General features: G+C 35.4%; 2 protein-coding genes and 1 non-coding gene across 3 annotated transcripts; 2 read left to right on the top strand and 1 right to left on the bottom strand.

Moving 5' to 3' along the window:
* The first annotated feature begins 28,132 nt into the window (after positions 1 to 28,132).
* Positions 28,133 to 28,204, top strand: Trnat-ggu (transfer RNA threonine (anticodon GGU)). The gene has a single exon. It is a non-coding gene; the product is annotated as a tRNA-Thr (tRNA).
* Positions 28,205 to 40,770: 12,566 nt separating this feature from the next.
* LOC123549347 (F-box only protein 31-like) lies at positions 40,771 to 75,567 on the bottom strand. Its single transcript, XM_045337370.2, has 9 exons — positions 75,287 to 75,567; positions 66,548 to 66,607; positions 65,194 to 65,270; positions 56,316 to 56,489; positions 55,351 to 55,422; positions 54,055 to 54,143; positions 48,746 to 48,911; positions 47,167 to 47,399; positions 40,771 to 43,626 (listed from the first exon to the last, which is right to left on the bottom strand). Exons 1-9 carry the CDS (start codon positions 75,432 to 75,434, stop codon positions 43,461 to 43,463), a joined length of 1,185 nt encoding a protein of 394 aa, XP_045193305.2. The 5' UTR covers positions 75,435 to 75,567; the 3' UTR covers positions 40,771 to 43,460.
* LOC123549346 (integrator complex subunit 8-like) lies at positions 75,501 to 120,160 on the top strand. Its single transcript, XM_045337369.2, has 26 exons — positions 75,501 to 75,973; positions 78,190 to 78,435; positions 83,378 to 83,486; positions 85,054 to 85,200; positions 87,903 to 87,965; positions 88,864 to 88,921; positions 89,410 to 89,583; positions 89,995 to 90,087; positions 91,313 to 91,465; positions 91,706 to 91,800; positions 92,610 to 92,742; positions 93,649 to 93,713; positions 94,955 to 95,148; positions 95,860 to 95,996; positions 97,495 to 97,605; positions 98,760 to 98,967; positions 99,563 to 99,672; positions 100,256 to 100,340; positions 101,084 to 101,214; positions 105,996 to 106,055; positions 108,651 to 108,712; positions 109,922 to 110,040; positions 114,360 to 114,514; positions 115,926 to 116,064; positions 117,639 to 117,682; positions 118,613 to 120,160. Exons 1-26 carry the CDS (start codon positions 75,850 to 75,852, stop codon positions 118,727 to 118,729), a joined length of 3,132 nt encoding a protein of 1,043 aa, XP_045193304.2. The 5' UTR covers positions 75,501 to 75,849; the 3' UTR covers positions 118,730 to 120,160.
* The last annotated feature ends 4,004 nt before the right edge of the window (positions 120,161 to 124,164 follow it).

Raw genomic sequence — 124,164 nt, 5'->3', positions numbered from 1 at the left:
TTTCAAATCTGGGTCACGTTGGGTCAAAAACTAGGTCACTAGGTCAGATCAAAGGAAAAACTTGTATACACTCTAGAAGCCACTTTTTTGCTCCAATCTTCACGAACTTTTGGTCCAATCTTAATGAAAATTGGTCAGAATATTTTTCTCCATGAAATCACTAGGTAAAACATGTTTACACTGTTATGGTGTGTTACTCAGGTGAGCGAGGTGTTTTTTCTCATGTCCCTCTTGATGGATATTTTCATGGATATTAATTAACGCCTTACGCGAGAGTAACGCTTGAGAGCCGAGGATACGACAAGTCGCGCGATAGTACGAGGCGAAGGTACGACATAAGACATGAAGGCGCGATGCAAGAATACAACATCAGACGCTGGAGTCCGACGCGAGAGTACAACACACGGTGCAAGAATATGACGCAAGTGAACAGCGCGAGGCCTGGTGTAGCATCATTGCGCCTAGTGTAGTGCCCTTGCGCCTTGTATCGTAACTTCGTTTTTCGAGTTGTTACCTCGTGGGCGTTAGCATGCAGCTACAACTGGTCCTAAAAGGGCACCGTAATTAAATATGTGCATTACCTAGTACTCCGTTCTCTTGGTGTCAGCTTTTACGTACTTTTCGCCCAATATTTGCAGTTAACGTTACTTTTGCGTCATAAGCTTAACCAAGAAAACATATTAAATGCTGTTTCATAGAAAATTATAATATGAAAAGCATGAGGGTTGCATTATTCGCTATTTAAGGATATGCCAAATGCAATTAAATTAAGCAAAAATAAGAAATAATAATTAGAAAGACAACAATTTGTTCAACACAGCTGCATTATTTCAATAAAATCTCCTTTAATATAACCTTTCGGTTCAATATGTAACCTGAAACACATATAAAATGTATATATTTCGAAAAGCGAAACGTGGAAACTGAATTATTATTACCAGTGTTTCATACGACAAACGGATTGATTTCAATAATAACAATGAAAATTTGATACTTCTATTATTTTGTTTTAATCATTTGTACAGATTTAACCCATTATTGAAAACAAAACATGAATATACCCTACTTACGGTTAATAGAGCGACAGAGAAAGTTATTAAGAGAATACAATATATAATTTAAAATGACATGAAACGCTGACATAATGTAATCCTTTTTATGTAATAATGAAGGTAGATATTGCCTTTGACATGCGGTATATTGAAACATCAAACGGGTTCGCAGCAAAAAGTATATGAGTAATTAAATGTGAGCCGTCACGCATAAAGGGACCATCAATACTGTAGTGACGTTTCCTTTGCCTCTGTTTTAAGATATTGTACGTTAAACAAACACAAATTCGTACACAACAATTAACTTGTTCCGTGTTTGTTAAAAATAACCAGGCGGTCTCTTTTGACGTGACGTGACTCATCTATCTGAACTTGCTTAAATAGTATATTGAAATACTGATATACAAAATGCGTTTCTTTCACGTCAATATGAGTTTTCTTTGCAATGCTACGACGGTCTGAAGACAGAAAAAATGACATGCACGGGTCACAAATTGTTGTAATCCAGCACTTTGCTTTACAGCTCGAATGCTGGAAAACGTCTCACATTCGTACTCAGTGCAAACAATGCTCGTGTCTGTACTGAAGATCGTCGGGCTTGCAAATTGTAAGTGCTTATATTTGTAAGTTTGTTTGTATCTGTCACCGCTCGCGCATATGACTCACTCCTTCAGAAGAAGGCTAGTGAATTCATATTTGGGCTGAATGTGCAGGAAACATGAAGTCGATGCAAGCACTGACTCTTTTTAAATATGCTAGATATACAGTGTCGGCACTCGGGAGAATAACCAGTCGAATTACTGTAATGTATCTTGGATCGGTTGGAGCTCGAACTCTCTGCCTCTTGTCATATCTTCACGCAAATTACACTATCTCTATCACATTGCAACAGATTCCTGGTCATAAAAGAAAATTAAAAAAAATCACAACCGTAATTTTCCTGTGTTAAAGTCTTCTGTGACTCAAAATTGTAAGGTATTGCATACCACCAGATTATAACCACGTTGAATATCTTATTATCTTTTTATCCTATTCCATCAAAACAAATCGTCAAATATGGAGGAAAAATATCTCCTTCCCGGGAATTTCGATCCTGGCATTATTTCTTCAATTAATATTGAGAATATGTGCTCTGACGGGGGTATTAAGTGATCCGTCGAGATTTTGCAATTCGTCACTCTTTTCAGGCAATTATTTGACATCTCCATATGCGGAATTTCCAAGATATTGACTCGGAAAATAATGATGATATCTTTAAAAGCGACAGACAGAAAATATTTCCAAGAACTTGTGACCCTCTTGCCCCCATTAGTTGCTCAAATTAAAGGAGATGTCATTCCTAATCGGTCCTATGCTATGAATAAATATTTAAGGGGAACTTTTTTTATTGGGGTTATCAATTTTCACACATTTGATAATTCTTGTTGTTGCAAATATTCCAAAACCAGGTTCAAACTTTGTGTATAGGAATTTTTCTTTAATTTCTAAACTATAGTTTTGCATTTGTTTATCAGTTTTTTAGCAGACGCAACATTTCTCCACGCACAGTTTTTACTGAATTCAGACCTCTTTAGCATCTTATATACTTTGAACCCAGTTGAGTTTAATGTTAAAAACCAACGAAATATTCTTGAAAATTAAGGCAAAATTCTAAGGACAGAATCATGGTAAATATGAACAACTCCACCTTAAACAAAATGACCGACTTTTAAATTGGAATTTTACTGAGAAAGCACAAGTGATGAAATTGGAAACCAATCTAAAGAGCAAGTTTTCTGAACCAAGAAATCTCAAATATCAATTGAAAAAAAAAATCCAGATGACCGATTTTACATGACGGCTCGCGGGCGGTCACTAGTATATGTATATGTCTGTCTTCATCTCTTATGGCTGTTTTCACTTCTGCAAATATTTATAAAAGAAATGATTTACAGACATTCCGTGACTATAAGGAAATCTCTCACTGAACCTCCGTAATGATCTCAATTTCTGTCAAAACAATATTCATCATTTGCAAATCTGACTTTTCTTCCAAAATTAACCCAGAATCCGCTCTTTCCGATGACATTTCGAGACAAAGGGCTCAAGAATTAAATCAATATTGCAACTGACTGGTGAAATGATTTTTTTCTAATCATTAGTCGTTGCTATTCAAATAACTATATTTGCATAATGCTGAAAAAATTGTATCAAATTAATCTCAGACATTTTAAGAGTAAAATACTAGCGTACGTGCGTTGTTAACTAATGATAAAAATACAATAAATAGTTGGGCTAATGAAGAAAAAAAGCTAATGGGAGGGTCGGAGGTTACAGCCGTGTCCAGACTATCATATACGTTTTTTTTTCTCTTTTCATATTCTGATTAGCCTTCTGGGTCTAGGATGTGAAGGAAAAGAATGTTCTCATGTCTAGTTCACAATATTCCGGACAGTGTATAAATACCATTCTTATATGAGCCACGCCATGAGAAAACCAACATAGTGGGTTTGCGATCAGCATGGATCCAGACCAGCCTGCGCATCCGCGCAGTCTGGTCAGGATCTATGCTGTTCGCTTTCAAAGCCTATTGCAATTAGAGAAACTGTTAGCGAACAGCATGGATCCTGACCAGACTGCGCGGATGCGCAGGATGGTCTGGATCCATGCTGGTCGCAAACCCACTATGTTGGTTTTCTCATAGCACGGCTCATATTATATAAAGCCGTTTATAGATCGCCGGTCCCTAGTCTTTGCTATATGACCGGTCTATATTCAACACATGTTTACTGTGCTAATAAGTCAAAAACTGAAAATTGATTTCTGATGTCATTTACTAAAACACTTATTGAATGGATTGCCAGTCAATTGGCGTATTTTATGATTTTAAAGAGCTGAAAGAATGGCAATAGAATCGTCTTCTTTTAAATATACTCCAACATCAAAAACTATTATAATTGGGAAGTGGGTGATTCTCGATGCAACTTTTAGCCATTTTAACCACAATCTGTTGGAGGAAGAAGAGAAGTGCGGCTTGCGGTTCATTTATTTTTAGTTTATACTAATTTATTTTAGCTCGATTGTGATGAAAGCTTTAAACTTATTTGAACCACTCTCGAGTCCGCTTCCTGGAAAAACCAGTACTGGTGTCATATGAGATACCCATTTCCTTATTCACATCGCGACCCACGAGTCAGTAGCCCAATGGGGCTCGAACCCATGACCCCTGGGTTGAGCGGCCGACACCTTAACCACTAGACCACCGCTGCGCTCAATTGGTTGCCATCAAACAATATTTATAGAAAGGAAAGTGCAAAAGAAGAGGATACTATAAAATTGTAAGAATGTTCCTAAAAACATTGTACTCATAATATTCACAAAATAAAATGGAGAATGAAATAGAATGGAGATATTCAGAATAAAATATATCTCTTATTTTGGTTTTTTTTTTTTTTTTTTTTGCAAAAGCAAAAGAAATGCACGACAAACTGTCGACTAGCCTTGTCATTCGGTTTATCGGAATGGCTTATCATATGAGCTGATAACTGATAGGTGCCATCCCTCTACAGCACTGAACTACTCAGAAGTTTTAAACGTCCTATTATTTGGACTAATGAAAACGAGAAAGCAGATTGAAAATATTTGCTCATGTTTTTAAAGAAAGTCATTAAATTCTAATCAATACTGTCTAAATTTCGAATTGCAAAAGCCAAAGGGATGACCAAACATAACACATATGGTATTTTTAAGAGAACAAATATTCGATGTAATATCGCATACAGTTAAGCCGAGGTTTTAAGGTTTAGGACTTCATTTGATAACGTGCGTTATACTGCCTATGAAAAACGTCTTTAATATCTCAATTCAATGACAGAACTAATTTTGTCGTGAAGAGAAATTTTCAGTTTTTACATTATTATATTGACACATATGAGGAATGACAGTGAGTTTGAAAAAAAAACTAAACGACCAGGATTTAGGAATACTACCTGACATGTAAACATAAACATGTAAACATAAAAAGACGCCTCAACTTTGTTTTATCTCCCATTTCCTTAAAAGGTGGTCACATCGCGACCTACGAGTCAGTAGATTTTTATGTCGGGTCAGGCTAAAAATAAACAATAGACGCAGCGGTCAAGTGGTAACACTGACTGACCACGAAACTAGTGATCGTGAGTTCAATCCCTCACAAATCCGACTAAAAATACCAGCATTTGGGATACAAGTCTCGTGTAAAGGTGTCTTAAACTAAAAGTACTAAATGTCCCCATGGGGAGTCGCCCATATGGGTTTCCGGTGACGACTATAAATATGTCTAAATACAAACAGACAAAAGTAAAATTAAATAGTCGATAACGCATAATAATTATTGGGTTCACAAAAATATACTGGGCCATTATGATACATACGAGGCTTGGCTTTTGCCTCGCCCCCCCCCCCCCCCCCCCCTCATTTATCATACTGATCCCACATATTTCCGTGGAGGGTTACTAACAAACCCTACCTAATAATGCCTTTAACCGTGCCGTGAACGAAATTAAATGAGATAGGAACTTAAACGTTATATCCAATAAGTCTTTAAACATGTCAAAGTAGTTTCTGTCAAAGTTCAAAACCCACGAGGCTTTGAATTTTCTGTAAGGTTTCAATCAATAGCAATAAATAACTTTTAGCCCTTTCCTCAGAATATTCGATTTTTGAGTCGGATCAAACTTAATAAGACCAATTCCATAAACAGTCGCCTTTTTCTGCCATGTGAAGATCAGTGACAAAATTTACCATTATTTCTCCGATATTAATGACAAATGAACATCCGCACGAAGATTTCTTAATTTGAGAGGTATTATAATGATCTTTGCGCCAGAGATATTTCCTGGCAAACATATCAATTCACGGCGCTGTCAATTCAACATGGCGCTTATGAAATCTACTCTGGTATTTGTTCCAATCCGCTGATGAAAAATTGCAAAATTACATTATTCTGGTAATATAGCGTTGAATATATTAGGAATTTCAGATTTTTCCTCGAGATATGAAGACAGGGAGACAGAATTTGATATGCTCCATTTCATGAAACGATCTCTTCCTAAGTAAGTTGCACAAAACTAAAGACAATATATTGAGAAGCACGCGAGTTCAAACCAAGATGAAAGTGGTGATTAATTTACGTATTTGGGCATTATCCTTTGGCCATTTGCATGCTATTTTTCTTAAAGCTGTAAGTGTACTTAAGTTTTCAAGATAAATATCTTTTGAAGAAGCGTTAAGGACAGGGGGAAAAATGAAAAGAAATATGAACTTCTTCAAAATCAATGGAATGAAAACTACTTTAAAATCAAGGAATGAGAGCTACTTTAGAATCAAGGAATGAGAACTACTTTAAAACCCAGAGAAATCAGTTTAAAATCAAGTAATGAGAACTACTTTAAAACCCAGAGAAATCAGTTTAAAATCAAGGAATGAGAACTATTTTCAAAATCAAGGGAATTACAACTACTTTTAAAGTCAAAGGAAACCAGTGTAAAATCAAGGAATGAGAACTATTTTAAAATCGACAGGATCTTATCCACATTTGGATTCAAGTAAAAAAAATCTAGCCACTTTTTCATGTGCAGAGCAATCCGTCTCTGTTCTATACATATTTTTCTTGAAGGAATAAACATTGACGCTTCTGTTGTTATCTTCTATTAGATCTTTCAAATGCAAGATTTTCAGAAGCCACGTCGCAAATATCATAAACATAACTTCATTATAACGGGATCGGAAATGGAAGCCATTGGAATGCCAAAGTGTATCAGTCTCATAAAGACGTATTGTTCCTTCTTAAGACATTTTTGCTTAACATATCAGACTTGAAAGGCGCCCCCTAGTGTCGCCTCACGCGACCTCTCCAAAACCGGCATTATGCTTCCGCACACTTATTTAGTACCGACGTCAACTTTAGATGGTCATTCTATTATCACTGATAAATGTGGTGTCACTGGGTTCAATAACTGCAGACAGGAGAAATATTGAACATCATCGCTAATATGAAAGTATAACGCGAGCTCACAGGATTTTTATTTGATATTAACAACTGTTGCGCACACTAAGCGCGCAAGCTTTGTTACAGCTTCATTCATTGGCCAACATGTGATGTCATTTGTATCTTGGTTGGCTGAATCATCGTACTGGAATCCAAGATGGCGGTTCTAAAAATGATTGACGTCTGTATGCAAAAATGATTTCATATTCATATCTTATATGATGTACAATATTCATAACATCGATCTGAATGCTTAGCCACAGAGATAATTGAAGCCATATAGAGTTGTTCGGCTATTGGCTGAGATGCTACAAAATGAGCAACTGTATTGGAAGAAAAGCTGAAGCCGTAGTTATGAGCAATCATAACAAATATGGAAAATATGAAATGATTGCCTTAGAAAAAAAGGCTGTATCTATTGTTTGCCTTAGCGAATCTGAAGACGTTCGCAGAATGTAGCAAGAAGGCGCTGCGACGTTGAGCGCATTACACTTTTGATATAATGTAGATTATCTAGATTTTTTTCAGTAACGCCACGTTGAATAAAGTGTAAATAGAAAGTTTGCGTACATACTTTTTGTCTTGCATGTAGTAATTGTTTTGTGGATTGCTGTTTCATGGATATATTGTAAGTCTAAGACATAAAAATAATGCATAGTTACGTAAGCAGTAATAGTTTTTATACTTACACAACTGCGGAAGTCGAAAATGTATCATGGTGCAAAAACAAAATTCTTTCTACCATTAGAAGATTTATCATAGCGGTGTTGTTGCGCATTTATCAGATAGGGGATACATTACAATGGCCCTGTCGTAGATATTGTATCAATATTTCACTATTCTCGACATGTTTATTGGAGAAACAATCATATTGTCAACCATTCAAATGCAGAGACGGCCATTTATTAGAAATGATAATCACTCCGTTTGTATTTGTCAGTTTTCCTCCATCCATCCATTTAATGGAAAATTCTTGTAAATGGCAATTTATGTGTATGGTTAAAATAATATTGCTACGTGCACAGAATTATTTTATTGTAGTAAACGTTTCGAAATTAGTATTCACGAATAAAGGCAAGTTTGTCAGACTTCAATTGTGTGCGATAAGACAGTTTAAAGTTTTGTGAAGACAGTTTCTTACAACGAGTGCCAGGTGTAGTGCGCGTAAGACTGGCCATTACACAAAAGTAAGATTGACCATTACACACAAGTAAGCCCGACAATTATACAAAAGTAAGACTGACCATTACACAAAAGTAAGACTGACCATTATACAAAAGTAAGACTGACCTTTACACAAAAGTTAGACTGACCATTATACAAAAGTAAGACTGACCATTATACAAAAAGTAAGCTCGACCATTACAAAAAAGTAAGCCTGACCTTTACACAAAAGTAAGACTGACCTTTACACAAAAGTAAGACTGACCTTTACACAAAAGTAAGACTGACCATTACACAAAAGTAAGACTGACCATTATACAAAAAGTAAGCTCGACCATTACAAAAAAGTAAGCCTGACCTTTACACAAAAGTAAGATTGACCTTTACACAAAAGTAAGACTGACCTTTACACAAAAGTAAGCTTGACCATTACACAAAAGTAAGACTGATCATTATACAAAAGTATGCCTGACCATTACACAAAAGCAAGACTGATCATTATACCAAAGTAGGCCTGACCATTACACAAAAGTTAGACTGACCTTATGCAGATGTAAGCCAGACCATTACACAAAAGTAAGCCAGACCATTACACAAAAGTAAGACTGACCATTACACAAAAGTAAGACTGACCATTATACAAAACTAAAACTGACCTGTACACAAAAGTAAGACTGACCATTATACAAAAGTAAGCTTGGCCATTACACAAACATTTGACTTAACACTGACCATTACACAAAGGTAAGCCTAACCATTACACAAAAGTAAGACTGATCATTACACAAAAGTAAGACTGACCATTATACAAAAGTAAGCCTGACCATTATACAAAAGTTAGACTGACCATTATACAAAAATAAATCTGGCCATTATACAAAAGTAAGACTGACCTTTACACAAAAATTAGACTGACCACTGACCATTACACAAAGGTAAGCCTAACCATTACACAAAAATAAGCCAGAACTTTACACTAAAGTAAGCCTGACCATTATACAAAAGTAAAACTGACCATTATACAAATGTTAGCCTGATCGTTATAGAAAAGTAAGCCTGACCATTATACAAAAGTAAGACTGACCATTTTACAAAAGTAATACTGACTATTATACAAAAGTATGCCTGACCGTTATACAAAAGTAAGACTGACCATTATACAAAAGTAACACTGACCAATATACAAAAGTAATACTGACTATTAAACAAAAGTATGCCTGACCATTATACAAAAGTAAACTTGACCATTTTACAAAAGATAGACTGACCATTATATAAAAGTAAGACTGACCATTATACAAAACTAAGACTGAACATTATACAAAAGTAAGCCTGACCATTACACAAAAGTAAAACTAACCATTTTACAAAAGTAAGACTGACCATTATACAAAGAAGCCCATAGTACTAAAATCACGATATAAAAGCTTGTTTTAAGTATATAAAAATGACCATGATGCAAAAATACAAGATGTGTTAACAATGGATAACATACAAAAGCATGCAAAGATTGACCAACATACAAAACATGCACACGCTTGCACGGAGTGTCTTTAGACTGAACAACATACAAAACATGCACACGCTTGCACGGAGTGTCTTTAGACTGAACAACGTACAAAACATGTAAACGCTTGCATAGAGTGTATAAGACGGACCAAAATACAAAACTTTAAAACTCTTGCACGGAGTGATTTTAGACTTCATGCAAACGCTTGTATGGCGTGTTCAAGATTGACCAACATAAAAAAGATACACACGTAACAATGGATGTTTAAGACTTACCAAAATACAAAACTTACGAATGCTTGCAATGAGTTTCTAAAGGCTGACCAGTAAACTTGCATGCATGGGATGATAAAGACTGATCAACACACAAAACTTTCAAACGCTTGAATGGGATGTTAATGTCTAACCAACCGTTGAAACAAAACAGTGATTACAGACTGCAGGCAAACACATGTATGGAGTGTTTAAGACTGACCAGCATACAAATGCATGCATAGAGTGTTTAAGACTGACCAACATACAAAACTTAAAATCTTTTGCACTGAGTGTTTTAGACTGAACAACATACAAAACATGCAAACGTTTTCATAGGATGTTTACGACTGACCAAAACACAAAACTTACAAACGCTTGTACGGAGTGTTTAGCACTGACCAACATATAAAACTTACAAACGCTTGCATGGAGTGTTTAACACTGACCAACATACAATACATACAAATGTTTGCACGGGGTGGTTTTAGACTGACCAACATACAATACATACAAATGTTTGCACGGGGTGTTTTTAGACTGACCAACATACAAAACATACAAATGCTTGCACGGAGTGTCTAAAGGCAGAATAACATGTAAAGCTTACAAACGCTTGCTTGGAATGTTTAACACTGACCAACATACAAAACATACACACGTTTCCATGGAGTGTATAAGACTCACTAACTTACAAACGCTTGCATGGAGTGTTTGAGAATAACCAACATGGTTTATAACAATGGAAAAGTTTATATTGATTGTACGAGAATGAACAACACACGAAATGGTATACAAGTTTGACCAACGTATAATATTATGCAAATGATGTGCAAGAATAAGCTATACGCAAAACGCATAAAAGATTGCAGAGTATATAAAATGACTAACATACAAAACTTTACAAACGGTGCATAAAAATGAACAATAAACAAAGTGTATAAGAATGACCAAATATCCAAAGAGTGTGTAAGAATAGCCATCATGCAAAAAAAAAAAAATCAAGGATAAATATCAAACAGGGAATGCCAAGTTCCAAAAACGCAGCCTCCCCAAAACGAAACACACAGCACACAGACGTTCACACCGCCAACACACAGACTCACACACAAAGCAAACACACGAGGACAAAACGAACAAATAAAGGAACACAGTGGGGCACCGCCTTGGAACGGTCAGTGGCAAAAACACCACTGGGGAGCTTAAACCGGTTTATGGTGCACACACAACCTCACTTTTACCCCCACCATATTCCAAAGGCACGGGACAATGAAAATAAAAGTAATTCCCGCTAGGTAAATAAACATGTTTCAGTCTCATATACTTTGTGCACGATTTTGTATCTTGTTCATTCTTGTACATTTCATGCAAACTTTTACTTTATACCTTGTGCTCGATTTTCGAATTTGTGCGTTCTTATACACTTTATGCAAGCTTTTGTATTTTAGTCCTTCTTATATACTTTGTGCACGATTTCTTATCTTGATCATTCTTTAAACTTCATAGAAGCTTTTGTATTTTAGTCATTCTTATATATTTTGTGCACGATTTCTTATCTTGATCATTCTTATACATTTTATGCAAGCTTTTGTACCTTAGCCGTTCTTATAAACTTTGTGCACGATTTTGTACCTTGTTCATTCTTATACGCTTTATGCAAGTTTTCTTATTTAAGCCATTCGTATAAACTTTGCACACGATTTTGTATCTCGTTCATTTTGATATATTTCATGTACGTTTTTGGTATTTTTCGGCGACGCCGTCTAAATTCGTTTTCGTTACTTATGCCACGTGATTTCAGTTTGCAAATCAAACTACTTGATAACGCACTATAGATAATTTATCAAAATGGAAGATTTATGCAACACTCTGTCTGATTGGACGAGAGTGTCAATTTCTTTCACTCTGTTGATTGTGCTACGCTGAGTGAAATGTAGACAAAGCGTTTATCCTAAACGACGCTGTTCACAGTTTTAAAGCTAACTTTGGCTCAGTATATTTAGCAAGAATATTGATATATCTCAAAATGATAAGTAAGTTTAATAAATATGATAAAAACCTGTTCAAATACCAACATATATCAAATTAAAGAAAGAGCTGAATACGGTCTGCGTATCACATGAATAAGGTTGTGATAAGAGTCTTTTATGTAGAGAAGTGCTTTTTAAAAGATTTTCCTTGTTACAATTGTCGTCTGTATATGAAAAGGTTTCTTGCTTTTGTGACTTATTCAGATTGCATATTAAAATGAGTACTTGTTTGCTTTGATATATTTGTTATAAATTATTTAACTGATTTATTATATATGAATATTTTTCTTTAGTATGGTATGCAAATATTGAACTCAGTTGAAATCTGTTTCATTATATATATGCTATATAATGACTGAATCTCATTACACTGAAATGAAGCTGCATACAGTTTATCTACGTTATATGACTACCGTCAAACTTTGCTTATGAAACAGAAATAGTGAAATAATTACAATTGTATGTTTTGCTTGACCTTCACTTTTTTATAGGTGTGACGTCATTGTCCAAAGATTCATGAATAGCGAATATGCATTTGTTAAAGCGGGATCAGTTGGCCTATTTTAGAAATAAATAAAAATAATAAATTAAAAAATCCTTTAATTGATTTTTTCTCATGTATTCTAATCAAACTTGATTTGTATCATCTTTATTAGGCCCGCAGCCAACTTTGTTCAGCTGGGACATTTGACCCCATTTAGGGGCTGCTAGAGCTAAAACTAGAAATGCCTTTATACAGCGTCTCATGAACAGCTTGGTGGATCTTTGTCATACTTGGTCTGGAGCATCATTATAAGGTCCTCTTCCAAATTTATTTATATAGGAACTTGGGCCCTATTAGGGACCACTATATAGCTAAAAGTAGATATGCCTTTCTTCGCATTAACCACTAAAATGTAATGGATTTTTTATCAAACTCGATGTGTAACAATATCGTAAGGTCTCCTGCTATTTTGTTACAAATGGGGATAGGGACCAATTTAGCTAAAAATATAAACACGTTTAATGACCTCTTCTCATGAACCGCTTCATGAATCTTCATCAAACTACTGCTGTAATTATTCGTCTAAGGATAAACGAAACAAAATTGCAACCTTAGAAACCTTTGCGAAAAATTAAAAGAGAACCATTTAAATTGTTAAAGTGCGGTGTTTAGTTTTGCAATTTGAAAAATGTTAGATGAATGATGAATGTTAGATGAAAATTTCATAAACTTCTTTCCTTATTACAATTCGCCGACCATCATTTTTAAAGATATTTCTTGTTGTTATTATTATGAACTTTCACATAGTTCTTTCTTATACGCGCCATGTCAAATTTTGTCAGTTCTTCTCAAGTATATACCTGTACCTGAAATAATGTCCCGAGCGGCACTTTTGGATCATAATTAAGCATTAAAGCTGAAAAATCATTGTAGGACAAGGCGGTGTCGATATAATTGAAAACCAAACGAAAAGCTCTTTTTAAGCTATTACATGTTATCTTTCCAATGCACTATTTTCATACACTCTATGCAAACTTTTATACACTTTTATGACCAGTTATGGGAGAAATCAACAAACATAGAATGTGGTTTAATGGTCATGAAATGACCTTGTTTATTTTTACGGAGAAAAACATATAACATGTTTATTGTATGAAAAAACAGGTTTCTGAAATTTTTTACCAAGGAAAATAAATTTATAAAAGTAAATAAAGTAAATAAAATAAATAAAATGTGGAGGTTTCTGCAAACTTTTATACACTTTTAGACGTCATATATTACCTTTTGTATGTTGGTCAGTCTTATACTCTTGATGCAAACTTTTATGCATGCTTATATTGGTCATTCTGATACACCATAAGTAACCTTTTGTATGTTACAATTTCATACATTCTATACAAACTTCTATATACTTTTAGATTTGCCATTCTAATACATCATAAATTACCTTTTGTTTGTTGACCAATCTTATACTCCCAATGCAAACTTTAATACACTTTTATGTTTTCGATTCTGATACGGCATATGTAATCTTTTTTATGTTGGTAAATCGTGTACACTCTAAGCAAACGTTTATGCACTTTTATGTTTGCCATTCTAATACACCATATGTAAAATTTTGTATGTTCGACAATTTCTTAAACACTCTATGCAAACTTTTAAACAACTTATGCTGGCTATTCTCATAACTACAAAGCAAGCTTTTTCGCGTTCTGCTCTCTGCACAAAGTTTTGTTATTCATATGCACTTTCTTGTATGCTGTGCATTCTTATACACTTTATGCAAACATTTTGCATACTAGTAATGGTCATTCTTACATATTCTTTGGATATTGGTCATGAACAAGATACAAAATCGTGCACAAAGTTATAAGAACAGCTTGCATGAAGCGTATAAGAATGAACAAGATACAAAAACGTGCACAACGTTTATAAGAACGGCTAAAATATAAAAGCTTGCATAAAGTGTATAAGAATGAACAAGATACAAAAACGTGCACATTGTTTATAGGAATCGCTAAAATACAAAGCTTGCATAAAGTGTATGAGGATGTACACGATACAAAAACGTGCACATTGTTTATAAGGACAGATAAAATACAAAAGCTTGCATAAAGTGTATAAGAATGAACAAGATACAAAAACGTACACATTGTTTATAGGAATGGCTAAAATACAAAAGCTTGCATAAAGTGTATGAGAGTGAACACGATACAAAAACGTGCACATTGTTTATACGGACGGCTAAAATACAAAAGCTTGCATAAAGTGTATAAGAATGAACAAGATACAAAATCATGCACATTGTTTATAGGAACGGCTAAAATACAAAAGCTTGCCTAAAGTGTATAAGAATGAATAAGATACAAAATCGTGCACAAAGCTTATAAGAACGGCTAAAATACAAAAGCTTGCATAAAGTTTATACGAATGACTAAGATACAAAATTTTGCATACAATGTATAAGAAATAACACAAATGAACAGTATACAACTACTTGTATAAAGAGTAGAAAAACGACCTACATATAATTAACCTTACAAAGGGTATAAAATAAATAACATGCATAGAGTTGACCAACATAAAATTGCACAGAAGACACAAGAAGTAACAATAATTTTGAAAATGGAAGCAAATATACCCGATTTCTCAATAAATCTTACCAAAGACAGCGATTTCTCATGGAACTGAAATCAAAATAGTGACAGTATACTGTCATGTTATCAAGGGAAGTAATTTCACATGGAGCCTTATATACGTAGTATTTGAACAAGGCAGGAATTTTACATGGATTTAAAACCAAATGCAGTGGATACTGATTGTGCATCTTTATACAGCAGTTATTTTATTTGGTAATGGAACTACAAGCACACAATAAATGGTTTCAGGGCAGGGATTTCACACGGAAATAAAAGCAAATGCAGTAATTTCACATAGAAATTGAATCCAAATTCAGATATTACTCGATATTAAAATGTTAACAAGGTCGGAACATTTACATGGAAATTCAACCAAATGCAGAAAAGACTTAATGCAATCTTAATATGACAATAATTTTGCATGAAAATGGAACCAGATTTAGTGAATACTTGATATATCTTAGACATGGAAATTGAACCAGATGTACTGAATACTCGATACAACTTTATTATGACAGTAATTTTACATGGAAATCGAACCAAATATACTGAATACTCGATACAACTTTATTATGACAGTAATTTTACATGGAAATCGAACCAAATATACTGAATACTCGATACAACTTTATTTTGACAGTCTATCTTTATAATTGTCAGTAATGTTACATGGAAATTGAATAAAAAGTTTTTATTAAAAGGCTAATAATTGTACATGGAGTTGGAAATGATTGATAAATTATTTTTACCTGCCGTCTGTAGGAAGTTTGTGTGCACAATAGCAAGACATGGAACTATGCAGTGATTACCCAGTAGTTTTTCTGGGCAATAATTTCACAAAGCTATGAAACTCAATGTCATTTAAAATATCAGAAATGTTGTACATATGGTCAGAGCTAGAACGGGCGATTGTAGTTAATAAACAACTCGACATTTAGAAGATGAAACGCACTTTTGCACGTGAATTATACTTACCAAGAGTCTGGTAAACAATTGTCAAAGTCAATTGATGAGGCATAAATGTCCTTTTTACTAAAATAGAAGTACATTAAAATTGAGACAGTTTTGATCGCTTAGGGCAAAAAGCAATGGAACAGGGCCAAAGCAGCCGTGGAACATGGCCAAACATGGCGTATACCGATTGATATTTTGCATGGCGACGGTAAAAACCGGTAGACGGTCTACGGGGATTATAGTCAATATGGGTACTTAAAATATCTGTCGTGCCTCTGCCTACAATCCTTTGTATCGGCTGATGGATTGGACCTGTAACACGCTATGAAAATTTAAGCACAAATTGCAAAAACAAGTGGAAATTTAGGTCTCATTCACTGACAGATAGTATGGAATTGGAAAAGAAATAAATAAGCCGAGGATAAATAATGGCAATTAAACACGCATGGGGAACATAAACCATCTTCGCCCGATACATAAAACCATCAAAGTTATTGAGTAAATCTAATTCCGATATTGAACACCAATGCCAGCGGAATGAACGCAATTAATGTATTCTTGTTTTTTGCGGGTCTGGAAAATGTTGAAGCCCAAAGAGGTACTGACATATAGACACTCCCATGTCCAAAGCACCTGGCTACATCTCCTGGTTTTAATACCATGGCATTTCATACTTTTCAATTTCCCAAAACAGAAAAAAAAGAAAAGTCTGCTGCTTATTTTTTCTTTGTTTTTGTTTTTGTAAATGTCTTCGCCTGAGAACAATTTGAAGATACAATTGAGGGTTTAAATAAAATTTTAAGCACGAGAATGTCGTGTTTTCCACAGACCGATATTAAATTCCTTAGTGCAATATTCGATCACGACTGCGAGTTTTGCTAGCTATTCGAGTACTTTTGTATAATACCGGTATCATAACATATACAGAATTGAAATTTTAAAGTCATGCTCTGGTGTGCTTGGTGAAAGAAAAGCATTTTAAATTATCTGAAATTCCTACTTAAGTAGAATATATAAATAAATAACTGTTTATCGTTAATACCAGTCTTATCAAGGTGTATAGTAAATAAGAATTTTGTGTAATATAGATCTATTTGCTTTACAGAAATACAGAAAACCAGATAACAATAAAGTCGAAACATTGCTACTGAACAGGTCTCCATTCTTTGCTAATTTTAGTACTTTTTTTATTGCTTAAATACCGTTCTGTTTCCTTTTTTTGTTTTGATCTTGTCAAAAAACAAAAAACAAAAAAAAAAAAACAAAAAAAAAAAAACAACAAAAACAAACAAAAAACTATTTTTGTTGCATGTTTCTTGATCTGGTCACGGTAAAAGCACGAGTACGGCGGGAAAATATGCATTTTAACCTGAAATATGTAAGTGGTCGTTGTGTCTTAGTATTTTTTTCATTCTTCAAACTGCTTCGTCAGACTTATATTTCTACAATCGAAAAGCATAACTCGTTTTGCTGTTGCAGATTTTGTTTCAAAATATAATGTATGTGTAAGACATTGTATTTTTTTACAACTGTAAAATTAAATTTGATTGATGTAGTAATAGAATACTGTGAAGGTCCTTAATTGACCCGGCGCCATGTCATTGATTCAGTTCAGATATAAGTCAGAAATTTCATTTATATAATATTATGAAACTAAATCTTTTAAAATAATGTCAGTGTAAAACAATATCAGAGTAAGTTGCAGAGATGTTTCCAAACACGTCAAATACCACCCTTGCACATGTACCGTAAGTACGAAATCCTGTTATTGCCTTCGTTGTGTTGCGGTCATGGTCGCACGACGATACGACATGCGATATTAGTTGTACCACAACGACTGACAGAACGATACGAGCAACATTTTGAACTGTAGCGCGCGTCAACATGACATGTAGCGATGGCCCTAACAGCGTTCCGTACACAGAGATATCATGTTATAGTAACAAATCATCTGTGCCATACTTTTTAAGTTTTAATATTTTCACGGGTCTCTTGTAAATAGATTAAATATGTACACAGTGCCTAAAAAGGTTGTGCGACGCACAAACAATATGAGCATCCGTGGGCCCTCTCCCCGGACGCACACAGGTTGATTATATATCCTTTAAAAAATAGCTTACCAAACCTTTATAAGTTATATATTTGTAGATAAGATAAGATTGTCATTTGCACTATCAAAGACCTTAAGAAAATTGAAACATCACGACAAATCTATTGGGAAATGCTTTTTTCTATATGTAACAATCGATGAAAGCTTTTGACATCGGCGGTGACTTTGATGTCAATTCTGATACTTCCCATAGATCTTGGCACGTGTCATTATGATACCCATCTCTGGATGTTTATTAATATAATCCTCGTGTAAAACACCAGTATCTATCGCTCTTTCAGCCCCTGAGCGCCGCTATGAACATAAAACATTACACCTTTTATATGTTTTACAGACAATCAAATTATTAAAATTATACTCGGCGGTAAATTGCATCGTGTTTGATAAAAAGATCAAAGAACGCCGCTATGTTGTTCTCGTGCTATATTAATTACTGCATGCTAAAGGTGGGTAAAGACTGATTTAGAGCATACTTGATGTCAATATTTCATTTTTCTAATTTAACAAATTGAAACAAGAAGAAAACAGACTTTAGATGGCGTTTATGAAAGTGCTCCCCAGGCGCCTATTTTATTGTTCAAACAATTAAATCGTGTTTGAAATGATATTTTCATTTTTTCTTAAGACAAGTAAACTGCGTAAATTGGCGCATGAAAGAGATGAATGCATGTTGCATGTTCAGTTACATTGTTGTTGTAGATACACGTGAGTCATTAAGTTTTTTTTGTTCCAAATTTATCCATTGTAATAATGCATTAATTAATACTACTTTCACCCAGTTTAAGAGATTAAAAGGGGACACGGTTCCGGACAAGCGTCAGAGCATCATAATTTTGGATAGGTCTGCGGAGTTTTTAGAATATTATGATAAAATGTATAAATATTCCGATTTTTTTACACCACACGTGAATACATGTATTCAATACAAAGTTTCCTTTAGATAACATAAATATTTTTTAAATACTGCATTTCTGAGAGTGTTCACCTCGGGAAATAGTTTCAAGTCAGGGCTAAGAATATTGACTTTGTTCTATGGTCTGTCGTTACACTGACGTTTGATTCAAACAGAATCTATAAGCGTCTGGTCAACTTTGATCGTTGCAGCAACAGGGTGATCGATATGGAAAAAAACAGGGGGCCTTCGATAATGTTGTTATAACTTCTGGTCCAACCCTTTTGTATATTTACATCGATGTATTATGTTTGTTGTATGTATGTGAACAGAATATGTACTCGTATCTATATACAATAAAATATGATTAAACTAAAAACCGAATGAAAAACGTGAAAAACGAAAGTGGCGTATTTTGCGCTCGAGATGGTAATGGGTGATATAAAAAGGAAAAATTGCATGTGTAGAAATGAAAATAACGCTTTAAACGCATGAGATATTAAATAACTGGGGAATACGCTCTCAAGAACGCAGTATACAGTCAAACCTGCGTTAAAGGCCACCTCTGAACAGAGACCACCTGGCTCTAAAGACCACATGTTTTGTTTCCCATTTTAACATTTACAGTGTCTTTAAACCTGTGAGTAAAGACCACCTCCCAATAAAGACCACATTTTGACTCTCCCAAGGATGGTCTTTCTAGACAGGTTTGACTGTATATAATAAAGTTCTATAGCTAAATCCAAGCTATAGAACATCAACGTTTAACTGCTGGACTAAAGCTTTTGGCAGCAATTACATACAAATTACACGCGTGCTTTTACAACTGAAATAAAAAAAGAGCTTAACACTGCCTTTAACTCATTGCATCATTGTATCCTCCTTATTTACAATACTAGCAAATGGATGTACCATTTTTAATTTCGAAACCTTCGCATAACCCTGGAACTTTGTTGTATAAATGCGTCCGAGTGCATAACGCTTAAAATAAAACTGGAGTGAGTATCTCCTAATCAGGACTTACTCCCTCCTAATTAGGATAACTAACTTCTAATTAGGAAATACCATCTCATTATTTGGACTTAGTCACTGAGAAACGTCATCGTTTGATGCATCTATTCAATCATATGACGGTCGGCCGGTGTCACCGTTGCCGCCGGCGTCCGTATATAGCGCCAGTGTTTCAGAAGGCGATCACCGGTGTGTCAGCGTTTATCTAAATTCATCGTCGTTTGTATCGTGCTCATTGCCATGTCGTGTCAAGTCTCAGTTTTAGACCACTGGTATCGCTTCCGTCGGGATGACCGTTGGTTAGTTTAGTCAGTTTTGAAAGTTTCTTCAGTGCATTAGCATAGTGTTGTCGGGAGAACTGCTGTTGTCTTTTATAAAGCTGTCGTGTATAGCAGACGTCATAGTATCGCCGTCGTGGAAGTTGTAAATATTAACTGTCAAGTTTGGTAATAATCCAAATGAAAACAAAACTTTAAAGCGATATTATTAGACATGAAAAATTGTAAAACGCGTGTGAACAGATCATGCATAATTGTATTAATTAAAACATATATATGCAGGTCATTTAACTAAAGAAGACCTCGTTCATCGGAGTTTAAGGACAAGGGTTCCAAATGGTTACGCAGATAAAAAGAACCAGGGGTCAGAATTTCCGCAGCATAAGGACCCTCAGGGGTGCGAAGTTCCGCAGCAAAAGGACCAGGGATCCGAAGTTCCGCAGCAAAAGGACCAGGGTCCGAAGTTCCGCAGCAAAAGGACAAGGGCTCCAAATTTCCGCAGCAATAGAACCAGGGGTCCGAAGTTCCGCAGCAAAAGAACCAGGGGTCCGAATTTCCACAGCATAAGGACAAGGGGTCCGAAGTTCCCTAGCAAAAGGACCAGGTGTCCGAATTTTCGCAGCAAAAGAACCAGGGGCCGAAGTTCCATAGCATAAGGACCAGAAGTCCGAAGTTCCGCAGCAAAAGGACCAGGGGTCCGAATTTTCGCAGCATAAAGACCAGGGCTCCGAATTTCCGCAGCAATAGAACAAGGGGTCCGAAGTTACGCAGCAAAAGGACTAGGGGTCCGAATTTCCGCAGCAATAGAAGAAGGGATCCGAAGTTCCGCAGCAAAAGGACCAGGGTCCGAAGTTCCGCAGCAAAAGGACAAGGGCTCCAAATGTCCGCAGCAATAGAACCAGGGGTCCGAAGTTCCGCAGCAAAAGAACCAGGGGTCCGAATTTCCACAGCATAAGGACAAGGGGTCCGAAGTTCCCTAGCAAAAGGACCAGGTGTTCGAATTTTCGCAGCAAAAGAACCAGGGGCCGAAGTTCCATAGCATAAGGACCAGGGGTCCGAAGTTCCGCAGCAAAAGGACCAGGGGTCCGAATTTTCGCAGCATAAAGACCAGGGGTCCGAATTTCCGCAGCAATAGAACAAGGGGTCCGAAGTTCAGCAGCAAAAGGACTAGGGCCCGAATTTCCGCAGCAATAGAACAAGGGGTCCGAATTTCCGCAGCTAAAGGACAGGGGTCCGAATTTTCGCAGCATAAGGACCAGGGATCCGAAGTTCCGTAGCAAAAGGGCCAGGGGTCCGAATTTCCGCAGCAATAGAACAAGGGGTCCGAAGTTCCGCAGCTAAAGGACCAGGGGTCTGAAGTTCCGTAGCAAAAGAGGACCAGGGGTCCGAATATCCGCAGCAATAGAACAAGGGGTCCGAATTTCCGCAGCATTGGAACAAGGGGTCCGAAGTTCCGCAGCAATAGAACAAGGGGTCCGAATTTCCGCAGCATTGGAACAAGGGGTCCGAATTTCCGCAACAATAGAACCAGAGGTCCGAATATTCGCAGCAAATGGACCAGAGATCACTCCCGCAGCAAAACGACTAGGGTTCTAATCTTACGCAGCAAAAGGACCAGGGACCATACTTTCCGCAGCAAAATGACCATGGGGGTCCATTTCAGCAACAAAGAGACAAGAGGCAAAATCTTCCTTAGCAAAAGGACCAGAGGTGCAATCTTCCGCAACTGAAGGAACAGGAGTCCAATGTTCTGCAACAGATGACCAGGAGTCCAGTCTTCTGCAACAGATGACCGGGAGTCCAGTCTTCCGCAAATGAAGGACGAGGGATCCAATTTTCTGCAACAAAAGGACCAGTGGTCCAATCTTCCGCAACAGATGACCAGGAGTCCAGTCTTCTGCAACAAAAGGACCAGGACCCAATCTTCTGCAACAAAAGGACCAGGGGTCCAATCTTCCATAACAGATGACCAGGAGTCCAGTCTTCTGCAACAGATGACCAGGAGTCCAGTCTTCCGCAAACGAAGGACGAGGGATCCAATGTTCTGCAACAAAAGGACCAGGGGTCCAATCTTCCGCAACGATGACCTGGAGTCCAGTCTTCTGCAACAGATGACCAGGAGTCCAGTCTTCCGCAAATGAAGAACGAGGGATCCAATTTTCTGCAACAAAAGGACCAGGAGTCCAGTCTTCTGCAACAAAAGGACCAGGACCAAATCTTCTGCAACAAAAGTACTAGGACCCAATCTTCTGAAACAGAAGGACCAGGAGTCCAAAGTTCTGCAACAAAAGGACCAGGGCTCCGAATTTCCACAGCAATAGAACAAGGGGTCCGAATTTCCACAGCAATAGAACCAGGGGTCCGAATTTCCGCAGCAATAGAACCAGGGGTCCGAATTTCCGCAGCAAATGGACCAGAGATCACTCTTCCGCAGCAAAATGACTAGGGTTCTAATCTTCCGCAGCAAAAGGATGAGGGACCATAGTTTCCGCAGCAAAAGGACCAGGGGTCCATTTCAGCAACAAAAGACTAGAGGCCAAACCTTCCTTAGCAAAAGGACCAGAGGTACAATTTTCCGCAACAGAAGGATCAGTGGTCCAATCTTCCGCAACAAAATGACTAGGAGTCCAGTCTTCCGCAACAGAAGGATCAGGGATTCAATCTTCCATAACAAAAGGACTAGGAGTCCAATCTTCCGCAACAGAAGGACCAGGGATCAGACCTTCCGCAACAAAAGGACCAGAGTCCAAAGTTCTGCAACAAAAGAACCAGAAGTCCAGTCTTCCGCAAAAGAAGAATCAGGGATCAAATCTTCCGCTACAACAGGACCAGGGATCAAAGCTTCCGCAACAAAATGACCAGGAGTCCAATCTTACGCAACAGAAGAACCGTAGGTTTAAATCTGACCAGAGATCTAATCTTCGCAACAGAAGACCAGGAGTCCAATCTTCCGCAACAAAAGGACCACAGGTTTAATCTTCCGCAGCAAAAGAACCAGAGGATCGTTTCACAAACACATGTAAATTTGCGTTGTTTATATTTCCGTCAAATACCGCAATCAGTTTAACACAATCATTTCAAAACGTACAGAGACATTCTTCTGTATTTAGTTTTTATATTATGTATTTATTTACTTATTTAAATAAGTTTTATCCACATACAAGAACAAAAGAATACAACAGAATTCAATTTCATGAAAACGGACATTCTGTAAAGAGTTAAAAGAGAGTATACATACATGTACTCTTACTTACGACAAAAGTCTTCATATTTTATGATAACATGGTCCATATATGCTGTATATATGGATAGTCGTAACCTTTTTCAAGTATCTTAAACTTGGCAAAAACTGTGATATAATTGTTCGCATTATCTGGGAAGTTCAGCCCTGCTTGCATGATGAAGCAGAAATTACGTATTTTTGTGATTCAACTGTCTCGTTTATTTATATTTTACTGAAAATGCAGATTTGACAAATAGAAACACTAAAACGCAAATCACAACATCTCTGTGCGTGTTTTTTTTTTTTTGTTCAGGCATAAATAAGTGGATACAGTACATTATGAAATTAGATTGATTAAACGACAACATGTGTGCATAAACATAATTCTGATTCCAGGAATCGTTGAAAATCATTTTACGCCGGAACACAATATTTATATTCCTTATTTTACTGGCATTCTCTTTTCCTGACATGTGAATAATCACTGAACTGCTGATTTAATGCTAGAAGTTATTTTTAAGCAATTGTTAAAGTCATTACCAAATTTAAATAATTTGTTGTTTTATAGCGAATATACCGGAACTGCTTTCATGTCAGCCATTTTATTCCATTTGTCAGCGATTTTATCTTAATTTTATTATTTTTGACGATGGGTTTTGATGGTATGGAGATGTCTTTTTTCTGTCAGAATATCAGATTATACCTGGCGATGTTAAATTATTTTATCATAATATCTATTTTATTGTTTGCTATAAGCGGCGGAATGATTCCAGGGACTGAAATTATTGACTGGTTGAAACATGACAGAATGCAATGAAATCCGGACTCTTTGAAGTTGCAACAGGGACCTGCTAATAAGTTGTATTCGAGTTGAAAGAACTTTACACATACATTGCTAGAAAGGTAAAAAGATACCCGCGAGGAAAATAAGTTAATTCAAAGTTTTTTTTTCCACGTCGCACAAACAATTAACGCAGAAGTAGGTTGACACCGTTTGCGTAGCAAGACACAGTGCAGGTTAGAAGCTCGCACAGCAGGTAAAAACACTCGCTGAATCAGGTCTAAACCCCAGAGAAGCGAAGAAGCTCATAGAGAAGGACTCAGAAAAGCTAAACAAGAGGGTCATGATGGCCCTATATCACTCACCTGAGTACCATTGCTCTTAATGATAATGATCAAGTTTTGACTTAGATCACATAGGCATACACATCAAATATCATCAGGATAAATATTTTCTTGTAACAGTCCCTTTTGACCTATGGGTCACGTACTAGTCAGGGCCAATCTCGATACCAAGTTTGAGGGTCCTAAGCTCAGATGCTGCTATTCCTTACCCTGGAAGACTTAAATAACATTTAAAACCAATCTCATTAGATGCTGCTGAGAGATATTCATTTACATAAAATAAAGGGAGGTAATTTGTCATAAATTCAGTGAAAAGTTATCTACTTTGATTGTCCGAGTCCATCTGATGACATAAATGACATTTCAAATCAGTATCTTCATTGGTTACTGAGATACACCCATCTTAATTTGAAACAAAGGGAGGTACTTTGACATAAAATCAGTCCATCGTTATCTACCCTGGTCTCGGTCCAACTTATGACAATAATGAAATTTCAAATGAGTCCTATAAATATTAACTGAGATAAATCCATTTTTATTAAAATCAGGGGAGGTAATCATGCATTGGTATATGCATGTAGAAGATACAGAGTACAAGCCTTTACAACAATATAATAGAAAAGTATTCATATCGATAAACATTCAATCAAGAGTTATCTAACATGACTATTTCTTACCATGGAAGACATAATAACATTTCAAATCAGTCTCATTAGAAACTGCTAAGGTATATTCATTTACATGAAAAAATAAAGGGAGGTAATTTATCATAAATTCAGTCAATATGTATCTTCACTGATTGTCCAAGTCCATCTGATGGCATAAATGAAATTTTAGATCAGTATCGTCATTAGTTACGGAGATACACCCATTTTAATTTGAAATAAAGGGAGGTAATTTGACATAAAATCAGTCCACAGTTATCTACCCTTGTTGTCTCAGTCCAACTAATGACAATAATGAAATTTTAAATAAGTCCTGTAAGTACTTACTGATATAAATCAATTTTGATTAAAATCAGGGGAGGTAATCAGATATAAAATCTGGAACCTATGATTGGATCTGACAGATTCGGTATGGAATCCAAGATTTATTGTTGTTGAAGATATTTTGCAAGTTTGTATCAAATCAAACCATAAATGAAGTCTTTATATGGCTGCAAAAGCCAAAATAGCAAATTTTGGACCTTTAAGGGGCAATAACTCTGGAACACAAGATGAGATCTGGCCAGTTTTCGAAAGTAACCCAGATATTATGCCAATACAAGTTATGTGCAAGTTTGATTGAAGTTGATTGCAAAATGTTGTCTCTATCATGTTCACAAGCTGAAAATAGCAAATTTTGGCCCTTAAAGGGGCCATAACTCTGGAACCCATGATGGGATCTGGCCAGTTTTCGAAAGGAACTGAGATATTATGCCAATACAAGTTGTGTGCAAGTTTGATTAAAATTGATTGCAAACTGTGGTCTCTATTCACAAGAAATTGTGGACGGACAACGGACAGATGGAGGACGAAGGGCGATCTCAAAAGCTCACAGAGAAGGACTCGGAGCAGATGAGGAATCAAAAACACAAAAATCTGGCGGAGGTTGGGGAATCAAAACCGCCAGTATCACGTGGAGAACTCAGAAGAGATGAAGAATCGGAACCTCCAATGATTACACAGATGACTCAGAGAAGCTGAGGAATGGAAACCGCCAATCATCTTGCAGATGACTAAGAGCATTTGAGGAATCAGAACCGCCAATAATCACGCAGATTACTGAGAACTGTTCAGGACTGAAAGTCAAAAATAACCATGCGGAGGACTCGGAACCGCGAATTGTCTCGCGGAGAACTAAACAACACTGACTTTGGAGATACGGGCCTGACTCAAATGCGCAACAACGTTTTATTTGAATCCATTGAGCCATTTAAAAGGTATTGTTGAAGGAGATACAGCATGTTACCTTGACCTCGGAGGTATGTCCTCGAAGCCTGTGCACGAAACACCTTCACATGATGTGTAATACTATGTAAATCCTTTGAATCGTTTAATACTTTAGGTTACAGCTGAGATACGCTATATACCCTTGACAGCGTGGTTTTTCTGTGACCTTGACCTTTTTTCTATGGTCATTAACTATCACAACAACAATCTTTAAGTGCATGTGGCGGCCATCAAAAGTCTCTCTGTACTTATATTTACTAGGATTATGGAGTCAATTCAATATTTGTGTAACAGAACTCTGTTTAAGCCTGTGCTAGTGGGCGTGAGTGGTGTTGCACCTTCCATCACCTCTCATGAACAGACTTAACAAAACCGACTCTATTATTTTGCTTGGTTGCATTTTATGCTTCTAAAGGGTCTTCTTATAGATTGTATTAACCTGAATCAATTGAATTGTTCAAGCTATAGCTGAGGATCGTTTACCTTAACCCTGGCAAAACTGACCTTGCCTGTTACCTTCACCTTGGAGGTAAGGATCTGTCTCTTATGGAACAACTGTTCTCGTCATGCTTAACATTTTGTTATGTTTCATTGGAATCTCTAACTTGAATTGATTAAGTTATAGCCGAGACTCAGGTACCAAAACCCAAACCTAAACGACCTTGTCTGTGACTTTGACATTCGGTGTAAGGACCTGCCTCTTGGACGCAACACACTTTCTCATTACAACTGTCATAGTTTCATTGGTATCATTGAATTGTTTTAAAGTTATTGTTTTGACACGCTAACCCTGCTTACTTACATGATCTTGACTGTGACATTGACCTTGGGAGTTAAGGACCTGCTTCTTGCTATTGATACGCATCAACATGCTTAACATTTTGTGTAATGTTCCACTGGAATTCCTTGAATTGTTTAAAAGTTACAGCCAGTATAAAACTAACCTTAACCCAAGTGTGACCTTGACTTTTAAGGGATGGACCATCTACTTCTTCATTTCAATGGTTTAAAACATAGGGTGCTATTACTAAGTATCTCCCTTTGACGGTACAGACAAACGAATTTGGGCAAAGAACTGGATTCCACTGAGCATATATTATATACATGTATTGCATAAAATTGCACACACCATTGTTTAATTTTATACATGAAGTGCTTCTTGTGCATTACGTAATTTTCACTCAGTTTCAAACAGATTACCAGTTTTAATTAAACAACTACCCCAAAATAGTATTTCTTCACTAATTAGTGTACAGTGGCTGGCATTTAGTGTTCAATAAAATTAACTGGCGCATCTTTTAAGCTTAAGTATGTGATGTTGAAAGAGCTAATTTAATTATCAGCAAACAATATACATGTACTTTGAACAAAATTATTGTATTAAAAGCCTAAGAGAGTGGCACTGCAGACTTGTTTTCTAATTGTCACAGTATAGAACTTGAATATTTAAACGGGGAGAAAATGTGTAGGAGGCCGGATAGCTCAGTCGGTAGAGCATCGGAACGGTATTCCGAGGCCCCGGGTTCGAGTCCCGGTCTGGCTGCACATTTTTCTCACCCTGTGACATAATCATCATTATATAATGGTTTTGGATAACAATAAATGTTCAAAGTTTGACTTTTTACAATGATTATAAATAAAATACATGTAATTATTAGGTTCATTAATGTAGCCTATACAATGTCTAGTAAACCAAGTACATCAATGCTCTACCATGGGCCCTGCATGACAATGGGAAGAGAATAGAAATGTGCAGAGCGCGGCAGTCAAGTAGGTAATGTGCCAGCAGTCCAGAAGGGATGTAGCTAGTGAGATAGTAAGTCTGAACCCCGCTTGGGTCATAGCTACATCTCATCAGAAAGCATTGTCCAGCAGCTGGTTCCAAGGTTATAAACAAGAGTTGTCAGAGGACATTAACGCTCAACTATTCAACAGCTATGTCAACTGAATGAATATAAAAGACGGAAAAGGGGCATAACTTTGTAAAAATGCAAAATAGAGTTATGGCACAAATGCAATGCATGTCAGATCATCACAGTGAACAAGTATGTGAAGTTTCAATCAATTCCAATCAGTGGGTACTGATATACCAGCTTACATACAACAAGAGGGTCATGACCCTGGATCACTCACCTGAGTTATGTTGACAAGTGTAAAAGATCAGGTAAGAAAGTCAAATGTAAGTAAGCATTGAAATCTTTTCCAAGTTGTGTGAACATGTTTCAAATGTCAAACTGATGCTAAATTATTAAGAAAGTAGGTCAGTAGGTCATATTTATGGTCAATGAAAGTCAGTTTTAAGATCGTTGTGCAAAACTGTATATGCCGTCCAAAATTCAAGCCTGTATCTTACAAAACAAGAAAGTAGGTCAGTAGGTCAAGGTCACAGTTAGGTGACCCCTAATCACTCGGGGTCATCAGGTAATTATAATATTAAACAGTCTAAGAAATATGATCTGATAATTTTTGAAGTATTTTTTCCTATATAACTCATATAACAAGTGACACCCGGGGCGGGGCCTCTCTTCACCCCAGGGGCATAATTTGGACAATCTTGTTAGTGGTCCACTACACAATGCTACATACTAAATATCAAAGGCCTAGGCCTTGAATTTTCAGTCAAGAAGATTTTTAAAGCTTTTTCCTATGTAAGTCTATGTAAACCCCCAGGGCAGGGCCTCTTTTCATCCCAGGGGCATAATTTGAACAATTTAGGTAGAGGACCACTAGGCAATAATACATACAAAATATCAAAAGCCTAGGCCTTGCAGTTTCAGGCAAGAAGATTTTTAAAGTTTTTTTTTTCTATATAAGTCTATGAAAAACTTGGGACCCCCTGGGTGGGGCCTCTTTTCAACTCAGGAGCATAATTTGAATAATCTTGATAGAGGCAATGCAACATACCAAATATCTATTTCCTAGCCTTGCAGTTTCAGACAAGAATTTTTTTAAAAATTTTCCTATATAAGTCTATGTAAAACTTGGGCCTCTTCACCCCAGGGTAATAACTTGAACACTCCTGGCAGAGGACCATAAGCCAATGCTGCATACCAAATATCAAGAGCCTAGGTCTTGTGGTTTCAGACAAGAAGATTTTTAAAGTTTTTCCCTATATAAGTCTATGTAAAACTTGGGACCCCCGGGGCGGGGATCTTTTCAGCTCAGGGGCATAATTTGAGCAATTTTCATAGAGGACCATTAGATGATGTCACAAGCCAAATATCAAGACTACGCCTTGCAGTTTTGGACAAGAAGATTTTTTAAAGTTTTTCCTCTCAGTTGCCATGGCAACCAGAGTTCTGCATGGATTTCAATTCTTTGGGCAAATTTGAATGGGGCTACCCAAGGATCATTCCTGCAAAGTTTGGTGTAAATCTGCCCAGTGGTTTTGAAGAAGATTCTTTTAGAAATTGTTGACACACGATGCACAATGGACATCAAGCAGTCACAAAAGCTCACCTTTGGCTCAGGTGAGCTAAAAACTTGACCAAAAGTAATTCCTTAGTCGGGAAAAGGGGCATAATTTTGTAAAAAAAGCAAAATTGAGTTATGGAAACTGTGCAATATCAGTCAGTTTATCACAGTAAATAAGTGTGCCATTCCCACAAGTGGATACTGAGATACCAGCTTACATACAAAAACTTAACCAAATTGGGACGCAGCATGGACGAGTCCAATAGCTCTACCTAGTCTTTGAAAAGTCAATCTAAAAATGAGTTTCAAGACCAATCTGAGAACTGCAATTTCTGTCACTGGTCACTTATAAAACTATGCTCAGAATAATCATATCGAATGATGGAGATTCAGAAATTCATTAACACTAAGAAACCGACCAATGGCAAGACTGCATTTTGAGACTGCATTCTCTAAACAAGTAGACCCAGTACTGATTCTTTGAAGGAGACTGACTCTGCTGTGATTCAGATATCATTAACTAAGGTGATTTCAGATGTTGTCAGCTAAGGAGACAGACTCGGCAGAGATTCAAATATCGTAAGCTAAGAGGACAAAATTGACTGTGGTTCAGATATCATATCATTACCTAAGAAGACTGACTTGATAGAGGTTCAAATATCGTTAGCTTAGGAGACGGACTTGGCAAGAGGTTTAAATATCATAAGCTAAGGAGGCTGACTTGGCCCTTTGCAAAGGAAATTGACTTGGCTGTAAGAACTATGTCATCAGCTAAGAAGACTGACTCAACTGTCATTCAGCTATCCGGATAGCTAAAGAGGATGACTCAGCAGCAAGACATATGTCATCAGCTAAGGAGACTGACTCAGCTGTGAAAATTATGTCATTAGCAAAGGAAACTGATTTGCCAGAGATTTCGATAATTGTTAGCAAAGGAGATTGACTTGGCAGTGAGACATAATGTCATCAGCTAAGAAGACTGACTCGACTGTTGTTCAGATATCATTAGAATTATGTCCTTAGCTAAGGAGTTTGTTTCTTAAGAAACGCAGGTATCATTAGCAAAGGAAATTGATTCAGCATGGATTCAGATGTCGTCAGCTAAGGAGTCTGACTCAACAGAGATTCAGATGTAGATCTAGTCAGCAAAGAAAAATGACTTGACTATGATTCTGACATTGTCAGCTTTAGGTATTCACCACAATCAAATAAAAATATACTTGTAAAAACTGAATCAGATTTTTTTATTCAAATTTCTCATTTAGAGAGATGCAAATAAAAATAAAGCACTTTCCATTTCCTAAGTCTTTTTTAACAATATATATCTTCTAAAACTGATGACAACTAAAACATAAAATGATAAAGGAAACCCTATGGAATTATTTGACATTTTAAGATTGGTAAAGATTTGATTCCATCATTTCAAATGAAATCAATTTTTGTTACATAGACTCCCACATATAAAACTGAATTAGATATCATCTGAAAATAATACGACAGCCAGTTTGCGCACCCCCGCCCACAAACACACACCCCATCCGAGTATTTTAGAAGATAATTCATTTTTTCATGTATGTTTTACAATTATTGTTTGATTCAACAATTCCCTAGTTGTTTGAGACAAAAAAAAATCAAAACAAAATAATTATGTAATGCATCATTCTAACTGTCTCCTGGAGACTGGAGTGGCAGAAAGGATGAACTGAATCTGGAATGATCTATTACAAAATTTTACAAAACGTAATTGAGCTGCACCATGAGAAAACCAACATAGTGCATTTGCGACCAGCATGGATCCAGACCAGCCTACACATCCACGCAGTCTGGTCAGGATCCATACTGTTTGCTTTCAAACCCTATTGAAATTAGAGAAACTGTTAGCGAACAGTATGGATCCTGACCAGACTGCACAGATGCGCAGGCTGGTCTGGATCCATGCTGGTCGCAAATGCACTATGTTGGTTTTCTCATGGCGCGGCTCATATGAATGTGATGCTTTCACCTTAACTAAAACATAAAACTAAAACATGGTAAATTTTATATAGGAATTAGTATAGAATAAGACATGCATCTGAAAAAAAATAGCATAAGAAATGGCTCATATTTATAATGAAAAATAGAACATTAATTTAAAAATATATTTTGATTCTGATTTCAAAATCAATTGATACAGTTGGAAAAAAAAATTACTTTTCCTCTAAAGGCATTTATATTTCAAGAAAGATGCAAACTTTTAACATTTTGATCCATGTACTATTAAGGAAAAAATTAGCAAACAAAGCCCCTGCTATGCAAAAGGGGTTCCTTTTTTCAATTACATTACATCAAATTTTTCTGCTGCAGTTTTTTTCTTTTACATAAGCATCTTTTTCTGCTGCAGTTTTTTTTCTTTATCATAAGCATCTAAAGTCTTTGAACAGATAACCCTACATCTAGAACATGATTGCGATGAAAAATTCAGTATGTACTCATTTGCTAAATTACTTCATTCAGTTAACTACAGTAGTAAACTAAAACAAGCAAAGTCAATCAACTTGAGTGATTATTTATAGTTTGATTTGGTTTAAGATAAAAAAAATTCATCAGGCTTATATAAGAAAAAAAAAATACCAATATGTTATAAGACAAGCCCATTTAATTAAATACAATGATCTCACAAACAAGATAGATTTGTACATGTATGGACATGTGGTAGGTATTTTTCTGTCAACAAAAATTTGCATTAGAAAAGAAAATACTTTCCTGGAAGGCAAATTTTAAATATCTGGAAACTCTTTCCCGCATAAGAATTCCTAGAAAAATCTCAGAACAGTTTCCTTCCTTTTTTGCAACACAAAGAACAGAAGAACAGGTTTTATTGTTTATTAATTAAATAGTTGATTAAAAGCATAAAAAGGAGCGTTTAAAAAAAAAAATTGATATTGAATAAAAGGATTTCTGAACTTTAGGTAAGGCTGTAGTTGCTGGTCTGATTTTATTTGCCTTTACCCTTATATCTAGGCAATGGACATGTTTTTGCTTTATAAATGAAAGTGAGAATTACAACAACTGCATATCTGCCTTACAGTGAGAATTATAGTAAATGCAATGCAGTTCATATGGTTTGCTGGTGCTGAAATTAAATAAACATAAACACAGAGCATATTTTCCTTATCCCCTAGGCAAAGGACATGTTTGCTTTATAAATGAAATTCAGAATTATGACAAATGCATATCTGTCTTACCTCTAGGTAAAGGGTAGGTTTACTTTATGTGAAGGTGCACAGGCTTAAAGCAAAATCTTGCCTCGATACTTACGATACTTACGTAAATGTTTTAAGGAAATGATACCTTTATCGTGTTACTACAAGAAGTAAGATAAAAACAAATGTATTTGTCATTATCAAAGTCAGACAACAAGTTTCAAACACATGTCAGAAATTACTTCGACTGAAGCAAATTGTATTCAGATAAGGTTGTGCATCTAAGCAACTTTGAATCCATTTCTTCAAAAAGTGAATGCAAAGTTGAACACACCAAAGGCCATAATTCTAGAAAAATAGCAACAGAATAAAGTCCATTATTTATGGTAATCTTCACATGAAGGTCTTTCATCTGTGAAACTTTCAAGCAAATCCTTTCAATAGTGTTTGAGGAGTTGGACACACAAGGTTTTTCTCTATATTCTATATAGCAAAACTATCGAAGGGTTGTTCATCTATGGAAGTTTGAAGCAAATCAGGCTAATAGTATGGGAGGATGTAGGCAAACAAAATTTAGGGACATACAGATGGACATACGTACAGCAACAATGCTATATGCCCCCAATATAAATGTAGGGGCATAAAAAGTTGAGTAGCTATCCTAGAAGAAAGAAAGGAAGAGGCTAAACATGCATTTGTTTTATTTTTGTTTCTTTGCTTTGACTTTTTAACAAGAGAATAAATAATATACATAAATATTATATATAACTTAAAATAGTATTATATTTCAGAAAAAAATGAATATCTATACAAAAAATTTGATATAAATAATAAAATTTAAAGAAAAGACTCCAAAAAAGTAAAAACTGATAAGCCTCTTGTGACAAAAATGAATTGGAAAATGTGCTTTAAAAATAACAAGGGAGCTTCACTCGAATATGCTTCACAAGAAATATGGTAAAAATTGATGTCGCAGAGTTGAGCATAATTTAGAAAACTAATGCAGAAATTAAAACTTGCTTAATTTGGTATTCGAGCAAAAAAGAAATTAAGAACAAATTATAGAGTTCTTTTCTGCACAATAATTATTGTAATGCAGAGTTTTTTTGCATTTTTTTTAATGAAGGGGAGGCTAAACCTATGAATATGGCACCTGTCAAATACAGCATTATCTCCCTTAGAAATTTAACATATTGGAGACGTGGAGCTCTATCTGTACTCTTTACACTTTACAAAAAAAAAGTTGTGTGAAATAAGATTTAAAACTTTCTGAGATTACATGCTCTCAATTAGTAATTATTAATATAGTAATTAGCAAAGTCCCAGATGCCATGTTTAGCTTTGCTGGTAGAACACACGACCTTCAATCTAGAAGCTGTTACTTTTAACAGTAACTTTAAAATTGCAGGGAACAAATTGTCCTTGCGTAATGACAGCTGTTGTATAACTGAAATGTTGTTGTTTGAAAACTCGAGTTTAACACTCATCCAACCAAGATAAAAAAACCCATATATAAAGGAGGTACAAAGAGAAAAATGTCTCTTGATGATAATTATTATTAACATTTGCTTTGGGAGGAAAAAAATCATCTTGAAAATATTATAATGCAAACATCATCTTTATTACATGTTCAATTAACAAAAAAAATATAATAACAACTTAGAAAATGGATAAACAATCTCTACAAATAAATATTACAAACAACGATAATATGAGCCGCGCCATGAGAAAACCAACATAGTGGCTTTGCGACCAGCATGGATCCATGCTGTTCACTTTCAAATTATATTGCAATTAGAGAAACTGTTAGCGAACAGTATGGATCCCGACCAGACTGCGCGGATGCGCAGGCTGGTCTGGATCCATGCTGGTCACAAAGCCACTATGTTGGTTTTCTCATGATGCGGCTCATATATGTTTACCAGAAAGCCATGACTGCTGTAGATCGATCACCTCATAGCTCCTATTTCATAGCTCAAAAGGTAACAATTCTGGTAGAATCAGCTGTTTAGGAGCAGACAACATCTGAAGATATTTCTATTTTTAGCACTAGCAGCCATGTTTATTTAAAAATAAGAATTATTTAAACCATCTTGGTAGACCATAAGAAACACTCCTGTGTATAAATTTTGCCTATTTAGAAAATGTTGCTTGAAGATTTTTCTGTATTTAACTCGACAACCATGCTGTGTGGTGAATCTTAATAATTTTAATACTTGAGTGAATTTATTTGAAATTCGGCAAGCAGTTTCTGACTAGATGATATATATATATATATTATATAAGACAATGGTACGGGTGGAAATATTTTTAAAAAACTAGAATGTGTCTGTAGGACACAGGGTGTGCCCCCCACTGGTACATTAGTCACAAATAAGGGGCAATAATTCAAATGTTTGCAGTCTTAATGGGGTATAGCCTCAACAAACATTTTATGAAAAGGGTTCATTATTCTAGGTCCTATACTTTTTGAGCTATGAGCATCACAAACAAAAAATCCACTATTCTGGCTATTTCAAGGGCCATAACTCTGTAATAAGAGTAAGATTCTCAAGAAGAATGCCAAGAGTGCAAGGCCACATCATGATAAAGACTCCTGCAAGGTTTCCTGAATTTACATCTAATACTTTTTGAGCTAGGCACATAATTAGGTGAAAAAGTGCATTTTTTTACTATTTCAGGGGCCATAACTTTAAAAATAGGGGTGGAACCAGCCAAAAAATTAGAGGTGTGCAAGTTTATATCATGATAAAGACTTATGCAAGTTTTAAACCATTTATATTAAATACTTTTTGAGCTAGGCGCGTCACAAGGTGAAAATGTGCATTTTTGACTATTTCAGGGGCCATAACTCTAAAAATAGGGGGCATAGCCAGACGAAAAATAGGAGGTACGCAAGTTCATATCTTGATATAGCCTCATGCAAGGTTTCATCAATTTATATGAAATACTTTTTTAGCTAGGGGTGTCACAAGGTGAAAATGTGCATTTTTGACTATTTCAGGGGCCATCATTCAAAAAATAGGAGGCAGACCCAAAGAAAAATTGGAGGTGCGCAAGTTCTTATCATGATTAATATACATGCAAGGTTTCATGAATCTATATCAAATACTTTTTGAGCTAGGCACGTCACAAGGTGAAAATGTGCATTTTTGCCTATTTCAGGGGCCATAACTCTAAAAATATTGGGCGGAGCCAGATGAAAAATAGGAGGTGCGCAAGTTCATATCATGATAAAGAATCATGCAAGGTTTCAACAATTTATATGAAACACTTTTGAGCTAGGCGTGTCACAAGGTGAAAATGTGCATTTTTGACTATTTCAGGGGCCATAACTCTGAAAATAGGGGGCGGACCCAAAAGAAAAATAGGAGGTGCGCAAGTTCATATCATGATTAATATACATGCAAGGTTTCATGAATCTATATCAAATACTTTTTGAGCTAGGCGTGTCACAAGATGAAAATATGCATTTTTGCCTATTTCAGGGGCCATAACTCTAAAAATATTGGGCGGAGCCAGACGAAAAATAGGATGTGCGCAAGTTCATAACGATATCATGATAAAGACTCGTGCAAGGTTTCATGAATTTATATCAAATACTTTTTGAGCTAGGCGTGTCACCAACTTCGGATGGACGCACGGACAAGACCAAATCTATATGCCCCCACCACTCATGGGGGGGGGGGGGGGGGGGGGGGGCGGCACAATAAGGGTTTTAAGGAAATAGCCAAATCCTTTTGAGCTTGTCTATTTGATTTATTTCCCAACCGGTTTCAAAAATTATCATCAGGAGGGTTGCAAATTATGGCGTCCTTCGACTATGTATATATATATAGGAGAATGTGACCATGCTCCTGGCAGCCATACTTTTTTGGATGGAACAGCCCCATCAAATGCAACAAATACAGGAATACAAGGATCTAATGCTGAAGATGCCGAGCAACCCATAATGCCAGATGTAATTTGTTATGCAGTATTTATTTTTCTGCAGAATTATAACTTTTTCTGTAAGCTGTAGCAAGTCTAGTTAAGTGGATGATTAAATGATGGATTGTTTTTATTGCATTATTTGTTATTACTTTCTCAATTTTTTCATATATATTATATGTTTCAAATTAATCATATTTGTTCAAATCTTAATCATTTGAACAATCTTGGTACAGTCACCTTAGAAACATTTGTGTGAAACTTATTTAATGTGGGCCACCAGTTTCTGATAGGAAGAAAAGTTTCCAGTTATATGGCACCAAATATGACTTAAAATTCTGGTTTTACATCTCATTTACATAAAAAATAGAAATATGAGATATAGAATCAAAACTTTTATACCTGCTGGAATCACAGATATACAACAAAACCAAATGTTCAGACACTATTACCTACCCCTGACTATCATGCAATGGTAGGACAGTGGTTCAAATTTTTTTTTCATATACAAGTTGTCCAATAACCACATGGGAACCAAGGTTATTTTATGAACACTGGAAATAATTTGAACAATGCTGATCAAGGGTCATCCAAGAAACATGTATATGACATTAATATGGTAGATGACCATCTAAGGCACATCCATACCAAGCCTCATCAACTTCAACCAAAGACTTGAGGGATGCTTTTTACACAGACGGAGCATGGACAATGGATTCCGACGTAAGTTGAGTTGTCACAATAGTTCACCTTGAGCACTGTATGCTCATATGAGCTTAAAATCATCACTAAACAATGCAAATGATAGAAAACAAGCAAACACACATACAGTTATTAAAATTACATGGATCTAAATTAAATATCAGTACTTATCACAGTTTTTTACTAGGCATATTTTTTGTATAACAAATACAGAACTTTAAAAAAAAATCTATTGAAAATAGAACATAAACATTTCAATATCTATAAACTAAAGTTGGAAACTAATACTAAAATTAACATTGTAATGCACTTGCAGATTATTAAAAAACATTTGAATATTCATATATAAATGCCATAGTTTTTGTGCTTGAATTTGTATGAGGGCTCTTCAAAAACAAGAGCTGTCGGATGACAGCGCGCTTGACTATTAGAAAAATTGATTGAAGAATGGGGTCAAAATATTACCACAGATTTTCAGAAAAAAGAAAAAAAAGATTTAACACAAAAATGTTCCTGTACTTGTGAATTTTGATTAGTCTTGCACTAAATGGCAATGTGTGACTATGATGGCAAATATGTTGTTATATGTTAGGCAAAATATGGACTTGTATGCAAAATTTAACAAATTTCCAAGTCCAAAAAGGGCCATAATTCAGTCAAAATAGTTGACAGAGTTACGTACTCTCGCCTACAGATGGAAATCATGTTGATTAACTAGTGTTAAAAGTTTCAAAGCCACAGTTCAAATAGTAAGAAAACCTGAACAGATTTCAAAGTTCAAAAAGGGCCATAATTCAGTCAAAATAGTTGTCAGAGTTATGTACTCTTGCCTACAGATGGAAATCATGATGATAAACAAGTGTTCAAAGTTTAAAAGCCATATGTCAAATAATTTTGACAAAACGTGGACATGTACGAAAACAGAACCAATTTCCAAATCCAAAAAGGGCCATAATTCAGTCAAAATAGATGACAGAGTTATGTACTCTTGTCTACTGATAGAGACTATTATAATGAACAAGTTATAAAAGTTTCAAAGCCATATGTCAAAGACTTTACACAAAATATGAACTGGTACGAAAAACTTAACCAAGATTTCTAAGTCAAAAGGGGCCATAATTCAGCCAAAATCCTTGATGGAGTTATGTACTCTTGCCTATAACTGAACATGGTAATGGTTAACAAGTGTTGAAAGTTTCAAAGCTTTATCTCAAAAGACTGTCAAAATGTGGACTGGTACGAAAACTTAACCAAGATTTCTAAGTCAAAAAGGGGCCATAATTCAGCCAAAATCCTAGATGGAGTTACATACTCTTGCCTATAACTGGACATGGTGATGGTAAACAAGTGTTGAAAGTTTCAAAGCTTTATCTCAAAAGACTTTGTCAAAATATGAACTGGTACGAAAAACTTAATCAAAATTTCTAAGTCAAAAGGGGCCATAATTCAGTCAAAATGTTTGACAGAGTTATGTACTCTTGCCTACAACTGGATATGGTAATGGTAAACAAGTGTTGACAGTTTCAAAACTTTATCTCAAAAGACGTTGTCAAAAAAAGGACTGGCACGAAAAACTTATCCAGGGTGTGACGCCGACGCCATGGTGAGTAGGATAGCTCTGCTTATTCTTCGAATAGTCGAGCTAATAACATAGACTTTTTCTCTAGCTTTTATATACTTTAATGAAGCAAAACAAGAAATATACCATCATGATTTGCAAACTTTCTACTAACTGCACTGCAAATTTGACGTGATTATGAACATGCTTTCTGGAGTTACTCCTCTTAGAAAACAGTCACTTACACAGACCCGGCGCACGGCAATCATATTTCAACGATGTTAACACCGTCGTGCCTTCATTGCGGTGCTTTCATAAAGTTTGTAGTATTTCATATTTGTAAATTTATTTTTATGAATTTTCATGAGCAATACATGTCATAAAAAGTTGTTTGGTTGGAATACTAAAAATTTATAAACACTTATGACACGAATCTTTGACAAGGTACTCAATGTAAGTACTTGGCCTTTATCTACGGCATCATACATTGGCGTTAACATCCATTCGAAGTTTTTTCCGTTTTCTCCCTCCATCTTTGCTGTTTTCAAGCAATTCTGGGCCATTTGAGAATCGTTTGTACCACTTGAAATTAAAGACACAGATGACTGAACATTGTTGTGGCGTCTGCTTCATTAGTTTATGAATTTCAGTTGCTTTTCGCCAAAATTTCTCTATAAATAAGCAACTGTCTTATTATCTATACGAATTGATTACGACATTACCTGCATTAAAACAGTAATACTCACTTAATTTAAACTTTGTTTTCTTCCGCCTCTCACATCGGAATGACGCCATACTCTAGATGCATGTTGCCCTGGCGTGTTGCTGCACTTTGGTATATTTTTGGGCAAACAAGACTTTAGTGTACTGTACTATTAGTGCGGCCATTATCGATCAGATTCAAATCACGACAGCTCAAAAAAGCAACTGCGCCGGTTATGCATAGCTATGGTATTAAAAACGTTTAACGCGCTTCGCCTATCAGCAAAAATGTTACAAAATATATATGAGCAAATTACAGAAAGATTCCGAATTACAACGATATATTTCAAAATATTAATTACACAATATTCAACAGCAAAAGTCTATGTCATTTTTTAACACCCCTCGTATACAACTAAACCATTACAGTTTACATTACTATGATGAGTTAGCTGTTAGTTTATGCTGTCGGTGTTGGTTCTCAGCATTTGCTGTCAGTGTAACTATTGCCCTCCGTCTAAGGCACCAAGGACTTATTATTTTGACTTTTGACACGCAAGCCATTCAAGAAGTGTTTTATTACACAACATCTGAAAATTATTTAAAAGTTTCTTTTTTGGAGGGGGGGCATTTTTAAGGACATTTCCTAGAAATATTTTTATACATACAGAATTTTTTAAAAAACTTACACACATCCACTTCAATATATACTCTATCAATTTCAGCAATCATTATGTTATGTCACCATGCTGACTTTCAAGTAACAATGGCAAATTAGAAACTGGTATTCAAACAAGAGAACCAAAAACAGAAACAAACTATGAATGAATTATAAATTTCATAACAAATTAAATTTACATAACTGATACAAATAATGTTACAAATTCTAAAATTTACTTGAAATTCTTTTCTTTAACTTTTTATTTTTCAGAGAAAATTCCTCGTTTAATATACTAAAACTATAACTAAAATTGCATATTCTTTATCAGAATTGATTTCCTAGACAACTCTGTACATTTTTACTGTATAAGTGGCTTACATCATACATAAGAGAACGAAAAACATAAAAATCATGGATATCTCTGCTTTTTCTGTGTTATTTAGATAAAATATTCTGATTTAGACAGATTTTTTACCAAAAAAAACCCCTAATTCCTAGAAAATATATTTCAACAATATTTTTTTTCTTTTGTTTATTTCTGATAGCCTATGTTGTTTAATATGATTCCCTGTATATTAAAAACTGATAAGACAGATATAAACTGTCAATATAACATATATAGATCTTGCAAAAAGTAAACAGTAACAACCAGGGCTTTGGAAATTTGCCGGTTTGTCACTTTTGGATTGTTTTTTAACTTTTCAGACCGATTTATGAAATGAAAAAACAAAACAAATTGGTCTGGTAAAAATGGAGAAATAGTATAAAATTTAGTCTGTAGTCTCTAACAACCATATACTGAATTTTCATTATTTTCCGTCTTCTTGCATGTAAACAGACATCTCTGTTTTTCATTGCATTTGCCTTTCCATTAGATATAAATCAACTTTTTAAGTTTTACCTGCTGGAACATTTTCATGCAATTTACTAGAATTGTCTGATACCATCTGAAAATCTAAATAGGGAATCACGAAACAATTCTCCTTATAAGATTATACAGATATTTGACTAATGTGAATTTTTGAAAGTCTGTTGACTGGCTGCTTAAGCAAGTGCCTGTTTAATACAGGTGGCCATTAAGCCATGATCAACAGTTACTGTAGATGCATATAGAAACTAAATTAAATATGTCTATAACCTATGAACCAAAGGTCATTTTGATGTCACAATATATGTTTAACTAGATGCCCATGGGCAACATGTTGAGCCCGCCCACTGTGACCTTGACCTTTGAGACAGAGTCTGTCTCACTGAGTTAAACATTCATGCCAGATATAAACAATGCATGTCAAAGTTATGGGCCGGCAAGATCTGAAATTACCTTTGACCTCCAACTGTGACCTTGACCTTTGATAGGAACCTGTGGTTTGCGCATGACATTCCATCTCACTGAGGTTAACATTCATGCCAAATATAAACAAGATTGCTCCATGCATGTCAAAGTTTTGGTCCGGACAAACAATTCTGGACAGACGCACATACACCGAACCGCCATTTGGACAACTATGTCTTCGCTACCACAAGCGGGCTCAACAAAAATCATGATTAAATGAGGTACAAATCCATTTTAGCAAAAAATAAATGGAATAATTTTTAAAAGGGTTAATTAGGCCAATGATAAATCTTCTCAGTGAACATCTAAGCATGGAACAGAACAGAACTGAACCGTTTATTCCTGTGATAATCCCATTAAAAAAAAAAATTGACATCCCTGACTTTCAGTATTATGGCTGATATTATGAAAAGAAAACAAGTTTTAGTGAGGTAAAATAATTGCAGATATTTCTCAATGCTTAGCAAGAGATTTATTTAAAATTAAATATTAAACAATGGCTTAGTCTTATAAATGATGTGGTCTTTACACTCAGTAAAATTAAATATACCTATATAACAAGAATGTAAATACACTGATATGAGATCTACATTTACTTGTCAATACAGCAAAATTTTTATGCATAAGGTTCCATTGTAGCTTAACAATTTAAAAATTAGCATTTAACATTAAAAGCGATCCACAAAGTAGATAAGTAACTCTCATCTATAATATTTTAACATTAAAACAGTACCTTCGACATCTCAAAATGGGAAGTGGTAAGCTTAACTATCTTAAAAATAAATGAGCCATGCCATGAGAAAACCAACATAGTGGGTTTGCAACCAGCATGGACCCAGACCAGCCTGCCCATTCGCTAATGGTTTCTCTAATAACAATAGTCTTTGAAAGCGAACAACATGGATCCTGACCAGACTGCGTGGATGCGCAGGCTGGTCTGGATCCATGCTGGTCGCAAACCCACTATGTTGGTTTTCTCATGGCATGGCTCAAATGAGCTTTCAAATAAACTCCATCAAGCAAACTTTCTGTATATCTGTTCTTGATCCACCAATATTTGTTTCCATGTGTAAGTTTATGTCATTTGGTCACATTTCCAAATTTATCTCACTTCAAAATGAATAACTTTTTCTGTAATTAGCTGTTAATGAAGAACCCAATTTAGGCATGATATGGTCATACTTCCATGTTGATCACACTTAATTAGCTGTTAAACGAAGAACCCAGCTTCTATTTTCCATCCAAGTTCACCAAATATTTTCCCGAAGAGTTGCACAACTGGATCAAACCTTGTTTTATAAGTGGATTCAGTTGATATCATCTCAGAGCTGGAAAATTTTCTTCTACCCTTGAAAACATTGAGAATGAGTGCAGATCCATCCAAAGTACACCAAACTGGTTTTCACTGAACACTATGAAATGAATATTGATCAAGGTTGGATTTCTGTAACCCATAGGTGATACTGTCCCCTTTCCATGAAACCTAAAATATATGATTTTTTTATTTATGGGATTTTATAATGTATTACATTTCCACATAAATTCATGATTCTAACACGACCAGCAAATAACCTACATACATGTAGAACAAAATCTATCTCGGATTATTCTGCAATAAACCACTCACGTGCAATGACGTCAGCCGATCCAGGTGTGTAGCATGGCCGTAAAATGTAGTTACCATTTTTTCTAACACTGTTGATACTAGTATGTCGTGTTAGAATCGAAATAATAAGTTCAAAAGTGTGATTTATGGTAGAATAACCCGACTTTTTCGTTCTTATGCGAAACAATATATCACTCAGGTCTACGGCCTTCGTGATATATTCTTACGCATAAGAATTCAAAACTCGGGTTATTCTACGATAAACCACGTTTGGGAACTTGTTATTTCTTAAATAAGCTAACCTCTATATCACGTTGAAGTTCTATACGAACACATAACTTAATGATGTCCTTGCAAAAAACTTTATATATTCAATATATATTCTCACATATATGGTTCTATGTTAATGATATAACTTTTGTGGTCCTGTACATTGTTAAATCACAATTATTCATGGTGTGTGTGTGTGTGTGTGGTGGTGGGGGAAGGTGTGGGGGGGGGGGGGGGGGGGTACTATTTTTCCTGGCTTTTTGGTTGTGTCAATCCATAAAATTCCCTTTTATTTTATCTTTCAAATTAGAAATCCATAAAACTGTATTCCCATGAAATACCAACTTTGGCTGAAAAAAATTTTTTATGGCCACAAAATTAAATGATTTTACAGTATACAATCATTGTAATACTCTTGTTTAAATGAAATGATCATATACAAAATAACAGGACTTTTATCACCAGGGCTCCGGAAATTTTGATAACTCAATCGGTCCGAAACGAAAATCCTGACATCGGCGCTACCCCACCCACCGCATTCCCAATATTACATATTTTGTAAAACGTGATAGGGTAAAGAAATAAGCATGTCATGCATTAAAACTGAGTTACCAGTCACCGCGCGTTACCATACAATGAAGACAGTTATTCAGTGTTATGTGTGATCGTTACTTTGTTTAAATTTCGATGTTTTTCCGAGATAATACGAGGCATTGACACCGTGTGCGTAACTAGTCTAAAAGCCAACGCACGTGACTTCATTACCGTATACACGGCAGATACTTTGTGATGTTTCCTCATTCTCTGACGTAATTCTATAAAATACAATGCGTCAAAATGAGTTACACGACACATATTCTCTGCTAAACAGCCACAGTATTTAAAGAATACTCTGCCGCGGACCGAATGTGTACGTTATTTGAACGCTGAGATGGAATTTCCCGCATGTATAGTACCAAAACGTCACGCGGGTTGGCCACGGCTTTTTCATTTCACTTACGTTGTACTTCAATAAGCAACTACATTTTATAAAGTTATATGTTCTCTTCTGATGTAAACAAAATTTCATTTTGAAACGTTTTTTAAAAGACCGATTTGATAAACAGTGCCACTCCGGTTTTCTTTATCATTCGTGGTTGCCCGTCCATTTTTTTCTTTTTTGTACAGTCGGGTTGCAAAGACGATTTTCTGCATTTGTTTCAACTGGAGCCCCAACAAATGAATCATGTAATTTTTTCAAATCAAGTAATTATAAAAATTATTTTTATCGGTTTTCCGTGTGATGTCTCATTAAATCAAAGACCTATAATGTACAATTATAGCTCTTTGATTAAATGCAGCGACCATTTGTTTGTTACCGTGATCAAACATAGCCTTTTGAAATAAACCATCCGTCGGATTCTAAATAAAAGAAGTGGATCCCCGTCGAAATGATTTGGATCCAGTCAGAAACGTTAGGAAACCAGTCAAAAATGTTTAATACACCGCAGTCGGCTGTCTGCAAACATTAAAGGATGTGCCGCGCGAGCATTGATTGCGTCACGCGCTAATTACGGACCGATTATCAAAGTGACAATCAGACCGATTGACACTTTTATTGATTATCTGAAGGTGCGACCAACAATTTCCTACTTGGCAGGTGATCGTGTATCGAGATATAAGACCGAAATTTATACTTTTCTCCATTTTTACGGGACCGATTTTTTTCTTTTTTTCACTTCACGAATCGGTCTGAAAAGTCAAAAATCGGTCCAAAACCGACAAACCGGCAAATTTCCGAAGCCCTGTTTATCACCAACCAATGCTAAAGGAAGCTGACACTGGCTTTAGGTGACAATTGGAATATCTGTCTCCAGGGTAACTGTTACCAGAGAGACGGCTACCTCATCAACACCTTCAACCAGTGGGTAGACACTTTTTTTTGCAAACCATATACTACAAACAAGAGCACCGCCTTGCGGGTGCTGACGCTCATCTGATTTTTTTTTTTTTGTATAATAGAAAAATTGTCCTACCCATGATTTTCTAAGTCCAAAAAGGGCCATAATTCTTGCAAAAAGCAGGATGGAGTTACGTTTCTTGATGAACATAGTCAGCTTATGATGGTGAACAACTGTTGCAAGTTTCAAAGCAATAGCTTTGATAGTTTAAGAGAAAAGGTTGACCTAAACATAAAACTTAACCAAGAAATCTGATATTTTCTAAGTCCAAAAGGGGCCATAAATCTTGCAAAATGCAGGATGAAGTTATGTTTCTTGATGTACAGGGTCAGCTTATGTTGGTGAACAAGTGTTGCAAGTTTAAAAGCAATAGCTTTGATAGTTTAGGAGAAAAGCTGACCTAAACATAAAACTTAACCAAGAAAACTGATTTTCTAAGTGCAAAAGGGGCATAATTCTTGCAAAAAGCAGGATGGAGTTATGTTTCTTGATGTACAGAGTCAGCTTATGATGGTGAACAAGTGTTGCAAGTTTCAAAGCAATAGCTTTGATAGTTTAGGAGAAAAGCTGACCTAAACATAAAACTTAACCAAGAAATCTGATATTTTCTAAGTACAAAAGGGGCCATAAATCTTGCAAACAGCAGGACAGAGTTATGTTTCTTGCTGTACAGGGTCAGCTTATGATGGTGAACAAGTACTCCAAGTTTCAAAGCAAAGCCGACGCCGATCAAGTGATGACAATAACTCATCATTTTTTTTCAAAAAATCAGATGAGCTAAAAACGGAAGAAATAAAATGAAAGGAATGACTTTATTTCAGCATAAGAAATGAATTTCTTGTGAAATATTATGAAGATATGAAATTACTTTCTTACTAGTAAGTATTAGGGATGACAATCTTTTAAGTACTTTTTTCTTACGGTAGATGTACATGTACTTCACAAATGTAGATGTCATCTACAGCATCAGAGCCATCTGTCACCTTACGATGGAAAATGAGTATTGCCTGTACTTGTAAAAACAGTGAAAATTGTTTTTTGTGACAAACTGACAGAAAACTATGCATTTAGTGTTATTTTGCTTCACCATGCTGTATATATTTCCTGACAATAGTTTCATATAACTGAAATATTGCTGAAAAAAAGCACTACATTATAACTACTATATTTTCTGTACCAAACAAAAGAAAAAGAGATGGAAATTTACCTTGCTATGCAGTATTTTGGACAAACTGCATTCCTATTATCTATCATAATGTCGGATGGAATTACAAAAGGTTGACGATCCATTTTCTCTGGTTTGTAGGGAATATTTGTTTCCTCATCATCAGCTTCAATCACGGACAATAATTTGAACTCTTGTTGATCCTTATTCAGTACCATATGTTTGTCTATATCAAATCGTATACTTATTTCTCCTGATGGTACGTTAGGGTCTCCCTGTAAAAATCCACAAAATACATGCATTTTGATACCAACTGTAATACAATATCTAGCAACTGTTCAAAAAAATGTTGGCAGGAGAAGTGTACTGTAAAATCATTAAATTTCGTGGGCATGAAATTTCGTGGTTTTGGTCAAAACGGCAATTTCATGGGGATATGAATTCGTGGTTTTCAACTTTTGAACATAAAATGAATGGGAATTTTACTTGTTCATTGGGATTAAATTTCTTGGATTGACTCAACCACGAAAATTAGACCCCCACGGATATTAATGATTTCACAGTATTATAGAAAGTGACTATCAATGCACTGGAAGTTTAGTTCAACTGCATTGTCAATTTGTGTAACACTTTTAGGTTTTGAGAGACACCAAGCAAGTTTAAACAATCAATGCAAAAATGTATGTAAAACTGAATGACCATAATCAACAACACAGATATCAAAAGTTCAATCCACATAATTATGAGGCCAATCTGAGAAAGCAATACTAGTACCTCCAAGGTTATTCATATTAACCTTTTTCCCTGCTAAATTTCTATAATGAACTTGTCCATCTTTCAATTTGGACAGTACCATTAACTGTTAAAAGTGGTGCTTACCAAAAAGATACTGACTGAATGGCAATGTGCAGGCTGATCTTGGTCTGCACAGGTCGCAAAGGCAGAATCACTTGCTGCCAGCAGGCTAAGGGTTAAACCTCTGACCTCTGAATCCTGTATGAAAGTTGTCAGTTACTTGCAGCAATCAAGTGGATATTGGTATAGAGTGCAAGAATACCGGATATATTCAGTGGGTAGGTTAAATGCCCTTACATTACTGAAAGACTGTATGCAAGATAATGTTAACCCTTAGCTTGCTAAATTTCAAAAATGGACCGGTCCATCATTCAATTTGGGCAATACCATATATTATTCAAAGGGGTTTTCACTGAAAATTTTCTGTCTGAATAGCGAACAGTGCAGACCATGATCAGCCTGCACAGGCTGATCTTGGTCTGCACTGGTCGCAAAGGCAGAATCACTTGCCGCCAGCAGGCTCAAGGTTAAACTTGAATCAAACAAACAATGCCTAAAGTATGCAGACAAAGAGAACTCTTCTCTCAAATGGTAGGTAAAGAGTCAAATCCATAACGGAACAATTGCTGTACCTCCACATAAGATGAGATCACTGTTTTCTCCCACCAAATAGACCATACAGAGACTCAACAACCTTCAAGCTTTCTTTATAATCAAACTTAAATGTCTAAAACCATACATTGGGTACAGTCAAATATAATACTGATATTGTTATATCATTATCATCACCCATACTCACTGTTGCGCAACAAGGACTTTCACTTACTGATATTTTCTGAGCTTGTCCAGAACTTCCATCGGAAGTATAATATAAATGCACAATCTCTGTCCCATGTCCACCGTACATCCCTTTAAACAGGCCAGGCTGGATAGGAACCTTGGCAACAGGTTCAAACCTGGATGGGTCAATTCTTTCAAAACTTTGTTTAAACCTATAAAAGAAATACATTATACAAGTGATTTTCATTATCATGGTATGTTGGTATTTACATGAGTTTTGCTCAGCCTATTCGTCTATTTATAGATGTCCTTGACCCTGAAGTCATCAGAAACAAACTTGACCTGTATCTACTGAATTAAATGGTTTCCTTTCCCGTTTTCTGATAGCCAATGCTTCTTTTATAGCCTGTACTCTTGCTCATGTTATTAATTTGTCAACAATACACTGTGTTTTTCCCAATGACAAAAAGACTGCCACAGGTGTTTCCCTTTATATGAGAAAATGGGCAACTTAGCATACTAAGCGGCTTCTTGCTCTTATTCAATGTCACTTTGACTGTCTTTGTTCTTTCTGCTATACTGGGTAAGCCAAAATTTGGAAAAAGGAACTTAAAACAAGTTCATCTTGATGATATCTAGGTCAAGTTTGAAAGTAGGTCACATGCCATCTAAAAGAAGGTCAGTAGGTCAAATAATGAAAAAACGTTGTGACCTCTCTAGAGGCCATATCCTTGAATGGATCTGTATGAAAGTTGGTCTGATTGTTTATCTTGATGATATATAGGTCAAGTTTGAAACTGGGTCAACTGCGATCAAAAACTAGGTCAGTAGGTCTTGAAATAGAAAAACCTTGTGACCTCTCTAGAGGCCATACCCTTGAATGGATCTTCATGAAAATTAATCAGAATGTTCACCTTGATGATATCTAGGTCAAGTTTGAAACTGGGTCATGTGCCTTAAAAAACTAGGTCAGTAGGTCAAATAATAAAAAAACCTTGTGACCTCTCTAGAGGCCATACTTTTCATGGGATCTGTATGAAAGTTGGTCTGAATGTTAATCTTGATGATATCTAGGTCAAGTTTGAAACTGGGTCAACTTCAGTCAAAAACTAGGTCAGTAGGTCTAAAATTAGAAAAATCTTTTGACCTCTCTAGAGGCCATATTTTTCAATGGATCTTCATGAAAATTGATCTGAATATTCACTTTGATGATATCTTGATCAGTTTCGAAACTGTTTAAACAAGAGGACCATGATGGTCCTGAATTGCTCACCTCTTCCCACATGACCCAGTTTTGAGTATGACATCGTTTTTTCTATTATTTGACACAGTGACCTAGTTTTTGAGCTCATGTGACCCAGTTTTGAACTTGACCTAGATATTATCAAGATAAAAATTCTGACCAATTTTCATGAAGATCCATTGAAAAATATGGTCTCTAGAGAGGTCACAAGGTTTTTCTGTTATTTGACCTATTGACCTAGTTTTCGAAGGTACGTGACCCTGTTTTGAACTTTATCTAGATATCATCAAGGTGAACATTCTCACTAATTTTCATAAAGATCTCATGAAAAATATGGCCTCTAGAGAGGTCACAAGGTTTTTCTATTTTTATACCTACTGGCCTAGTTTTTGACCGCACGTGACCCAGTTTCGAAACTGATCTAGATATCATCAAGGTGAACATTCAGATCAATTTTCATGAAGATCCATTGAAAAATATGGCCTCTAGAGAGGTCAAAAGATTTTTCTAATTTTAGACCTACTGACCTAGTTTTTGACAGAAGTTGACCCAGTTTCAAACTTGACCTAGATATCATCAAGATTAACATTCAGACCAACTTTTATACAGATCCCATGAAAAGTATGGCCTCTAGAGAGGTCACAAGGTTTTTTTATTATTTGACCTACTGACCTAGTTTTTTAAGGCACATGACCCAGTTTCAAACCTGACCTAGATATCATTAAGGTGAACATTCTGACCAATTTTCATGAAGATCCATTCAAGGGTATGGCCTCTAGAGAGGTCACAAGGTTTTTCTATTTCAAGACCTACTGACCTAGTTTTTGATCGCAGTTGACCCAGTTTCAAACTTGACCTATATATCATCAAGATAAACATTCAGACCAACTTTCATACAGATCCCATGAAAAATATGGCCTCTAGAGAGGTCACAACGTTTTTTCATTATTTGACCTACTGACCTACTTTTAGATGGCATGTGACCCACTTTCAAACTTGACCTAGATATCATCAAGATGAACATTCTCACCAATTTTTATGGAGATTCATTCACAAGTATGGCCTCTAGAGAGGTCACAAGGTTTTTCTATTTTTAGACCTACTGACCTAGTTTTTGACCGCACAAGACCCTTTTTCGAACTTGACCTAGATATCATCAAGATGAATACTCAGACCAACTTTCATACAGATCCCAGGAAAAATATGGCCTTTAGAGAGGTCACAAGGTTTTTCTATTATTTGACCTACTGACCTAGTTTTTGAAGGCACATGACCCACTTTCGAACTTGACCTAGATATCATCAAGGTGAACATTCTGACCAATTTTCATGAAGATCTCATGAAATATATGGCCTCTAGAGAGGTCACAAGGTTTTTCTATTTTTAGACCTACTGACCTAGTTTTTGAACGCATGTGACCCACTTTCAAACTTGACCTAGATATCATCAAGATGAACATTCTCACCAATTCTTATGGAGATTCATTCACAAGTATGGCCTCTAGAGAGGTCACAAGGTTTTTCTATTTTTAGACCTACTGACCTAGTTTTTGACCGCACATGACCCTGTTTCGAACTTGACCTAGATATCATCAAGATGAACATTCAGACCAACTTTAATACAGATCCCATGAAAAATATGGCCTTTAGAGAGGTCACAAGGTTTTTCTATTATTTGACCAGGGTTTCAGAAATCTGCAAATTTATTGGTAGCCCATTGGGCTACCAAAATTTTAATCTGGTAGCCCGAACATTTAAGTTTATATGGCAATGGCCATTTCGGTTTATTTACTATGTGCTTCTATACTACAGTGGATGGTATGATTAAATTATTAGAGGTTTCATAATTTTAGCCATACGCACATTGTTATAAATTTTGTTCTCTTAAATAGCAATTATCATTACTCCTTTTCTTATCATTTTAAAAGACAAACTACATGTTTTTAAACTGAGGAATATTATCAGGAGTATTCCTGATAGTTATTGCAACATGGCAATAAAAAAAGGAATGCAAATCAATTTTTATAAATTTGCAAATTCCTTAGAACATACTAACTTAGAGCTGTATAAAATGTAATTTATCTCAAAATTATTTAAAGCTGATTCTGTCTGATTCTAAACATCTGTTTGGTTTAATAAACGGACTAGAACCATGTATATAACGTCTCTCAGTTTCTTGGCACTGTGTATTCACTTATCCGAATTTATGTTTGTCCAAAATTCTGTATACTTTCTGATATTTTGCTAAATCATGGTCGATTTTTTTGCATGTTAGGCAAGTATTTAAACTGAAAAGCATAAACAATCAGTGTAAGCACTAAACTGCATCAAAATCAAAAATCTGTTCTTTCTGATCGCTTGATAAGTAATTTTATGACTGGTTTGCATATTGTTTTAAACAATACCAGTCAGCGACTTTGATGTTATTGGATCAGTCTAAAATCACTCGTGCACATGTTTTTGTAAACATTGACAGTAGGTGGTAAGATAATTAAAGCCTCGGGCGTGTATCTTTTGATACAGGCTCCGGACATGAGATTTCTGAAACCCTGATTTGACCTTCTGACCTAGTTTTTGATGGCATGTGACACAGTTTCGAACTTGACCTAGATATCATCAAGGTGAACGTTCTGACCAATTTTCATGAAGATCTTGTGAAATATATGGCCTCTAGAGAGGTCACAAGGTTTTTCTATTTTTAGACCTACTGACCTAGTTTTTGAAGGCATGTGACCCAGTTTCAAACTTGACCTAGATATCATCAAGGTGAACATTCTGACCAATTTTCATGATGATCTTGTGAAATATATGGCCTCTAGAGAGGTCACAAGGTTTTTCTATTTTTAGACCTACTGACCTAGTTTTTGAGGGCACGTGACCCAGTTTCGAACTTGACCTAGATATCATCAAGATGAACATTCTGACCAACTTTCATAAAGATCCCACAAAAAATATGACCTCTAGAGTGGTCACAAGCAAAAGTTTACGGACGCACGACGGACACCACGCGATCACAAAAGCTCACCTTATCACTTTGTGACAGGTGAGCTAAAAACAACACAGTGTGAAACAATGTTAACTTTAAGACTGTATCAAGTTAATGCAATTTTTTAAACATTACTAATATGTGTCCACTACCTTAAATGATATTTGAGCCGTGCCTTGAGAAAACCAACATAGTTCATTTGCGACCAGCATGGATCCAGACAAGCCTGCACATCTGCGCAGTCTGGTCAGGACTCATACGGTCGCTTTCTAAGCCTATTGCAATTAGAGAAACCATCAGTGAACAGCATGATGGATCCTGACCAGACTGCACAGATGCGCAGGCTGGTCAGGATCCATGCTGGTCGCAAACCCACTATGTTGGTTTTCTCATGGCACGGCTCATTTTGTGCACCTGTTTTTGGGACAAACAAAATATCTTTATATTTTGAAATAAATGAGAATGGTTAAGCCCCAAAATAAACAGCGAGCACTTCATTCTGCAAGATTCTGATCTTAATTCACCACTGCTTACCGGTAAGTTACAGTCATTATTTAATCATTTTAGTTCAAGGGAGTTAACCCTTCTTCATGTCCTGCAATAATCATCATTTTTGTTGGGTTAAATGTGACACCAACACCACTTTAAGTTATATGCAACTTTCCAGCTTTTGATGCGGCCATTTTTTCATCACCTGCAGACATCTGGGTAGAGCCGCCATCTGTAATCCAGAAGGTTTCTTCGCATGACAGAATTCTACATTCCAAGCTAGGTTTTGAACCCTAAGCAGTGAGAAGCAACTGATTTAAGTCTTTGTTTTGGGTTTAATGCCGCTTTTCAACAGTATTTCAGTTATGTAACAGCGGGCAGTTAACCTAACCAGTGTTCTTGTATTCTGTACCAGTACAACCTGTTCTCCGCAAGTAACTGCCAATATCCACACATGAATCAGAGGTGGAGGACGAATGATTTCAGACACAATGTCTTTCATCAAATCGTCACGGAGAACATACGCCCCGCCCAGGAATCGAACTCACGACCCTGCGATCTGTAGACCAATGCTCTCCCTACTGAGTTAAGCGGGTGACCTTTGACACTCAGCCTAAAATTCTACGGTTAGTACTTACTGATTTTGTTTATATGACTGCCATTTGTACATACAAAGTTCCCGATGTGTACCTCGTAATTCACAGTCCTCCAGAAACATCAGCTTCTCCTGTACAGAAAATACAGCCAATTTAACTCTAGAGATCAAGTCTTTCAACCCTTACCCTGCTAAATTTCTATAATGAACTGGTCCATCTTTTAATTGGGACAGTAACATTAACTGTTAAAAGGGGTGCTTACCAAAAACTAAATGGTGAACAGTGCAGATCTTGATCAGACTGCACAGATGTGCAGGCTGATCATTATATACACTGGTCGCAAAGGCAGAATCAATCGTGTCCAACATGGTAAGGGTTAAGAGACCATTTGCATTAAGAGACCAATTTTTCAGTAACTTTTTGTCTCCCTAAGAAACAAATGAACCGCGCCATGAGAAAATCAACATACTGGGTTTGCGACCTGCATGGATCCAGACCAGTCTGCGCATCCACGCAGTCTGGTCAGGATTCATACTCTTTGCTAATGGTTTCTCTAATTGCAGTAGGCTTTAAAAGTGAACAGCATGGATCCTGAATAGACTGCGCGAATCCGCAGGCTGGTCTGGATCTATGCTGGTGGCAAAGCCACTATGTTGGTTTTCTCATGGCGCGGCTCAAATTATGATGTGTTAAGAGACTAATTATTTCCCTCCCCTCGATGGTCTCTAAATACAACATGTACTGTAATAAAATATTTTTCGTTTTTCTATTACGTTAGTTGATTCATCTTAAACTTCAATACCGAAAATAGGAACAAAAACAAGAATGATGTCAACAAAGTATAGTAAATGACCTCTGAAAATGCTTATAAGAATAACAGCTTATAAGAATAACAAAGCCCATAACTTGGCTATAAGTCTAGAAAAAATAATCAGACATGAAATTCCCCTATAATATGTGCATGTCCACTTCATGTTGATGGTGTACATGTATACAAAGCTTATTTCATTTGGATGCAAACTGTAGGAGGAGTTGAGTGCACAAAGTTCTGAAAAAGTGCTAAACTCCAGAAAAAAAAATCAGACTTGAAAGTCGTAACATAGGACACATTACACTTCATGTCAATGATGTAAACCTAGGTTCAGTTTAACTGGCTGGAAACTTAAGGAGGAGTTGTGTACTTAATGTTCTGTTATATAGATGTAATATTTTAGAGTCAAAGAAAGGGCCGTTAATAAAAAAATATTCAAAATAAAGGAAAATATAGTGGAACGTTTGGTCAGTTCTTTAATGTCAATAATATTTTTTAAATTTCACGTTAGCTTTTTTAAAGCCTACCTGTTCTTTTTCTCTTGCAGACTTCTTTCTTTCTTTTTGCTCTACACTGAACTTGTCTTTAACACGTGTATCCTAAAATATATAAACCATTCAAAACAGAATTAACTAATAATGTTAAAAACTGTTAATGAATTACAAAAATGGACCTTTTTTTTACCTCACTTTTATGTTCATGTAGTGATTATGGCATCAGCATTTACGTAAACCTGACAGCGTCGTTTTGACCGAGCTTCTATAAGTATTATACAAACATTTTCACTTTTTGTTCATGTAGCACCTAAAGGCTGAGTAATGACTTTTCAAACTGAAAGCTGCATTTTCCTGGTTGATGAGTTAGAGAATATCTGTCCAAATATATAATCTACTCAACCACTTCCTCTATTTCATGTGAAAAAGTAGCTCATTACTTAATGAAAATATTGAAACTCCATACAGGTGGCCCGGTGGTCTTGACTGTCATACAGAGGTCCCGTGTTGTATCCCGGTGTACCGGTCCAGGCATTCAAACTTTTTTTGTCTCCCACCTAACAAAGAGGCTAGTACTTGTTACTCTCAGAAAAGACGGCTTTGTGTGTATCAGTGCTACAAACCAGGCATGTTAAGGAACCAGACTGTCTATTTACAAAAAGATACGCTAAATTAGTAGGACAGGTCTGTATTCTCTCTCTCTCTGTTCTTGGGGCTTTCTCTCTTTCTATCCCTCTGGTCAGATCACTTTGTGCCTGTACTAGTAGAGGATGAATTTGGCCCCCTGTGTTGGCTGCCTCTGTATACAAAGCACCTTTGAACACATTACGAGTGCTACGTAAGTCTGGTATAATACAAAGTTATATTAATGCCACTGTATGACTGATACTAAAAGCACATGTAGTTTTTCTTAACAATAAACACAAATAAAATCACATTCATTTTCTCAGATTATACACAGCAAGCTTGTATGAATGAAGTAAATAAATTCTGCTAACCTTATATACATGTATTTCACATGGCTGAGGAACCAAACAATTTGCTAACCACTGCTTCTGAACATTCTTTTCTTCATCAAGAGCAACACAGAAAAGCTCTTTTTGCAGCAATTTTTCATGAACATCTTTCTGACTGTAGAATTCCTCTGCTAAAATATCACCCTCTTCTGTATACTGGAATAATTGAAAGCAGAATTATGTCTCAAATACTGTAAAATCATTTAATTTCGTCGGCATGAAATTTCGTGGTTTTGGTCAGAACGGCAATTTCGTGGGGATAAGAATTTGTGGATTTCAACTTCTGAACAAAAAATGAATGGGAATTTTACTTGTTCCTTGGGATTAAATTTTGTGGATTGACTCAACCACGAAAATTAGTCCACCACGAATATTAATGATTTCACAGTATATTTGTGTTATTTAATATTAATGGGAGGACTGTTACATGTACTAGTACCTTTTCCCAATTAGATGTACATGTATACCCAGCCAAAAACGAAACGTTTCATAATTTATCTAATCTTTTTTTTATTGTATGCGGATAAAATTTGAACCACTATGTCATACACCAATAATTTATCGATACAAAACGTATTTGTTACTTCTGGCTCGCAGGATTCATTCAAATTTTGCTTATCTCAAAGTTGCTCTCTTTGCATGTGGACCTCATGCACAGTGAATGGTGTCTGATGAAGCTTGAACAAAAGTATGTACATAACATCAGCAACCACACACTTCAATTCAAAACTGCAATCATAATGTTTCACAACGCCACCTTTGTCAGAGGCCGAGAGAAACCAAGCAATCGAGATGTTGCAAGCAGGTGTATCTGCTGTTGATGTCAGTAGGACATTTGACTGCAGTTGAAACACGGTGCATGACGCTTGATCGATCTAGGTCAGGTAGACCAAGAGCAACTAGCCAACGGAACGATCATGCCATGGTCTTGATACATTTGCAAAACAGATTCAGATCTGTGAGGGTGGCAGCACCAGCATGTGATGTTGGTTCATAAACTATAGGTAATCGATTGTGTGCACAAAACTGCCTGATTAGAGTGTGCCATCCATATATCAGTGGCATAATGACTTTATGCCATCGCCAGGCATTGCATGCAGGTGCGCATTGTCGCTGGCTTCCCTGAGATGGGAACAATGTTTTGTTTTCAGACTAGTCTAGGTTCAATCATCATGCTGATTAAAGTCATCAAGGTGAATGATTTGCCCCTGCCTGTGTTAGACAGCATGATCAATTTGGAGGAAGTGGTGTTATGGTGTAAAGTGGGATAATGGGGGGCCAAAAGACCAGACTCATTATCCTTCATGGCAACTTGAATGCTAAGAGGTACAACAATGATGTTTTAAATGCTAAAGCCATTCCATTTATGCGAAAAGAATGCTCCCGCTGTTTTTCAAAAGGACAATGCCGGTCCGCATGTTGCCAGGGTCATTTGTATTCACTTAGCTGCTGCCAATGATAAAGTAATGCAATGGCTAGTAATGTCCCCAGACATGAATCCACTGGAACATATATGGGGCCAGCTTTGGAGATGCATACGCTGTCATTATGTGCCGTGTAACATCAGAGCTGACTAATGCCCTTGTGAGGGATTGGAACATCTTGCCTAATCATCCGATACAACATTAAGTAAAGTCAATGAGAAGACATGCAGAGACACTTATTTAAGCCATAGGTGGTTATAAAAGATATTGTTTGTTTGTCTGTTTTGGGTTTAACGCCGTTTTTCAACAGCATTTCAGTTATATAACGTAGGGCAGTTAACCTAACCAGTGTTCCTGGATTCTGTATCAGTACAAACCTGTTTTTCCCAAGTAACTGCCAACTTCCTCACATAAATCAGAGGTGGAGGATGTCTGATTTCACAATGTCTTTTATCAAATTGCCACAAGGATCGAAATCAAGACCCCACTATCCGTAGATCGGTGCTCTCCCTATTGAGCTAAGCAGACGGTAAAATGATTTAGGCAGAATTGCAAGCAAAATTGAGATATCCAATCTCAAAAAGTTGCATGGCCACAGACACCTCAGTGACAAAAATTAATTTGACACCCTTTAAAAAAGATGTCATTTGACAATGACACAAATGCCTGAGAAAAATTAAAATGCATATTTGTGCTATGAAAATGTTAGACTTTAATGTCAAACCGTTGTTTATACTGTATCTTGATCCGCTTCCCGGAAAATTGATAAACTATACATTATCAGGTTTCTTTTTTGGCCAAGCATTGTTACTGTTACATGTATTAAAGGCTTTTCTCAATGAATCTGTAATAACTGTTGTAGGTGCTTAAAGTTTTATTTGTCAAAAAATCAGTATTTACTACATGAATTACATGTACTTAAAGCTGTTTTCAATGAAGCTGTATTTACTATTACATGTACCAAGAGCAATTTTAAATGGATCAGTATTTTTTTTTTACATGTACTTAAAGCTGTGTTCAGTGAAGCACTAATTACTATTGCATGTACTGAAAGCTGTTTTCAATGAATCAGTATTTACTATTACATGTACTGAAAGCTGTTTTCAATGAATCAGTATTTACTATTACATGTACTGAAAGCTGTTTTCAATGGATCAGTATTTCCTTTTACATGTACTGAAAGCTGTTTTCAATGGATCAGTATTTCCTTTTACATGTACTTAAAGCTGTTTTCAATGGATCAGTATTTCCTTTTACATGTATTGAAAGCTGTTTTCAATGGATCAGTATTTCCTTTTACATGTACTGAAAGCTGTTTTCAATGGATCAGTATTTCCTTTTACATGTATTGAAAGCTGTTTTCAATGAATCTTTTTTTCCTTTTAAGTGGGCTTAAAGCTGTCTTCAATGAATCAGTTTTTCCTTTTACATGGACTTAAAGCTGTTTTCAATGAATCAGTATTTCCTTTTATGTGGACTTAAAGCTGTTTTTAATGAATCGGTATTTACTATTACATGTACATGTACTTAAAGCTGTTTTCAATGGATCAGTATTTCCTTTTACATGGACTTAAAGCTGTTTTCAATGAATCAGTATTTCCTTTTATGTGGACTTAAAGCTGTTTTTAATGAATCAGTATTTACTTTTACATGTACTTAAAGCTGTTTTCAATGGATCAGTATTTCCTACTACATGTACTTAAAGCTGTGTTCAATGGATCAGTATTTCCTACTACATGGACTTAAAGCTGTTTTCAATGAATCAGTATTTCCTTTTACATGTACTTAAAGCTGTGTTCAGTGAAGCACTAATTACTATTGCATGTACTGAAAGCTGTTTTCAATGAATCAGTATTTACTATTACATGTACTGAAAGCTGTTTTCAATGAATCAGTATTTACTATTACATGTACTGAAAGCTGTTTTCAATGGATCAGTATTTCCTTTTACATGTACTGAAAGCTGTTTTCAATGGATCAGTATTTCCTTTTACATGTACTTAAAGCTGTTTTCAATGGATCAGTATTTCCTTTTACATGTATTGAAAGCTGTTTTCAATGGATCAGTATTTCCTTTTACATGTACTGAAAGCTGTTTTCAATGGATCAGTATTTCCTTTTACATGTATTGAAAGCTGTTTTCAATGAATCTTTTTTTCCTTTTAAGTGGGCTTAAAGCTGTCTTCAATGAATCAGTTTTTCCTTTTACATGGACTTAAAGCTGTTTTCAATGAATCAGTATTTCCTTTTATGTGGACTTAAAGCTGTTTTTAATGAATCGGTATTTACTATTACATGTACATGTACTTAAAGCTGTTTTCAATGGATCAGTATTTCCTTTTACATGGACTTAAAGCTGTTTTCAATGAATCAGTATTTCCTTTTATGTGGACTTAAAGCTGTTTTTAATGAATCAGTATTTACTTTTACATGTACTTAAAGCTGTTTTCAATGGATCAGTATTTACTACTACATGTACTTAAAGCTGTGTTCAATGGATCAGTATTTCCTACTACATGGACTTAAAGCTGTTTTCAATGAATCAGTATTTCCTTTTACATGTACTGAAAGCTGTTTTCAATGAATCAGTATTTCCTTTTACATGTATTGAAAGCTGTTTTCAATGGATCAGTATTTCCTTTTACATGTACTGAACACTGTTTTCAATGGATCAGTATTTCCTTTTACATGTATTGAAAGCTGTTTTCAATGGATCAGTATTTCCTTTTACATGTATTGAAAGCTGTTTTCAATGGATCAGTATTTCCTTTTACATGTACTGAAAGCTGTTTTCAATGGATCAGTATTTCCTTTTACATGTACTGAAAGCTGTTTTCAATGGATCAGTATTTCCTTTTACATGTATTGAAAGCTGTTTTCAATGAATCAGTATTTCCTTTTACATGTATTGAAAACTGTTTTCAATGAATCAGTATTTACTATTACATATGTACATGTACTTAAAGCTGTTTTCAATGAATCTGTTTTTCCTTTTAAGTGGGCTTAAAGCTGTCTTCAATGAATCAGTATTTACTATTACATTTACCTAAAGATGTTTTCAATGAATCAGTATTTCCTATTACATGTACTTAAAGGCGTACGCTAGAATTCCCTGTATATGAGATGGGCGAAAATTTTCCCAATAACAGAATTTCTTTAAACTTTGGATATTGAAGGACAATCATCTAAGAAACAAAAAAATGCAATAAAAATCATAGGTCACCGGATTCGAAAAAGAATTATCTGCCCTTGAAAACGTCATTTTTGGGTGAAATACCGTTTTCAAGGGCAGATAACTCTTTTTCGATACCGGTGACCTATGATTTTTATTGCATTTTTTTGTTTCTTAGATGACTGTCCTTCAATATCCAAAGTTTGAAGAAACTCTGTTATTGGGAAAATTTTCGCACCAAATTCTAGCATACGTCCTTAAAGCTGTTTTCAATGAATCAGTTTTTCCTTTTACACGGACTTAAAGCTGTTTTCAATGAATCAGTATTTCCTTTTATGTGGACTTAAAGCTGTTTTTAATGAATCGGTATTTACTATTACATGTACATGTACTTAAAGCTGTTTTCAATGGATCAGTATTTCCTTTTACATGTATTTAAAGCTGTTTTCAATGAATCAGTATTTCCTTTTACATGTATTTAAGGCTGTTTTCAATGAATCAGTATTTCCTTTTACATGGACTTAAAGCTGTTTTCAATGAATCAGTATTTCCTATTACATGTATTAAAAGCTGTTTTCAATGAATCAGTATTTCCTTTTACGTGTACTTAAAGCTGTTTTCAATGAATCAGTATTTCCTATTACATGTATTTAAAGCTGTTTTCAATGTACTTAAAGCTGTTTTCAATGAATCAGTACTTCCTACTACATGTATTTAAAGCTGTTTTCAATGAATCAGTATTTCCTTTTACATCTACTTAAAGCTGTTTTCGGGGCCTCTGTGGTCGAGTGGTTAGAGTCGTAGACTTCAAACCATTTGCCCCTCATCGATGTGGGTTCGAAACCTCATTTGGGGCGTAGAATTCTTCACGTGAGGAAGCCATCCAGCTGGCTTATGGAAGGTCGGTGGTTCTACCCAGGTGCCCTCTCGTGATGAAATTGTGCACGGAGGGGCACCTGGGGTCTCCCTCCAATAAAAGCTGGAAAGTCGCCATATGACCTAAAATTGTGTCGGTGCGACGTTAAACCCAACAAAATAAATAAATAAATAAAGCTGTTTTCAATGAATCAGTATTTCCTATTACATGTATTTAAAGCTGTTTTCAATGTACTTAAAGCTGTTTTCAATGAATCAGTATTTTCTATTACATGTATTTAAAGCTGTTTTCAATGAATCAGTATTTCTTTTTACATGTATTTAAAGCTGTTTTTAATGAATCAGTATTTCCTATTACATGGACTTAAAGCTGTGTTCAATGAATCAGTATTTCCTTTTACATGTATTTAAAGCTGTTTTCAATGAATCAGTATTTCCTTTTACATGTATTTAAAGCTGTTTTCAATGAATCAGTATTTCCTATTACATGGCCTTAAAGCTGTGTTCAATGAATCAGTTTTTCCTTTTACATGTACTGAAAGCTGTTTTCAATGAATCAGTATTTCTTTTTACGTGGACTTAAAGCTGTTTTCAATGAATCAGTATTTCCTTTTACGTGTACTGAAAGCTGTTTTCAATGAATCAGTATTTCCTTTTACGTGTACTGAAAGCTGTTTTCAATGAATCAGTATTTCCTATTACATGTATTTAAAGCTGTTTTCAATGTACTTAAAACTGTTTTCAATGAATCAGTATTTTCTATTACATGTATTTAAAGCTGTTTTCAATGAATCAGTATTTCCTTTTACATGTATTTAAAGCTGTTTTTAATGAATCAGTATTTCCTATTACATGGACTTAAAGCTGTGTTCAATGAATCAGTATTTCCTTTTACATGTATTTAAAGCTGTTTTCAATGAATCAGTATTTCCTTTTACATGTATTTAAAGCTGTTTTCAATGAATCAGTTTTTCCTTCTACATGTACTGAAAGCTGTTTTCAATGAATCAGTATTTCTTTTTACGTGGACTTAAAGCTGTTTTCAATGAATCAGTATTTCCTTTTACGTGTACTGAAAGCTGTTTTCAATGAATCAGTATTTCCTTTTACATGTATGGAAAGCTGTTTTCAATGGATCAGTATTTCCTTTTACATGTACTGAAAGCTGTTTTCAATGTATCAGTATTTCCTTTTACGTGGACTTAAGTCTGTTTTCAATGAATCAGTATTTCCTTTTACATGGACTTAAAGCTGTTTTAAATGAATCAATATTTCCTATTACATGTACATTGTATTTTAAAGCTGTTTTCAATGAATCAGTATTTCCTATTACATGTACTTAAAGCTGTTTTCATTGAAGCAGTATTTACTCTTTATATGTACTTGAAGCCTCTTTCAGTGAATCTTTTTTTGCTGTTTTAACAAATCTGTATGTGAAGGGAGACAAAACAAGAGGGCCAAGATGGCCCTAGGTCGCTCACCTAAGAAACGTACCATAACAGTGTAAAACATGTTTGACCTAGTGATTTCATGGAAACAAATATTCTGACCAATTTTCATTAAGATTGGACCAAAAAATTGGTCTCTTGCGATAAAACAAGCATTTTCTTAGATATGACCTAGTTTTTGACCCTAGATGACCCATGTTCAAACTCGACATAGATTTTATCAAGGCAATCATTCTGACCAAAATTCATGAAGACCAATTGAAAAATACAGCCTCTATCACATACACAAGTTTTTTTCTTTGATTTGACCAAGTGACCTAGTTTTTGACCTCAGATGACCCATATTCAAATTCGACCTAGATTTCATTAAGGCAATCATCCTGACCAAATTTCATAAAAATCAATTGAAAAAAACAGTCTCTATCGCATACACAAGATTTTTCTTTAATTTGACCTAGTGAACTAGTTTTTCACCTCAGATAACCCATATTCAAACTCAACCAAGATTTCATCAAGGCAATTACTCTGACCATATCTCATGAAGATCAATTGAAAAATACATCCTCTATTGCATACACAATGTTTTTCTTCGATTTGACCTAGTGACCTAGTTTTTGACCACAGATGACCCATTTTCAAACTCGGCCTAGAATTTATCAAGGTTATCATTCTGGCTAAATTTCATGAAGATCAGCTGAAAAATATAGCCTCTATTATATACACTAGGTTTTTCTTTGATTTGACCTAGTGACCTAGTTTTTGACCCCAGATGACCCATTTTCAAATTTGGTCTAAATTTCATCAAGGTAATCATTCTGACCAAAATTCATGAAGATCAATTGAAAAATACAGCCTCTATCGCATACACAAGGTTTTTCCTTGATTTGACCTAGTGACCTAGTTTTTGACCCCAGATGACCCATTTTCGAACTCAGCCTAGATTTCATCAAGGCAATCATTCTGACCAAAATTCATGAAGATCAATTGAAAAATACCGCCTCTATCGTATACACAAGGTTTTTCTTTGATTTGACCTAGTGACCTAGTTTTTGACCCGAGATGACCCATTTTCAAACTCGGCCTAGATTTCATCAAGGTTATCATTCTGACCAATATTCATGAAGAATAATTGAAAAATACAGCCTCTATCGCATACACAAGGTTTTTCTTTGATTTGACCTAGTGACCTAGTTTTTGACCCTAGATGACCCATTTTCGAACTCGGCCTAGATTTCATCAAGGCAATCATTCTGACCAATATTCATGAAGATCAGCTGAAAAATACAGCCTCTATCGCATACACAAGGTTTTTCCTTGATTTGACCTAGTGACCTAGTTTTTGACCCGAGATGACCCATTTTTGAACTCGGCCTAGATTTCATCAAGGTTATCATTCTGACCAATATTCATGAAGATTGATTGAAAAATACAGCCTCTACCGCATACACAAGGTTTTTCTTTGATTTGACCTAGTGACCTAGTTTTTGACCCGAGATAACCCATTTTCGAACTCGGCCTAGATTTCATCAAGGTTATCATTCTGACCAACATTCATGAAGATTAATTGAAAAATACAGCCTCTATCGCATACACAAGCTAAACATTGACAGACAACAGACGACAGACGGTGGACGCCGGACATCGAGCGATCAGAAAAACTCACCTGAGCATTGCTCAGGTGAGCTAAAAAACAAGTTAGACCCCTTCTTATAACTAAAGCTGTAGTGTTCTTCATTTATCACAGACAGGCTGTTTTTCAACATAAACTGTACTTCTGAGATATTTCTAACCTAGTTCAATTGGTGCAATTCATTAGACAATGGTTTTCGTGGCAAAATTTTGAAGGCTTTAGATGAACTGAAGATAAAAAAAATGTACTTTTATACAGTTACTATAGACTCATTTTATGTGACAGTTACCATTAGCAAGCTACAACATACCCAGATATGTATAAGTCCACCATAACAAGTTGTATTAATTCTCCACAAGCCGACAATACTACCATTCTCATGCAAGACTGAAATACACATTACAGGAGACTGTATGCATGGTTTTATTTTCACCTGACAAGTACAGGTCGGAACAAATAAAATAATACGGATAATCTGTCTAATTCAACTGAATGATCTGATTCTGAAAAAAGCAACATTATCTAAAGTAGCAATCAAAACTATTAAGCTTAAACTTCCCTGTCCTGCCATTCCACTTAAGTCAAACATTTTATAGTGATATCAAACTTCAACTTAACAGTATGTAATCTGATGTTTAAAACAAATTTGTCATTATGTGACTTTCATTGTGTTAAAAGAGTTTTATGTCTTTTAATCAAATCATTAATGAAATATACAATTTCTACATGGAAGGGACCTCCATGGCCGCGTGGTTAAGGTTGCCAACCTCGAATCACTTGCACCTCACTGATGTGAGTTTGAGCCTCACTTGGGGCGTTGAATTCTTCATGTGAGTAAGCTATCTGGCTGGCTTACACAAGTTCAGTTGTTCTACCCAGGTGCCTGTCCATGATGAAATAATGCACAGAGTGGCACATGGGATCTTCCTCTACCATTAAAAGCTCGAAAGTTGCTGTATGACCTATAATTGTGTCAAGGCGATGTTAAACCCAACAAAAACTAAAAAAAATCTGCTTGGAAAGTCGGAGTGCAAATAAAGCTATGGTATCACAGCAGTGTCATATCATCATGCAAATTCTCACTTTATTATTGTTTTCAAAACCAATCAAATTGACAATGGAAGGCTGTCCCCATTATCCCATTAAATGTTTTCTTGTTAGGCTCTAAGACATATTCTGGCTGTTAGTTTATCAATGCAAAACAAGTAAATGGAAAATAAATACTAGAAAACAAGAGCTGAATGTACAACTGTTTTATGTCCACTAGCCAGTTACCTCAGAGCAACTTTTTGACAGTACTAGGATCTGGTATAATATGAGCCATGCCATGAGAAAACCAACATAGTGGCTTTGCGACCAGCATGGATCCAGACTAGCCTGCGCATCCGCGCAGTCTGGCCAGGATCCATACTGTTCGTTAACAGTTTCTCTAATTCCAATAGGCTTTGAAAGTGAACAGCATGGATCCAGACCAGACTGGGCAGATGCGCAGGCTGGTCTGGATCCATGCTGGTCGCAAAGCCACTATGTTGGTTTTCTCATAGCGCGGCTCATATAATTATGTTCTCTTGGTAAATGTGAACTCTATCAATCATATGTCCTCATATTTCAAAAAGATACATTTTAACTAGGTTCAGGATTTTTTATAAGACTTTTTTTTATACCTTTCTCATACCACTTTTTAAATGAAACATTCAGTTTGGTGTCTGTAGGAAGTCCATATTCTGAAATGATAAAAAAAATCTTTTTTTCATCATCAACAAAAACATGTAAGAGAAACTGTGAAATCATCTATTTTCATGGGCAAATTATTTTGTAGGTTTTACCAAAAAAGCACATTGGAATATGAATCTGGGATTTCAAGTGTTTTTGTTTTAAACAAGAGCTGTCTCCATAGGATGACACATGCCTCCGATGGCACTTTGAATGAATAGTTATGGCCGATGTTAGAGTTTAGGACCTTTGACCTACGGACCTGGGTCTTGCGCGCGACACGTTGTCTTACTGTGCCACACATTCATGCGTAGTTATTTTAAAATCCTTGCATGAATGACAAAGATATGGACCGGACATGCCCATCATTGCACTATCATGAAAAATGACCTTTAACGTCTAAGTGTGACCTTGACTTTTGAGCTACGGACCTGGGTCTTGCGCGCGACACTTCTTCTTACTGTGGTACACATTCATGCCCAATAATTTTAAAATCCATGCATGAATGACAAAGATATGGACCAGACACGCCCATCAATGCAATATCATGAAATATGACCTTTAACGTCTAAGTGTGACCTTGACCTTTGAGCTACAGACCTGGGTCTTGCGCGCGACACGTCGTCTTACTGTGCCACACATTTATGCGTAGTTACTTGAAAATCCATCCATGGATGACAAAAATATGGACCGGACACGTCCATCAATGCACTATCATGAAAAATGACCTTTAACGTCTAAGTGTGACCTTGACCTTTGAGCTACGGACCTGGGTCTTGCGCGCAACACGTTGTCTTACTGTGGCACATATTCATGCCCAGTTATTTGAAAATCAATCCATGGATGACAAAGATATGGACCGGACACGAAAATTGCGGACAGACCGACAGACGGTTCAAAAACTATATGCCTCCCTTTGGGGGCATAAAAATAAAATGTATCAAAATTATATTTGTTCAATGGGATTTAAATTTGTAGATTGACACAACAACAAAATCCATGAAAACAAGTCCCCAATGAGAATTAATAAATTAACAGTATATTTTATAGGTATTCGCATTCATTATATGTGTCACCTGATCAGTGTGCATGGTACTACTACTTTTCGCAATCATCTTTAAAATGACTTGCATGTATCATCATTATTGACATTTACTCAAGGTTTTCATTCTAAAAGTTTACTCTGGTAGTCTGCATAACTGAAATCAACTTTACCAGTTCAGTTGTCTGTCATTTAAAAAACACAAGTTATCCAACATCAAGTTATTTTTTGTATTTGTCACAGTAGAATACAGGGACTGAATGTGACGTTTTACATCAATTTAGTGGTTGCAAGCTTTACAGTCCTGGTTCCTGGCCAAGACAAGCATGACAATTAGCTACTGGGCTGCTACCCGGGTCCATTTTAATTTGATTTATTGTATTTTTGGTAACAAAAATAGCACTAGTCATGCAGGACAAGTACTACAGCAAGTTTCACTCACCCGCAGCCAATTTACGAGCGGACAAGTGGATTTGTTGAGCCCAGCATTATCTTGACTGTAATAATATTAGTAATATTTACTATAATACTACATTTCTGAAGATGGCTGAAGTCATTTTAATATAAAGAAAGAATTCTTGTTTGTATGATCATGTACAAAACATGTCATAAGCATGTGAAAAAAGGAATTTCTAACATTTCTCTTAATCCTATGCACAACTTCTCCCTTATACAACACTTCATTTTCGCCATCATCTTTGAAAGTTCTGTTTCTTGTCCTTGCAGTACAAATCAATGTAGCACAACATAAGTTTGGAACGCTTTAAACTGTTACAAAAACTCATGCAGCTTCAGCATTTTTTTAACACAAAATATTGATCAGATGTTGACAACTATTATACATTATAACACAATTATGACTTTCTTCAAAATATATTAAGGACACCATCAGTCTAGCATCCAGTTACAGGATAGCTAGAACACACCTTCATACATTTTATAAAAGGCAGTGTAGAAACATAGACAATCACATCTGTATGAAGCCTTCAAAGCAGCATGTAAAAATTGCGAAAAAGGACTCAAATGGAGAAAAGATCATCTCTGAGTGAAAAAATTCTAAATGCTAAAGGTAACTCGAAAAAGCTTTATAAATTTGTATCTGAGACAACTGGCATTAGGTCTGAGAATCCTGTGCCAACTGGACATGATAGTACACTGGCAGAGAAATTTGCAGATCATTTCATGAACAAAATCGAAAAAATTCGAGAATCTGTGAAACATTTTGATAATTTTCAACTATGTAAAAAAGATATTCCTTGTTTTGACAGTCTTAAAGCTCTGAGTGAGAAAGAAGTTAGAAAACTTATAAACCAACTACAGACGAAATCATGTGAAATTATATTCTACCAACAAAAGTGCTAAAATCGTACTTAGATGAACTATTATCTGTTATTACCAAATTGGTAAATTTGTCGTTGCGTGACGGCATTTTTCAAACAAAATGGAAACAGGCAATTGTAAGACCTTTGTTATAGAAAGTAGGCCTCGAACTTGAATTTGCAAACTACAGGTCTGTTAGTAATCTCATGTTTTTGTCAAAACTAATTGAAAAAGCAGCTCTGTTCAGGCTCAATGATCATGTAAATGAACACAATCTTCTACCAAACAAGAGGGCCATGAAGGCCCTGTATCGCTCACCTGACCTATTGACCTAAAGATTATCAAAGATTAACATTCTGACCAAGTTTCCTTAAGATATGGTCATAAATGTGGTCTCTAAAGGGTTAACTACCTTTTCTTTTGATTTGACCCAGTGACCTAGTTTTTTATCCCACTTGACCCAGATTCGAAGTTGACCTAAAGATCATCAAGATTAACATTCTGACTAAGTTTCATAAAGATACAGTCATAAATGAGGCCTCTAGAGTGTTAACAAGCTTTTCCTTTGATTTGACCTAGTAGCCTAAATTCTGACCCCACCTGACCCAGATTTGAACTTGACCTATAGATCATCAAGATCAACATTCTGACCAAGTTTCATTAAGATATGGTCATAAATGTGGCCTCTACAGTGTTAACTAGCTTTCTTTTGATTTGACCTGGTGACCTACTTTTTGATCCTACATGACCCAGATTCAAACTGGACCTTAAGACCATCAAGATTAACATTCTGACCAAGATTCATGAAGACACATTCATAAATGTGGCCTCTACAGTGTTAAAAAGCTTTTTCCTTTGATTTGACCTTGTTTGTTTGTTTGTTTGTTTTGGGTTTAACGCCGTTTTTCAACAGTATTTCAGTCATATAACGGCGGGCAGTTAACTAACCATGTTTCTGATTGTACCAGTACAAACTGTTCTCACGCAAGTTAACTGCAACTTCCCCACATGAATCAGAGGTGGAGGACTAATTGATTTCAGACACAATGCGTTATCAAATGTCACGGAGAACATACCCGCCCGAGGATTCGAACTCACGACCCGGGGATCCGTAGACCGACGCTCTACCTACTGAGCTAAGCGGACGGGCGATTTGACCTTGTGACCTAGTTTGTGACCCCAGATGATCCAATATGGAACTCGTCCAAGATTTTATTGAGGGTAACATTCTGACCAAGTTTCATTAAGATTGGGCCAAAATTGTGACCTCTAGAGTGTTTACAAGCTTTTCCTTTGATTTGACCTGGTGACCTAGTTTTTGACCCCAGATAACCCAACAGCAAACCGTTCAAAATTTTATTGAGAGTAACATTCTGAACAAGTTTCATTAAGATTGGGCCAAAATTGTGACCTCTAGAGTGTTAACAAGCTTTTCCTTTGATTTGACCTGGTGACATAGTTTTTAACCCCAGATGACCCAATATCGAACTCGTCCAAGATTTTTAAGGGTAACATTCTGACCAAGTATCATTAAGATTGGGCCAAAATTGTGACCTTTAGAGTGTTAACAGTCAAACTGTTGGCGACAGACGACTGTCGGATGGACGACGACAGACACAGGGTGATCACAAAAGCCCTTCTTGCTCAGGTGAGCTAAAAACCAATCTGTTTACAGGAAAAAACCATTCTTGAGAATCAGCATTGTTATGTCTAGTAAATGATTTACTCGATACTATGGAAAAGAAAGAAGTTATGGTGCTAATTGCCACCGATCTCAGTGCCGCCTTTGATACTGTAGACCATGACATCCTCGTTGATGTGTTGAACAAGTAGTATTGCGTTTGTGGATCAGCACTGAGCTGGGTTGATTCCTATCTGCGGCCAATAAGTTGCCGTGTAAGTGTCAATTCAGCCATGTCCTTTCAACGCCAATTACATTGTAGCGTTCCACATTGGAGTTGCTTAGGACTGTGGCTCTATTTGACATATGCGGGGACACTGTTTGATGTTATTCCGCCATTGATTTCAGTTTACGGCTTTGTGGATGACCACACTGCTAATAAACGCTTTAAACCATCATTTTCAACAGTGGCATCCCAGGCAATACAAGAACTGGAACAACGTGCTATAACAATCAACAACAGTTACTGGATGAATGAAAATAAGCTCAAAATGAACAATTCTAAAACTGAGTTCATCATGTTTGGTAGTAGGCAACAGCTCTCTAAGTGTGCAACTGACAAAATATGCATTGCAGGTGATGAAGTGAAATCAGTGAGCTTTATTGAAAGTTTATTTATCTAGGTGCATACCTGGATGAAAACTTGAATCTAAAAGAGCATGTAAAACGAAAGTGTAGAACAGCAATGCTCAACTACTTCAGAATAAAATATATCCAGAAATATCTTACCAAAGAGGCTGCTGAAACTCTTGTGCTGTCATTGGTCATATCCCATTCAGATTATTGCAATGTCATTTTGTGTGGTATTGCTCAAAGCGAGGTAAACAAAATGCAATGAATTCAGAACACGTGTGCAAAACTTGTCCTAAATCGAAGAAAATTTGACAGTTCAAAACAAGCGCTCTATGATCTTCACTGGCTACCCATCAAAGCCAGAATCACATTCAAGATGCTCACCTACATGTATAATAATTATTATTGTTCAGTCGAAAATTCTCCAGAATATCTTTCAGAACTTCTCATAAAACAAACTCAGACAAAGAACTTGCGTTCTTCAAATTCCGTTACTGGGTGTTTTGTTGTTCCTTTTAACAAGCACAAAACATTCAGTGACAGAAGTTTTAGTACTGTTGGACCTAAACTCTGGAATGAATTGCCTCTCGAAATAAGGAACTCAGACACATTAGATGTTTTTGAAATGAAGTTCTCTTTTAGAGACTGACTGTGATTTTTTAAGATATTGTGGTAACATGAACTGGATGATTTTTACTGTGTAAATACATTCAAATATGAACAATTTTATCATTAAGTACAAAATACAGTTGCTGGTAATAACTTATGGACATGTCACATGTCACAATAACCCACTTTTACTTACTTACAAACAAAACAGCTATCTTACTGTATCTTAATATTCTAATATTTTATTAATCTTATCTGATGCCTAAACTTTTGCTAATACTTACTAAATAGTTTATTCACAATGATATTTATGCTCGTTTATTTCATACATCTTTAAAATGTCTTAAGTTTTAGACTTAAACTTTTTTATGTGTTTGTAAAACGCCATTGAATATATGTTTTACGTAAAAATAGGCATTTACTCAAATAAAACAGTTTCAGTCTAGGGGTCTGGTAATCAATATGAATACTTAAAATGGCATTTGTACAGAGGAAACTTTCATTTACTGTATCTATCAAAGTCAGGTGATGATTTAAAAAATTCCTTTTGCCCTTTCGTCCTTACAAATACATAACAAGAGATTGGAAACAGAAGTATTTATAATCCTTCAATGGCTTTATTCTGGAAAAAAAAAACATGATCGCTAATTTCATGAATGATTAAAATTAACTTGCCATTTTTGCATAGTAATGATCCAATGGAATCTTTTATTAATTGCATACATGTGTGTTTTTCTCAGGACTGAAGGATTAAAATAATACACTTATGCTTTACTTTAATTTATTATTGGATTAAAGTGCTCCAAACTGCAGATTTCATTTAACTGCTAAATTAAATAACAGTGACTTATGGAAACTGCCAATAAAATTTCATATTCAATATGTCTCCAACCTGAGTAAGAGCTTTTATAAAAAATTATTAATATAATACAAAAAAACGTACAAAAATCTATGTTATAATGACAACTTTATGACAAGAAATTATAGCTTTCCCTGGCAATTATCATATGCACTGGTAAAACAGTACATAACAGCACATGCAATTATATTGATTACCAGACCTCTAGACTGCAGGTCTAGAGGTCTGTTTTCAAGACCCCGGCTCTTCCTTTAAAAAATGTTGCATGTATATTATGTAATTAGACAGGAAACAGGGTATTGCCTCTCAAAAATTTACTCGATGTTTGGCAGTCTTCTAGGCATTTCTGTTAAATGTTCGACTGCCTCGTAGACGAATACAAGCAAAACTGTTGTAAGCTTATTTTTTAAACAGTTACAGTATTACACTTTACTACGATTGCTGATTACTACCTGTAGATTATTGTGCAAAATGAAGAATTATCATTGGTTTCATTGAAAATCCGGGCAAATAAGTTTTGACTGCGGACAAGTAGATTTTTAAGGCTCATTTGTCCGTGGACAAGTGAAAAATATTAGGATTGCCACACCCCTGCAATAAATAGCTACATATAGCTGTCAGGGGTCAAATTTAACGATAGTTTGTACTAGCTGAAATTAGCTAGTGTCCTTTTTGACCACTAGCTAAAATGAAAAGCCACCGGCGAAAATTGATAATATTTAATTACTGTATTAATATTTTACTGGCCAAAACTTAATTACTGATTGATCTCTGTTAGTAGCCAGTCACAAACAAAAATATTTTCTATTAGCTTAAAATAGCTTGTACCATTTTGTTAAACAGTAAAATATCATAAACATAAATGATAACATTCCTTTCATGAAGAAAAATGTGTACCTGCAAAACAAACTATATTAAAGGTCTGAAGATATTTGCTTGTTGTATTACTGACTAACTAAAAGTAGCTAGTACATTTCAAACCCACTAGCTATTTTAAAATTGGAAGTGTCTAGCCGTCCGGTAACTGGATGCCTAGCCTGCGTTCTAGTCGTCCGGTTACCGGACGGCTAGTAAATCCTCAGGCGATTTTCTAGTCGTCCGGTAATTGATTTCCTAATGAATAAGACATGATTTTATATAGTTTTAATGTTATTTACTTAAGATATCGATGCTTATCTGCAAACAAAAGTTTGTGTAAATACATACAATAAACATTTACAATAAATCACTGCATTATTCAGCCGATAAAATGGAAGTTTGCCGAACTCAATAATGGCGAGATCGACGTGACGTCACTTTTAGTGACTTATTAAAATCTGTTCATCTGGAGGCTTTTATGGGATCGGAATTTTTAAATTTTTACAACTTTTTCATTGGATTTTCAAAATTAAAACAGTTTTGAAGAACTTCTAATTTTCATATTTTAGTATTCAAATATTTTTAATGAATTACTGTTTTAAATGACATCTAATTTCAAAAGCGGCAGCTTAATGTTCAAAACTCTAAGAAAAACAGTAGTTAAACGTTCATAATTAATCCATTTTATTCTGAAATAATTGTAGTCAAAATTAATGAATGCATTGCCTTTTTTAAGCTTTCCATTCTTCAAAAAATATATATAAATTTGTGTTTTAATAATTAAAGTTTAGGCCGTTAGAAAAAACATCACTTTTTACAAAATAGCATATGGACGTTCGGCGACCAATCTTTTATCATTTCTAAAAATAGAATATCAACGGATTTGTAAGCAAACACGATCTCTTGCGTTTAATTGACTAAATAATAAGATAAGTACTGATAATTTAAGTAAATAACATTTAAAACTATATAAAATCATTACTTATTCATTAAGAAATCAATTACCGGACGACTAGAAAATCCCCTGAGGATTTGCTAGCCATCCGGTAACCGGACGACTAGAACGCAGGCTAGGCGTCCGGTTACCGGACGGCTAGACACTTCCTTTAAAATTCCACTAGCATTTAGCTTGTATACTTGACTAAATTTGAACCCTGCCAGGCTGTCACGTAATAAACTACGGTGACAAGGGAATAGTAAACAACACTTCAAAAGTCAACAGCTTTTATTTAAAGTTCAACCCAGGTTCTTAACGGAAAAGTGGGACGCACTGACAATGATAGCTAACCCATAACTAATAGTCTATTCAGTTCGGTTCCCCATGCCGTTCTCCACTTTCTCCCGCTAATCAGAGTTATATAGGAATTGTAGCCAAGAGCATTGTTGGTAATTAGCTATCATGTCCGAGCGTTATTACAAATATGGTGATAAGACATTCTGCGGACTGCTGAATCTGCAATGTATAATGGAAATATGCCAGCGTCCAGTTGGCTACCTGTATGCCTGGTACAGAGAAGAACTGTACTTGTTAACCTTAAGATAGCAATATACAATTATACATGTGTATGAAACAGAGAGAATAATATTTCGGAGAAGCAATATTTTAGAATACTGAACTGTTTCTATATTACTTTATAACTATATGTCCTGAATGGCCATTACATTACAAGGCTGCCTGTGTATTTTGTTTGTCCGAAATGATCTACAAACCGTGTACTATTACTGCCAGAAGTTTACGTAATATTCACCTTTTCGGCATCTGTCCTGCCACAGTTTTTCAATGCTAGAAATTTCATTAAATAATGTACATGACTGTGCCACCCTAGCTAGATCAGTCCCTTTCAAATAAGAGAAACAAACAGTTATCAGTTCTGGTGGTAGATCCAAAATATTCATAGTTGTGATTCTCACATTGCGCAATTGTGCACGATCACCGTCCGGCTCGCGTGTGGTCAATGGAGCGTGAAATGTGTATTGAAAATGAAAACAATGTGAGCGGAATTTCTTCAAAAAAGTATTCTTTCATGGAGAATTTCATTTGATTTGTCTGGCTATTGACACGCAATGAAATGACTTAAATGTTAGGGATTAATGAAAAGTATTTGCTTATCTGAAACCATTTTCTGCAACAAAGATCTGACTGAGAGTGTGAGGGCATTTTAGTAAAAATTTTACATGGCAACCATTTCTTACAAATTTGAAATATGATTTTTGAGTGCACTATTTGACTTATTACATTGTACGCTTTTTGTCAACTATAGTGGATTTAAATTTTGTACAACAAATAACAACGCTAAGTAAGGATTAAGAAATGACAGAGGCTGCTGCAAGGGGACCAATGGTTCCTGTACCAGCTACAATGCCAGAGTTGGCCTGGTATGAATTTGTGTTGAATGAAAAACTACTGGAGGAGCATTTGTCCCAAGAAAGCCCAGGTGATTTAAATTTATCAGCTGTAAATTATTGGTTCAGTCATTATAGCTTGGTTATAAACTGTTGTAATGTGCTGCCTTGGCGTCTACAAATGTAGCCAATTGTGGGTGCTGTTAGTGATATGAGAAACCAAAGATTTTCATGGAGCTGTAACCATATTATACAGTTTAGGTTGATACACTAACCGAAAAATGTATATAAGCCTGATATTCTACTTCATTTCCAGTAATAAATAGTAATTAAGTCATTCAGAACAAAATAACTGTTGGTAGTAATAGCAACATAATAAATCAGATCATCTGTGGTAGAGTCCGTAAATAAAGTAATCATTCATTTATGGAAGTTTTCATTGGAAATTTAACTGACACCACTGTTGCTTGTTCAAATGAAATCAAATAAGTCTATTGACAATGTAAAATCAGACTTAAGATGATCAAACATCTGTATTTATTATCAAGACTGACAGTTATGTAAATGAAGTGGCACTGTATGCCACTGATGGCCTTTTAAATAGCGACATGTTCTAAGCATGTTACAGTTGGTAACATTCCTAGGTATCTGGTTGTGGATGTATCAAATTTGACTTGTAATGGGATGAGGGCATCTAAATCTGGTGTAATAATAATAATTTTGCTATATTTTAATTTTTATGAGTATGGAATTCCAGATAAAAAGATAATGAATTTATAATTTAAAAAGACTTAGAATATTTTAATTCATTAATCTATGACATTTAATAACCATCATTCTACAGTGATCACAGGGAGGGCCATACTGAAATACTACACACAGCACTAAGACTGTGACTGACTGTCTTTTTCGGCGAATGCCATACTAAGAATGAATTCGTGATCTGCACCGACCCATGCCACCATTGCCACGTGACTTAAGTTTGCAAATCAGACTACTTGATAACACATTATGGATGATTTATCAAAATGAAAGATTTTTGCAACACTGCATGATTGGAAGAGAGTGTCTCTATTTTTTTCACTCTGCTGATTGTGCAACGCTGAGTGAAATGTTGGACAAAGCGTTTATCCTTAATGACAAGTTGTTTATAGTTTTAAAGCTACGTTTTGCTCAGTATATGAGGGTTGTCCCAGAAAATCCCAATTTTTTTTATTATTTCGAAAATAAGTGACGCATCAAATAATCATTTTAACTGATGTTATTTTAATGTAAACTCGACAGAACTATAGAGCTTAAAATTAAATATCTGTCATATTATTTAAGTATTTTTTAAATAATGGATGGCGGTGCACGCTCAGTTTTCCTCCTACAAAAAGAAGCGGCTAAGACATTTTATCATTATATATTTATTGAATCTATTATTAATTTCCACATAAACCTTAAAGCTGTGTTTTATTCAGTTTAGTTTGAGTTTGGCCCGTCAGATGATTTAATAATTTTTAGTCATGGAATATTATTTCAAAATGACAAATAATTACATTAGTAGAGTCTACAACTCGGAATGGTATCACTAAAAGATGAAGGTCATCTGCATAATAAAATAAAATGCTGCATGAGTCATCTAGACATAAAAAGAAAAAATCTCAGAACTTTTCCGATTCATATTGGAGAAAAATTTGCTTCCATTAAATCATATAAAGCTGCATCTTTTTCATAACAATCTTGTCAGATTTATCTATCATGTGTTTCATAGACCTCAGTCAGAAACAAAAATCTGCGCAGCCGCTAACAAGCTCTACCCGAGACGGAAATTTTTAATGTGTCAGTGAAAAACACTCAAACTAAATTTCAATTCATAATTTATCTGTCTTCTTCCGCAGTAAGATATTTATCAAAATTTTGAACATATGTAACCCATTCTACAAAGATATTTTTCCTAGATGTTCTGCTATTTAGCGGAATAGATGGTGGAACGTCAATTTACAGAAAGAGCTGAATACGCCCTGCATATCACATGAATAAGGCCATGATTAGCCGATCGATTAAAGTCTTCTAGGTAGAGAAGTGTCTTCCAGACCACTGCTGTAATTATTTGTCATAGAATAAACGAAACAAAAAACCTTTGTGAAAATTTAATGAGAACTATTTGAAATTGTAAAAGTGTGGTGTTTAGGTTTGCTATTTGCAAAATGTTAGAGAGATGATAGAGTAACACAAATGATATGAAAACCTCATAAACTTGTTGTCCTTTTACAGTTTGCCGACCATCTTTTTTAAAGATATTTCGTGTTTTTATTATTTTCAGAACCAAGTCCATTACAATTAATTGTTCAGTTTCTCCAAGAAGCTGAAAACCAAATTGCTGCTAATGGGCCCAGTAATGAGCAGTCGCAGCAACAGCAACCAACTGGGCAGCCGGGTTCCTCGCCAACCCCTCCCCAGTCTCCAGGCTCACCTGTGGGCTCTGTTCAGTCCTCATCACCACAACCCATGGATATAGATTTGAGAGTTGTAGAACCACCAGCTGTGGAGTTTACATCAGAAAAACCAGGTCTGTTTATATGTGTATCCTTAAATTCTTTAATGACAATTATCATATATTCATTGTTAGCACAAAATTCCATAGATGATCACCCTGTACAAATGTTCATTAAGTTATTTTGTAAGGAGCCATACTATTCTCAGATACTGCATTTTGTTCATTTGCATAAAGCCTTTTATGGAAGGAGTTTTAAAACCAACATTTATTTGTAAAATCCTAGTACTTGTATATAAAATATTCTTACTTTTCCAAATACAGTGATCATGTTCTAGAATTTCAATGGTTGCACGGATTAAGTCAAGCGGACAAGTAATGCACCTGATTTAAAAGTTCACTTCATTTACATGTATTCCCAGCTGATAAGCCCTCACTGTTAAGAATTCAACATAAAATTGATGCCAGGTTCAGAAAATTCCAAATAAATCAATATACTCTGTATTAATAAAACAAGTTAGTGAAAAAAATGATCTGGAATTGATGTATGCATAATTATATAGTTTGGAATATATATATTTACTGTGCAAAGCTTAAAAACAGTAGGAAAGCTTTTGAAAATCAAATTGAAGATATTCAATAATATTGCTTTAAGTCATATTAACTGTTGGTATTATTGATTTATCAGTAAGTATTGTTTTAATCATTGATCATATACCCTTATGAGCACCTTTGATGTACCAGTTGAGAGCTTGCTGACAGCATTCTGAATTATTTAGTGTGAACTTTGGAAAGTAATGGCACAGAACTAGTGAACTTTGGAAAGTAATGTCACAGAACTAGTGAACTTTGGAAAGTAATGTCACAGAACTAATTGCATAACATGTAACATGTTTGTTGTTTATATCTTTGGTAGTAACAGTACATGTTGAACACCTTTTTACCCAAGTCTGTCAGGTTTTGTCTTTAAAGATCCGTATTAAATCATTTTTTAGCTCGACTATTCATAGAATAGTGAGCTATTGCACTCGCCCATGCGTCGGCGTCCGCGTCGGCGTCGGCGTCCGCGTCCCGATTTTGGTTAAGGTTTTGTATGTAAGCTGGTATCTCAGTAACCACTTGTGGGAATGGATTGAAACTTCACACACTTATTCACTGTGACAAACTGACTTACATTGCACAGGTTCCATAACTCTGTTTTGCTTTTTTACAAAATTATGCCCCTTTTTCGACTTAGAAATTTTTGGTTAAGGTTTTGTATGTAAGCTGGTAACTCAGTAACCACTTGTGGGAATGGATTGAAACTTCACACACTTATTCACTGTGATGAACTGATCTACCTTGCACAGGTTCCATAACTCTATTTTGCTTTTTTACAAAATTATGCCCCATTTTCGACTTAGAAATTTTTGGTTAAGGTTTTGTATGTAAGCTGGTATCTCAGTACTTACTAATGGGAATGGATTGAAACTTAACATACTTGTTCACTATCATGATCTGACATGCACTAAGCAAGTCCTATAACTCTACTCTCTTTTTTTTTCAAAATTATGCCCCTTTTTCGACTTAGCAGTTTTTGGTTAAATTTTTGTATGTAATCTGATATCTCAGTATCCACTAATTGGAATGGATTGAAACTTCACACACTTGTTCACTGTCATGATCTAACATGCACTGTGAAGGTCCCATAACTCTACTTGGCATTTTTACAAAATTATGCCCCTTTGACTTAGCAGTTTTTTGTTAAGTTTTTGTATGTAAGCTGGTATCTCAGTATCCACAAATTGGAAAGGATTGAAACTTCACACACTTGTTCACTGTCATGATATGACATGCAGTACAGAGGTTCAATACCTCTACTTTGCATTTTACAAAATTATGCCCCTTTTTCAACTTTTGTATTCATTCAATTGACAAGGCTGTTGAATAGTCGAGCGTTGCTGTCCTCCGACAGCTCTTGTTTTCTTAAGGACTTCCATTTTCTCAAATAATGTATATATATTTTTGTACTAAATTGGTACATGAATCTATGACAAGGATTTAAGAAAAACACTTCTTTCTCCCAAATATGAAGTATGTTTTAACATGTTTGTACCTGAAATTGAACCATGCAGGAAATTGTGCAGAAAATGTTTAGCTTTTTGTTCTGTTAAGGAATTTTACTATCTTACTGTATTTTTTCAGTTTTAATAAATCAGGTTTATTAAACAGAGATCATCAGTTTTTCATCAGCTGTATAAATCAGTGGCATATTTTACACTAAGGAATGCACAATTGTATATTTTTATAACCGTGTTGTTAATTTTGAATTCATTGACTAAAGTTGAAGACAATGTGGTCATTAAGCATATCATATACTTTTCACTGACAGAATGGCATACTGGCGGGAAAGTTTCAATTTTAGTTTGATCTTGACTCGCTATACATAAAACATGATACACTGTACATATTGAATAAAAAAAAACACCACTAGATAATAATCATAAAAAGATAATAGAATTTTTCACATGTTAATAAAAAATATGCTATGGATTCTTGAGGCAATTAATGAAATAAATCATTTGATGGAGTATAATATTTCAAGTGTGAAACATATATAAAAAGCCACATACATGTATGTGTAACATTACTTGAAAAATGAAGAAAATCTTTAAATTTACATTTATAAATAATCAACTAATTTTGTGTCTGTGTTTTGCCTTATCATTCAGTTTTGAATTTGAACATTTACATGGTCAAAAAATTTATTTCAGATAAAGAATGTAATGACAGATGAATAATAATTTAATCAAGATTACTTTATGTATGGCAGTACCGTAATTACCATGTCTGATAGTGCTATTCTAAACTAGCAGTTTAGGAAGAATACCTTTTTGTTCACATGTCCTATTATATCTTTTTTTTCTGAATTTACACAAAAACACATTCGTATTTTTATGTACTCAGCGTTTTTATAGATGTAGGCCGGTATATGATTTTAAATCATTTCCATTATACAAAAACTATAAAAATAAAATCATTTTGAAATGGTTTTAAGACCTACTTTGGAATGGTGATAAATTGTACACTATTGTTGCACATTGTCGATATACTTTTGTAGGTCGATCTTTATTGACAATTTTATTATAGATGAATAATGAATATAATCCGATAAGCAAAAGCTATTTGTATCGATGGGGGATTATTAGGTGCTCTATGCAATGTTAGAATTGATTTAAGGGATTTTCGTAGAGTTGTCTTAAGATTTCATTTTCCCTACAAATCTATTACCGCTAACTAGAAGTGTAAATTTAGATTATTTACTTTGTGAGATGACATTTGTATGTCAGAAGTTTATTATTCTGTCTTTTATAAAACTATGTATTGATGAATGCAGAAGTTAAACTAAAAGAATTTTGCAGTTTTTTTACCATTGGACCACTGTGTCTGCTCTTATCTTTTTTAGCTCGACTATTCGAAGAATAGTCTAGCTATTCTACTCACCCTGGCGTCGGCGTCACACCTTGGTTAAGTTTTTGCATGCAAGTACATACAGCCATCAATAAAGTGGCATATAGCTTTGAAACTTATTTTTTCTTTTTCTAGGTCAATTACCAACCTCTCTGGGTCAAGTCCCATAACTCTGACATGTATTTTGAGCAAATTATGCCCCCTTTTGGACTTAGAAAATTTTGGTTAAAGTTTTACATGCAAGTTACTATCTCCAAAACTAATGCAGATATTGATTTGAAACTTCACATGTGTCTTCGAGGTTATAAAACTAGTTGATAGCAGCAAGTCCCATAACTCTGACTTTCATTTTGGCCAAATTATGCCCCCTTTTGGACTTAGAAAATTCTGGTTAAAGTTTTGCGTGCAAGTACATACAGCTATTTCTAAAAGGCATATAGATTTGAAACTTATTTTTTCTTTTTCTAGATCAATTATCAACCTCACTGGGTCAAGACCCATAACTCTGACATGTATTTTGAGCAAATTATGCCCCCTTTTAGACTTAGAAAATTTTGGTTAAAGTTTTACATGCAAGTTACTATCTCTAAAACTAATGCAGATATTGATTTGAAACTTCACATGTGTCTTCGGGGTTATAAATCTAGTTGATAGCAGCAAGTCCTATAACTCTGACCTTCATTTTGGCCAAATTATGTCCCCTTTTGGACTTAGAAAACTCTGGTTAAAGTTTTGCGTGCAAGTACATACAGCTATTTCTAAAAGGCATATATATTTGAAACTTATTTTTTCTTTTTCTAGATCAATTACCAACCTCACTGGGTCAAGTCCCATAACTCTGACATGTTTTTTGAGCAAATTATGCCCCCTTTTTAGACTTAGAAAATTTTGGTTAAAGTTTTACATGCAAGTTATTATCTCCAAAACTAATGCAGATATTGATTTGAAACTTCACATGTGTCTTTGGGGTTATAAAACTAGTTGATAGCAGCAAGTCCCATAACTCTGACCTTCATTTTGGCCAAATTATGTCCCCTTTTGGACTTAGCAAATTCTGGTAAAAGTTTTGCGTGCAAGTACATACAGCTATTACTAAAAGGCATATAGATTTGAAACTTATTTTTTCTTTTTCTAGATCAATTACCAACCTCACTGGGTCAAGTCCCATAACTCTGGCATGTATTTTGGGCAAATTATGCCCCCTTTTGGACTTTGAAAATTCTGGTTAAAGTTTTACATGCAAGTTTCTATCTCCAAAACTAATGCAGATATTGAATTGAAACTTCACATGTGCCTTCGGGGTTATAAAACTAGTTGATAGCAGCAAGTCCCATAACTGGTATGCATTTTGGTCAAATTATTTCCCCTTTTGAACTTAAAACTCTTTTGATATTTAACCTTTTTGGGTAATATTTTCCTGCTTCTGGGACAATATTTCGAATAGTCGAGCTTGGCTGTCTTACGGACAGCTCTTGTTCTTATTTAGAAAACAAATTTCTATAAAGTTTTTTTTCTAAAAAAAATGTTGTTGCTAATTTTGATAAACTACTTTAAATTGTTATTTTAGTAACTCCCCCATTACCTAGTGGGGACAACAAGAAGGTACGATGTCTCAGACTTCTTGCACTCAAAGTGGCTGCTCATCTCAAGTGGAACCTCACTACTCTTATAAAAGGGTTTGTATTTTATTTATCATAGGACTTTACTCCAGATTTCAAGATTAGAAAACCTTAGTTTTGAGGCCAGTTTCAGAATAAAACTTTGCTATCAGTCAGTATCAAGATTGTACCCAGTAACATTCTGATGCAAGAGTGTAGATATTTAGTCCCTTTAACCTTTACTCCTGAGGTTATTGTATAGGCTAGCCTTATCCTTCCCTGTGCCTATTGTATTCAACCATCCTAGGTTTTAGATAGGTAGAAAGTTTGGCCAATGTGAAGTACTTTGTTTAAAAAAAAAAAAACAAGAAAATTAAAGTTAAATCAGTCAAAAATACATCTTCTAAAAATGTATTTGTGAAAGAACTGCAAGAAATGAAGGTTTAGTTTCTTATGAACCAAAAGATCTTATATTTGTCAGTTCTGCAGCTGAGCAATGCTCGGGTGAGTTATTGTGATTGCTGCATGTCCAGCATCCGTCATCTATCAGTTGTCTGTCTGTCTTTCAACATTTAGCTTGTGTATGCGATAGAGGCTGTATTTTTCAGTTGATCTTCATGAAATTTGGTCAGAATGATTTCCTTGATCAAATCTAGGCTAAGTGTAAAAATGGGTCATATGAATCAGAATGTTTGTCTGGATAAAATCTAGGTCAAGTTCAAATATTGGTGATCTGGGGCCAAAAACTAGGTCACAGTCAAATCAAAGAAAAACCTTGCATATGTGATAGTGGCTGTATTTTTCAATTGATCTTCATGAAATTTGGTCAGAAGAATTGCCTCGATGAAATTTAGGTCAAGTTTGAATATGGGTCATCTGGGGTTAAAGACTAGGTCACTAGGTCAAATCAAAGAAAAACCTTGTTACAATGTATGCAATAGGGACTGCATTTTACACAGGATCTTTATGAAATTTGATCAGAATGTTTGTCTGTATGAAATCTAGGCCATGTTCAAATATGGGTCATGTTGGGTCAAAAACTAGGTCATCCGGTCAAATTAAAGGAAAACCTTGTGTACGCAATAGGGGCTGCATCTTTCACTGGATATTCATAAAACTTTGACAGAATGGTTGCCTTTATGATATCTAGGTCAAGTTCGAATATGGGTAATCTGGGATCAAAAACTAGGTCACCAGGTCAAATCAAAGAAAAACCTCATGTATGCAGTAGGGACTGCATTTTACACTAGATCTTCATGAAATTTGATCATTATGTTCTATGTGACAATTTCATAAAAGACATCGTATCTGAAATTATTTGTCTACCTCTTCTGATTCATGTGTGGAAGTTGGCAGTTACTTTTGGAATATAGGTTTGCACTGGTACAGATTCCAGGAACACTGGGTAGGTTAACTGCCTGAAATACTGTGGAAAAATAGCGTTAAACCCAAAACAAACAAACAAATATATTGCAAGAGGCACTTTGCTCATCAAAGTAAAGCTTCACTGTAGTAACAAATGTCTACTTAAAATTATTTAAGACATTGGGGGATTTTGAATGAGAAAGACAATGCATCATTTTGTTTTAAAAGTATAGGACATCTTGCACTATTTGATTTGAAGGAAATGTTTTTGTTTCTACAGCTTACCTGTTACAATGTTACACACGTTACTGACAGAGTTACTCAAGTCTACAATGGAGATGAGCCCAGATGCTGCCAAATACACTGATCTACATTTTGATGTTCTCTCGGAGGATGCAGTTTTTGCTGCGCAGCTCTATCATAGATGGTAGTCTAATTTCTGTGCATACAAGTTGTAAGCTGTGATGTAAATTTCTGTATTATGAAGTCATTTATAAAATGCTGATCATACATGTACCTCCATATACAAAGTATACTGCATATGCTCCGATCTGTCAATCTCTTTGTACATCTGTAGAGTCTGCTCCATATCTTTGTACCCCCCGACAACAAAGTTGTAGGGGGGTATACTGGTTTCAGGTTGTCTGTCTGTCTGTCTGTCCGTCTGTCCGTAGACGCAATTTTGTGCGCACCATCTCTCCTTATCCCCTTGACAGAATTTAATGAAACTTCACACAAGTGATCAGTACCAACAGTAGTTGTGCATGGTGCATGTTAGGTTCTTTTAGAAAAAAAAATTGCAGAGTTATGGGACTTTGTTTTTTTGTTACTATACTATATACATAGACACAATCTTGTGCGCACCATCTCTCCTCATCCCCTTGACACAATTTAATGAAACTTCACACAAGTGATCAGTACCAACAGTAGTTGTGCATGGGGCATGTTAGGTTCTTTTAGAAAAAAAATTTGCAGAGTTATGGGACTTTGTTTTTTTGTTACTATACTATATACATAGACACAATCTTGTGCGCACCATCTCTCCTCATCCCCTTGACACAATTTAATGAAACTTCACACAAGTGATCAGTAACAACAGTAGTTGTGCATGGGGCATGTTAGGTTCTTTCAGAAAAAAAATTGCAGAGTTATGGGACTTTGTTTTTTTGTTACTATACTATATACATAGACACAATCTTGTGCGCACCATCTCTCCTCATCCCCTTGACACAATTTAATGAAACTTCACACAAGTGATCAGTAACAACAGTAGTTGTGCATGGGGCATGTTAGGTTCTTTCAGCGACAAAAATTGCAGAGTTATGGGACTTTGTTTCTTGTTAACATACTATGGGACTTTGTTTCTTGTTAACATACTATGTACATACAGTCTGCATATGCAATCTTGTGCGTGCCTAATCTACCAAACCCTTACACACAATTTAATGAAACTTCACACAAGTGATCAGTACCAACCCTAGTTTTGCCTGGTGCATGTTACATCCTTTTAGATAAATATTCTGCATAGTTATGGGACTTTGTTTTTTGTTACTATACTGTATACATACAGTCTATATACATACAGTCCACAAATTATGCAATCGTGTGTGCGTCAAATTGCAATGTACTGTGTCAGTGCATGCGGGGGGTACATTCATCACCTTTAGTGATAGCTCTAGTTTAAATTGCTTTGAAGATTTTCATAAAACTGGTATCAATTGTTAACCACAGCAAGACATCATGCAGAGTGCACAACCTAGGTTAGCTCTTCTTCCATATGGACAGGGAGAGGAGGAAGTGGTGGTACAAATGGTCAGATAAGGGAGACTTGAAAACAGCTAGAATTACCAGAACAGATATTCTGATGTTTGATTCCTGAGTTTAAATTAAAGACTTTAGTTGTCTATACTAATGGTAGAGTAAGCAGAAAAATTAGAATAAATTCAGTTTAATATATTATTTCAGGTAAATATTTAACCTTGAAATATCATTCAAGGTTAGCTTTTTGGGGAATGTGAAGACTAGTAGATTTACACTACCGGGCACAGCATTCGGCCACTAAAGTGTTATGCTTTAACCATTACCCTGCTAAATTTCTGCAATGAACTTGTCTATCTTTCAATTAAGACCATACCATTAACTGTTAAAAGGGGTGCAGACTAAAAAGATATTGACTGAATGGCAAACAGTGCAGATTATGTTCAGACTGCATGGATGTGCAGGCTAATCATGATCCACACTTGTTGCAAAGGCAGAATCAATTGTGTCCTGCATGATAAGGGTTAAGAGAAAAAACACATTATTTAGGGTAATCTTTCTGCCTTTTTGTCATTCCTCCAACCAATCTCGTATTCCTCACAAGCACTTTCTTCTAAAGGCTATCTGTTATTAAACTTATTATGGAATAATAAAAATAAAAAGCTGTGATGTGCTCATATTGTATGAGATGGAATCCTGTTAGTAAAAGAATGTTTACTTCAGTTCTTACTGTCCTTAGGTTGTAAATTAATCAAATTTATTGGGACATAAATTCATTTTACTGTCAAATCGCCGAATAATGGAGCACACTGTCTTACGGACAGCTCTTGTTTTACTAAGTTTTCCATTCAAAATTGGGAGTGTTTGTAATGGGGTACTAGAGGTAAACTGCATGATTTATAAACCTTTATATTTAACGACTGCTTAAAGTACTTATTCCCCCATGATAAATTGGTCAAGAACACAGAAATGTTTTATTGCCGCAATGGCCCAGGTTCGATTCCTGATTTGGTCAATTATGTTTCATTATTCTTGATTTGCAATTATAAGTTTAGAAACAGAAACTCATGACATTCCTCAGAACATCTTTAACCTTTAGCCTGCTGGCAGCAAGAGATTCTGCCTTTGTGACCAGTGTAGACCAAGATCAGCCTGCACATTTGTGCAGTCTGGTCATGGCCTGCACTGTTCGCTATTATGTCAGTAAATTTTTGAGTGAACACCCGTTCAAATAATAAATGATACTGCCAAAATTTGACCTGTCCATTTTAGAAATTTAGCAGGGTACAGGTTAAATATATCTTTTTCAAGTAACAGATTAATAATAATTCTGATCTGAAACATTTATGATATCACATGTAATAATTTCAGGAGCATTTTAACTCTAGTCAAGCACAGCTTTCCTGGCAAACCAGTGAAGAGTTTTATGCAGGTGTAAGTATTTGACTATTTCATACATGTCAGTATTTCTTTTGTATATGTACACAAAACAGGTGCTTCATTAATTATTGCAGAAGAAGGTGGAAGGGACTGGGGTTCTTTCAATTTAGAACTTTATTTGCTAGAGGAAAAGTAGCCAGAGCTGTAAAGCACTTTAGAGAGGGAAAATCCTCGTCCCGGACCCTTATGAAACCCCTAAGAAAATCATGTGGTCATTTTCTTATATAGTTTGCAAGTGTTAGGAAGAATTCTTATGGCCAGGAAGCATACGATATTCTATTTATAGAACCTGTCAGAACCCCATTAAAGAATACGGAATATGGGGCCAGAAATAAAAAGAGATCACACGTATATAAACATGATTGACACAAACTGTCAGTTAAGGATTAAATGTATTTCATGTGCCTCTGGAACAAACAACAACTGGACTTCTTACAAATCAAGGAATCACACTGTACAAAGTCGGTTGTGGTTTACACCCGTCCAAACGCACAGAAAATATCATGAAAGACTTCGACATACACTTTAACAATTTATTACAACAACCAGACGTTTTTTTTTTATTTCCATGTGGTTCAGAAAATCAAAATCAAAAATGTGGCTACATGTATCAATCTTAAAAGAAAAAAAAAGAGAAAAATAATAGGGAATAGAAGGTTGATCTACCTGTGAGATCGGATGGAACAGTTCCTGTCTGATCCTCATGTTGTTGATTTCTTATATTGGTTTCAGTATTTTATTACAGTGGAAGATAATTAGTTTCAGAAGTGTCAACATTACCAACATGGCTGTTCCTTTACTTTGTATTTGATAGGTTAAAATTGTTGTCAAGATTCGTGATAAACGCTTTGTTAGTATGACATTTTTGTATGAATCTGGTTTTACTTTCCAGCCAAGGCCAGTCAGATCCTATGACAACAATGATGCAGACAGAATCTATTATTAATAATGTAAGTATTATTTTTTACAAATTATTATTACATGTAAATCTATCATGATTATGATTATTATCATTGTGTCAGATACTTGATACCTAGTGTTTAACAAATTGTTCAGAATTCCACAAGCCTAATTTTGATGAATCAGACAAAGAGAAGTTTGGTAATGTATAACTATTGTCAGAATGGACAGGATATGCCGCTGTGGTTGGACATGTTTACCAAACCAGTTAACCCTGTACCCATGTTTGTGCCATTTCTGTAAACACATTAAATGAATTAACAGTTTTGGATGAGCATGGATTTAAGCCCAAAATACATGTCTGTCGAGTTGATGCTCTTGGTTCAAACGTGATAGCTCAAAGTCTTAAGAAAATTATCAAAACTTAATGTTAGGTTGATTGTTTTGGGTATGATTTTGAAATTGATCAGTGGTAAGGCAGTATTCCGAGACCTTTATTAACTTCGTCACCATAATTTATTTCTCTTGTTTATTGCAGTTGCGGGATAAGGCAGATATTTCAGTAGACAATTTACAAAGATGTATTCAGTGTGGCAAGACAATAAGAATGCCTAGAATAAACAGTATTACAGTTCCATCAGAGTATCAAGATAACCCTGTATATCAATGGGAACTAGGGGTTGAGATCATTCCTGAAGAATACATATGTCAGGTACTGTATGGCTTGTATTGAGGAACTTCAGTAAACGCGGCCGGTCACATTTAAGCAACATGTTATTATGTTTCATTTTTCATATATTTTGTGAACAGAATGGTCCATTGCGTAGAGCCAGATGTCTATCAAAAATGTGTATTTTTTTTGTTTGTTTAACATTGCATCGACACAATCATCTCTTAATAATTTTTGTAATTACCCCCCTTTAAAGGGCAGTGTATTACTTTTAATTTCAATAGAATTTCCTGTTTTAGATTTCCAGCTGATAGCTGTTGGGATTTTTTAGTGGTCTAAACTGATGAGTAAGTAGCAAAACTGCATATAGCTTTACAATGATTTTTTGTGAGCTTATTGATGTTTTTTAAATTGTCATCATTCAGCGGTAACAAAACCTTGTTTCTATTGCAGTTATCATATGATCTTGGAACCTACTTTTTCTATAGAGAATCTTATCATCATGCACTAGAAATGTTCAGGGAAACCAAAGATCTCCTCAAACATGTAAGTTTCATGGTGTTGTACTGAATGAATGTAGTATCATCTGTTTTATGTGTGGACTTCACGATGTTGTACAGAGTATTTGTAGTATTAGCTGTCACATGTGTGGACTTTTTGGTGTTTTACTGAATGTTTGTGGTATCAGCTGTCACATGTGTGGACTTTTTGGTGTTTTACTGAATGTTTGTGGTATCAGCTGTCCTATGTGTGGACTTTTTGGTGTTGTACTGAATGTTTGTGGTATTAGCTATCACATGTGTGGACTTTTTGGTGTTGTACTGAATGTTTGTGGTGTCAGCTGTCATATGTGTGGACTTTTTGGTGTTGTACTGAATGTTTGTGGTGTCAGTTGTCACATGTGTGGACTTTTTGGTGTTGTACTGAATGTTTGTGGTGTCAGCTGTCACATGTGTGGACTTTTTGGTGTTGCACTGAATGTTTGTGGTATTAGCTGTCACATGTGTGGACTTGTTGGTGTTGCACTGAATGTTTGTGGTATTAGCTGTCACATGTGTGGATTTTTTGGTGTTGTACTGAATGTTTGTGGTGTCAGCTGTCATATGTGTGGACTTTTTGGTGTTGTACTGAATGTTTGTGGTGTCAGCTGTCATATGTGTGGACTTTTTGGTGTTGTACTGAATGTTTGAGGTATCAGCTGTTGCATGTGTACATGTATGTTGTGCTGAATGTTTGTATTATCACCTGTTATGTATGTGGACTTTTTGGTGTTGTATTATTTGTTTGTAGTATCAGCTGTTGCATGTGTGGACTTTGTGGTGTTGTGCTGAATATTTATTTGCCTTTTAGAGTGTTTAAAGACTTTCTTCAACTGTGCTTTCCTCAGCAATATTTCAGTGAAGAAATTGTTTTGAGATAACCTAAGAATCTTTTGGAATTTAGTACCAAAGTATTGGGATATTGTCTTAAAGTAAAATACTTGCCCACACAGAAGTGGAAGAAGAATAGACCTTATAGAAATTGCATTTGAGTTACAGAGAACATAACAGTTACATTGCCTGTGAAATATAAAGCCTTCTTTATTGAATTTCCTGTAGTTAGTCAATATTTTTACTTTGTATTTGTCCCCAACCAATTACAGTTTTATTTCCTTTAAAGATAAGTGTATCCAAGCTCCTGATTTTGTTTAAGCAGTGTACACTTGAAAATTGGAAAAAAAAATAATAATGTTAGAATGATTTGGAAATAAACGTAACACTGTCACTTCCAGCTGGATAGTCCCACCTACTGTCAGGTCAAAGAGCAAAGACTCAACGGTTACTACGTGGCATGTAAGACGTTAAAAGAGTCATCAGCCAAGCTGAGTGCCAAACCTGAAAGTTTATACAGGCGAGCAGAATCTGCCAGGAGAAATGTTTTTAGGGTGTGTATTATGTATGGGATCTATGTATGTTTGTGATAATTTTTTTTCCATAATGAAGAATTCTACAAGGTTTATATTAAGTGCTTGTTCATTTGTGAATTCATGCTTATTTGGAAGATTTTATATTTTCAATTTTATTTGCAGTTACTGTTCTTGATAGAAATTGTCATTTTCTTCCTTAGTTGTTAAAAAAATAGTTTAATTATAACTTTAGTAATAGCAATCTATGTTTGCTTGCAGGGATTGGTAGATATATTGATAGAAGATAATGTTAAGCAAGAGTTAAGTAATGCATATAGAGCAAACATTGAAGATGAACTAGCATCGAAAGAAAGGTAAGTAGAACTCAAACTTTTGACAAACACTTGAAAATCCTGTTAATTAGGTGTAAATGAATACAAGGTATGTTGTGTTATTATAAGCAATTTAATTACACAGGCTGGCGACAGGCTTCACAAGGATGGCAAAATCAATTGTCCACCTTGCCCAGCTTGTCTCAGAGCCCATATGGATAAGTAGAATTTTACCATATTGTACTGTATAACAATTATAAGTACAAGTATAAAATAGCTTTTGGCAAAAAGAGGACAAGTAAGTCAAAATTAGATTTTGCCACCTCTGCTCATGTGTCATATTCATCCATGTGAGGATGCCATGCAACTGGATTGTGGAAGGTCAGTGGATCTACCTAGGCATCTGCACATACCATATATGCTCTAGTGGTCACATCGTGTCTTCTTCCAACCTAAACTCTTATCTGTGCTACTTAACACCCAACAAAGTAAATGGATTGTTTGATTTACATGCCAGTTGGAATTTTATAATGCAGCTGTTAAGATAGAAGTCATCTCGGTCTATGAATCTCCTGTGCTTTGCCCTTACTTGCGTTAGCCAGGCTATGGCCAAATTCTAATGTAGATTTACCTGTGTTCCTGGCTGCACCAGCAATTATACTTAATGACAAACATTGGAATGTTGAAACTGAAAATATAGGTAGAAAGTAGATATTTATTAAAAAATTACAAAATATATACTTGTAACATATTTTGGTCTGGCTTTTACTGAAATGAAAACCAGTTAAATGATAAAAAGGCAGTATGCAAATAATACCAGCCATATTTGACTTTTTCCAAATTCTTTTCAGCCTGACATTTACATTTATACAAGTTAGTGTGTGCAATGTTATACGAGGTGTGATGGAAGGAAAAGCCTTTGTGTCAATCATTGCTGATATTCTAGAAGATGCAGATATAGCCACCATAAAGTTCCTTGTCAAGGTTGGAATATGATTTGATTGTTTACTTTCTTGCTTATGACAGCTTTTGATGAAACTTTGTTAGATTTTTCTCGGCGATATATGACCATTTTGTGTTGATTCGCAGTCAAACCCAACTCACTCACTCACTTGTTAGATTTTCTTATGGAATTTAGCTACTAGTACTAATGTATGTGTCTCTAATAAATAATGTGGTCAAAAGGTAATGCAAGATAATAAAACAGGATTCTTGTAGCAAGAAACGTTTGTAGGAAGTTTGTCTAGGGCTAAAGCACCCAAAATGCTACTGTGAATACTGCATAGACAAAATAGTCAAACAATATTTTGAAAGCAAAAGTTTGATAGTTTTGAGTTTTAATGGTGGCACACTTTATTCATTTTGTTAGATTTTATTCCTTGAAAAATCTGAAGTGAAGAGGGAAGTGAACAAATATAGGTGGAGTGGTACATTAATTAAAGATACAACAGTGAATACAGAGCTTGACATTTTATGCAAACAACATATGATTGTCTTCTTTTGTTATTGACATGTTTGGGAAAATAGAATATATGCTTAAAACAGTGAAATTCTTAGCAGCTTTTTCACAAGTTGTCCTAGCTCACACAGTCACAGTACACAGTGCTCTCTAAAAATCTTGAGGCAAATGAATTATAGACATGTTTTCAGCAAACTATTTGCCGCTGTAAATATTTGTCAACACAGAGGAATTGTTTTTAGAGAAAAGATGTGAGTTAAAAATTATCAACTTTATTCACAGAGACAAAACAAGTTTCATATTTAATGTTTGCACACATTTATAGTTTTTTCCTTTTTTTTTGTGTCCACTCTTCTGGATGGCATTATATAGTGTACTAGTTAGCTTTGAGAGCACAAATAGTTAATATCAGTTATGTTTTCATCATACAGGTTTTAGCAGTTGCCCTCAATGGAGCCTCGTTTGTTCAGAAAACCAACCTTGTCACTTTCCTTTGGTGAGTGAACTCATTATATTCACACTGTCAGAAAAGGTAAAGTTGGTGTAAAAGACTAGCCCCAACACAAATAGTAAAAGGACTTTCTTTAACTTTTAATGGGAGCATAACATTACATTAAGACTAGTTTAACATCAGAGAATTTGATCGGCTTCTGTTGGGTTAGAGAAAAGTTGTTTTTTTCTATGTAAGCAAAATCACATTTTTAGCTCATCTGATTTTTTGGAAAAAAAAATGATGAGTTATTGTCATCACTTGAGCGGCGTCGGCGTCTGCGTCGGCATTGCCTGGTTAAGTTTTATGTTTAGGTCAGCTTTTCTCCTAAACTGTCAAAGCTATTGCTTTGAAACTTGGAACACTTGTTAACCATCATAAGCTGACCCTGTATAGCAAGAAATATAACTCCATCATGCTTCTTGCAAGATTTATGGCCCCTTTTGTACTTAGAAAATATCAGATTTCTTGGTTAAGTTTTATGTTTAGGTCAACTTTTTTCCTAAACTATCAAAGCTATTGCTTTGAAACTTGCAACACTTGTTCACCATCATAAGCTGACCCTATACATCAAGAAACATACTCCATCCTGCTTTTTGCAAGAATTATTGCCCCTTTTGGACTTAGAAAATATCAGATTTCTTGGTTAAGTTTTATGTTTAGGTCAACTTTTTCTCTTAAACTATCAAAGCTATTGCTTTGAAACTTGCAACACTTGTTCACCATCATAAGCTGACACTGTACAGCAAGAAACATAACTCCATCCTGCTTTTTGCAATAATTATTGCCCCTTTTGGACTTAATCATTTTCTTGGTTGAGTATTATGTTTAAGTCAACTTTTCTCATAAACTATCAAAGCTATTGCTTTAAAACTTGCAACAGTTTTTCACCATCATAAGCGGACACTGTACATCAAGAAACATAACTCTATCCTGCTTTTTGCAAGAATGATGGCCCTTTTTAGACTTAGAAAATCATGGGTAGGATAATATTTCTATTATACAAAAAAATCAGATGAGCGTCAGCACCCGCAAGGCGGTGCTCTTGTTATTCATAAAACTAAACAAAAAAATGTAAAATATGTGGCTCAAACCCAAAACCCCTGAGTTGAACAGCAATCACTGTAACCACTAGATCACCGCTCTACTTTCTACTGTATTGGTCTGTCATAATGAATTTATACCTATATCAGTAAGCCTACCATCGATTTATCGTATCTCAATAATTTATAACGTTTCCCATTTAGGCATGTTGCAGAAGCAGCACCACCACATTCCCATTTTATCCCGATGGTGTTACAGAGCGACATTCGCAACCACTTCACAGGTTATGAGTGTGACCAGATGAGGAAGTTGGAGAACGGGAATAAAGATCAGATGTCATTTGGAACAAACCTTGACGATCTTACTACAGTCGCTAGCAGTTATCCCTCAAGCAGAGGTAGGCTGAATTATTTTTGCTTTTTTGTTTTTAGTTACCTAAATACTTTAAGAAATAAATCATAGTTGAGTAGTATTTGGGTATGGAATACATAGGTGCGGTTAAACTGGTTGGAAGCCAAAGGTCTTCACACATACTTTAAATATAGGCATGGTTTTTCATACTTAATTGGAAATTACTAAAACAACATTATTATTTTATAAATACAGTTATTTTTCTTTCACATTATTTTTCTCAACCCAATGTTCTATTGTCTTAATTTATAGAAAAAAAATAAAAGCAGTAGTTGTTGGAAGGGAAGTGATCTAATGACGCGTCACAGTGCATGCTTTCCAATGTCTGTGTCAGGTATTACAATATGGCATACTGTGATAACACTAATATTTGTGAGGAGATCACTTTCATGTGTTATATGGTTGCATCAATTTATGAAAGTAAATCCCATCGAACAAGTAAAATTTCCATTTATTTTATTATAAAATACTGAATTCCACAAAACCTTATCCCCAAGAAATAGCTGTTTTAGCCCAAACTACAAAATTTCCATGCCCACAAAATTAAATGCATTTATGATATCTGAACAATCTGAGTCGATCAAGAATTGTGACTTTTAGAATGTTGCCTTTGGGTTCAAAAGATTTATGGTGATATTTTAGCTTTCCAGCTTTCTAATTAAAAATATTAATTAAAAGGTGCGTATCTTTTTTTCAGATTCTTCAGTCACTCTGGTGAACGTGGAACATCAGCTAATGTTTATGTACGATGGCGATGTTATACACCATCTGATCAATGAACTTATTGTTAACCAACAGAAAACCCCTGCATATGTCATGCAACTAAATGAAAAGGTAAGAAGCAATTTACTATCATACGGGCCAGAGGGGCAGGTTGAGGGCAAAATTCCATTTTGAATTTAGAGATTTTATTATATGATTAATCTGAAATAAAATTACTGTTCATGCTGAATTACATTCTCTTTCTTTTTCAACAAGTCAAAATACTATACACTTTTTAGCACTTTAACCATTAGCCTGCTGGCGGCAAGTGATACTGCCTTTGCGACCAGTGCAGACCAAGATCAGTCTGCACATCTGTGATCATGGTTTGCACTGTTCACTATTCAGTCAATAAATTTTCAGTGAACACTCCTTTGAATAATAAATGATATTGCCAAAATTGAATAATGGACCAGTCCATTTTAGAAATTTAGCAGGCTAAGGGTTAAACATATCATGCTGTCAGGAAAGTAAAATGCTGTTTTAACCCAGGGCAGGATTTCATAAGTTGCCGGTTTCTCGGTTTTAGATCAGATTTTAACTTTTTAGACCGAAAAGTAAAAAAATTAATTTGCAAGACATTGTTGATTGCATCTTCAAATCTTCAGTAAACATGATGTCAAACCTTGGAAATCGGTCTGTAATTTGCATGTGTTACGACAGTTTATGTGCAGTATGTACTTTGATGCATACAGCTAGCCAACTTCTATGTTTCTATTTGCTTTGGGAGGGGCCTCCGTGGCCCAGTGGTTAAGGTCGCTGACTTCAAATCACTTGCCCCTCATCGATGTGGGTTTGAGCCTCACTCGGGGCGTTGAATTCTTCATGTGAGGAAGCCATCCTGCTGGCTTACAGAAAGTCGGTGGTTCTACCTAGGTGCCCGCTCATGATGAAATAATGCACGGAGAAGCACCTGGGGTCTTCCTCCCACCATTAAAGCTGGAAAGTCACCATATGACCTATCATGTGTCAGTGCGACGTTAAATCAAAAAAAAAAAGAAAAAAAAAAAATTTGCTTTTGGACCAGCGGCTTTTGATTTGGATCATTAGCATACTTTTGAGCTAATAAATATTTAATTGCTTTCAATCTTTACTGATTGTCTGCCTTTTAGACCATTACTTAAAATAGCTGTAGGTTGCTGGCTTCTGCTGTATGGTAAAATATATAAATATAAAGGGCAAGGCTGAAAAAAGTGAAGTGGGACATAGTTTTGTTTTGGACCAATTGCGTTTTCAAAAAAAGCCCTGAGCTCGTATTCATCAACATTTAAAGTCTGACACTTAAACTTAGACAAATATTCAATTTTCCCTATCTTCGCTAATCACAGATTTGTGCTGAGGAAATTTTCAAGAGCCATCTATCCTAGTAGATTGCAAATACATGTATATGCAAAATTTCTTCAAATCTAGACAAATTTATCAATTGCAGAGCACAAGGAAAATTTAGCCTTAAATTTCAAACTTAAACTGTTGATAAATATGGGTGATGGCCTTGGATAATTCAGGAAAAGATTGTTTTGTGCCAAGCAATGCAGATGTATTGTAATGAAGCTTGTTTTATGTTTTTCAGTGGAGGTTGCCATTTGAGATGTTGGATATAATCAGAAAACTTCCACCTAGTCTGGAGCAAGCATATGCTTTTGTTTTGATTGGGAAAGGGTGTCACTGTATGGAGGTAAAGGTAAGTCTGTCTCAGAGAGTTGGCAGGAATATCTTTTTGTATGTTAAAGAAGGGACTAGCCCACCCAGTTAGCTCAGTAGGGAGAATTTGATCCCTGGTGAGGCTTATGTTCTCTGTGACGATGTGATAGAAGACAGTATATTTGAAATAATTCTTCTTCTAACTCCGCGATTGATGTGAAGAAAATGACAGTTACTTGTAAAGACTGGTTAGTTCTGGAACATTGGTTAGGGTTATTACCTACTGTTACGTAACTGAAATACTGTTGAACAATGCTGCTAAACCCAAAATAAATAAATAGTAGGGACTGGCTGATGGTTATATTAAACATTGTTATTAGATTTTGTATTGGGAATCGACAAGCACATGGTTGTTAGTGTCCCTATGGGAAAAATATTCTGTGAGTCTTTGTATAGGAGAAAACAACCAATTTATATACTAAGTAAACACCAACACAGTTTTTATTCATATGTTCTAGCTTTTAGTTACGTAGGAAGTTTTTCAACCATGTGCACCTTGTGTGCAGGCAGGCACATTGATAGAACAAGATCCTTTCAATAGCTTGCAGGATAGCATACTTGCATGATGAGTCAGCAGCTTGACCACTTGTCCAGATAATGCATCATATGGGCACAGGTGCCCGTCCAGTCTTGGTGCCCATATGGGTGCCGCCCCCTCCCCCCCAAAAAAAAACCCGTTAAAAACCACTGTTTTAATCCTGAAACAAAAAAAAAAAAATTGAAAATTTTTGTTTCCCTATATGTACTCTTATATGGAAAAGGTGCGTGTGTTGCCGTAACGCTATGGAGGTTTACTAGGACATGCTGATTTTTTTTTCGTTTTAGGCTTAAAACAGTGTTTTTATTTATTTATTTTTTTTATTTATTTTTTTTTTTTTTTTGGAGTGTCTGTATTGGAAAAGTTTACCTCTAATTATCCCAAGCTCATATATGTGTGATAATGAATAGCAAAATGAAATTCTGAGTAACAAGTTTTAACAGTAAAGGTACACTAATAGTGGTGTGTGAAAAAGAAAATGTAGATCGAGAATATGAAATGAAGGGGTCTTCATTATTGCTGTATTGCATATCCTACACAAATATAATTATGATAAAATACCACAGCTTCTCTTTATGAGCCCACTTACATTCTAGATATTTGAACGTGCCAGAAATCTTCTGATGGTAGCGGATAATGTTGTATCTCAGCTGTCATACACACTGTCCAAGCATGTGCGCTGGCAAATGATGATGGTGGATCTGCAACAGTTCTTCCTGAATGAGACATTTAGTGATAACAGCTCACTCCAAGACCTCATCAAGAAAGTGAAGACGTGTATAACAGCTGTAAGACTTGGTCAAGGTACATATCAAGGACATTAATTACTGATTTGCGTTTTTGCTCTGTTTGGTTAAATTTGTTTTGTTTAGGAGTTAAACTACCCTTACAGTTAAAGACATGTAAGGTCAAAACAGTAACTTTTGTAAACTCAGTATTGTAAACTTGGCAATACATGTGCAAATGTTTTTATTTTTGCTAGTATTCATGGACAGTTTGACATTCGAAACAAAACAATCATGAAAATTAATAATCAATAACTCGAGAAGATTAAACAACCAGGGGACGTGCAAATTCTTAACAACGCGAATATGTCGGTTGTACATCAAAACACCTTGAAAGTTACCCAGTCTATAGACTGTAATCACTAGACATGATTTTAGACACAGCGGTAGAATTAATTACCTGTCTGAAGCAGAGGACTAAGCTTTTATACATGATAGAGGAGTGTTCAGGTTTGGAAAGGCAAAGTTGACTGTCTTAAAAACTTGGCCGCAAATACCTCTTGATTAATTTCACATAAAGAATGTATATATCCTCAGTAAAAGAAATTATCTTAGGATTATATTTATTTCCCCTTTAAACAGATTTTTATTAGCCTCTATAATATTTATGTCAGATATCCAGCCGAGCCCTGACGTGTTAGAGCACTGTTCTGCGTTCCTGCTAAACATCCGAGATTGGACTTACCTCATGAATATGGAAAACACAAATAGTGGCCATATTGAGGTGAGATATTGGTGGTTTTCTTGTAAATGATTGAAATGTTTACGGAATAAGGATTGCTAGAGTTCAAAAAGCTCACTTGGTTGAACACAGTACTATCTATATAGAAACCATGGGAGGTTTATGTCTTATGTGATGATTGGACTGCAGACTGTATAACTTGATTATGCGCTAACTCTCAAAAATCAGAGAAAATAGATTAAAAACACCAACACTATATAGCAGCAAGACATGGGACATATCAAATCACCATGAAGTACAACTCTTGCAGCAAAGTAGAGTGAACAGTTTACAGATTACTCTCCCTTGAATTTAAATTTTAACATATATTAATATAAACCTCTAGTGTTACTTTTAATACAAAAAGCAAGTAATTACTGGTACTGATTTTGACTTTCATTTAACATTTTTTAAACACTGAAAATTTACATTAAATCCAACAGTGTGAATAGCACAACTAAATACTATTGGCTTTCCTTATCATTGTTTTGTTTAAAATGGAAAAAAATATTGGTAAAAAAATTGGTATTATGAAAAGTCTCCTTACAGCAAAAAACTAGGACCTCTATAAATTCTTGTTTTACAGGCATGCAGACTTGTGTCTGGCTTACTGAATGAACTCCCTTCAATCAAAAATGCCCGTAAACCAGCCAGGGAATTATGGGAAACAAGTATGTAAATGATTTTATACCTACTAGCCTGTTACAGTGTCTTTTTTTTCTGACTGAATAATTTCCAAGCTTGAGTAAGTCTTTAGATTTGTCCTTTACATATTTTTTTTAGTTAGATAAGTTGAAAATTATTCATACATATGAACTGTTCCTTTAAGTTTCTAAATGAGTTATTTTACGAAGCACAAATAATGCTTTTCAACAGATATCAATACACACTGAAACTTTGTGTTTTATAAGTGACATAACACATTACAGTTTCTAGATGATAAGAATCTACTCTCATTGAAGGTAAACAGGTAGAAATATCTGGCTTGGGGGTAACTATTTTGGTGGTAATGAGGCTCTGCTAAGAACCAGGTACAGTTGAAACTCGATATCTCAAACATATTATCTCAAAATTCTTGATATCTAAAAAAATGTCTTCACGTCCGTCCCAAAAACACGTGCAAAATATCATTTTATGTTGAATTTCTGTTATCTTAAATTTAAAATTTCTATCCATTGGATTTTGAGATATTGAGTTTCAACTGTATTTTGATCCACACTTACCAGTGATCGGGTTTTTTTCTTGCATACTGTTTTCTTCAAAATATAGAAGAAATAAACTACAATGAGTACTTGCCTTTTAAGCACTATTCTTTTATAGTAGCTTATGAATTTATGCATTCGTTCATAAATTACAGCATGTGAGTCATCTTACACCCCAAGTTTCAATGAATCTTTTCATGTGTATTTTGCAGTTGTAACTATATACAGTACGAATGCTCAGCATAAGCGTACATCTAGTGGCCGTGACAGTGCAATGTATAGAGACTCACAACTTGGCATCTTGCCAAGAGATTTCTTCAAATTGTTCCTGCAGAAGATAAAGGTATTTTTCATAATAGTTAATTTTTTTAACATTAATTTTCTTTTGTTTTAATTTTAGTGGCATTCTTAATATTGTGAGGTAGATAGAGTTAAACAGGAGTAGTTTCCAATGCATTTGTATTCTTGTTTGATTAAAAAAAAAAACGCTTTAAATTTGAGCAATACAGTATTTTATACTTTCAGTTGAAGCCTAATATATAGCTCTTTATTATATACCTATATAAATCCTGTAAAAAATTGGGTTGTATTTCACAAATATGAACAGGCAGAAAAAAATTCTGTATTGTACCTTCCGTATTGTATGCTGCAGGACTTCTTTGGTTAATATGCATGACCTGACACAGTTCTATAAATAGTGCACATAAGAACTTCACTTAGTTCCATTTTAATATTGATAAACATTGAAGATTTCGTTCAATAATAAAACAACAAACAAAAAGGTAGAGGTATGTAATAAAAGAGTCATTACAACAGTAGCTAGATCTGGGATTTTGTATTCGGCTCTCGTGGCTTTTGCAAGGTCAGATCACACCTGGCGCTTGCGTGCCTCATGAGATCCGATCTGGCAAAAATCCACTCGAGCCGAATACAGCATCCCAGATCTAGCTACTGTTATAATAACCCTATTATATCTGTAAATTTAGTGAGTTAATGTTTGGATATTGGAATTGGCAGGCTTATCTTTATTGGCCCTCAAAAGGGATGTATTATGGGATCACCTGCAGTGGGCTGGTGGCTAGTGTGCAGTGCCACAAAAGTTTTCTGTTCCTGAGCAGTTCTTATCTAGATCAGAATATTTAATATCTCGGCCATGCTTGACAACCATTTGGATCATCACAGTAGCCTTTGAATTCTAGACCTTTAGTAACTTAAACTGCCAAAATTGACTGTCTACTCTCTAACTTGAATAGTTCCAATCCAATGCTAACCAAACTTGGTTATTTTATGGCTAAAATATCTCATCCAGATTTTATAAACAGCTGCTTAGTGATAGTCATTTTGGAGTTATGACCCTTGAATTACCCAACATTTGTTCAATAGACTAGAGTGGGTTTTTTTTTCATGGAACTAAACGGGATTTATACAGAATTTGTATCTTTTTGTAAAACCTTGGCCATGTTTGATAACTAATCAAATCAGATTAGTACCTCCGAAGTTAAGATTCTTTTATTAATCATTATTATGAGAAATGACAGGGTTAATCTCAATCATACCGTTACAGAATTTGTATCTTTATAAGTTCGATTACCAGTCAGTTTGGATAAGTACCACCAGAGTTATGACCCTTGAATTAGTCAAAATTGAGAACATTGAGAACTTGTCTGCCCAGTTTATAGTGTATCTTAAGTCAAAAGTAATTCACTGTGATGGGTGTGTATTAAGACAGTTTGACATTCTTGTTATCATTTTAGAGACAAATCAAATGCTTTGTTATACCCCCATCAAACATGTTTGAGGGGGGTATATAGGAGTCAGTTTTGTCGCGTCCCGTCGCGTCCCGTCCCGTCCCGTCGCGTCCCGAAATCTATTATCTCAGTTATTACCAAATGGATTTGATTCAAACTTAAAATACATGTTCCACCTTATCACCCACATCATGTGACACAAGGTGCATAACTCTTGACACCAAGTTTTCATGAATTATGTCCCCTTTTACTTAGAATTTAAGGTTAATTTTGTTGTATTTTCACTATATCTCAGTTATTACTAAATGGATTTGATTCAAACTTAAAATAGATGTTCCACCTCATCACCCACATCATGTGACACAAGGTGCATAACTCTGACACCATTTTTTTATGAATTATGCCCCTTTTTACTTAGAATTTAAGGTTGATTTTGATGTATTTTCACTATATCTCAGTTACTACTGAATGGATTTGATTCAAACTTAAAATAAATGTTCCACCTCATCACCCACATCATGTGCCCACATCATGTGACACAAGGTGCATAACTCTTACACCTAGTTTTCATGAATTATGTCCCCTTTTACTTAGAATTTAAGGTTAATTTTGTTGTATTTTCACTATATCTCAGTTATTACTAAATGGAACTGATTCAAACTTAAAATTGTTGTTCCACCTCATCACCCAGAAGATGTGACATAAGGTGCTTAACTCTGACATAAATTTTTTATGAATTATGTCCCCTTTTACTTTAAATTTAAGGTTGATTTTGATGTATTTTCACTATATCTCAATTATTACAAAATGGATTTGATTCAAACTTAAAATAGATGTTCCACCTCATCACCCACATCATGTGACACAAGGTGCATAACTCTGACACCAATTTTTCATGAATTATGCCCCTTTTTACTTAGAATTTAAGGTTAATTTTGATGTATTTTCACAATATCTCAGTTACTACTGAATGGATTTGATTCAGACTTAAAATAGATGTTCCACCTCATCACCCACATCATGTGACACAAGATGCATAACTCTGACACTAATTTTTCTTGAATTGTGTCCCCTTTTACGTAGAATTTAAGGTTAATTTTGATGTATTTTCACTTTATTATGTCTCCCCCAGGAGACATATTGTTTTTGCCCTGTCTGTCCGTCCGTCTGTCCGTCCGTCCTTCCGTCCGTCCGTACGTCACACTTCATTTCCGAGCAATAACTGGAGAACCATTTGACTTAGAACCTTCAAACTTCATAGGGTTGTAGGGCTGCTGGAGTAGACGACCCCTATTGTTTTTGGGGTCACTCCGTCAAAGGTCAAGGTCACAGGGGCCTGAACATTGAAAACCATTTCCGATCAATAACTAGAGAACCACTTGACCCAGAATGTTGAAACTTCATAGGATGATTGATCATGAAGAGTAGATGACCCCTATTGATTTTGGGGTCACTCCGTCAAAGGTCAAGGTCACAGGGGCCTGAACATTGAAAACCATTTCCGATCAATAACTAGAGAACCACTTGACCCAGAATGTTGAAACTTCATAGGATGATTGGTCATAAAGAGTAATTGACCCCTATTGATTTTGGGGTCACTCCGTCAAAGGTCAAGGTCACAGGGGCCTGAACATTGAAAACCATTTCCGATCAATAACTAGAGAACCACTTGACCCAGAATGTTGAAACTTCATAGGATGATTGGTCATAAAGAGTAATTGACCCCTATTGATTTTGGGGTCACTCCATCAAAGGTCAAGGTCACAGGGGCCTGAACATTGAAAACCATTTCCGATCAATAACTAGAGAACCACTTGACCCAGAATGTTGAAACTTCATAGGATGATTGTACATGCAAAGTAGATGACCCCTATCGATTTTGGGATCACTCCATTAAAGGTCAAGGTCACAGGGGCCTGAACATTGAAAACCATTTCCGGTCAATAACTTGAGAACCACTTGACCCCGAATGTTGAAACTAAATAGGATGATTGGTCATGCAGAGTAGATGACCCCTAATGATTTTTGGGTCACTCTGTGAAAGGTCAAGGTCACAGGGGCCTGAACATTGAAAACCATTTCCGGTTAGTAACTTGAGAACCACTTGACCCAGAATGATGAAACTTCATAGGATGATTGGTCATGCAGAGTAGATGACCCCTAACGATTTTAGGGTCACTCTGTTAAAGGTCAAGGCCACAGGGGCCTGAACATGGAAAACCATTTCCAATCAATAACTTGAGAACCTCTCGACCCAGAATGTTAAAACTTCATAGGATGATTGTTCATGCAGAGTAAATGACCCCTATTGTTTTTGGGGCCACTCCATTAAAGGTCAAGGTCACAGGGGCCTGAACATTGATAACCAGTTCTGATCAATAACTTGAGAACCACTTGACCCAGAATGTTGAAACTTCATAGGAAGATTGAACATGCAGAGTAGATGACCCCTATTGATTTTGGGGTCAGTCTGTTAAAGGTCAAGGTCACATTGGCCTGTTCATGTAAAATCATTTTTTGGAAATAACTTGAGAACCACTTGACCTACAATGTTGAAACTTAATAGGATGATTGGACATGCAGAGTAGATGACCCCTATTTATTTTGAGGTCACTTGATCAAAGGTCAAGGTCACAGGAGCCTGAACAGTGACTTGAGAACCACTAGGCCAAGAGTGTTGAATTTAGCGGGATGACTGGACATGCCAAGTAGATGATCCCTATTGCAGCCAACCATCAGTGTCTCTTTGATTTTTGCTCCTGACCCCTATTGACTTCTTGCCTATAGGACTTTGCATTGGGGGAGACATGCGCTTTTTTACAAAAGCATTTTCTAGTCTCATTCTGATTGGCTTAGAGCCAAAGAGAAGTAACTTTTTTTTAACTTTTGTACTGAGTTTCTTCCCCTTAAATTTCAGGAATTAGTCTATTTTTAGAAATCCTATTTTTAGATTTTCAATATTTTAGGTATTTTTCTAACTTTTTTATTGTAAGTCCTATGTAAAAAGTAAAAACATTTTTCTGTGGTAACATGGGTCAGTAAGACACTTTTTTGTATTCACTTTTAGTGTATCTCTAGTATTAGAGATTTAATATATTTACTAGTATTACTATACTAGTATTATACTAGTATTACTTATATTCGGAAGCCCAGGTTGAAGTACTCCAAAGTATTTTTAAGATTTCTTATGGTTGCCATTCTTCTGTGACAAGACCGTATGGTGGGGGTATGAGTCACTCCTGTGACAGTTCTAGTTTTGATAATTGTTCTATTTAACTATAGCTAAATCAATTTTAGTTGTGGTCTACCAATTTTTTTTATTTCAAACCAGTTAAGTACTCTACATTGAAATATAACATATCTCTTTTGATTTCAGGAGCCATTAGCACTTAGTGTTTTTATATCACTGATGACAAAGTTCTACAATATTCTGAAGGTAAAAGGAGTTTATAATTATTTGATGTTGATGTTATATTGATTGCAGTCAAAACTCTCTCAGCTTCTGAAAGCTAAGTTGGGAGAAGGTTTCCTGGATGCCTGATCAATAAGCACATGGTTATTATACCCCCACCAAACATATTTGTGGGGTGCTATATAGGAGTCAGTTTGGCATGTCCTGTCCCGTCCCGAAATCTATATGCCTGGAAGGATTTTGATTTAACTTCACATTATTGTTCCTCAAGACCAGGTGACATGTTGAACACATCACCTATGCCTGATGGTCAAAGGTCAAGGCCACAATTCAAGGTCAAAGGTTAGATATTTGGTTTTTGCTCCATAACTTCTATGTGCCTGGAAGGGTTTTATTACTAAATGGATTTGATTCAAACTTAAAATAGTTGTTCAACAACATCACCCATATCATATGAGACAAAGGCCATAACTCTTGCTCCAATATTTCATAAATTATGCCCCCCTTTTTACTTAGAATTTCAGGTTAAAGTTTTGATACACTTTCACTCTATCTCAGTTATTACTAAATGGATTTGATTCAAACTTAAAACAGATGTTCCACCTTATCACCCACATCATTTGACACAAGGTGCATAACTCTGACACCAAGTTTTCATGAATTATGCCCCCTTTTACTTAGAATTTAATGTTAATTTTGATGCATTTTCACTATATCTCAGTTATTACGAAATGCATTTGATTCAGACTTGAAGTAGTTGTTCCACATCATCACCCACATCATATGACACAAGGTGTTTAAATCTTGCACCAATATTTCCTGAATTATGCCCCCTTTTTGCTTAGAATTATACTTATATAGTGTTTTGATACACTTTATCTGTACCTCTCTTATTATTTGATATTTTTTAACACAGACTCAAGATGTGTAATATTCATCCACCATTGGAGTCATTAAACACTCCATTAATTGTTCTTGACAGATTTAAATGTTTTTGTTACACAGGTGTAACATCATAAAATACAGGTAAAGTTCGACTTTGGCTACAAACCACCATTTTTAGCTCATCTGATTTTTTGAAAAAAAAAAAAAAAAATGAGTTATTGTCATCACTTGATCGGCGTTGTCATCGGCGTTGGCATTGGCGTTGCCTGGTTAAGTTTTCTGTTTAGGTCAGCTTTTCTCCTACACTATCAAAGCTTTTGCTTTGAAACTTGCAACACTTGTTCACCATCATAAGCTGACACTGTACAGCAAGAAACATAACTCCATCCTGCTTTTTGCAAGAATAATGGCCCTATTTGGACTTAGAAAATATCAGATTTATTGGTTAAGTTTTATGTTTAGGTCAGCTTTTCTCCTAAATTATCAAAGCTATTGCTTTAAAACTTGCAACACTTATTCACCATCATAATCTGACCCTGTACAGCAAGAAACATAACTCTGTCCTGTTTTCTGCAAGAATTATGGCCCCTTTTGGACTTAGAAAATATCAGATTTCTTGGTTAAGTTTTATGTTTAGGTAAACTTTTCTTCTAAACTATCAAAGCTATTGCTTTGAAACTTGCAACAGTTGTTTACCATCATAAGCTGACTCTGTACAGCAAGAATTATGACCATTTTTGGACTTAGAAAATCATAGGTAGGACAATATCTCTATTATACAGAGAAAAAAAAATCAGATGAGCGTCTGCACCCGCAAGGTGGTGCTCTCATTTTATGTAGCTATGGCCCCATTCCAAATTAAAATTTGCCAAACTAATGGTTGCAGGACAATAATTTACGAAAAGCTTGACAGATTTAGATAAATTTTGGTACACAGGTGTAACATCATAAAATACAGATCAAGTTCGATTTAAATTGCACCTTCTTGTGGCCATGTCTTTTCTTATGCTTGCCATTCTTCTGTGACAAGACCGTATTGTGGGGGTATTCGTCACTCCAGTGACAATTCTAGTTGAAATTATTTTATTTGCTCTAGTGCTGCATGCTTTTAGATTTATCGATAGATGTATCTGAAACAACAAAGAATAAATACAGTCCTTGTTGGAATAGAGCATGTTCTGGTGTTGCATCACAATGTACACGTGGGCAGTCTCGGGTGAAATAACATGTCTGATAATAGGACATGGCATAATTATGTAAACAGATGTGACAGATCAAGCATTGTAACCTCTGAACTACTGTACTTTGGGGTTGAATAGATTGCACAAGACTTTGAATGTGATGGCTGTATGTAGTTCCATTGAAGAAAACACATGTACTGTGAATATATGATTATAAGCTAGCTGGATTTGCTCAGAAGTAACAACACAAGACTACAAACGTAAAGGTCCCAAGGTCTTCCCCCTCCCCACCCACCAAACGGTCTCACCCCTTCACCTATTTTAGGCAACTGTTTTCCATTACTCTATAACTGTTTATCAGAATATGATGTCTGAAAGTATTTTTCATACACTTCTAACTCATGTAGGGCTGTTATTAGCAAGCTTGTGTTGGTTTGGAATACACAAACGCTTAGTACATTGACTGGATTTACAGAAGTTTTTATAGGGTGATATGTTATTGCCTTCTTTGAAAGAATTTCAGGTTGATATGATGAAAATGATTGTTTTGTAGGATGACATTACAGTGGAGATTTACAGTGACTACCTGGCAATCTGGCCTTCAGCATTACCAAAGTAAGTGTCACTATACAGCTGGAAAATTGAAATACAGTCAAATACTGTTACCTCGATATTCGAGGGACTGCAAAAATTGCATCAACGTATCCGAAGTTTGACGTAATGATATCGACTATCTAGGACTACAGGATTACATCCCATGCTTCTTTTAGAGGGTTTGAAGGAGGAAAGAAATAATAAAAAACTGAAATACGATATAAAAATTTTATTGGCAAATAAAACATCTTAATTCAATACTACAATACATGCAGCTTTTAAAATTTTTGCCGGGTCTTTTCCGATGAATAGCATGCTCGGTAGAGTTGCTAGGTATCCCCCTTAGGGTTGGTTACTGGGTCCTTCCCGAAACAAGTCTGAATGCAGCGGTAATGATCCTGGTTGAGTAGTCATTTTGAATGTGTTTCAATAATGAAAATTTGCCAGTTAAATACGCATATTGGTACTGGCAGATTTTCACTCCATCAGACAGAAAAATATTTCGTCTAATTTAATTGTTATATTGGAAAACAGCTTGCCCGCTGTTTTAGACTGATTATTGAGAATTAAATGCAAACTTGCTAACATTTAAATTGGAATAAAGACTAAATAACAATCAAAACAAACACACAAACTAACCTGATTATAATTAATACATCGCTGGACAACAATAGGTTGATTTTCACACTTTACAACTAACATGGGTACTTTTTGATAGACTGTGATATCAATGAAACCAGGTGTAAAAACAGTACAGGTAAGTTGATGGGACTGTAATGATAAATAATACCATTTAAATATATAGAGAAAAGTCGGGACCGACCAAAACACATTGTGCTAAATGGAGTATCGAGCTAACCGATATCGAGGTAACGATATTCAACTGTACATGTTATACTTATACCAGTATGGGTACATGTATCAATTTAAGGTGTATTTCAGTAAGGGTCTGAGATGTCAAAATTCAGAACACGAAAAGTTTTAAGTCATGAGATATAAGCATAAACAGAGGATGAGATTAGTTTGGAACTTTCTATTGCAATGTGGCAGAAACCTCTTTTACATTAAAAATGAATGCAAGTATTGTTAAGGTCCATAAGCTAGGATGCATCTCTGATTTCAGTTTGTGTGCTTGTTATCCGTTAATTTATTGTACAGTTTTTTTACAGTCATATATATATGGATTTCATGCCCATTTGTGTAAAGGGTATTAACATCTATTTTTTTCAGTACGAGTGGTATACATGTGGGAGCTGTAGAAGAACATGTGTCAGTGTTGATGCAGCATGCCTTACAGAAAGATCCCTCAAATTCCTCCTGGCTCAGGACACAAGCTGATCTCCTCTATGGTAGGGGCTTTTATTATGGTTTATTTCATCCTTTGGTTTGTTTCTTAACTTTTGCTGAACTTGAGATGACAAAAACATGCATAGGCAAATACTATGAAATCATTAATATTTGTGGGGGATGATTTTTGTGGATTTCATGGTTGAGTCAATCCACGAAATTTAATCCCAACGAACAAGTAAAATTCCCATTCATTTTATGTTTATAAATTGAAAACCACGAATTTATATCCCAATGAAATTGCCGTTTTGGCCAAAACCACGACATTTCATGCCCACGAAATTAAATGATTTTTCAGTATTCTTTAACACTTTTTGTCATTTAGTCTGGCAAATGCAACCACTAATGTCCTAAGACTCTTAAGATTGCCTTGTCAAGGCTTCAAGCAATTAGCAACCTTAACCTCTCCCTTTTGATAATAGTGTTAATTCAGCCATAAAAGGGTCATGATGTAAGTGTTTTTCTTTGTTACACAGTAAAGTTATAGTATTGTGTTCAGCTAGTAATCAGTATTCCTGTACATTGTGCCCTTACGTTTCAGTCAAAAATTTGTATCCACTTGCAGGGAATCATTGTTTTTAAGTTGGTAATAAATATTCCCTGCAGACTACCATGACATTTCAACCAATAAGCACAAGGCAATTCATTGATGCAAGCATCAAAGACGCCGCCAAGTGTTGTGTCTGAAGTACCTTTATTGCAATATGAGAAATCACCTATCATTACTTTATTAGTCTGACTGGCTACAAGTTATCAACATTAGCACATAAAACAATATATGTTATAAACTGTTTAAAACATGAAGAATAAACATGATAGAAAAGTTTTACCATGCAATACAAATCCTCTACCTGCAATGACATTAACATTGCGAGTAGGTGGTCCCTTTACATACAAAATTAAAGTAATTATCTCACTAACTAAGGTCATCTCCTGTGAAAAGTTCTTATATGCATGAGCGTGTGTATGAAGTTTCACAGAAATGCAGTTTGTTGGGAAATGAGGAAATGTTGAAATTATTTCAAAGTTGTGGTTCACAGAAACCATTATTTTTATTATCATGTAATGTAATGAGTGTTTTCTATTTACTGATGAAGTTTTATGGACCTTAGTCACCTACATTATAGATTTCAGAATGCAGATTATACACAGCAATTTACTGTTTCCCTTGACAAAAACAATCAAAAATTTTGTCCAAGAAAAGAATGATATAACATAAATAATCTCTATATTGTCCCTATTCACAAAGCAGTGAATCTTTCTTATATATTTTTGAATATCATAGAATTCATTTTTTTTTCCGGACGAACGATAAACTTGAAGTCCTCGTTGAACTGTAAGGTTACTAGGAGTATGTCAGTGTCTAGTTCAAATCTAATATTACAAGAAATTTAGAAAGCATAATAACCCACTGCCAAAGTGTAGAAAATATTTCAATGAAAATGTTTTTATTTTTTTATTTTTTTTTTTGTCAGGAATGGACAAATACAAAAACTATCTATTAAATTAAAAACAAAAAAGAAAAAAAGAAGCAAGTAACAAGATAAAATAAAACCAGAGCAACTGACTAGTCATATAAGATCAATGAACATATAAATTCAACAAGAAAATAAGACAAAAAGGTTAAAAATAAGTTAACAGCGGCACTTCCTTCGTTCGTTTCAACATATCTATGCTTATTGATTCCTTTATTAGCCCACCATCATCAGATGGTGGGCTATTCAAATCACTCTGCGTCCGTGGTCCGTCGTCCTTCCGTCCGTCAGTCCGTCCGTCCTTCCGTCCGTTAACAATTTCTCGTTATCGCATCTCCTCAGAAACTACCAGGGGGATTTTGACCAAACTTTGTCAGAATGATGTATTGGTACCCTAGTTGTGTCCCCCTGAAATTCAGACTGGTTCAACAATTTTTTAGTAAGTTATGGCCCTTTGTTTATTTCTATAATTTACATAGATTTATATAGGGAAAAACTTTGAAAATCTTCTTGTCCAAAACCACAGAGCCTAGGGCTTTGATATTTGGTATGAAGCATCATCTATTGGTCCTCTACCAAGAGGATTCAAATTTTTCCCTGGGGTCTAATATGGCCCCGCCCCGGGGGTCACATGGTTTATGTGTACTTATATAGGGAAAAACTTTGAAAAACCTCTTGTCCAAAACCACAGGGCCTAGGGCTTTGATATTTTGTATGTGACATTATCTAGTGGTCTTCTACTAAGATTATTCAAATTATCCCCCTAGGGTCAAATATGGCCCCACCCCGGGGGTCACATAGTTTACATAGACTTATATAGAGAAAAAATTTGAAAATCTTCTTGTCCAAACCACAAATCCTAGGGTTTTAATATTTGTAATGTAGCATCATCTAGTGGTTCTCTACCAGGTTTGTTTAAATTATCCCCCTAGGATCAAATATGGCCCCCGCCCTGAGGCTCACATGGTTCATATAGACTTATATAGGGAAAAGGTTTTAAAAACTTCTTGTCAATAACCTACAACATTCAAATTTGGGCCACATGTATGGTTTTGAGTAGCAAGATGAACCTTGACATGAGTTGACCTTGATTTTGACCTAGTGACCTAATTTCACATTTCTGTAGCTACAACCTTCAAATTTGGACCACATGCATAGTTTTGTGCACTGAAAAAAACTTCGACCTTGACATTGACCTACTTTCACATTTTTGATGGTACAGGCTTCAAATTTGGACCACATGCATAGTTTCGTGTTCCGAAATGAAATTTGACCTTGATTTTGACCTAGTGACCTACTTTCACATTTCTCAAGCTACAGCCTTCAAATTCAGACCACATGCATGGTTTTATGTACCGAAACAAACTTTGACCTTTACATTGACCTAGTGACCTACTTTCACAGTTTTGAAGGTACAGGCTTCAAATTTGGACCACATGCATACTTCTGTATTCCGAAATAAAATTTGACCTTGATTTTGACCTAGTGACCTACTTTCACATTTCTCAAGCTACAGCCTTCAAATTTGGACCACATGCATGGTTTTGTGTACCGAAACAAACTTTGACCTTTACATTGACCTAGTGACCTACTTTCACATTTTTGAAGGTACAGGCTTCAAATTTGGACCACATGCATAGTTCTGTATTTCTAAATAAAATTTGACCTTGATTTTGACCTAGTGAACTACTTTCACATTTCTCAAGCTACAGCCTTCAAATTTGGACCACTTGCATAGTTTTGTGTACCGAAATGAACTTTGACCTTGACATTGACCTAGTGACCTACCTTCACATTTCTGTAGCTTCAGGATTCAAATTTGGACCACATGCATAGATTTGTGTTTTGAAGTGAAATTTGACTTTGATTTTGACCTAGTGACCTACTTTCACATTTCTCAAGCTACAGCCTTCAAATTTGGACCACTTGCACAGTTTTGTATACCGAAATAAACTTTGACTTTAAGATTGGCCTAGTGACCTACTTTCAGATTTCTCAATTTACAGCCTTCAAACTTGATGCACATGCATAGTTTTGTGTACAAAGAACTTTGTCCTTGAAATTTATCTAGTGACCTACTTTCACATTTCTCAAGCTACAGCTTTCAAATTTGGACCACATGCACAGTGTTGTGTACGGAAATGAAATTTGACCTTGAGCTAGTCAATAAGTCTTGAAATTTGGAACACTCAAAATGGCACATTGGTGGGCGCCAAGATCACTCTGTGATCTCTTGTTTACTTTGTAAATACGTTTTTTTCCAAGGAATTTTTATGCAGGCAATTGTAATTTTCCATATTCTTTTTTTTAATATTCTCTTCGAAGTTGTAAAATACACGAACGCTCCCTTGTCCAGGCGATTCACGTATATCTGCGGTGTGTTCTATTTATAGAAACTGAGATAGGTAAGTAGGTCATGCTAAGAATAGAAATAGAAAACTTGACTTACGGAGTAACCTCCCTTATCAATAAATCGGATCAACATTTTTGACGAAATTGTAAATAAAAAAAAAAATGTTCTGCTCTACAAATAAGGAGATAGCATTGTTTTAAATCACATAATAAGTTGCATTACATACTTTTTTTATGTTTTCTTTTTGCCATTTTTTGTTTATTCACTAAAATGTATTGTGCAATATCGTTGATCCTTTCACAAACTATTCACTGTGTTCAGTTTATCACTCCGAAACTATTCATTACCATCTTTACAGGGTCCGAAATAAAAGTGTATCCCATATACTCGACACCGCCTTCAGGGCGGCGTCGAATTAACCTACTTAACTGTGTCATTGGCATTAAGCCAATTTTCAGCAGTATATCATATACAGTATAAAATTATGTTTCAGCCAATAACCAGTACTCTGCTGCAATGAAGTTTTACATGGAGGCTGGTATAGTGTCATCTGAGTTTTTCTCCAATGCTGTACCAAAAAGTATATATGATGACAATGTATACAGAAAAATGATGAAATGCTGCTCATATCTCCAGTGCCACACACAGGTATGGTTGTTTACTTTTAAAACTAGTTGTTTCATGGAATGAAGTTACAGTCAAAAATGAATGTGCTAAGTTGCATGTGCCTGTGTACCATACATTTTTAGTTTGACTTCGAAAAATAGGTAGAGATACTGTTCACACCCATTTCTTGATGTTAGCATCCCATTTTGGTAAATGTTTTATTTGTATGCTTAATCTCAGTATAAAGTTATACCCCTTTCTTTGACTTTGCAAGTTTTGTGGGATTGGATTGAAATTTTACCTGTTTGTTCATTGTGATGACCTGATTTGCACAGCATGGACTTCATAACTTTGTTTGCCTTCATGCGAAGTTTTGCCCTATTTGACTCAGAAATTTTTGGTTGATTTTTTTATCTGGTATCTCTGTACATATATGTGGAAATAGAATGAAATTTCATAGTGATGTTAATCAAGACATGAAATACTCAGGTCCCATCACTGTTCTGCTATTTCAGAAGTTATGCCAACTTTTAGACTAAGCATTTTTTTAAAAGGATTTATAGTAGTTGAGCATTGCTTTATTCCGACAGCTCATATAAATAGTTTGAAGAATCCGGTATGGTTTAAAGACATGGTCATTAGGATTGTGTTCTAGGTTGTTGCACATTCCACTACCTTTCATGAACAGACTTAATCAAACCGAGTCTGCTATTATTTTGCTTCCAAAGGGTCTTCATATTGATTTTATTAACCCTTACCATGCTGGACACAATTGGTTCTGCCTTTGCAACCAGTGTAGATCATGATCAGCCTGCACATCTGTGCAGTCTGATCATGATCTGCACTGTTTGCTATTCAGTCAGTATCTTTTTGGTAAGCACCCCTTTTAACAGTTAATGGTACTGTCCAAATTGGAAGATGGACAAGTTCATTATATAAATTTAGCACGGTAAAGGTTAAAGGAGAATGATAAAATAGTATAGAAGTAAGATCTGAATAAGTAGACCAATTTCAAGTAGTATGTATTCCCAGCCATTCTGTTTCTTCACAGTCAGCTGTATGTAAGAAGCAATCTGGAAAAAGATTGGGAAAAACAAAGAAAACAAACTGACATATAGACATTCTTTAGTTTCATAAATTTAAATCAAGAAATGAGTGAAAAGAATGGCTTTTACATAATGTTTCGATTTCATCAATGGTTTACAGTTAGAACTACCAGATTGCTTACCAGTACTTGCATGTTTTCTGCAAATAATTGAAAACTTCTCTGTGGGATGATACATGTTCTCTTTACACAATTGTTATCAACACCAATTGTCTTGCTCGCAGATACAGCGACAGAATTGCTATCAGATAACAGTCACATTTGAGTTAGTCAAGCAAATTGGTGAATATGTATCTTACGTCTTCGTGCAATCAGTGCTTTAAATATCTTATACAAATCTATTTATAGGTAGCTGTACTATGCCAGTTTTTGGATGAGGTCGATTATTCCACTGCTTTCAAAGCTCTTCAGGAGAAAAACACATACGATGCCATGGACTCGTACTATGTGTGTATCTGGGACATCAGTATTCTCGAGTACCTGGTCCGTATCCTTTTTAAAGCATTTAAAGCTGATAATTTTGCCTTATATTATAGGGCAGGTAATGAAAAGAGTCAGTCGGAAATTATCCTTATTCTGTTAGTTATATTGTTTTTTTTGAAGTGACATTGGCTTGAAAACCCAATATATTTCTGGGACTGCCTTACTGGTGACTTAGTAGATACCTTCCCACTTGGCCTGATAAAACAAGGTTTTAGTTGCACAAAATTTTATTATTACATTTGTTTGTGTAATTAGCATGAGTAACCAAATATAATATTAATTTGATGTCTTATAGACTGTAAAAGCAGAAATGTTCGTAAGGGTTTGATTTTAGCTATATTCATGAGATCCCTCACCATGCGAACATGAAACCTCATCTAAATATTGAGTATTAATATAATACAAATCAAGAAAATCGCATCATTACACAAATTTTCCTCAGCATATTAAATGGAAGAAGCCATATTTACAAAAATTGAATATGTTCCGTGCTTTTCTGTGTTTCCAATAACTACTATATGATAGCGTAATTTTAAGATGAGTAGAACAAACCAAATAAATGATTAATTTAGGAGTCGTATAATAACATTTATGTTCAGCGTGTTTGTGTTAATTTAACAAACACTGACATTTATGCCCTGGGATGTAGATAACATATAAAACTGTTATTCTACAGTGATATTTGTTACAAATATCCAGAGTCGTCCTGGTTTACAAGTACATTAGTATGTAATTAGAGGTGTTAAAATAACCATATAATTAATAGGAGAGATCGCCCTGACGTCACGCATCAACACCTGTTTATCTCGCAGTGGGCAAAACAAAATATTTTTACATCGTTTGTGTATGGGATTGGAATTTTTAATTTTTAGTAACTTTTTCGTTCATTTATGGATTTCAAAAATTCAGAAAGTTTTGAAATGCTTACGATTTTCATATTTTCTTATTCAAATATCTTTTGAAAATTGATTACCGTTTTAAATGACATATGATTTTAATAGCGGCGTAGCGATGCTCCAAACTTTTAGAAAAAACACTGTAAGTTAAGCGTTCATAATTAATCCATTTTATTTCGAAATAATAATTAAAAGTTATCAATAAATTGCTTGTTTCATATCCTTTCGATTGATCAAAAAGTTATTGATATTATTTATGTTTTAAGAAAATTTAAGCAGTTAGAAAAACATCACTGTTAACAAAAAACATGGTCGCTTGGCCCCTGCCCACCCGATCTTGGTCTTATCAGTTCTAAAAATAGAATATACAACAGATTTGTGTACAAACACGATCTCTCCTAAAGTGATCGATCTTTATGCACTAGGATCTTAGATCAGCAGAAAGTTAAAAAAATCTGTGTATTATGATGTGTAGGTTTTATGGACACTGACTAACCAGAAACAAGCAGTATAACCTTATTCTACAATCTCGCAAATATAAAATTTTGACTCAGCTAAAGCTTTTTTTGTAACATTTTTTTCCATTTCAAATTTGCAGTCAAATTTGTTGAAATATATCCTGCCCCAGTAACTTTTAAGTTATTATTTTGCAATGTGTTATTCAACTTACATCATAACAAAGATCTGCACACCAAAAGAGGAGAAATGGAGAAAAGACAGTCCGCAGTAAGTATTTTACAGCAAAAAATACCAAAATTTTTCTAACATTGTTACTGTAAAATAAAAAAATGGTGAAGGATTTATTTTTGCTACACAAGCTAACAGTCTAAAAATATATGCTCGTGAAAGTGCTACTACTGATACTAAAGATAGTGCACAGATATTAACACTCGGCAAGTTTCGTATTTTTGGTATGCAGTTTCCACATTATGGCACGTTTGAAAGGAAAGATGTGTGCACATTGAGCTACTTTACCTCAAAAGAATGCTGAATGAGAATATGAGCCGCTCCATGAGAAAACCAACATAGTGCGTTTGCGACCAGCATGGTCAGGATCCATACTGTTTGCTTTCAAACCCTATTGCAATTACAGAAACTGCTAGCGAACAGTATGGATCCTGACTAGACTGCGCGGATGCACAGGCTGGATCCATGCTGGTCGCAAATGCACTATGTTGGTTTTCTCATGGTGCGGCTCATATATTGCACAAGTTGGCCATTTATTCCAAATACTCCATCACATGCACCAACTGAAAAGCAAACATTTAGCCCTCTGAAAATATCTGATTGTACAGAAATGTTTAGAACTATGTAGTCAGTATTATTGTTACTTGGGTGAAAATTCTAATTTATTGACTTAGCAAAATATCTGTTTAGAAACAGTCATGACTTTTTGTACATACACTTTTAATTATTCACATATGAAAGTTCGTATCAAATCGTTTAATCATAATTCAGAAATTAATCATAAATTAACCTAATACTTGAATTGAAAACATCCGATATCAAAATCAGAGAACATGTGTTTTGTAATGAACTTTTTTACATACTGTAATAAAAGTTTACATACATGTATATAAATCAAACACAGATCAGATATAAAATTTTAAAATGGTACTCATTTTAAATGTTCTAAAAATATAGTTTTAATTACAGATGCGTGCCCTTACCCAGCTAGATCTGAACAGTAATAACCCAGAGGATATCATACAAAGAGCTGTACAGATCCGTAAACGAAAATTTCTACGAGCAATTGCCAAGCAATATGTATGAATGGACCACTGCCAAACTGGATATCTGAATGGACCATATGGTCCATTGCTACACAGTACATCTGAATGGACCATTGTTCATTGAAATAGCAACAAGCTTGTTTCTAAAAAGTACAATGCAGCTTCTCTACCCAAGTTTTTGGGACACAAAAAAAATATTTTTTAATTGTCCTAAGACTTACTTTCAAAACAATATGTGAAGAAAAGATGTCTCAGAATTTAGGGACATCAGTTTTACCATGGATTGTTAGAAAGCTGAAAAACACCAGCTGTTGTCATATACCCCAAGAATCAAATTAGTACTTTTTAAACTAAAGAGTGAGCTGGGAAAGAAAATATGAGCTACACCATGAGAAAACCAACATAGTGCATTTGCGATCAGCATGGATCCAGACCAGCCTGCACATCCATGCAGTCTGGTCAGGATCCATGCTGTTCGCTAACAGTTTCTCTAATTACAATAGGCTTTGAAAGCTTTGGTCTGGATCCATGCTGGTCACAAATGCACTATGTTGGTTTTCTCATGGCGCGGCTCATATTTGTATTGTTACAAAGTGTCTCATTAGAGAAGTCATACAGTTACAGAAGGTTATACAATCTTCATGTGTGTATCACCACAGTGGAAAATTCCTTCAATCAATTTTTGTGGAATGTTGTCTCAGTGGACCATTACTAGTGAAAATTTCTGTGTGCAATTGCAAAACAATAAATCAAAGTGGAAACTTGCTTAATAGAAAGTCTGTAAAATGAAACTGGCTATATGACCAATGATCAGCCTCTTTGATTCAGTTTTGTTCATAAACAGACTTTGGAAACAATGCAAGAAGGTCACAGGTAATTTCCAAATGATGGAATTTAGATGTTATAAATTTAAATCATTTGTGTGTGTATATATATCAATGTCCGAATAGTGTAAGAACCTTGTCCAATGTTGTTTGTGTATAGTTTCTTATTGGTGTTCCAATGTCAAGTGTTTCAGGTAGCATCAGTATTTGATTTTCAGCTGTCTATACAAAGGTGATCAGTGTTTCATTTATCTTGGCATATTTGAGTCAAGGATTTTAACTGAACAGACGAGGTTGCATTTTTAAGACTGGTTTCCTGTTTTAAAACTGAGTTTGTAAACCAGTCTTGAACGCAACCTTGCCATTGGTTAATTTCTAATTTTTGCTCAGAGACAACCAATCAGATGCCGGAGTTAGGAGACTGGTCTTCAAACTTGGTTTTATTGCTTGCAGTTTGGTTTTGCAAAGGAAGTTGATTCTAGAACCTGACATAAAGCATTAAGAATTTATTCTTTTTGTTTGGTAGATGAATTTTACAGTTTTGAAATATTTTGTTGTTACATTCATAATAATTATCAAAATAATGCTTGATCAAAAATAAAGTTTGCATTGAATTTGCACCTCTTATTAAATACAACACAAAGGTTTTAAGTCTTTTTTTTTTATTATTTACTTCCATCAATAATGTTACTGGATTTGTCCTTTCCAGTCTATATTAGAGCCGTGCCATGGGAAAACCAACGTAATGGCTTTGCGACCAGCATGGATCCAGACCAGTCTGCGCATCCGCGCAGTCTAAAATCTGAAACTTCAGAGACATAGACTTAAAAATGCTAAATGTATTGTTACTCTGTCACTGTTAAATTTGCATAGAATGTTTTGAAAATCCATTATGTGGCTTCAGGTAGCACGGCAAAATTTTGCCATGGAAATTTTGCTATAAACAAAGTTACTGCAAATTAATATTTGATTTCTTAGATGTTTGATGAATACAGGCCCAGTAGTTTGAAATCTAGCATCCTCCAGTAGCACTGAAATAATAGGTCTGATATGCACAAGTAATCAACGATCAGATTTGCTTTCAGTTGCATAAGGTGGCACAAAAAGTTTGCAAACCAGTTTTTAGCCTACCATCTTGAGAATGACAGCCACTGTTACAAAAAAAAAGTAGGTCAAGTTTGATAGCCAGGCAGTCTGTTCCATTGCACAATCTGCACAATTTTAATCTTGTTGATATTGTAATTTACTGAAAAGGTCAATAGGTTAAAGAAAACAAGTAGATTACTTTTGTTTTGCAGTTAGAAGACCGTTTATTGTTTAATTATTGGAAGAAAAACCTGTTCTTCCACCTTCTTATCACTGGCTTTGAATTGCACATGCATTTTTAGCTCACTTGAACTTTGTTCAGGGTGAACTATTTGTACAGTATGATGGCCCGTCATCCAGCATCCGATGTCCTGCGTCCTGCATCAATATTTTTATTTAAGCATCTTCTCCTCTGAATAGAATTAAACCAAACTTTGTCAGCAGCATCCTGGCATGGACCAGTATCCAGTTTCTTCTAAAGGTTTACCTTGGCCCCTTTTAGGGGCCATCAGAGTGAAAAAATAGAAAAACCTTTTAACAACTTCTTCTTATAAACTGCTTGATGGATCTTCATCAGACTTGGTCTGTAGCATCATTATAACATCCTCTCCCAATTTTATTCATATAATGGCACTTGACCACTTTTAGGGGTAGCTAGATCTAAAATAAGAAATACCTGTTAACTACTTCTCATTAACTGCTAGATGGATCTTCATCAAACTTGGTCTTTAGCATCACTTCCTCATTTTGTTCAAATGGGGGTTTATTGAAATAACTTCTTCTTCTGAACTTCATTAAACAATGTCTTGAACATCATTATATGATTCTCTCCCAAATTTGTTTATATATGGGTACATGGCCCCTTTTAGCGGTCACTTGAGCTAAAAATAGAAATACCTTTAAACGCCTTCATATGGAACGTTTGATGATCTTCATTAAATTGGATCTGAAGCATCATTATAGGGTCCTCTCCCAATTTTATTCTAATGGGGGCACAGAGGTCACTAGAGCTAAAGATAAAAATACCTTTCAACAACTTCTTCTCATGAACTGCTAAATGGATTTTCATTAAACCTGGCTAGTAGCATTGTTATAAGGTCCTTCCCCAACTTTATTTAAATGGGGAGCAATTGGCCCCTTTTATGAGCCACTAGAGCTAAAAATAGAAATAAGTTTAACAACTTTTTCTCATGAACCACTGGATGGAACTTCATCAAACTTGGTCTACAGCATCATTATAAAGTCCAAAATTTATTATTAGGGTGCTTAGCCTCTGTTAGGGGCTGCTACAGCTTAAAACAGAAATGCCTTCAAATGACTTCTCATTAGCAACTTGATGGATTTTCATCAAACTTGATTTGTAGCATCATTATGAAGTTCTTTTAGGGGCCACTAGAGTTCAAAATATAAATACCTTTAAATAACTTCTCATGGACTGCTTCCAGGGTCTTCATCAAACCTGGTCTGAATCATTATTGTATGGTTCTCTCCCAAATTTCTGTAAATGGGGCACTTGTCTCCTTTTAGGGGCCACGAGAGCTAAAGAAGGAAATACCTTTAAACAACTTCTCATGAATTGCTTGACGTATCTTCATCAAACTTGGTCTATAACATCATTATGGCGTCTTATATCAAATTTGTCCATTGGGGACACTTTGGCCACTGGAGCTTAAATAGAAATGCCTTTAAACGACATTTTGATCAAATTGGGATGCTTGACACCTTTTAAGGACCACTAGAAATAAAAATAGAAATACATTGTCATAAACTACTTGATGGATCTTTATCAAACTTCATTTGTAGCCTTATTTTATGGTCCTCTCCCAAATTTGTTCAGTGAGGTTTTTTTCCCTTGTAAGTGTGCAGGAACTAAAACTAGAAGAAAGTCTTTTAATTACTTCTTCTGATGAACCACTGGCTAGATCTTCATTAGGCTTGGCCTGTAGCATCATTGTAAGTTCCAACTTTGTTGTAATGGGGACAAATAGCTGCTTTTAGGGGCTACTAGAGCCAAAATAAAAAAATCCTAAAAATGATCTTTCATGAACCGCTATGGATTTTCAAGCTTCATTGTAATAGTTCTTCATGGTCCCTTTTAGGGGACACCAGAGCTAACATTTGAAGAAAAAATAACTACTTCGTATCATGAAGTTTGTTCTAATGTTTACGCATTTTTGGGCTGTAACAAGAGATTTTTTAAATAACTTTTAGTTTGATTAACTGTTCACCAAACTTGGCCAGAAGCAAGGTCAGCTGGTCAAGACTCTCTTAAGGTGAGCGCCTTAGGCCCATTTGGGCCTCTTGTTAACAAATAACTGTGCACTCCTTTTGGGAAATCAAATCGAAGTTGTATTGCCGATCGATATCTGGGTACAATATTTGGATGTACAGATAAATGTATCCTCTTCATATACTCAATAATCTTCAAGTTTTCGTTATAACGGGGGCATATCACAAGATTTGAATAGACCGACAGAGTGTAAACAGTTCTTTAAACGCATATTACTATAAGTGTTTTATCAATACGTTGGGGGAAATCTGAGCCCAGATGTGTGCTAGAAATTAAACTTGACATGTTCCAGATTACCTTTTCAGAAAAAAAGGCTACTAGTATCTATGGAATACTGTTTTGTTCATATCCTATCATCGCCCGTCGCCTAGGTATCAAAGCGCGATGAAGGGATGATAGGATAGTATGATGTTAGGATGGCGATAGTAGAACAGTTGGATAGTAGGGTAGTGGGGTGGACATAGTAGGATAGAATAGTGATAGTACGATAGTAGGGTGGACATAGTGGGATAGAATAGTGATAGTAGGGTAGTGGGGTGGACATAGTAGGATAGAATAGTGATAGTAGGGTAGTGGGGTGGACATAGTAGGATAGAATAGTGATAGTAGGATAGTGGGGTGGACATAGTAGGGTAGAATAGTGATAGTAGGGTAGTGGGGTGGACATAGTAGGATAGAATAGTGATGGTAGGGTAGTGGGGTGGACATAGTAGGATAGAATAGTGATAGTAGGGTAGTGGGGTGGACATAGTAGGATAGAATAGTGATAGTAGGGTAGTGGGGTGGACATAGTAGGATAGAATAGTGATAGTAGGGTAGTGGGGTGGACATAGTAGGATAGAATAGTGATAGTAGGATAGTAGCACGGCAATAGTAGGATGGTACAGTAATGATAGTAGGATGATATGATTATATACTACATTGTATCATTTTACTAACCTACTATCGTCTTACCATCCTATTATCCTACCACCGCTATCCTACTATCCTACCATCGATTTGCGTCATTTTCTACCTGCGATGTAATATTTAGGCATACTGTGTGCAAGGGCGGTCATTTGTCTTACTGTGTGCCGGCTAAACGCGAGAAGAAAAGAACGAAAAGCGATTGCAGGATAGTAGGATGGTAGGCCAATAGGATGGTAGGCCAGTAGGATGGCAGAATAGTAAGATGGTAGGATACTAGGATGGCAGAATGATAGTGTGGTAGGAGAACAGATGTAGGACAGTAGGATGGCAATATATCACCTTACCATCCTACAATCGCTATCCTAC

The sequence above is a fragment of the Mercenaria mercenaria genome, chromosome 6 (genome assembly GCF_021730395.1).
Source record: "Mercenaria mercenaria strain notata chromosome 6, MADL_Memer_1, whole genome shotgun sequence".
Lineage (NCBI taxonomy): Eukaryota > Metazoa > Mollusca > Bivalvia > Venerida > Veneridae > Mercenaria > Mercenaria mercenaria.
This window is presented reverse-complemented; position numbering and strand designations above follow the sequence as displayed.

What these genes read in the sequence shown, in the direction of transcription:
- LOC123549347 (XM_045337370.2), bottom strand. Translation starts at nt 75,434, where the DNA reads ATGAATATTTTGGATCTACCACCAGAACTGATAACTGTTTGTTTCTCT. An exon ending in TAAAAAGTGGTATGAGAAAG is followed by an intron (nt 65,271 to 66,547) that starts GTATAAAAAAAA and finishes TGTGTATTTCAG; the next exon opens with TCTTGCATGAGAATGGTAGT. An exon ending in CCAAAATACTGCATAGCAAG is followed by an intron (nt 43,627 to 47,166) that starts GTAAATTTCCAT and finishes CATATATTTTAG; the next exon opens with GTTTCATGGAAAGGGGACAG.
- LOC123549346 (XM_045337369.2), top strand. Translation starts at nt 75,850, where the DNA reads ATGACAGAGGCTGCTGCAAGGGGACCAATGGTTCCTGTACCAGCTACA. An exon ending in CTGAAGAATACATATGTCAG is followed by an intron (nt 89,584 to 89,994) that starts GTACTGTATGGC and finishes TTTCTATTGCAG; the next exon opens with TTATCATATGATCTTGGAAC. An exon ending in CCATAAAGTTCCTTGTCAAG is followed by an intron (nt 92,743 to 93,648) that starts GTTGGAATATGA and finishes TTCATCATACAG; the next exon opens with GTTTTAGCAGTTGCCCTCAA.